At 43.6% G+C, this 141055-nt stretch overlaps 7 protein-coding genes, 1 long non-coding RNA gene and 1 pseudogene across 24 annotated transcripts in view; 5 read left to right on the top strand and 4 right to left on the bottom strand.

Annotated features, from left to right (window-relative positions):
• slmapa (sarcolemma associated protein a) overlaps window positions 1-21179 on the top strand; it is a 41933-nt gene extending 20754 nt beyond the window's left edge. For 2 of the 16 annotated variants that reach the window (XM_034584425.1, XM_034584435.1), the window contains 22 exons: window positions 1752-1788; window positions 3402-3464; window positions 4181-4276; window positions 4725-4796; window positions 4894-5034; window positions 5137-5274; window positions 5536-5704; window positions 5903-5953; window positions 7460-7606; window positions 9203-9268; window positions 11670-11729; window positions 11868-11942; window positions 12750-12830; window positions 13274-13333; window positions 13546-13671; window positions 13996-14070; window positions 14209-14309; window positions 14598-14802; window positions 14930-15047; window positions 16287-16458; window positions 16546-16712; window positions 16750-17411. In XM_034584425.1, the coding sequence (XP_034440316.1) occupies window positions 1752-1788; window positions 3402-3464; window positions 4181-4276; window positions 4725-4796; window positions 4894-5034; window positions 5137-5274; window positions 5536-5704; window positions 5903-5953; window positions 7460-7606; window positions 9203-9268; window positions 11670-11729; window positions 11868-11942; window positions 12750-12830; window positions 13274-13333; window positions 13546-13671; window positions 13996-14070; window positions 14209-14309; window positions 14598-14802; window positions 14930-15047; window positions 16287-16458; window positions 16546-16712; window positions 16750-16822 (2293 nt within the window). In that variant the 3' untranslated portion in view covers window positions 16823-17411. Of the gene's footprint in view, window positions 1-1751; window positions 1789-3401; window positions 3465-4180; window positions 4277-4724; window positions 4797-4893; window positions 5035-5136; window positions 5275-5535; window positions 5705-5902; window positions 5954-7459; window positions 7607-9202; window positions 9269-11669; window positions 11730-11867; window positions 11943-12749; window positions 12831-13273; window positions 13334-13545; window positions 13672-13995; window positions 14071-14208; window positions 14310-14597; window positions 14803-14929; window positions 15048-16286; window positions 16459-16545; window positions 16713-16749; window positions 17412-18496; window positions 18585-20947 lie in introns of those variants that run through there. The other 14 variants (XM_034584424.1, XM_034584428.1, XM_034584423.1 and 11 more) reach the window with 14 other exon arrangements.
• A 4027-nt stretch (window positions 21180-25206) lies between these two features.
• LOC117760958 (filamin-B) lies at window positions 25207-74069 on the top strand. Of its 2 annotated transcripts, XM_034584415.1 has the most exons (49): window positions 25384-25675; window positions 43163-43272; window positions 43440-43575; window positions 44522-44619; window positions 46717-46864; window positions 47780-47898; window positions 48015-48089; window positions 48411-48573; window positions 49178-49378; window positions 49479-49616; window positions 50337-50463; window positions 51743-51879; window positions 51967-52160; window positions 52275-52388; window positions 52688-52831; window positions 56599-56722; window positions 58052-58212; window positions 58323-58413; window positions 58524-58678; window positions 59109-59226; window positions 59519-59598; window positions 59685-59870; window positions 60055-60369; window positions 60735-60852; window positions 61333-61533; window positions 61921-62094; window positions 62206-62368; window positions 62509-62669; window positions 62759-63050; window positions 63274-63427; window positions 63509-63698; window positions 63801-64048; window positions 64718-64801; window positions 65635-65740; window positions 65962-66102; window positions 66707-66835; window positions 67289-67462; window positions 67664-67822; window positions 67914-68117; window positions 68195-68347; window positions 68497-68619; window positions 69563-69829; window positions 69968-70105; window positions 70228-70343; window positions 71844-71976; window positions 72065-72241; window positions 72395-72613; window positions 72844-73053; window positions 73588-73775. In XM_034584415.1, exons 1-49 carry the CDS (start codon window positions 25384-25386, stop codon window positions 73773-73775), a joined length of 7848 nt encoding a protein of 2615 aa, XP_034440306.1. The 2 variants fall into 2 exon arrangements, with proteins under 2 accessions (XP_034440307.1, XP_034440306.1); XM_034584416.1 differs by lacking the exon at window positions 64718-64801 and having other exon boundaries at window positions 25207-25675; window positions 73588-74069.
• A 130-nt stretch (window positions 74070-74199) lies between these two features.
• LOC117760969 lies at window positions 74200-75105 on the top strand. The gene is made up of 2 exons (XR_004613766.1): window positions 74200-74624; window positions 74855-75105. It is a non-coding gene; the product is annotated as an uncharacterized LOC117760969 (long non-coding RNA).
• A 484-nt stretch (window positions 75106-75589) lies between these two features.
• Window positions 75590-77329, top strand: LOC117761587. The gene is made up of 5 exons (XM_034585610.1): window positions 75590-75726; window positions 76098-76279; window positions 76354-76519; window positions 76806-76908; window positions 77101-77329. Exons 2-5 carry the CDS (start codon window positions 76101-76103, stop codon window positions 77217-77219), a joined length of 567 nt encoding a protein of 188 aa, XP_034441501.1. The 5' UTR covers window positions 75590-75726; window positions 76098-76100; the 3' UTR covers window positions 77220-77329.
• An 874-nt stretch (window positions 77330-78203) lies between these two features.
• c1qb (complement component 1, q subcomponent, B chain) lies at window positions 78204-82376 on the bottom strand. The gene is made up of 5 exons (XM_034586294.1): window positions 82218-82376; window positions 81435-81603; window positions 80629-80860; window positions 79967-80084; window positions 78204-79049 (listed from the first exon to the last, which is right to left on the bottom strand). The coding sequence occupies exons 1-5, from the start codon at window positions 82218-82220 to the stop codon at window positions 78840-78842; spliced, it is 732 nt and encodes a 243-aa protein (XP_034442185.1). The 5' UTR covers window positions 82221-82376; the 3' UTR covers window positions 78204-78839.
• Window positions 82377-83902: 1526 nt separating this feature from the next.
• LOC117761987 (complement C1q subcomponent subunit C-like) lies at window positions 83903-87462 on the bottom strand. The gene is made up of 7 exons (XM_034586394.1): window positions 87336-87462; window positions 86653-86768; window positions 86483-86545; window positions 85952-86105; window positions 85234-85374; window positions 84768-84894; window positions 83903-84425 (listed from the first exon to the last, which is right to left on the bottom strand). The coding sequence occupies exons 2-7, from the start codon at window positions 86756-86758 to the stop codon at window positions 84291-84293; spliced, it is 726 nt and encodes a 241-aa protein (XP_034442285.1). The 5' UTR covers window positions 86759-86768; window positions 87336-87462; the 3' UTR covers window positions 83903-84290.
• Window positions 87463-88340: 878 nt separating this feature from the next.
• On the bottom strand, window positions 88341-91591 carry LOC117762026 (complement C1q subcomponent subunit C-like). The gene is made up of 7 exons (XM_034586455.1): window positions 91431-91591; window positions 90559-90734; window positions 90238-90414; window positions 90051-90127; window positions 89388-89504; window positions 88775-88855; window positions 88341-88648 (listed from the first exon to the last, which is right to left on the bottom strand). The coding sequence occupies exons 2-7, from the start codon at window positions 90722-90724 to the stop codon at window positions 88505-88507; spliced, it is 762 nt and encodes a 253-aa protein (XP_034442346.1). The 5' UTR covers window positions 90725-90734; window positions 91431-91591; the 3' UTR covers window positions 88341-88504.
• A 230-nt stretch (window positions 91592-91821) lies between these two features.
• LOC117762048 lies at window positions 91822-93758 on the bottom strand (annotated as a pseudogene).
• Window positions 93759-96566: 2808 nt separating this feature from the next.
• Window positions 96567-104261, top strand: dnase1l4.1 (deoxyribonuclease 1 like 4, tandem duplicate 1). The gene is made up of 10 exons (XM_034586535.1): window positions 96567-96702; window positions 99429-99514; window positions 99997-100085; window positions 100395-100481; window positions 101148-101260; window positions 101444-101556; window positions 101837-101994; window positions 102239-102335; window positions 103245-103317; window positions 103690-104261. The coding sequence occupies exons 2-10, from the start codon at window positions 99434-99436 to the stop codon at window positions 103860-103862; spliced, it is 984 nt and encodes a 327-aa protein (XP_034442426.1). The 5' UTR covers window positions 96567-96702; window positions 99429-99433; the 3' UTR covers window positions 103863-104261.
• Window positions 104262-141055: the final 36794 nt, after the last annotated feature.

Here is a 141055-nt window from a genome sequence, read left to right as displayed (position 1 = left end):
AACAGGAGCAAATATCTGGAACACTCAGATGAGGGGTAGAACACGATGTATACATTTTGCTGCAGAAAGCAGTGTTTTTGTTTACAGCTCGTCGACAGCGTCTCCCAAGTGTCTGGCAGCTCTTTGTCATCCAGAGATATTTGTATTCTTCCAGTTTTTACATCTGTTGCATGTTAATTTTTCGAAACATTTTCAGCTCTCTCCTCACATGGACTCAAACATCAGGAACATTTCAGGAAAATGTCCGGACTTCAGTGCGTGACTGAAAAGCAGCGTGTGTTTTTAGGGTTTTAATAACTTCACAGTATTAATATTGCTTAAAGATTTTTATAATAAAAAAAAAAGACATTATCACTTTTAACAATATGAGACCTTCAAGTTAAACAGTAACATAGATTGTAGCTGCCTGTATGAGCTGCCGTGAATAATTAATCTGTGCAGACCTGCTGCAGTTCACAGGACTGTCATGACTGAGGGAGCTTCTCTGGCTCTGCTTATGTCTTAATGAGTCTCTGGATCATATTAACTGAAAAGAGACTGAGCTGATCTGAGCTCAGTTTGTGTCCGTTGAGACAATCTCTGGCTTTGAGATATAAAGCTGTGGCATTGGATCAGGTCTGTTGTTATTCTTGCTCAACGGTTCTACACATGAAGCCTAAGAATATAGCTGTATCGTGTTTGTTGTCAGTCTTGTTTTCATTTTGTGTTTGTCGAAGAGAAAGCATAGTTCCATGGTCGTTACTGGGAAATGTGTTGCCCTTGCACAATTCATATTAAAGGAAACGACAAACAATGACATTGAAATAAATATAAACTAGATTGCCATGATAACTTCTGAGAAGCACTTCACGTTAGTTTTCACCAGATGTTACAGAATCATCGTTTCCTCATAGTTGCTTTCAGAGCTGCTGCAGTTTCCACCTCCTCCTCCCGCTGCTTAGTAGTTATACATTAACAGTCAGGTTACACTTTGCCCTGAGTGGAGTTTACCTTCATTCCTGGACTCTCACTGTTTGCAGGTGAACCCTGGATTATCTCCCCCCCCCTCACTAAAGCAAACCTGTTTGACCTTGTGGTGCTCTGAGATACAGTACTTTGGATAAATACCTCAAATGGTAGACCTCATTTTACTGCTAACCATCCATGAAACTACTGTCACGGGCTACATTCATATGGTATTTTTGTTTTAAAACAGTGTTCTAAATGTCACAACATCACCTTCCACACAAATTCACATGAAAACGTAACCATTCACATTTGTGTACACTGGGCCTGTGCTTGTTGGTGTAAACAGGAAGCAGGTTGTCTACTCTGCAGTTGGTTGCTTAGTTAGAGAAACATATTTTGCACGAGAAACAACAAAAGTGAAACGTAAGAGCGGGGATTTCTTCTCTTAGACCAACGTCAAGGTGGAACTTGTTTGTATTCACCGCTGGTAGTCGAGTTGTGGCCGATAAAGAAGCGAATTCCGTTGACTGCATCATCATGTCTCTGCTTTAACTCATTCATTCTATAACACAGCCCTGTAGTTTTCAAAATAAAACGGGGCCAGTAGCTGTCCGACCTTTTCTGTTGTGTGGACAGCTCACCTCCATGTGCACAGTGAGGCTGTTACAGGTGCCTCTTGAACCTGATAATCACATTTGAGGCTGCATATTTTTTACCTCTTCTGTAACCGTGGTTACGCCAAGTGCCTCCCTCCCTGCTGTTTCCATGGTGACAAACTGTTTTCTCCTCTCTCTTCCTTCCAGTGTCATCCAGGCTCCGTTACCACTACCTGTAGACAAGGTAAGAACAGAAATGTGTGTGTGTGTGGTTTTTGGTGTCCTGTCCCATGTGCAAGTTGCTTGTCCGTGTCAGATTTCCATGTAAGCCTGCACCACAGTGATGGAGTTATGTGTGAGTGTGTGTCTGTGTGTTGGTTGTCACACACATAAATGGTCCTTGTGCACACACACACACAGTGGAGTAGTCAGCTGATAGAGGAATGCAGGGATTGCTGCCAGTTTGTGCTGCTGCACCACAGAAGTCTTTCATGTAGATCAGGGGCAAAGCTCTTTTCTCACTGTTCACTCCGAGTTCGTTAGATGTCTTCAAAACTATTGAGACATTTATTCACTAAAGGTAAAAACCAGTGGCCTGGATTCTAATACTGTTGGATCAGGAGAGGTGATGCTCTGTTATTTTATCCACAAACTTTCAAAAACAATGAATCAAATCAGTCTGTACTATACTGTATTGTGCTTTAGCATGTTAGCTTCCTCTGCTGCCTGCCCTGCCCTGTGTCTCCCTCAAACAGTGAGAACAACAGAGGCTCAGTGGAACCTGTCTGAGGAATGTAGGCAGGAGCTAACTGTCTGTGTGTGCGCGTGTGCGTGTGCGTTTGCGTTTGCGTGCGATGAGTGGCCGGGAGGAGCTGTGATTAGATTTGAACCACTTCTCCAACATAATAAATTACCCTAAAGCAGGATCCTTGCACCTCCCAGATCTTGAAAGACATTGAGTCACATGGTCACAAACACACCCACTCAGGCTGTCGCACTGAGTTAAGGTGGAAATGTACTGGATGCACAGGCAGAATGTCTGGGTTTAACTCGACTACATGCAGCCACAGCTTCAGTTTTGGTTTCACCACAGTTTGCTCAAAATCAGTGAGTAAAATAATCAATGAAACATCTTCCACCACCATCAGGCTTTTTTTTAAATGTGCAGCTGCAACACTGTCTGAGGGGGGGTCAACATTTCGGGATGAGAAGACTGTTGTTTAGAGCGAAATCGATCTCCGTTAAGAAGGCACCAGGAGTCAGGATGTCGATAGCATCGCTGAGCATGAAGACGGGAAGCTAGGTCGAACGGCTTGAGTCCGAAGTTCAGAAATACACAAACAAACACCGCTAAAGCTAACTTCTCTTTTTAGTTTGAAGTTTACACAAAGAGTAATGTAGAGAATGGGGTTTGCAGTTAATATGAATATGATAATCTGCCAATTATTTCCTTTTAATAATTGGTTTGTCTTCTGGTTTCTTAAAAAAAGAAATCCCCATCCTAGAACATAAGGTGACATATTTATATTCAAGTCCTGCACCAGGTCAGGGTAACCCCCCCAGAAATGGTTAGAAAAATATTATATGAGGTGCAGGATATGAAAGGCGGATCCGTGGTGTCTCTGGACTCGCTTATCGACTTTCTTAAACACTTATTGTATGATTTTAAATTAATGTGTGTATTTTTTCCCTTTGTGTGTTACGCTGTCCGCGATGCGTAAACCGTGTGTTCACCCATCATCTGTGGATATGGGTGTGTGTTTTTGTATGTTGTCATTGTGTATGTGTGTATCCATGTGTAAGTCTGAATGAACTCAAGACAACTGTCACTTTGCTTCCGTGCTGTGTGTTTTCTAGGTTGCAGCCAACACTCCCAGTATGTATTCTCAGGAACTGTTCCAGCTCTCCCAGTATCTGCAGGTAACACACTCACACCTACTGGCCATCCATTGTAACTACACTGAAAATAGTGCAGGGCAGGCTGGAAAGTTGGTTTATCATCCGGCTTCAGAAATGAAAACGCCTCAACTAATTTTGAATACAACAAATAAAGCAAAACAAACATTAACAAGTGTAAACTCATGATAAGAGCGCTGCACCGTGTCCCTCTGACATCTTGTTAATTAGAACAGACCTAAGATTTGTTTGAGCACAAATGTTGCCTGTTCCTAAAAACAAATCTCCAGATCTCTCCTCGCTATAAATGAATCTGTTGCTTTTCTTCCTTGTGATTTATTTTTATTGTTTGTTCATTTTGAGTCATTGATCACCCACCTCACGTGTGTCTCTCTCTCTCTCTCTCTCTCTCTCTCTCTCTCTCTCTCTCTCTCTCTCTCTCTCTCTCTCTCTCACCCTGTCTCTCTCTCTCTCTCTCTCACCCTGTCTCTCTCTCTCTCTCTCACCCTGTCTCTCTCTCTCTCTCTCTCTCTCTCTCTCTCTCTCTCTCTCTCTCTCTCTCTCTCTCTCTCACCCTGTCTCTCTCTCTCTCTCTCTCACCCTGTCTCTCTCTCTCACCCTGTCTCTCTCTCTCTCTCTCACCCTGTCTCTCTCTCTCTCTCTCACCCTGTCTCTCTCTCTCTCTCTCACCCTGTCTCTCTCTCTCTCACCCTGTCTCTCTCTCTCTCTCTCTCTGCCAGGAGGCCTTACACAGAGAGCAGATGTTGGAGCAGAAGCTCGCCACTTTGCAGCGTCTGTTATCCACAACTCAGGAGGCCTCAGAGAGCAGCTGGCAGGTAGGAAACACCTCAATCATACCTAAAGCCCAGCGCTGTACTACGAGGTGCTACTCCACTTGTGTCACTTTATCCTTTTGTCCATTCATCTGCACATGTCAATGTTGCTGTTTGTGCTTTTTAAAAAAAGGCTCAAACACTCTGCATCAAACAGTGTATGATGCAAATTCTTGCTCTCTGAATACTTGTTTTTCTACTTTAGTTACACAGATAACATGATGTATCTGAAGATAAGTCTTACATTATAATGCATATCACACAATTACCTGTATGAAAAATACTGCACCTTTAAATACCTGTTGCCTTTAAAGTACCACAATTGCAGTGGTTGATACAACTTTTTGTTTCGATGATAATAAGCAAACAGATTTACCCTCTGTCAGCCGGCTTCTATCTCAAGTAAGTTTGACAAGTCTACTATAATAAATTGAGTGTTTGTCTCCACCAGGCACTGATTGATGAGGACCGTCTGCTCTCCAGACTGGAAGTGATGGGCAGTCAGCTACAGGCTTACTCTAAGGTAATGCACACACACACATGCAGCTCTGACAGGATATATCATGATTGAAATGACAGATTCTTTTGCTGTAACAATATGAAATCCTCTGCTTGCACAGTCCCAGACGGAGGAGGGGATCCGTAAGGAGCTCTTGGCTCTTCAGGAAGACAAACACAACTACGAGACGACAGCGAAGGAGTCTCTGAGGAGAGTCCTGCAGGAGAAAATCGAAGTTGTCAGGAAGCTGTCAGAGGTTGAGGTAGGTGATATGAATACATACTTAACACATCCAGACAGTCTTTTCTGACAGTTTCGAGGCATATCTCTAAAAGTAAGAGCTTTTGTTTCTGTTGTCCTGCAGCGTTCACTCAGTAACACGGAGGATGAGTGCACCCACCTGAAGGAAATGTCTGAGAGGAGCCAGGAGGAGCTGAGGGAGCTCGCTAACAAGTACAACGCCGCCGTCAATGAGATGAAAGAGCTCACAGACAAAATCAAGGTACGTTCAGATTCTCCACATACAGAAAGGAAATTATTCAGATTAGATCAGGTTTAAATGACCTTACATTGCAAACACACACATAGCAAAACAGATTACATATAAACATTCAACCAATACTAAAAACATCAATTGAACATTACTTTAAAAGTAACTATGTAAAAAGGTCCTGGTGCCTTACATCAGAATTCTGCTGTGACGACTTTCTCCTACGCTGTCTTGCTATTATCTTTTTCATCTACTCCCTCCATCCTCCTCCAGGCGGCTGAGGGACGGCAGGAGGAGCTGACCCAGCGGGGAGCGACGGAGAAGAGGGAGTTGGAGCTGCGGATTGAGGAGATGGAGGAGAAGGAGCAGGTTCTCCAGGCTCGCATCGAGGCTCTGCAGGCCGATAACGACTTCAGCAACGAGAGGCTCGCTGCTCTGCAGGGTACACACATGCACACAGTCACACATACTTTTGTTCCTAACTTTTAACAAGCTAACATAACTGCACCCTGTAAGCCAATCATCTTAACTCCGTGGTCAACACAACCAATGGCTGGGTTAAAACTCATCTCTGACCAATCAGGCTCTGCTGGGACCTCATTTCAACGCTTCTCTCTGCTGTTGTTGTTGTTGTTTACAGTGCGGTTAGAACAGCTACAAGAGAAAAGCATAAAAGAGAACAACAGCCTGGGTGAGTCCTCACGTCTCTGGTCTGCTCCGGGACACTCGTCCTCTCCGTTGCTCTTTGTGTCTCTGTGGCCGCTAATGTCACATTCACACCCTGCACTAATGATGCATGACAACTTCCTGCATGATGTCCACAAAACTTTGTGTTGCTCGCTGCTCTCTCTTATCATCCGTCTCTTTGTCTGTCACAGTGGAAGTCCGGCTCTTCTTCTGTTTTGCTCTTGTTCATGGCAGCTTTATTGTCTCGGTCTCTGATGTAGCTTCAGCTGCAGTGAAGATAGTTTACTGATCCAGAAGATAAATGATTCAGAAACAATCAGCAGCTACTATTAGAAAGATAATTCACACGTTAGGAAAGAATAAACAGCTTCACTTAAGATAAATGATTTAAAATTTTATTCAAATGCATCCAACAAAAAGTGTAGGTACGATAAAACTAAAACTGTAGTAGGTAACAGGAAAATGAAAGAATACAAAGATGCCTATACATTATTATATTGTTATATATAAATACACATAAACAAATATATAATTATCTAGATAATGATAGAGCACAGGGTTTAATATGTATAAGTGAATTTACAGATAAGGATAGGAAGAGAAAATGCCAGAGCAGTGGATGATGTATTTAAACATATTGTGCAAAAGTACAGCACAGGGAACGTCACTGTTCAGTGATCACAAGCTGTGGTTAAAGAAAGGTCTTGTTCCTTCTGTGTAACCACATACAGGTGTCTTGTTCAGGGACATCTAGACACCTGGCTCAATCAAACATGCATTAAAAGGACTGGACTCCCCGTTACAACGTGGAATTCAATTCAGTGAAATATGTCCATTGGTCAAACACACTGAAGAAGTTCTTCAGGTTTGCACACCTTTGCACAATGTAGTCCGTAAAGATTCAAATCAGATAAAAGCTAAAAATATTGTAGTTGTTGATATTTTTTTCCCCAATGGATCACATTTTATTTACACACATTGAAATTGCTCAAAATTATTATTCATACATACTTTTAAACTGATTGTGGATCGTTTTTCTGAACCAAACTGTGTCAACCGACCTGCAGTTTACACCAAACTCACCAGTTCAGTCCCCTGGATCAGGACCCGGCTGTACACGCCGTGACCCCCTGACCTTTGATCGATACGATAGCTTGTAAGCACTGGGTGTCTGGTTCAGAGACGGGTTGTGTCGGGGACATGGTGGATCACTGTCAGGCCTGGACACGGCTTGTTGGATTCTCTGGTGGGGTTTTCTGTGGTTGCCAAACTGTCCACTGCTTGGTTTTTCTTTGTCTGGGGAGAAAGAGCTTCTGGTCACTGATTGACTTCTGGTGATTGAATGACAACACTGAACATAAATACTGGGGGTGACTGTCTCACTGTGCACCTTGTCACAGTAGCCACTTTGTGAAGGAACCATCATGTGGACTCCCACTCTGTTCTGAACATGTGTCTGGCTCGTAAAGTTTCGACAAACTCGTATAAATGTGATCTGGTCACATGACAGATGTCGACATTGACTCCCACGGACCCGTAGAGGAGCCTGTGGAGGACAAACAGAGCCAGCAGACACCTGAGAGCCACGAGGAAGACGAGGATGAGGACGATACAGACACTGATGATGGTGCTGTCGGTGAAGATGAAGATATTGATGGTAGTTAGTTTGATTATTATAATAATCATCAACAATTTGATTTTTATGAAGCATGTTGTTCTATAACGGTGCGGCGTATAGTGCGTTATAGATTAAAAGAAAACAGTCCTATATATCATAATATTTATAACAGTATAAATAATGAACTCAAAAACATTCAAGATTAAAAAGAATTTAAATTAAAAATAAGATTTTCTAAAAGACAGAAAATTGACTTTAACAATGAGTCGATTTCAAGATGTTCAAGTTCATCTAACTTGAGCTTTACTTCACTGAAAAGTTGTTGATATTTTTCTAGTTAAGTTTATGAGAAACTTTTAATCCAGAGAAATGTTTATTTTCATTTTTGAGCTTGAATATTCTGTTATTTAGTAGTAGTGTACATTAGGCAGCAAGTATTGAATGACAGTCCTGGATCCTGCTTTAGAAATAATATACAAAGTCATTTGACATTTTTTCCTTTTAAGTTTCTTTTAGCTGAAATGGAAACATGTAATGCCACCTATTAGAGGTGATTTTACTCCAGATGTATTTTTTATTTTTGGTGTGATGGGTCTGTAGGTTTTACAGTTTAGTCGTTGGGATGATCTGAAAAATCCTTCATGTCAGGTGAGAGTTGGAGCTCTGCTGAAACTAAGTTCTAGTCCAGTTCTAGTTCTTTAGCAGAGACTTTCCTTATTTGTTTGGATCATGTCCTGTGAGGAACAGATTTCTAGAGTTTCCACCATTTCTAGTCTGTGAAGGGCAGAAACTCTAAAAACGATGAGAAAGTCATGACGCTGCCGTGCGGTTCAGTTTTAACTGTTTCCATCCACATTTTGTCGATAATCTGTTGAGCTGAAAAAGCTCTGAAGAGATTTGAGTTCATGCCTCCGCTGTCTGTCTGCTGCCCACATCCTGTCTGCTGTTACAGCGCTGTGGTATCTGTTCAATCTTATTTATTTTTTTTTTTATACCTGCCATGTTTGGCTTTGACTTCTACCCTGTCTGCTTGTTTATCGAACATCTGTGTTCATGTAGTTTTCAGTCTCTTCAACTGGACAGTTCTGTTATGCTGGTTCTCTCTGTATGTCCTTTCTCTGTTGTCTTCACTGTCTACGTTTCGGCTCTTTCTCTATCTCGTCCTCACTAATACCGAGTTGGGTATTTAGAACAGATTTTGAATTTTAACCACATGCAAACAAAGTGCTGATTTAAAAAAAAAAAAAAAAAAAAGTGGTTTTTGGTTCAGCTTATCAAATCCAGAGAGTAAGAAGAATAAATACAGAAGAATAAAGTGAGTTTGTGACAAGTGAAATAATTCAACCCAATAATGTCATGTGGAAAACAAGTTATAATTAATTATACTAATGTTCAATGGTCACTTTGTATTTTCCATTGGTCCAATCATTGAACATTAGTATAATTAATTATAATTTACTATTATTCCAAAGAGATCACAAAGCTCCGATCTGCTGTAGATAATTGATGCGTTAGCCTCAGTGAAGATTCAGTCCGATCTGGTGTTGATGAGCAGAATCGATCAAATCTGAGGTAAATACCCAACTCGCCTCTGATAGTCGTCATAGTAACGTCAGTTCTCTGTGTTTCTATCAGACAACTGTCATGTTAACAACAGCGGAGGAGACTCGACTAGAATCCAACAGTTGATTGAGTGTCCGCGTGAGTACAAATATCCATCCCTGCTGAACGCCGCTACACACAAACGCACACATTGTCTACATTCCTTTTTTTTTTTTATACTTACTATGACTTTAGCAATCCACGGGAAAGAGTGCAAAAAGAAAAAGATATTGTGATAATGATCTGATAGGAAATCAAACTGTTTGTCTTCTCTCAGAATGCTGTGTTACTATCTAATATAACTTTGACTGATAATAACCTTATGTGATATGACCGTATCATATTTTATTCTTTATCTATTCATCACATTTCATCTGTGTTTGGCCAAACTTGCAGCATTGATCTAATGATATATTGGTCGTCGGCCATTCCACCACATATTTCTTACCCGAGCACCGCCATGAAGTATCCTATTGGTTAAAGAACATTGATTAATCGGCGCTCACCTGGTTGAGCGGGCGCTTGAGGCAGCGGCTGCAGGTTCGGCTTTGAGTAGTTTGCTGTGTGTCTTCACCGATCTCTGCCCCTTTCATATTTAAGTTTGCTCTATCAATACAGGCTAAACAATATATCCATTAATATATTATATCATTATTATAAATATGTACTTATGGGAAAACCGATATAACAATCTGACAGATAATGAGCCTCTTGATGGCCTGTCAAGTTTCTATAAACGTTTTTCACTGTGATCCCACCATGTTGACATTATGAACTAATTTCTTATCAGGCGGGAATACATATTTTAACTGGCCTGATGTTTTTCCAGTTGTTTTTCTCACTACATAATGTTAAGAAAGTCTGAAAGTGAGAAATAACTGATGTCTTTGATTATACCTCCAACAGTTTGCATTGGAAAGAGTAACCAGGACATTGTTGAAAAGATAAAACGGAGGCAAACTAATCTGTTTTTAATGTGTGCGTGAACTAACCCTTGAAACAAACAGACCTGACGTTGTGGAATGTGAACAGCAAGTACGTCCAGGTCAGATTTCTTTTCCCCGAGTATGTTTGTGTCTCATTGGCTAAACTGTCCAGCAATGTTTTCATCTGTGTTCTGTCGATTTATACAAACATTTACTGAACCGGTTTTCTTGAAACTTGGTGGAGGATTTGGTCAGAGGAAGAACTCGTTGACCTTTTGGAGCGGTTTCGGCATCAGGCATGTGTAGAGTTATCATATCTGTGAACATGCTGGATGACCTGGATGTATCTCAATACTTGAACTGTATGTGCAATATGGTGGTAAAGTGCATTTCTAGTTTTTAGTGTGTGGTTTGTACCTCTGGTTCTCAGCTTTTTGAAAATCACCCTCCTGTTTTCTTCTTCTTAAGCAAATCTCCACATCTTGTCTTTCTCTGCATGCTGCTCTTGTAGCTTTTTTACTGGGTTAGTTCACTAACCTTGTTTCTCTCTTCCTGTGTTTCTGTTGTCATCTTTCCTTCATCAGCTCCTCTAATAAATACTTTTAACTCAAATCACATTTTCATACCAGAAGCAGTTCAAGTATCTCATCCCTCTACTGCCCACATTTCTGACGCCAACCAATAATCAACTGTTAGTGCATCTTCTTCCTCTTTGTTGGCTGCGGTGACATTTTCCCATCAGCTGAAGCCTTGTTGTTAAATAATATTACTGGCAAACAGATCTGTGCATATTGGTTGATGGAAAATGTATCAGACATTTATTTGATATTTATCATAACAGTTTTTTAGATGTTTTATAGAGTAAATATACAATCGAGAAATGAAACTGCAGTTTACAATAATAATAACGATAATGAAGATAATCGTCGGTTGCAATTCCTACTGGCAGTCGTCGTCGTGGCTATTTGCTGCAGTCGATGTCGCTTATGTCCGTGTAACTTAGTTAGTGGTTTGGATTTGAAATATTTAGTTTGAGACCAATCAGATTTTCGTGTTGTGCCTGTGAGCAGATTGACTGACGGTGTAAACAGTGAAGATTACGTTGAAATCTTGTTCTTTGTTTCTAGAGGAAACGTCACTTACTTTCAGAAAGTTTATATCGGGGATTTAACATAGAAGAGTCATAATGAGTTGAAGCGTGTGGATGTCATCGTTTATTGTAGAGCAGAGGAAGATATTTAGGCATCTGATTTAACACGGCTTTATTTTGTTATGAGTTATTTCAATTAAAATGATGGCATCGTTTTAATGACTTTATTCTAAGATGTGATGGACTTTTCTGATTATCTAGGCAACGATGGCTTGTTTACATTGGTCTGTATCCTGGATTAGTCTTTTAGTTTGATTCTTTTTAGTTATTTATTTGATTCCCCTGCAGAGAAGAGCACCTTCACAACTTTAAGGTCCAAGATTAGAACATGGATGAATTTATTCAAGTTCAAAATCTGTATTTTCCAACAAGTCTAAACTGGTTTTATTCACTCCTCTGGATTACTCTTTTTTTCTCATTGCAGCGGTCAAACAGCTGAAGGAGACTGTTAGTTCTTCAATCCACAAACTGGCCAACTTTGATGGTAAGAGCTCAAGACGAGAGGAAAACATACTCGACAATAGATTTCTTCTGATGACATTTAATGAATTATGTTCCATCATCACTAACGGGAATGAACTGAAACTGTAACTCTTACTTTTTTATGTGTGTGTGTTTGTAGAAGTGTTGGACGCACACCTACAGAACAACCAGACAGGAGAGGACGACATCCTGGCCAGCCCCGATCGACTCAAAGGTAGAACACACACACACACACAAACACACACACACACACACACACACACACACAAGCAGAATTGTCTGATTATTTTCCATTGAGATCTTTGCCTTATATCAGTGACAAAACCCTGAATCTCCCCCCTTAATCCATCAACTCCCAAATGTAATGGGTGCTATCGTGGCCTACATTTAGTTTGACTTTCACAAAGGGCAGAACTGCTGACAAGGAGGAATCTGACCTCTGACCTTCGCCCCTTGTCTTTTCCATTGTGAGAGGTCTGACTGTTTTCCATCCTTTGGATTCTCTGTGGACGCACAATGCTCAGCCGCACCAGCAGCAGTCATGTGTGAGGCCGTCGGCACATTGAAATACATTTCCTCTGAACATGCAGACCAACAATGATCTTAAACTTCACGACCATATGTTTTATAACCCCAAGTCTAAACCTCTAAACAGTCTAATAAAGAAATGGGGACAAACTACACACACACACACACACACACACACACACACACACACACACACACACACACACACACACACACACACACACACACACACACACTGCTGCTGCTGTTTCTGCTTCACCACCTGAACCCTGCTGTGCCTCATTCACTACACATTTTTTTTTTGTGTACCTATTTTTTACAATCCTTCATTTTGTTTTCTGCAATGTTGTTTATTGGTTGTTACTACGAACGTGTAAATGGTTTGTCCCACTTATTCAACGCCCCTCCTCTCTCTTTCCGTGTGTGTGTGTGTGTGTGCGTGTGTGTGTGTGCGTGTGCGTGTGCGTGCGTGCGTGCGTGTGTGTCCCCACAGGGAATCAGATGGATGCCAAAGAGTCAGACATGTCAGACACTCTGAGTCCGAGCAAAGATCGCAGTAGTGACGACACGTCAGGTCAGTAAAACACGTATAAAGTGCAGTATATGTTGAGTACATCAGTCTCATTGGTATGTGGGTCAAGTTTTTATTTTGAAGTTTGAACTGTTGCCTTGTAGTAACTTTTGTACTTTAGCTTTTTTTGCTGGAGCTCATTATTCTGTGTCAGTTACATGTTGAACATCTACTCTGTAATAAATCCATTGTGGGATATGTTCTAAATGATGTGCAGAGAACCAAATCACACATTTAATCTTTATTTTATAGAAACATACTACTCCTGATGTTACACCAGACACTGTCGGATATTAAAATGCTTTTATTCATCCTTATATTTTTTCTTCTAGTTTTTTAAAAATAACTTTAATTATTGTCTTCAACTTTTCATCTGGCAATAATTGTATTGTATTTTTAAAGCTCTGTCTTTGTTCCCTTTATAAATTGTCTGTTGTTTTTTTCAGACGGCAACATGGACGACCAGGAACTGAACGAACCACAGAACAGAGTAGCTCTGCTCAAAGGTAACCATGGCAACTCCTCTCTGCTGTGCAGTTCTTCTCTGAGCTGCACTAACACACTAAGGATTTGAGCCATTAGGTGGAGCTGTTCTGTTACTTTGGTGCCTGCAGGTCTTTTAAAAATGCTTGAGTTTATTTTTCACTTGTTATTTACAGTGTTTTGTATGCTCATTACACGTGGTAACATTGTTATAAATTACTTTGTGTGTGTGTAGCTGAGTTGCATCGGGTTGGTCTAGAGCCTGGAGACACGGAGCAGGTCATCCACCACCTCCACAGAGAGCTTCTGGAGGCCCAGGAATTAGCCAACACCGGCAAGCAGAAATGTCAGGAGCTACAAGGTAACTGACTGTGTGAAAAGTAAACCCACTAGGAGCTAAGACGAAATCAAAGATCCAATTAGCTTCAGCAGATTCCTCAGTTTCCTCCTGTTTGACTTGATCAGAAAATAAAACTTGGACCTGAATTAGTTTCTAAACAAAGCAGATAGAATTCTTGGCTCCTAGAATTCCAGCTCTTGTTGATGGAGTTTCTCTCTAATATTTCATTTTTATAGTTTCTAACATTGTTGTGAGGAGATTTAATTCAGTTTCTCATTGTAAGTCACATGATGCAAGATTAGAGTGAGAGGAAGCTGGTGAATGTGTGACTGTGTCTGTCTGCAGCGCTGTTGGAGGAGGAGAGGAGGAGTAACTCTCAGATGACTGAAGAGTCGACCAAACAGATCCAGTACCTGCAGAGTTAGTACACACACACACACACACACACACACACACACACACACACACACACACACACACACACACACACTCTCTCTCTCTCTATTTGTATATATCGTCATTCATCATGTATCTGCTTTGCTCCCTGTGTGTGTTTAGCTCAGCTCGGGAAGCTGCAGGCCGACATGGAGGCTTTGAGGGAGCAGAGGGAGAGCACCATCTGCAGCACCAGAGACGAGCTCTACTCCGCCCAGGAGGAGGTACCATTACTCCACCTCACCTCCACACCCTCTGACTCCTCACAGCCTCCTCTTTCTTCTCACAACTTTGGCTTATTTCAAGAACTTACAAAACATTGTAAACCTCACTGTCAGTAACAGTTTGACAGAGATCGTTTTAGCTTTTAAACAAAGACGAAAAACATATTAGTGTGGATGATATCTCAAAACTCCAACTTCCTCCATCCGTCCCCTGACTCCCCTCTGTTCTTTAAATCCTGGTCCTATACGGAAATCTGACCTCCATTGGGTTTGTGTTTCTGCCGTCAGATCCTCGTTCTGCGGCACGCCATGGAGGCAGCCACGGCGGAGCGGGAGCGTGAAATCTCCGCCCTGCAGGCTGACCTGGGCGGTGTGCGCGTTGAGCTGGACCACTGGAGGAACACTGCCGCCAAGTACGAGGAGGAGATCAGGCGACTTCAGGAGGCCTTCACACAGCAGCAAAAACAGCAGAACACTGCCAACCAGCTGCAGGGTGAGCTGTGTGTGTGCGTGTGTGTGTGTGCCAAACACAAACGTATCTTTTTAATTTTGTAAGTTAATGAAATAGGTATTCATTATAACTTTATGCCCTCTCATTCCCCCCCATCTCCCTCTCTCAGTGGAGTGTGGTACGTTGCAGCAGCGCTGTGTGTGTTTGCAGCAGGACTGTGACGGCCTGAGAGATGAGAGGAAATCTCTCACAGACAAACTGCACCACCTGGAGGCTGAGCTGAGCAGGTACAGACACACACACAGACATAAACACACAAACACACACACATAAACACACAAACACACACACACACACACACACACACACACAATTGAATTAAAATACCTAAAAGTTACACTGAGTTATCAAAGTTTTTGTCGTGTCTTTAAAGAAAAACTCTTATCAACAAATGTACTTTTTTGTGTGATAATAACTGGGTAAGTACGACGCTTTAAACTAAAAGTAAACTATATTGAAAAGTCCCTAAACTCTGATCTGAATCTAAAGATGAGGGTCAGTGCAGAACGTATCGGGAATGTGTGTCAAATAAGCGTGGACATAAGAACTGGACCTAAAAGTCTTTGTGACAGCCGTGATCGAGCTGGTGAGTTCTGGCTCAGCAGAGCTAACAGAAGAGTTGGAAGTCAGCACCGACTGACGGGAGGAACCAGCTGATTCAGGCAGAGCAGGACAAGGGGACAGCAGAAGACTGACAGCTGACTGAAGAGGGCCGAGCAGTCAGCAGGTTAACCGACTGCAGCTCTGTGCTCCGTCTGTTCTCCATCACTACGTGTTCTCAGCAGGATTTTATCTGAGCCTCAGCTGAATTTTCACCAGTTTCCAATAAACTGTAGATGCCGTGCACAGCACCTGTCATGAATAGTTGTAATGCACAACCCCCAGAAAAAAACTGCAGATGCCAGAAGGCCTGTCCTCTCCAGCTCTCTGTCCCGTCCGGGAATTCATATTCATACTGTTGTAAAACACTCGTGTTGACGGGAGCAGTAATCGTATCTGGCAGCTGTAGCAAAAATAGTTTTCCTGAGAAGTCTGTCACTGAGGGAAGACTCCTTCTCGTCCCGAAAAATGTCCCATCACATCAAAAATATCTGTCAATAAATGAAATCCATTCATTAAACACATAATATTCCAGATCACAAAGGATGATGACCAACATTATGGGAGTTTTCAAGCTGAAATTCATTGAGAGTAGAAACTAGCTGCGGAAGGTTCCAGAAAATATGTTTACCTTCCAATGGGCCTGTTTTTAGTCTTTGCCCTGGGTCCAGTCTTAAAGGTCACCTCACTGTTTTCTGAAATGTAAATTACTGCTAATGAAACCACATATAAACAGGTTCCTTAAATAAAGAGAAGGTTTCATTTTTTTACATTGTTTTGAACACAAAGTTGTGCATTACTTGACTGAACATTAAAGTGACACGCTGACGTGTTGGTGGTGTGTGTGTGTGTATGTTTGTGTGCAGCACCAGGGAACAGAGTCTGGTCCTCAGCAGCAGTCTGGAGTCTCTGGAGAAGAGGGAGGAGGTTCTGCAGGACAAACTGGGTTCTCTGGAGAACCAACACCTGCAGGACGCAGGCAGGCTGAAGAGCCAGCTGGACCAGGCCCAGGCCCGCACACACACACTGCAGACAGAGGTACACAACCCCTGGAAGGTTTCCACTCACTTCTTTACAAATAATGATGACATGACTGTATAAAAATGATTGCGTGTGTGTGTGCAGTATGAAGACACACAGTCTCAGCTGTTGGACCTCCGTCAGCGCTATGAGCGAACAGAGCAGGAGAAGCTGAACATCCACCAGGAGCTGGAGCAGTGCAGGAGCAGCCTGAAGCTACTGCAGGACAAAACCAGCTCCGTGAGTACACACACACACACACACACACACACACACACACACACACTCACACTCACACTCACACACGCAATCACACACACAGTGCACACAGATTATCCTTTTTAATAAAACCAAAGACCGTAACGGACTATTTGTGTTGTAACCTTTTATTTTTGTATTTGTTCAGCTTTAGATGTAATTGTTTACTCTGTGGTTTTCCACAGTTTTGTTGATGTATTTATTAATGTTTCTTTGAGATGAATGCAGGAGAAGCACCAGATTTGCTCATGGACACTCTGGCAGTCTTGGACTTTAGTAGCCGATAACCCACCCAGATCCTCCACAGCCTCCCTCCTCACTGCTCACATTCTAACTCTAGACATTAAACACAAACCAGTCTTTAATCAGAGTTTAATCAAAGTCCTGCCAACTAACAAACATGACTGATAACAAACTATGTGATGGAGGTAAATGCAAATTAAGTAAATATACAAACAGAATCTATGATAAACGAGTCAAAAGAGTTTAATTTCGAAGTGTGATTCCAGCAGATTAATGCAAATAGACCTAGAATAGATCCTAAGCTGATGAGTAGCAGCTCGTCTGCCACTGTGAAAACTCCAGGAAACGTGAATCAGAAATTCAGACGAAAACAGCGAGACAGAGCAGCCTCCTCCTCCTCTGTTGTCCTTCTTCCCCCTTTTCTTCTCCTCCTCCTGTCTTCAGCTCCTCCTCAGGCTTCTGTTGCTTTGTCAGTAGATGTTTAGCTTGTTCCTCAGATGTTGTTTTTCAGAATAAGAGTCCTGATCTAGACACACAGGACTATACATTTGTTTTAACTGAACCTTTTAAAGGATAATTTCTGTTTTTTTTACAATTTAAATTGTTTTCATTGCTTTGTCCATCATTGCCGTCAGTAATCATCAGTACTTGCTGCCTCGAGTTGTCCCCGGTGAAATATAAATAAAGTATCCTGAATTAAAATATTATATCGACCTATATAATACACAGCTTTAAAGAACATTGTGACTTTGGTTCAAGAAACATTAGTTTTAGAAACAAACCTTTAAAACCTTTAGGTTCCAGACATGTATTTGAAAGAGAGATTGAAGGTAACAGTAAATCTACTGCACACACACTGATGCTTCAGGCCGAAGTGACGTCTTCATGTCCCCACATCTCAGCAGTAACTTTGGTACACTATGAAATATACTGATAGAAATGATGGACCACACTATGAAAATACGCCCACAGTTGTAATGACCCATAATTATCCTTTAAGTCCATTATTAATTTTCACCAGGCACAAAGATTTAGAAGAGAACAGATCTTCGGAGCCCATCCTCAGCTATGCTGCTGTTTCTCCTCCTCATTATTATTATTTTAGTTATTAAAGATCAGAACAGACTCCTGAAATTCCACTGTGACCTTTAAAAGCCAGTGGCCAATCGGCACCGTCAGGCAGCAGCTGAAGCAGATCAGTCTCTGAACAGGACGTCCTGGTGCAGAGAGTTAATGAGCTGAGATCCAGCAGGAACGTGTTGTGATGAACGGTCGCCGTGGTGACGTGGGGCCGCTCTTTTTGTGGTTGTCTGTATTTTTGTGAATGTGGCTGCTGAATGCGTAGACATGGCCGTGTTGCTTTATACAAACAGCCGACGAGATACACTCGTCTTTCTACAGATCTTCTCTCTCTCTGTCTCTCTCTCTCTCTCTCTCTGTCTCCCCCTCCCTCCCCCCTCGCTGTAGCTGCTCCATCCTCCATGTTGGTTTTGGTTGATTTTGCCGGCTGATTTCTTCTTGTCCCTCTCCTCTCCCCCTCCCTCCCTCCCTCTAGCCATCCATATTGCAGCCTGTCCAAGCCATATTCATGGGCCTTGTCCTGGCTCTGCTCTACTGGTGTTTCGGCCAGTTGTGGTAGAAAGGTATACACCGACATGACATCAGTCTGTCTCTCTCTCTCTCTCTCTCTCTCTCTCTCTGTCTGCCTCCATCTGTCCATCATGTGTGGAAGAGAAGCTGACTGAGGTGAAACCGTTGTCCTGCTCTGTGATGAATTCAGGGTCGTATGTGTTACTGGACAATGAGAAGTTTATGATGCGGTAGAGAGGAACCCAGACTCTAGTATCAGTTTTATTCACAACATTTTTGGCCAAAGCAGGTTTCTCTCCGGCTTTTTAGTTTGTTCCGCTAACACGGAGGAGGTGGCGTTTATGACCTGCACTGCGCTCTCAGGGCGCCGTCATGTCGTCCATCTTTAGAAACGGTCTGTAGTTGAGATGAGGAGCACCTGAAGGTGTAGACACGTTACATGGAGGTAACCAGACTGTTAGAGTTGAACCCTGAATTCTGATCGGCAGGACAAACTCTTCACCTCTTGCACTTCCCTTCAAGGCCGAGCTTCATCTTCATCATCGTGGTGGTCTGTCTTCATCTTCTGGTTTAAGCTGCTCAAACTAAAGCACGAGTGTCTGTCCATCTGTCAGTCAGTCATTCAGTCAGTCAGTCATTCAGTCCGCCTGCTTGTCAGTCCCACTTCCTCTGCTTCTGCTCCCCTGCAGCTAACACTGAAACGTGCTCTTTAAAGGGACGAGCTCCCACCAACCTCAACTTGAATGTATTTGTGTTCATAGTGGTGAAGGAATAAGCCCAACAAAACATAATGGGAGTAAACGCTCAGGCCAAGAAGTTACAATTCAAACAGTTGAAAGTAAAACAATTTTTTTTTGGTGTCGACTTCATAATAATCCTGTCTTTGATTATTTCATTTGTAAACGTCAGATGAGAGTAACTTCTTCCCTATTTGGAATAATTTCACAGTATTAGAGAAACTTATGGCGTCTTTTCATAAATGACGCAGAGTTAAAATCTAAATCCTGCAGCAGCTCAGCCGTCAAACACCAACAGGTCTGAATAAGGATTTTAACTTTGTTTTGGACTCAGATACATAGATTAAGGTATTTTATCCCTTTAAAGAGCCAGAATCTGACCCCCTCTTAATAAAGGTGGGTTACTAACACTCCGCCCTGCGTCATTCATTCACTCACAGCTCCCGCTCACTTTCATGGTGGTGGTGCTTTCATTTTATTTTCATTTTATGCATCATTTTTCTCATCTCTTGTAACAGGGTTTGTGGTTTCTTCCATGTTCTGCATGCGGTTTGCTGCCTAATCGGTGATTTTTCCATCCGGCTCTGTTTTTCTTTACCTGTTTGCAGGTTTGGTGTTTTGTTCACACTGACTCTCTTCAGTGTTTTTTTATTTTCTCATCCTCCAGCCATCGAAACATTCATCGTTCTGTCCATCGTGTTTGTTCTGTGTCGTTTGCTGCTCGTCTCTCTATTCTCTAATGTCTGACCAGTGTTTCCAGTTGTTTGCTGTGGATGAAAACTGGTCTGTAACTTTTGTTCTGGTCTGTTTTTCTACTCAGGTAACCTCTCCTGGCTTCTTTACTTTGCTGCTTCCACCCGTTGAAGTTCTTTTATTTACTCCTTTCCTCTTCATCCCCTGAAGTCCCAAAAGACAATATTATTTACTCATGCATCCTCTGTGTTTAAGTTATTCATTTTGTGCATGACTTTCTGGAATAAGACCATCAACGGCTTTTTTCGTTTGATGCAGCCGCCTCAAAATTGTGAGAACTTTGTTGAGTAGAAAGTTTTAAAAACATCCAGGGTCCGTACAGCAGCTGAAAAAACATCCTACCCCGCTATGAGCATTAAATCTTCTAGATCTGAATTTTTATTTGGATCTGCACAAAACATAGAAATCACCTTAATATATCAGATTACTTATTTCATCAAGATCCAATTATTTCCTGGGAAAATGAGGAGAATGTAAAAAAATACCATAAAAACTTGACCTATTTCACAATGTTAAAGAAAGTGGAAAAAAAATACCAGATCCGCCCCCGGATGTAGATCTGTGGTGTAATGTAATGAGCCCCATCCTTTGATGGCGGTTTCCTGTAGTTTTTGTGTAATCTTGCGTTCACACAAACAGACGGAAGCATCACCTCCTGATAGATTCAGCTATAGATTCTCTCAAATAGAACAAAAACCCTCTGTGGATAAAATAAGAAAAAGCTCCTCCTCAGGGACTTCAGCCGCTTTTCTCTTTCATCCTTTTCTCCTGCGTTCCTCTCTTCTCTCTCTCCTCCTTCTCTTCCGTCTCCTCCCTCTCTCCCTCCTGGTCTTAGTCCAGTTTGAATGAAAAGCTTTGGAAACAGAGATCAAACTAACTGGATCTTCTCTCTGTGTTCCGTGTGTGTGCTCGTCTCTCCCGGACAGAGCGGCTGGAGCCCCTGGATGCCGGTCATCGCAGTGATGGTCGCCGTGACGGCAGCCGTCCTCTACCCCAACCTCTCCAAGAGCAGCTCCACTTAGGACACATGAACACAGACACACACACACACACACACACACACACAGGGCGCTGTGAGGAGAGCATCACTGCTTTACTTGTATAAAGTTAAATTGTACATAATTGTAGAGGGAATATAAAGGTTGTGGTTTCTACAGAAGATTCAGAAGCTTCTCGGTTTGTTTTTTTGTTTGTTGGGGTTCTGTATTATTTTTTTTTGTTTGTTGTTTTTTCTGCAAGCGGGAGTTTCGTTGTCGTTTTTATTCTCGGCTCTCTCAGCTGTGGTGGGGGCTTTTATTTTTGGTTTTTCGTCTTTCTGCTGATTTCTACGTAACAAATCGTTCTCCAGCAGATCTGAGCTTCCACACGAACGGCCTGAGGTGACGTTCACACGCACGCTCACCCGCCCGTTGGTAAACGGAACAGGGTGGAGGAACCAAACACTTCCCAGCGGCCTCGGGGCAGTCGAGGGGAACAACATCCACATTTACCTCTGAAAACTGGTCTGCATGTGTTGAGGCGGTTCATTGGCTCTCAGCGAGTTTAGCTGCAGCTCTGCCTGTTTCGTCAACACTGACCTATTTTAATATTCAGTCGCTTCACACGTTTTTTTTAACAGACTTAAATGTTGACGTCCAAAAGTAGTTTTAATAACTTTAATAGTTCATATTGTCAAAACATGGTGTGTATTGATAAGAAAGTTGGTTTGTGACACCGGGGCTGCCACCTTTTTATTCACTATTAAAAAGTCAATCTGTAAATATCTGTAACTTCCCCATCACTGGCTTCAGATCAGTCTGGTGTTTTCAGACGTCTGGTTTCATCTGAACGTTCTCACAAAACACAGAGGTCAAACTTACTGTCGTACGTGATAATGAAAAGCAGCAAATTGTTTCAAACTGATTTAAAGCTTCCACTCACAGTCGTATACAAATTATATCGGAATTAAAATTCGTTTGAAAGAGACGAGTCAGGGTTGTAGACGAATCATTCACCCGAGTCTGCTGGAAAGTGTTCGTCACGTCGAGGCCGCGTCAGGAAGTCCAGCTCTGCTCTGGTTCCCGTCGGCCATGTTGGATGTTGAACGTGGCGTTTTCTGTTTTCTCTTTGTTTTGTTTGGGGAGTTTTTGGGGTCGGGGCTTAAACTTGAAGCCAAATTATTAAAAATGAAAGTCAGATTGATTTTCTTCATTTTTTATTTTTATTTTGGCGACACAGTAAAAGGGGTCAAAGTGCCTCTGATGTGATTTACTAACACCACAGTTTGTGTATGTGTGCGGACAAACACTACGACACACACACACACACACGCACTCGCGTAGCGTCTTCGACTGTCTGAGGTGTGTGTGTGTGTGTGTGTGTTTGTGTTGTTTGGAGAGAAGATGGACACTGACCTGCTTTTTCCTGGGCTCATGACCTTCACAGTGATAACTGTCTCTTTAGGACCATGTTGGTTCAACTCTGGTTCAGACTCAACAACTTCTGGATGGATTCAAATTTGCTTCCCTGAGGCTTAATCCCATTGACGTTTGTTGTAGCGCCACCATCTGGTCAAGATATCTTCGAGTCCCACAATTAAGTTCGTGACAGGAAAGCTGGTTACGATACCCAGTTATATTAATAACATACTGTCGCTCACCTTAATGCATCGTGTTTGTCAGTCATGATGCTGCCACCTTTTAATCCTACTGCCAATTCATCCTGGTGGTCAGTCACCATACTGCACCACAAAGGTTTTCTGCACTACAGTCTATTCCCCAAAAAACTAGACAAATCTTTGGTTAATGTGCATTGAAATCAATTTTCAGTCAAGTGAGAAGCAGCCTCCTTTGAGTTCAGAGTTCAGGTTTAACTATCGACCCACTCTGTTGGTCTTTATCCCCCTTAAAACATTTGCTTTTGAAAATCTAGTTTAAATCCTAAATTTTCCTGAACCAATGTTCGCTGCACATCCTGACACTTTACCAGTGTCAGCTGTCGATCAGCGGGGAAACTTCTCTGGCAGGAGATGTGCGTCATGTTTCCTCATGCACACGCAAACCTGCAAAACCTTTGTTCCACAGAGCAAATGGTGGCCAAAAAGTGCAGGGTCCCTGAACGCAGCACAGAGTCCTGCTGAGTCTGAAGTCCACCAGTGAAGAGACGTCTGCTGACACACGATTACACCTCGTTCCCGTCCAATCCCAGTTTTTCTATTTAACATTTGACCTTCAAAAGTTTTCACATCAATATCCAGGACATAAGTAATTGATAATAAATATGAAAATCTTCTTTTAATTTCCTGGTGCCAGCCTCATGACTTATTTTGCACGTTTTGCGATGATGAAGACAACATCCACGTCTCAAACTGGGAAAAACGTTCTTAAACTCTAAAACCAGACCAGACGTGCATCAGACCAGTTGAATGTTTTGATCCTCACGTCTCCATCTTCTCTTCAAGCACAGTCACACACTTCAGGCCTCTGCTGAGATCATGTGTGTGTCTGTGAGTGTGTGTGAGTGTGTGTCTGTGTGTCGGTTCACACTCTGGACTCTTGAGCAGTGTTTGTCATCATCTGTGTACTCTGTCTTGTCTCCGTGTTTTAAAAAAAGAGAAATAAATAAAGAGAGAAAAGACAACGAACAAATATTCCTGATGTTTAAAGAGAAGAACACTACAGAACAGTACAGAGAGAGAATTGTAAAATAAAAATGTTATTGAAATGACGTGCTACTAGACTTATTTTGTTAAAATTGTTTAGAGATATGAGAGGGAGCTGTGTAGAGGATATGATTCAGATGGTGTGTTTAATATGCAGAGCGACGTTTGGATTAAAGTTGTAGCAAGCTGACCCACCACCTGCTGCTTCCAGCGTCTTCTTTCACTGTCGCCTGCACAGAGACACGTTTACAGATCCAATCACTGGTTTAAACCAGAGACGCACATGTTCTACTTCTACAGCACTTATCTGTTACAAACATGGGAATAAACAACTGAACAAAACAAAAATATGAAAGATAATATAAAGGAAACTGAAAAACAATTCTGCAGGTCTCAACTTAATGTTCTGCAGATAATCTTCAATTAAATGGGGTGATATTGGTTTAATATTAATATATATAATATATAGTTATAAGATAATAGGAAGAACTGTTTTCAATGCAGGTAAACGGAACCTGTTCAGGAACAGTTTTTGCCCATAGACGATCTTTGACTGATGCTGCGTTCAGGGCGGCTCCTGGAAATATGGAAATCACAGATAAAAGTGCTGCGTTAATAGGATTTAGGTACATTATTGAAATGATTGAATAAAGTGAATAGAAACAGACACGGTGCGTTTCCTGTTAATTATTTCTTAAAGAAAATGAATCACTACGTGTTACGTAGAAACCTCAGAGAGAGTCACATGTTCCCTCTCCCAGGACGGAGAGAAGTGCAACAGATGCCACATGTAACTGAGCTCATCAAGAAAATAACAGTATTTACAACATTGATGAGAGGAAACAGTTTTTAATATAATGTAAAGTGTGTCAATGTTTAAAGTATTTGTACATAAGAAAATGTCTGATAGAGACGAAGGAGCAACGATGACACATGAACCAAAAATGTGATGGTCACAAAATGTCTGAGTTTTTTGTCTCGTTCCTGTCTTGTTATAGATTATACAACAAAATATAATGATCACATCAGGTTTCATTCTATTTTCCTCCAATAGAAAGCAGTAAAACACCATAAAGAAGAAGATGAACAGTCTCATTCCACTTTGTCGTAGAATCTATAACAAAAATGTTCATGTCAGTTTTCAGAGCATTGTATTTTGTTATAGAATCAATAGTGGGCAGTAAAACACCAGTGACCCCAGTTTAAATTTTTGAGGACTTTTCAGAGCATTGCATTTTTGTCGTAGAATCTATAACAAAAATGTGAGGGTCACAAAACGTTCCTGTTTTTTGGCTCGTTCCTGTTTTATTATAGATTCTATAACAAACATGTTTTATTCTATTATCCTCCTATAGAAAGCAGTAAAACACCATAAAGAAGAAGCTGAACAGTCTCAGAGCATTTCCCTTTGTTATAGAATCTATAGCAAAAAAAATTAATTGATCACAAAAAAGTTTCATTATATTTCCCTCCTGTGGGAGGCGCTAAAACCGCAAGTGACGCCTCCGCAGTTAAACCCCCCTCCCAAGGAAGAGGCTGAACATTCCCAGTTTGCGGAGCGGCGCCTGAAGGCAGCAGCAGCAGCCACCAGTGTCCGTGCGGTTCAGAAACTTCAAACTTCAGCGGCTCGGAGCAGAAACTCCGCGGGAACACGAAGCTCATATCCCCGCTGCACTCTCCCCCAAGAGACACAGCCGGCGCAGCCCGCAGAGCCCGAGGAAGATGCCGGCCACAGAGAAGGACCTGGCGGAGGACGCCCCGTGGAAGAAGATCCAGCAGAACACCTTCACCCGCTGGATCAACGAGCACCTCAAGTGCGTCAACAAGCGGATCGTGGACCTGCAGCTGGACCTGGGGGACGGACTGAGGCTCATCGCGGTGCTGGAGGTGCTGAGCCACAAGAAGATGTTCCGAAAGTACCACCCGAGGCCCAACTTCAGGCAGATGAAGCTGGAGAACGTGTCGGTGGCGCTGGAGTTCCTGGACAAGGAGAACATCAAGCTGGTCTCCATAGGTGAGTCCCCCACGGATCCGCTCCAGAAGAGCCAAGATGGCAGCTCCTGGAGTCACTGGTCCCGATTAACAGCCCCGAGCACCAGCGGGTTGATTGTGCTGTTAATGGGACCAGTTCGAGCCCCAGAACACAGGCTGCACACCGGACTCGCTTTAAAAACCCAGAGTTTTAATGTGTAACTCTGTTTTTCACGCTGATTTCTATAACCCACACTTTTATAAATGATTTATCCTGAATCAGCTGGAAACACTTTTCAATTCGGCTCACACGTGATTTCACATTTCCTCCAAAGTCTGAGTTTAGTGGACTCACCTGGCTGCGTGTGGGTTACAGAGGATCCACAGGAAATCACCTTTTTAACAGTGGATGTTTAATTGAATTTCAATCAATCAATCAAGTTTTAATTCTTCATTTGTCTCAGAGATCTTAACAAAAATGCAACATCCTCTGTTCTTCACCCTCAACAAGAGTAAAACTACCAAAAAAAACTTTTTAACAAGGGAAAATACATATAAACATCAGTGGGAGTCACATATTTACAACAGTTTTTAACATGATGGAAAAGTGAGTCAATGTTTGAACTGGTTTATACAGAAGAAAATGTCTGATAGGGATGAAGGGAGCAGCGATGACCAATGAATGGAGGAGTTATCGTCAGTAATGGTGGAATTTGTGAGGAGACATGTTGTAAATCATCGTCCTCGATCAGCCGCCAACACAACGTGTTTTTATTTTGCTTTTATAAAAAACTCCACTTGTGTTTTATAGTTTGAGACCAAAGTTCAGTTTGCACCTTTTTAGTCTTTTCATGTTTGTGTTTCACGACAGTGTGAAGGAGCCTGTTAGTGGAAGATCTTTGTGAGGCAGAAACAATAACTTCACTTTAATTCAACTTTCGTGAGATTTGCTTCTATTGTAGCTCGTTTTGTTTCGCGGTGACTCGCTTACACTCGGCACTGGGGTGTGACAGGAAGTCAACACCAGACTGAGCTCAAGAATTGCGCAATCTAAGTTCAATGTGCTCACCTGTGACATGAGTCATCATGAAGTATTGCTGTGGGAAGGTTCTAGACTTTGAACAAACCAATCTTCAAATCAGCATATGTACGGTAATAAATGAAGCTATTGTTATGTAGAAAAAGTGAATTTCAAATGCCCACACCTTGGTGAACTAAAATCAATTCATCCCTTAATCCTGTGCTAAAGTTTGGTTCACGTGGTGATGACTGATTTAAATACATCACGCTGGCACCAGCAGCATTAAAGGTTCAGTGTGTAGGATTCAGTGACATCTAGTGGTGAAGTTGCACGTTGCAGCTGAATCCCCCTCACCTTCCGAACATGGCCGAGAACCTGTGGTAGCTTCAGTTGTCATAAAAACTCAAAATGTGTTTAGTTTGTCCAGTCTGGGCTACTGTAAAAAACATGGCTGCCTCCGTAGAGAGGCCCCACTGCTGATGTGATTATAAAGTATTTAAATATAAAGTATTTAAATATAAACGGCCCATTCAAGGGTAAAGAAAACTACAATTCGTACAATTGGGATTAAACACAATCGTAGACGTAGGATTATTTTTATATTCAATTTCTGCCAATAGATAGAGTTCTAAGTAAGTTCTGTGTTGAAAGAATATTTTAGTACGTGGTTCTAAAACTTGCTCGTATCATCAAATCTCCGCCTTCACCTGACCAGAGCCAATCAGTGTCCAGAATGAAGCGACAGCGTTTCAGCCTAAAAACTCAGTTGAATTGTTATATACTGTTCTAGTAGAGACATGTACTGCTTCTTCATCAGCAGCTCCGTCGACAAGCTGACGGAGCAGTACACACACACACACACACACACACACACACACACACAGTTGTTTTTTGTAAGAAGCATCTCAGGCCAATATTAGTGACCTCATCTCATATCTGTGGTCAGACCTGCGGACAGGGACAGGCGTGTGTGTCTCTGTGTGTGTGTGTGTGTCTCTGTTTGTGTGTGTGTGTTGTTTCCTGGCTGACTGTGTTCTGCTGGGACGTCGACGCACTTTGACACATCCTCGTCTTCAGTCATTCGGCTCAAATTCAGAGTCAGACCAGAACGTAAACTGCATTAAGGCGCTGTCCCTCGCCGCCTTGAGTGCATCCATGTGCGTCCCACATCAGAAAAATGCCTGGGCGCACTCGATGCGCACTTCTCCAAACACCACTTCAAAGCTGCGTTCAGAGCCACGCGTATCCCACAATCCACCACGGCCTGCTGTGCCACAGATCGCTGCTCTCAGTTTGGTAAAAATACACCGATTCGTTGAGCTGTGTGGACAACGAGTCCCTCGTCGAATCTCTCATTCACTGTTTACTGTCTTCAGCCTCTAGAAAGTGAAACTGGGGACGTGCACAAATGTGTAAATTGTAATATTTGTGAATTTACTCGGTACAAAGAGGAGGAGCTACAACATGTTAAAGAGACGTACGATGTTTTCTCAGTGTCTCTGTCCTCTAGTGTGTAATTGGTGAATGTAAAAGTTCTGCACAGTTAAAAATCGGTGGTAAAAGGACGTCCTCTCCTCCACAGAAAACACAGACGCTCCTGAATCACCTCGTCAGTCGTCTGGCTCATATTTACACGACATCGTGATTCCCCCCCCACCTCATTCTGCGTAATCTACGTCTGACATGCCCCCTTATAAAACCAGGGCTGCGTTCAGCCCGGACGAATCCTAGAAAAACCTCTAATTAAATGTGAATGTTGGTGCGATCCACAGTCTAATTTATGCAAGCGTTGCAACTGAGTACGAATTAGCCTCTTCCAGTGTAGACGGTGGACAACCGGGGCCAAGACTTCGTAACCAAGGCGATGCTTTTTGTAGGTGTTTCAAGTCCAGACGAGATTTTGGCAAATCTCTAATAAGAGCGAGAAGGTCGTTGTTGTGGGAGGAGTCTTGGAGGTAGAGACACTCGATGTTACAGTTTTGCCGAAAAGCTGCTTCCAACATCTCTAACTGAACCGAATATGAGCAGAATGCGTTTCCTTTAGGTGTGACCCAGTGAACTCTGAATCACGTCCACGTGTTGCTGGTCTTAACGGGCACTCGGACATTGGCCGTCACCAGAAATACGTCACACGTGCACTTTATTACTTGCGAATTCCACAAGTGTGGTTATTGGGACAGACCCTGAATGTCCTCGGTGTGTTTCCACAGCTGAACTGAGCTCATGAGTGGAGCCGCTTGTTTTTGTCTGAGTCTGTCGGCACCAGAGGTCATTTGAAATTCAGACGTCTGTAATGAGAAAGTTCTTCTGGATTCAACGGGAGCTTTTCTACCTGATGTGAGATGTGCTGAGTTCTCTGTCTGAGGAAAGTGTGAGTGTGAAGCCGTCACTGAGGCTTGTCGGTGTTTGGTGATGTGAAGGTCGAAATGTGCTCGGTGATGTAAAACTGAGGAGGTTTGATTTTCCACAGAACAGAGGAAATGACTGGCTGGGTGGGACACACACACACACACACACACACACACACACACACACACACACACACACACACACACACAAAGAGGCAGAGCCGGTCACGTTTTAGTTTTCAGAGATGAACCAATGAGGTTGAGAGAAAAGTTTTTTTTTTATAGTAATAATTAGAGCTGAAATAAAACATTAGTCAGTCATCAGAAAGATCCAAAGTCCAGAGACTGATCGGCTGCTAATATCCTAATAACAACAGTAACTTTAAGTCGTGGTGTATACAGAACATGAGCGCCTCGTGTCTGTCAGTGGGCCTGTCAGTGGGCCTGTCAGTGGGCCTGTCAGTGGGTCTGCAGATTTGTCTGAAGGGCGTCTCTCTTTAATCCAGGTGATATGAACTTCTCTGATAAGAAACGTGTTGGGACTTTATCAGTGCACCAGTAAGGAAAACGGTGTTCGTAAGAAACCACAGTGAGTCAGCAGTGTGGACATGTTGGGTGGGATCCAGTGTAACGTCCGTTTGTCAGATGCCTCACCTGCATGACAGGAGGAGCGAGGGAGGGAGCGTGGGAAGGAGCTGTTTGCAGACAGAGCGGTGGAACCCAGCGCCTCCTTTTCAATTATCTGTGTGTGTTAATGGGTGGCTGTGGTGCGGGGCCCCTCATGTGAGGCCCCCTGGCTTTTGTCCACAGCACACAGGAATATTTTCAGCACGTCTCCAGTTTCGTGTTTAATGTTTTGATACTTATTCTGCAGTCTGTATATTTTCAGTCTCTTCTCTCCTGTTCCCGTTAATTTCCATCAGTTCCTCAACGCTCCGCCGCGTTCGCTGTCCGCTGGGAGATTTGAACGGGGAGGGGGGGGGGGGGGAGCAGCAGGTTGTCGTCCTCAACGTTTAACCCACGTGTTGTGTAAACACCGGATTTACTCGCTCGGTCTCACAGATCCCACAGAGTCATGTGTCAAAGTAATTAAAACAATTTTAAAATGTGTAGAAAAGTGTGTTCGCACAAACTCTACAAACACGTCAAAAGGAAAGATGAGAAGTAGAGAGAAATGTTATCCATTATTTATAATAAACTTTAATGTTAGTAGATTAATATAAGTATAATAACCGTTGTTAATAGTTCCACCTCTGCAGAACAGACTGCTGAATACAAATTCCATTATTTTACGAAAATATGGGTTTAATGGTTTGTTAAATGTTCTTAAAAACCACATTTGAATGATTTGACTTTAACTTAACTGAATCTTTTTTATAACGTGAGCTGATTTGATGGATCACAGAAGTTTGACTTTAAAGAGGTGTGTGTGTGTGTGTGTGTGTGTGTGTGTACATACTAGTGTTGCTTAAAGAGGGTGTTGGCTGTCCGCTTGTTCAGGCAGGTGTGTTGCATCATGGCTCCAGTGAGGTTTGATTGGCACAGAAATGATTTGTCGGTGAATCAATCAGAACACATTAAGACGAATTCCTGGCTGCTGTAAACTCAACAGTGATGTCACGTTTTTTTGTCTCTGTGGCTCTTCTGCTGCTAAATGCTTCACGCTCCTCATCCGGTTGATATTTAACTGTGTTTAACTGTTCGACGCTGGACTGATGAATCACTGTGGATTTATGAATGCTCATCTGCTGCAGACGAGGGACTGAACAACTCAGTGAATGTGCCATAGAGTTAAAGTTAAGAGCTGAAATGCGATAAAAGTCGGAGGTTGCATTGTATTTTTCGTATACTGGTGAAAATCTGTGGCAGCAAAGATGATAAAAACAAACTATCACATCAAGCTGTACATATAAATGAAGCTCTTATTCTATTCAACAAGTTCATACAATGTTGATTAAGCAGCAGCAGGTGATGTTTATCAGAGTTTTTAAGCTGGTGCTTCTCGTACGTTACCCGTACACACACACACACACACACACACACACACACACACACACACAGTCGGAGAGCAGCTGGTGAACATCGTGGAACATTTAGATGCTCGACAGAACAAAAACAGAACTAGAAGTGATTCACACAGACACGTTAAAAAAAGGATAATGCTACCCCGCATCTGCTGGATGTGTAAATAAGGACACCAGCAATTAGACTGATCCGGTGGAACAAGCTGTGAGGCTTTCAGAAAAACGAAGTGGTAAACAACTAGCCGTTCTTTTCAATCTTTAATTTGTGAGTGTAAAACAGTTTGAAATGAAGTGTTCTCGTGTGGCCGTCCCACATCTGTGTGTGTGTGTGTGTGGACTCAGGTGAAAACGTAATGAACAGGCCCGACGGGATCTGTAGCTTCCAGTGGTGACCTCAGTCAGGCAGTGTGACCTCATTCTCTCTCCTACCACACAGACACCACACAGACACACACAGACACACACAGTTAACCAGCGTAGTGCCTCCAGGCTGTGTTTTTGTGACATGACTCGTTTAGAAGAAAGAACTTCCAGATTTTCAGTGAAGTGACTGAAGTCTGTGTTCTATAAACGTATCTGTTTCAGTGCATCAGCCTACGTCCACTTCATTAGTCCTGGTGGCCATTCGGTGATCAAACATTCAGTTGGTCTCGAGGATGAACTGATTAGAATTTGGAGGTCAAAGGTCAATGTGACTGTGGACTTGTGAACACATTATCTCAAGAACACCTCGAGAGAATCCTTTCAAATTTGGCACAAATGTCCAAGTAGACCCGTTGGATTAATTGATTAGATTTGGGTGGTCAAAGGTCAAGGGCACATCTATGATATCTCAAGTCTGTCCTTAGGGAATTTCTTCTAAATTTCCGAGTTCAAAGGTCACAGGAAACTCGGAAACTGCAGGGAGGTATTTCTATTCTTTTTCAAATCTGACCTGATTAAATGGGGCAGGATTTGGTCCGACTCAGAAACAGATTTGAAACATTGTTTTTCACTTTCATCACAACAAAGAATGATTGGTATTGAGGAAGACACACACACACACACACAGGAACACACACACACACACACACACACACACACACACACACACACACACACACACTCGCACATAGAGGGAGAACTTAAACAAAACAATAACAGAGAGGCGAGCAAACCGCTGTGAAAATTCATGAATCATTGTCGTATCTTCTGGGAACTGGAGCCGTGACGACTGTAATGTGCAGTTACATGCAAAGGTCTCCCATGTCTATAAGTCATAGCTGGCAGCAGTGTTTGCATTGGCCCTGTTCTCTCACCAACACGCTGGAAGCTCTCAGCTCCTCTCACCCCTGCAGGAGCCCCTCTTCCTCTCAGGTGTTTGGGTCCATCCTTCTTTTTTTTTTTATTAGTTTCACTCCTCCAGAAGCTGCTTTAATATTTGTGGCCTTTGCCCTCGTAGTTCGTTTTTTACTGCACACGTTGTTGTGAAAGTGTCGACTGGTCGACGTCTAAAGATGAAGTGGTTTCAAAGTCCAGATTCTCTGATTTGGGTCCTTGTTTACTGCCTCTGGAGATTATCAGTGTTTACCAATCACAACCGGATCACCGATCACGTCACTTGCAGAAAGGTGAAGAATTTATAAAAGATAAGTCACTAACCCGTCCAGGGGAACTGTGGCTGTGATTCTCTCGTTTGAAGGATGGATTTCAGATTAAAGAATCGTGACTTGTTGGAACAAAAATCTAATTTTTGTTGGGGTAAGAAATCAGAGATGAGAAAACTGTTCTCAGGCTGTAGCTCAAACTTGAAGAAGCAGAACTCGTGCTTTAAATCCATCTGGGCAAAAAAAAAAACGTGTATTTGGCGGAGCTGCGGTAAAATCCGACATATTTGTTAAAACCAAACTATCAAAGTGATCCTGTAACTCAAGCTTATTGTGGAAATTAGGTTTGGAGCATGTGAATGCTCGTTGTGACATGACGCTAGAATTTATTTTCTATCTTCACCATTTTTCTATTATAAAAATAAACTCTGATCTTAGGTGACTAATCCCAACCTCCATCGAGCGTTAGCCTCAAATCAGATACTATCTCTGTTCATACTCACACACCTGAGAACTCGTATCACGGGACCATTCACGTGCACGGGGCATGTCAGTGTAAACAGGAAGCAGACAGTCGACTGCAGATCTTGCTCTTGCATTGTGTGAGCATGTTAAGAAGAAGGTGACACCTCTTGGATTCTACCTCCAGAAAACCACAACCTTCACTCAGGCCTAGTACTGACTAAGTGTCTGACTAAGTGATTCACCGCCGGTCATCGAGTTACGACTGATCAGAACCAATTAGGAAGTGAACGTCTGCGTCGTTGTTTCCAAATATCTTTTGTTTTTCCTCGTCCAGACTGAAAATCAGCCGCAGAGTTTGCGAACTCTGGAGCAGCGTGAACGTAGCCAAGGCGACGCATTTGAACTCGTAGCTTAACGTAACCTGAAAACAACCATATGAAGCTCGAGGGACTCTGCCCAAAGCCTCATTCAGGTGTGAGTGAACTGTAAAAGACTGTACACACACACACACACACACACACACACACACACACACACACACACACACACACACACACACACACACACACACACACACACACACACACTGAGCCTCTGTGTTGATGCAGAAAAGGTAACATGAGAGAGGCAAGGATATTGATTTACACACACACACATACATATGCACACACACACACAGAAAGCGCCATTGTTGCTATCAGGTCTAAATGCAGCAGCTTTGTGCAGGTTTTTTCCAACATGAAGTTAAAAGCAACAAGTGTCACAGTAAAATCCACTTTGACAAACGTTCATTACAGGAAGTCGTGTTTCACCATCTGTTTCATTCAGGGTCAAAACGATGAAAACACCAGTTAAGTGACATGTTTGTTTGTTTTAAATGATTTTCAGTGCGGGGTGAGAAAATAACCAACAACCATAATTGTTGGTTACAGCCCTGTTATCCAGTATGTAGCAAGAAAACTGAGCTCTTAAAGGGCCAGGGCACTCAAACTGGATTAATATTAGAACCGCGTGGTTCAGTGTCTGAATCCACTCAGATGCACTGGATGTTTGTTTTTCTGCTGCTGATCCCACAGGAAAAAACAAAATGTACAAAACACACACACACACACCCACACACACACCTGTCCTTTTGTCCTCATCTCTCCCTGTTGTCTCACAGCAGACGCTCAAGTCTTTATGAAGCTGGACTGTTGTCATCATGTCGCTGGTTTCATTGTTATCCTGCACAGAGACGCCTTTGTTGTGTGGGGATGTAACCACACACACACACACACACACACACACACACACACACACACACACACACACACACACACACACACACACACACACACACACACACACACGATGCAGAGTTCAGGACAGTCACTAAATATTTGTTTAATGATCAGTCTGATGGGGAGATGACAGAGAAAGAGACGGTTCCCTCTCTCTGTTCTTTCTCTTTTAAACACACACACACACACACAGGGTCAACACCACACATGTGTTAGGAAGTTAGAGTGCAGGGTTGAGGTTGGTTAAATGTAGAGGTGTTTGTGTGTGTGTGCATCTGTGTCTCTCTCTCTGTGTGTGTGTTTGTCTGTGTCTCTCTCTCTCTCTGTGTGTGTGTGTGTGTGTCTGTGTGTCTCTCTGTCTGTGTGTCTCTCTCTCTGTGTGCGTATTTGTGGTTCCAGTGGTTCACTGAGGATTGTGATAGTCACAGTGGTGGTGAACCTCCTGCAGTCTGGCTCAGCTACAAACATCTCAAACTCTGCTTCTATTTACTTCCTCTTTTCTTTTCATCTTCTTTTCCTTCTCTCTCTTCTTTTCTCTTTTCCGTCCTGTTCCATCTTCTCCTCACTGGCTGAAATGAGTCTGTATCACTGAGTATAAAAACTTTTTCCATTCTTATTAACTCTCGAGTTAAACTTGTAATCGCTGCCTTCGGGGCAGAGCAGTTTTAAATATAAGAATTTTATATTTCTGTTTGCAAACACTTTAATATTTACACATCCAGCAGGTACAGAGCAGCATTATGGCTCATTTGGAATCATGATGAATGTGAAGTCCAATATTTACTTGTTTTTATCTCTATGTTTGGTCTCCACCTCCTCCTGTGGCGTAGTATTTGATGCTTTTGCATAAAAAATGACTTGAATAAATTAATCAATTATTAAAAAAATTGAGGATTTTGGCATCTTTTGTTAAATAATAAAAATGTTTTGAAAAAGTACTGTTTTGGTATTAGTACAAAAACTCAGCCGTCAAGTATAAACATAAATAATTAGATAAATGTTTTTTCTTGAATTTTTTACTTGAATTTTCTTCCAGTTTCCTTCTCATCTTGTTTCTTTACTTTCATTTAATGAAGTCAAATGGCTGCAGGATTATTAGAATGTTTTTCCAGTTAAAACTGTTTTTTATCTTCATTCAACTATCTCACCCCAGGCTCCATGTAGAAAAGGGTTTGAACTTTTCATTGACTTTCAGACTCGTGGCCTCTGAACTGTTCTTCACAATCTGCTTCAACACTTCTGCTCTTTAATTGTTTTTTCTCTCTTTAGCTAATTGCATATTTTTCGTTTTTTTTTGACACGTCTATAAATTCTCCTTTCTTTTGTCTTGTGTTCTCTCATAACTTTCTTTCTTTTCCCTCCATCATTTCCTCTCTCCATCCTCCTCTTCATCCTCCTCTTCCTCACCACATGGCTGGTCTGGGTTCGGATGACATCATAGCCTGGGAACCGGCAGGGTGAGGTCATACAAGGCCAAACGCTGCGGTGTGTTTGTCAGTGTGTGTCCTGTTTATGCTGATGCAGATGTAATGCCAGATGTGTGTGTGTGTGTGTGTGTGTGTGTTAATGACAGGGCACCACTGTGCTGGCGACTCAGCTCTTGTGGTTCGCAAGTCGTCTTGTTTCTTCTGTTGTGTGATCGTATCTATTTATTGTGAACTGTGCGATGCTGTATTCTAACACAAAGATATTGATTTTGTAAATATGGACGAAGAACAAACTGTTGATGTGTTTATAAGTCACATCCTGTCGCTGCCTGCTGCCCCCCCCCCCCCCCCCCCACCTGAACACTGAGACTCTCCTGTGTACAGTGTAACCTCCAGAGAAAGTCTGGATCCAATTTGCAGACATCCTCTGGAGTTAATGTCTGAAAACACCTTTCACACTTGTTATTTTGGTGTTGACTGAATCGATAGTGGGCGTTTAAGTGCCCTTCAATTCAGGATCAAAAAATTCTAAAACTACGGTAGCACTGGATCTGTACACCCCCTCTAATGAGTGGAGTCCCGGCCTGACGTCCTCCCGGTTGTTCCTGAAGAGTCTCTCCAGATTCACCTCGTAAACCAACACTGGACGTCTTCCAGCCCCATTCTTTGAAAAGTGTTTTGCTCTGGGTTCATTCACTTCTTTGATTCCTCATGAATGACTCTGAAAGACATGAGAGCGAGTTTCTCAGTCCTTTGATCTCTCTCTCTCTCTCTCTTCATCTCTGCAGCTGTTTGAGTGCAGCCAGTGACCAGATTAAAGAGAGAGAGACAGAATGACACAGCCTCTGCATCTCGCTCGCCCTCATGAACCAAACTGAGGACATTAAAAGCCTCCTTCTCTTTGTCTGTAATCTGGATCTCTCAGCGGCGTCGCCTCCTCTGAGCCGCTGCATGACTCATGTGACTCTTATTAAGCGGCAGAGTTATTACAGCACTGCATCATGCGGTGATGTCATGGGTGTCACGGTTTATGAGTTCAACGCGATGCTTTGGGGGGGGGGGGACTCCTGGCTTCTCTGGAGAAGGTTCCAATCGTAGACCTCGGAAGTTTGTGGATCGGTCGTTTGAAAACATCTTACTCATCATCGGGTTATCAGCAAGATCCACAGTGTCTAGATTTATTTGAGCTTTTAACTTAAGTACATTTCTTTATAATAACTTGAGGTCCTGTGACTAGAAACGATGAATTGAGCCTCTTTAAACTGAGAAAATGTGAAAGGAAAGGAAATCTGTCCGTAATGACTGTGACAGAACTTTTGAATCAACTTAACATTAAAACCAAACTCCACATTTAAATGTTTTTAAGCTGTAAACTAGATTATATGACGACTCTCTGACGAAATATCTTAATGCTGGTTTTAAAATCACATTTATTGACATGGCTCCTAACGCCGCCTGGTGTCTCAAACATAGTCAACAGATCGGGAGTTTTTTTACATCATCACATTCACGTGTACATCCATGAGAAGTTTGAACTCCCTCTAATCAAAGGTGGCTTCTCGTTTCCCAATCTATGCTGAAGCTAAACCACCAAAACCACCACATCGTCTCCCATTCAGAGACGATCCCCGTCCTCCCCATGTCACACGCACTGTTTGAACCCCAGTTAACTCGTATAAGGCTGCAGGGGAACTTGTGTCAGAGAGATTTACAGACAAAACTTTATGTCCTTAAAATGATTGTGGGGCTGATTTAACAACACACCTGTTCTGGTTTATGGCTGAAAAAGACTCTGGTTTGTGATGACGACGGTCTTCTCTCTAAACGTGGTTGTTTTTGAGTTCAATAAATATTATTGAACGTGCAGGGACACAAACTGACGACTGTGTTTGTGTGTGTTTGGCTTTTGTGGCTTTCCTTTGCCACCATCCATCAGTCCTCAGATGGGAGGGGGTGTTGAAGTGTGTTTGTGATGAATCGGGGGGGTTGAGGGGGTGGGGTTATGATCTCACTGTTGTGGAATTTGAGTGTGTACCATACTGTGGGTCAAACCTACACACACACACACACACAGTAGCCCCCACATCCTGTTGTTCACCACTGCAGGTACCGCCTGTGCTGAGTTTTCACAGTTAACACAACTTTGGATCCTGGGTTCAAGTATTTCAAAATCAGAGGTTGTCATCATCGTGGTTATTAAAAACCAAATAATAGCTGTGATGGATTTATGGCGTCCTCGCTCTCCTGTCTGATACTGAAGGCTTTCCGGGGGGGCGTGGCCCGCGGCGCTCTCGCTGACATCACTGCGACGAGCGGCCTCAGGCGTCAACTGTTCTGTTCAGCACTAAATTGTTGGGTTGGGAGCTGAACGTGTGTTTGTGAGACAGATCCAGTCGTCATGAGAAGTAACAGCTGTTTCAAGTGAGACAGCTGTGGGCGAGAGACGGAGAAAGAGCGAGACGGAGAGAGAGAGAGTGAGAGTGAACTACAGTGACCTCACACAGAAGTGATCTCACCTGTAGACAGGGTGTTTGAGCAAAAGGCTTCGAAATGTCTGAATGAACTCAACGTGTGTGTATTTTATTTATTTACTTTGTGTGTGTGTGTGTGTGTGTGTGTGTGTGTGTGTGTGTGTGTGTGTGTGTGTGTGTGTGTGTGTGTGTGTGTGTGTGTGTGTGTGTGTGTGTGTGTGTGTGTGTGTGTGTGTGTGTGTGTGTGTGTGTGTGTGTGTGTGTGTGGTGAGAATGTTCCTTGATTAACTTTTGGAGCTGTTCAGTTAAATATTAAGGTCAAGGTTCGACAGAAACATGTTGCATAAAACATTTTCCCAAATATCTCCACAGATGACGTCATGAAGAAGTCAGAGAACGATGTCATGCATTGGCCTTCGTGGGCTGTGTCGACCACAGAGGCCAAACCTTAATGAGTCGATGTTGTCTACGGCGATTTTCCAGGATTTGCATCACCAGCCTGCCCCACCCTTATCGCTGTCGCCTAGCAACAGATCTGCAGTTGGACACGAGGAGAAAGTTTTCCTCTTGGATTTTATAAGGTGTTTGGTTGAGATGAAGCCTGATGTTTAAATCTTAAAGTATAAGCATCGGACGTGTTTGTCCTCGCAGCTTGCCGTCACCATCATGTTATGAGCCTTCATTCATTTGTTGGCGTTGGAGGGATCCTGAGAAATGAGAGTTCACGCTGCTGTGACGCAGCCGTCTGCAAACGCGGCGCCTGAAGCGAGACAGCTTTTCTGTGGTGACCAATAGAATTAGATACACGTTCTACAGCTTGCATCATTCGTCACCATGTGGTACATATTTGGTATTTTTACAGGATAATGATCAAAATAGTTTTATCACACAGTCACACAGTGACGCTGCTTTAACTAGTTGTGTGACTGGTCGGTTAGTTGTGCTGTACTGACCCACTGGACTGGGCTTTTATCAGTTGGTTATTATCTTGGCTGCTGGAGACCACGCTGCAGGTCACTGGTGGCGGCTCATTCTCTAACTTCCTGTACCGGGGAAGGTGTGGCCCCGCTGATAAGAACGGCATTTTGTTCCCTCCCTCATTCACCTTTACACACACTCCCACACACTTTGTACACACACTTTATCTCACCCCCCCTCACTTTCTGTTTCTGCTCCGTTCTTTGTTTCCCTCCACACACACTCAAACCCTCCCTGCCCCCACGTCTCCATTTCGCGTCCTTGTTGTCTGGATGTTGTTGCATCGCCATAGCGACGGGTCAACAAATCCACAGGTATCGGCAGAGACGGTGGCTGCCGGAGCCCGAGAAGCTCAAACACAGCTTGTCTGACGCAGATGCAGCTGAATTACAACGGTGGGGGAACCACTTGTGAATGGGTTTGTTGACGGATAAATCTCTGAATGAAAGAGCTGAGAGGGCGCGGGGGGGGGGGGGTGGAGGCCATGCTCTCATGCATGCTTTCATGAAATCAGAGTTCAATAAAGAAAGTCTCCACCTAAAGGCTTCAGGATTCTTTGAGTACACGAACTCGTGTTTGCTTAAGGACCTCAGTCGTAGTTGTAGCTGTTATTTTCCAGTTACAATTATTTCTATGTATTTTATAAATTCTATTATTGACACTCAACATAAAGCCTGATACACACTTATTTTTTTTTACACCATCTACTTTAATGCACGATACATGACCATCCTCATCTCGGTACTCACCTGCTCATGCACTCATTGCATACGAGTCTTCTGCAGTTCGACAGCCTCGGTCAGGAAGTGTGCGATGTTTGTTCACGTCTAATAATCACGTTTCTCGAGGATGGTTAATGTCTTTGAAAGTCGTTCTTATCACACTGATTGTTTGTTCCACTGTTCATTTCTCCAGTGAGTTTGGTTTTGATTAGTTAATGAAATGTCGTGATTGACAGCTGAGACTGACTTGTGATTCGTCGAGTTTCAGTGTGGGTGGATACCGCGGCTCCATCGGTGCAAGAGGGCGGCGTTCGTCTGTGAGACACGTCGTCCATCTTTATTAACAGTCTTTTGTTCCATCTACATTTTAGATAAAAACATTAGAATATTCCTGGAGAAGCTCTGATGTACTCGAGTAAATATTTTTATGTTGCCATTATCATCATCATCATCATCAGTCGTCCTCCCGTCTCTGAAAACCCCAGCTCCAAAGACCAGTTTCACAAGTGAGCGTGTTTGTTTGTTCTTGGTGGGATCAGGTAACGTCAGGACCCTCCCACTGGCACCACTGGGTTGAACAAGACCAGTCAGCTCCTTGAAGCCGTGAAGGATGTGGTTGAATAGCGTTGGCCACTACCTTCCCAGGTGTGTGTGTGTGTGTGTGTGTGTGTTGGCGTGCGTCCAACCGGCAGTATTTGTGTTTCTTTAGAGAACGAACCCAGAACGTGACATCAGCTTCCTCACATAGATCCGTGTGTAAAACGTGAGCTGAAGGTTTGATGAACTCTGTGTTTCAGGTCTCAGGGCCGAGAGTCACATGAGGAGGACGGAGCGACTCCCAGTTCAGACGCTTAGTCTCAGGAAACAATGCAGCAGATTATCAGAGCTCTTTAAACCTCTCGCACACACATTCACACACACACACATTTATATGCAATACACTTTGTTGTGTTCTTGTTTTCTGTCTCTATCAGTGTTTTTGATTCGCTGGATTTATTTATTTCTCCCTCCCCATCGCCCTCTCTGTCCCTCTTCTTTTGTTAAACAACAGGCTACCATGGCGATAGCCTCGATACTCACAAAACTGTGTCGGCGAGGGCACACACACACACACACACACACACAGACACACAGTCAGTTTGATGGTGTTGAACTGTTTGAATGAAATCAAGTTCAAAGGCTAAAGTTATTACTTTAAGTTTAAAGGTTCGATTTAAGGTTAAAACATTTCAAGTGTTTCATATCAAGCAGTTAATACAAATAGTTCAGCACAGTGTAAACATTTTAGGAACTAAAAGTGAAGTGGGGATGTTTTCAAATATAATGTATTGAATATTTTTATAATAATGAAAATAAAATATTTTATTGGCTCGGTTAAAAACTCCTGTACAACACACATATTGTGTTTCATATTATTCGACCTTTTTAAAAACATGTGCTTGTTGCCTGTCGTCAGCAGCACAAAAGAAAACGGTTGGGAAACAGCACCAGAGGTAACAGATGAGGGAACAGATGAGGGAACAGATGCTTTAAGTCACAAAAGGACCAATTTAGAAGAAAGTACAACTTTAATTCTTCTCTCAGACACTAACTAAACAACGATGTCATGACTTTAAGGGTTTCTTAGTTCTTCACCTGGTCTCAGTAAAGAAAGTGTCTCATTCAGAGTGATCAGTGAGTGCTCAGCGGAATGAGGGAGTGTGCTCAGGCGTGTGTGTGTGCGCGTGCGTGTGTGTGCGCGTGCGTGTGTGTGCGCGTGTGTGTGTGTGTGTGCACAGGGTAAAGGGCATTGTTGAGTGCAGCTCGCTGACAGGATGTTTGCTGGTGGTGACACACACACACACACACACACACACACACACACACACACAGGTGGGGCAGAAAAACAGCAAAATGGAAAGGAGGGAAGAAATATGGCTGTGTGGAAAAAAGAGGGAAAGAGAGAGAGAGAGAGGGGAAGCACGAGAGGAGAAAAGCTGCAATGGATTGAGAGAGAAAAGAGATAAATGAGTGTTTTGAGTCTGGCAGAGAGAGAAAGATTAGGAAAGTTTGATGTCGCAACCGCCCCTCTACTATACAACCTTAACTCCCACTCACACACACACACACACACACACTCACACACACTCACACACAGTCACTACAGGGTTGTGTCACCTATGGGTGAGGCAGCAGCCTCCCAACGCTCCACCTCACCCTGAGCTGCTGGAACATGTCGGGCCTGCTGACGGTGCAGCAGAGCTGAGGCTTCCTCAGGTGCGCTGCAGGATTTCTCATGGATGACGAAGTGTGGGGACACGGTTCATTTCTGCTGAACACAGATAAATTCACTGTGTCGCAAGTCCGCTCGCAGCAAAACAGTTGCATAAGAAAGTAGAGACAAACACAGGTGGTAACATTTATAACCTCTAACCGACTTAATCTTGCTCAAGTCGTTAATTCGGTTAATACTTTCCCCACGAACTGTCGAGTTTCTGCCACGTTCATTTTGCAGCGACGGCCCGGATACCTTGTACTGAGCGGTGTTACCCAGCTGCTTCCTCCCCCCCGCTGACGTGTGTGTGTGTGTGTGTGTGTGTGTGTGTGTGTGTGTGTGTGTGTGTGTGTGTGTGTGTGTGTGTGTGTGTGTGTGTGTGTGTGTGTGTGTGTGTGTGTGTGTGTGTGTGTGTGTGTGTGTGTGTGTGTGTGTGTGTGTGTGTGTGTGTGAGAGATGAGGTACCAGCTGGTACAGTGTGGTCTGATGAATGAGAGGAAGCGTTACCCAGCAGCCGCTCTCTCTCAGTTCTGCTCTGTTTAAATGGGTTTGGCTCTGGCTTGTGTTCAGGTAATGTGTTTCACAGGTCGGGCTCTGTCAGCGTTACACAACTTCTCATCCCCGTCTGAAATGAGGTGTAATTGTGCCGAGCGTCGGGGGGAAAGACATGTTGGTCAGGAAAAGATTAAAGCTGCTTGTGGTGTAAACATGGACGTCAGCAGTTAAATCAGAAAACATGAATAACCCAATTCCTTTTTTATCTCTTCTACTTATAAGTGTCTATAATTTAGAACATTCTATGTTTAAAATATGTTTCTATTTCTTTTAATTCCATGTTGGATGAAATTCAGCTGTGACCATGAGCACCAAACACCAAAGTGTCATTTTTACATTAAAGTATTCAGTTAAGAGTTTTAGCGGCTGATCTGACGTCTCTGCATGTCTCCCCTCCAGACTCTAAAGCCATCGTGGATGGGAATCTGAAGCTGATCCTGGGTCTGATCTGGACTCTGATCCTGCACTACTCCATCTCCATGCCAATGTGGGAGGGTGAGGATGAAGAGGTAATAGCCGACTTCCCCCCCCGTCTGTTGATCACATGACGTCCGTATACATGTGTCGTCGAAAGTTTTGGTTGCTTTGCAGAAAGACAAACGTTTGAATCAACTGGAAATGTATAATTGGAACACTTGGAACTGTTGCTGACTACACTGGTCCTGCTGTTTTTCAGGCAGAATCAAAGACACCCAAACAGCGTCTGCTCGGCTGGATCCAAAACAAAGTCCCAGATCTGCCCATCAGCAACTTCAGCAGGGACTGGAGAGACGGCAAGGCACTGGGAGCACTGGTGGACAGCTGTGCACCAGGTACACTGTGTGTGTGTGTGTGTGTGTGTGTGTGTGTGTGTGTGTGTGTGTGTGTGTGTGTGTGTGTGTGTGTGTGTGTGTGTGTGTGTGTGTGTGTGTGTGTGTGTGTGTGTGTGTGTGTGTGTGTGTGTGTTTTCTGTATTGTATTGCCGTTGAGCTCTGGGAAAGCAGCAGTGTGTCGTTGAACCACTGAAGACTCGTTGCAGATGATCGATGTGACGAAAGTAACATGAATTATTATCAAAAGTAGATGTTGTCGGTCTGAAATGACGCACGAATCCGCAGCTGTACGGCCTCCGTCTTTACTCACTCACGATAAATCCTTTCTTTTGAAGTTTCGAACGCTCAGTTTTTGTAGAGAGTCGATCTGATGAGACTCATCTCACAGTGTGACACGTTAGATCTGATATTTTACAGTGTATATGGGTCTAGACTGCATTAGTTGTATTAAACTTTTAACTGTGTGTACTTATTGTAACTTTATTTTCATAAAGTGTAAAGTATCAAGTGGGTCTAGACCTGTTCTATAAAGTGCCTTCTATTATGATTTGGTGCTATAGTTAAAAAGTTGACTTGAACAACTGCCGTCATGTATTTTCCAGTTTGAAAACTAGTCACCAGAAAAGAAAATCCCAGACTCGCCCCCTGATCTGCACAAAAATGAAATGGGCTCTTCCCTGACCCGTACCGCATCCTTTCACCAAGTATCGTGGTAACCCGTCCAGTAGTTTTTGTGTAGTCTTGTTCACAATCCAATGAACCAACAAACACAAGGACAGGGGTTGAAAACATGACTTTCATAGAAGCAGATTTCAGTGTTAGAAATATGAAAAGTGTTTTCCCAGAAGGCCTCTCTCTCTCTCTCTCTCTCTCTCTCTCTCTCTCTGTTGTGTGTCTGTGTGTAGCTGTTTCTCACATTGTTGTGTTTTGCTGTGATCTGTTGCAGGTCTGTGTCCAGACTGGGAAACCTGGGATTCAGTCAAACCAGTGAATAATGCCACTGAAGCCATGCAGCTGGCTGACGAGTGGCTGGGCATCCCGCAGGTTCGATTCCCTCTGACTCTAGTGACCTTTTGATCATTGTGTAACACTCAAGTGAGATCAGTAATCCCAGTGTAGTTTTCTTTTCGAGGTTAGAGGTTAAAGTTTGTTTCTTCTCAGGATCTTGTTGTTGCAATAATAGTTTTTCACAATAAGATCTTATCAAAGCACTTTTAACTCTATGAAGACAGAACTCGCCACGTCCTGTGTTTGTCTCTGTAACGCGCAGAGACAGATAAAGGGACACAGGCACCGTTTGGTTTCCTGACTCTTCACGACAAAGGAAACACTCTGATCCTGAATTTGTTTTTACTTGTTTGAGTCCAAGAGAATGAAAAACTGAAATGTTTTATACTGAGTTATGCAACAAATGGTTTTCCCCAGGTAGTAATGAGAAAAACAGAATGTCAGAGGATTGTCATAACAAAATGATGATTCCCGTTTCTTTTTATTGACGTTATTTTAGAGCATATCTGAGAAATGCAGTCACTGTAATTCATCGATATTAGACTCGTTAAAAATCCTGATCCAGTGACGCAGAATACAACGTGACAACATGAGCAGAAAGACGAGAGCGGTGCGAGTTCCCGGACGGAACCGAGTGTTGGTCAGATTTGATTCAAAGCCACGTTTCCTCCCTAACTCATCGACCTCCGTGCCACACCTCCGCTGTCCGGCCGGGTCACTTCAGCCTGTAGAGTCACTGAGGCTGATCCACTTTTATTTAACTATATGAAAGTATGTGGACACCCGACTCCCAATACTACTACTTGTTATTTTATTTATTTTGGCTGTGGTCTGAGCTGCTTAGTTCCACTGACAGTAAATCTTTATGCTGCAGAATAAAGTGATATTTAAAAAGAAAAAACAGCGTTCCTGCCAACTTTGTGTCGACAGTTTGTTAATAGGCATTTCCTGTTTCAACATCACAATGCCCCTGTACGCAAAGCCACATCCACAGGGAACAGTTTTCCCAGTCTGGTGTGAAGCAACGCGATTGGCTTCACGAAAAACTCTGACCTCAAGCGTCGACTTTGAGCCAGAAATGATCAGCGAGCGTCGGCGTCCGACCCGACAGGTGCTCCCGAGGTGGAGAAATTCAGCCTCGTTTCAAAATCTGCTGGAAAGTCTGAAACTATAGATGAGGCTGACGCTCAACTTTCACACACGGGTGAATTGTTCAGCCGTCCACGATGTAATGCACTTCAACTGTGCGTCTACTTTCTAAAGGCGCTTATTTAACACATGAGTAAGCAGCGTTAGTGCACATGTGAAACTAGAATGAACCAACAGTCCCCTTATGAAACCACATTTAAATCCACTAGACACAGATTCCACACTCGTAGATATCAGTCAGCTGCTCCATATCTGTCCCCTGCTCCATCTTGCAATGTTAAAGAAAGTGGAACAAAGAAATTCCGACATCCGCCCCCTGATCCGGAGCCGTGCAAACATGTCATGGGTTCTTCCTTTGGCCGTGCCCCATCCCTCCACGGGAATATGGTTGAGCAGTTTTTGCGTAGTCCTGGTGACGGTCGAACAAACAAACACAGATGAAAACATAACCTCTCTTTTGTGGCTCCAGAGAGAGCATTGTAAAAATTATTTTAAGTTTTAGAATCTGGAGTTAAAGACAAACGGCAGCTCGCTATCTCTGTTCGCCCCTCATTTATGCTTTAGGCTGCTACTAGCACCACTCACCTGAATCTCCAACCAAACTATCAGCAGACAAGTTGTATTGTGGGTGATGTAGGCGCCAGGTTTTAAAAAGGAAGACGCATGCAAAGAAAAAAATAAGTTATTTATCCAGTTCTGCTGCATCGAGTTAGTTTTTTTTAAAACTATCCTTGTGTTGTGAGTCTCACCGTGTTGTTGAAGTGTTCAGACAAATCTCTTTTAAAGAAGTTTGGGGCCAAAGGCAGATTTGTTTGTTTTCTTATTTGTCTGTGATTCATTATAAATGCTTCATCTCACTGTAACGATCCTTTCACATCATAACACAGATTACATGAGCTTGATGTCTGTCTTGTGTGTGTGTGTGTGTGTGTGTGTGTGTGTCTGTGTGTCTGTGTGTGTCTGTGTTTGTCTGTGTCTGTGTAGGTGATCACCCCAGAGGAGATCATTGACCCCGGTGCAGACGAGCAGTCGGTGATGACCTACCTGTCTCAGTTCCCCAAAGCCAAACTGAAGACAGGAGCTCCACTCAAACCCAAACTCAACCCCAAGAAGGCCAGAGCCTACGGACCAGGTACACACACACACACACTCGCACACACACACACACTCACACACACACGAAGAACAAAATCTCTCTATCAGATGAGATGAAATCCAATTGTCTAAATCCAAACATTTCTTTGCTGCAAAAGCAAACGAAAGATACGATCAACCATTCTAGCGTTGTGTGGTTTTTATGCATCATTAAAGTTTCACACATGTTTATTTACGTAGATTTAAATGTTCTGGTTTTAAAGGTTATCTGTCTGTTCTGAATAACAGCAGCTTCTGTGTTTGTGACCTGTTGTTCTCACTGTGCGTTCACTGGAAACACTGGTGTGTCTGACAATGAGAGGAAGTGAGCGGCTGGTCGGCTGAACAATGGCTCGCACTCCGATCTCTCACACACACACACACACACACACACACACACACACACACACACACACACACAGACAAAGATTGGTGAGGTCGTCCTCCAACTTGAACTGTTACCATGAGGAGGAAATACCTGGAAATGACTCCATATATAGTCAACAGGACACCACACACACACACACACACACACACACACACACACACACACACACACACACACACACACACACACACACACACACACACACACAAAGATGAAGGTTAATGTCACTGTTAATGACATTTGCAAAGTTTGAAAATCCTGTCGTTATAATAATAGAAACTGTTCAGTGTTTTTACGTCTGATGAACTCGCAGGTTAATAACTCAAACTGCTTGTTTCTGTTTGAATATCAGTTCAGAACGATTCAGTCGACAGTCGTCTAGACAAAGTAAAGTAAATTTGTTTCTGTCAGTTTGAACTGTGTTTTCTTCTTCATCAGTTTCAGTCGACAGTCAGGGATAATGTTTCTGAAACTGTCTTTGACATTATTGATAGTAATGTGTCTGAGTATTTTCTTGCTGTGCAGGTATCGAGCCGACGGGGAACCGGGTGAGGCGTCCCGCTGTGTTCACCGTGGACACGTTCAGTGCAGGTCAGGGTCAGGTCACCGTCTACCTGGATCATCCAGACGGCACCAGAGAGGAGGTACACACCACATCCTGCTCTTCGTCTTCCTCCTCTTCAACATGTCTGACTTCTGTAGAGATAACGAAGTCGTACCATCGCGTGGATCTAAAATATGCATCTGTGTTGTTCATCAGCTGAAGGCGGAGCCTAACGAGGGCAAGAAGACGTTCAGCGTCACCTACATTCCTGAAGTCGTGGGAGCTCACAAGGTAAACTCCTGTTTCTTTAAACATGTAACAAAACATGAATCGGTTGTTTCTGAGAATGTTAATTCCACTGAGAGTAAGTCCATGAAAATTTCAAAAATATCAAAAACCGTAGCAAGCGAAAGTTCACAATGTATTTTTTCCTTATTACTTTAGGACCTAAACTTTAAATTTTACACAATCTTATTCTTAACAATTCACGGAGGTTGGTATGAAAAGTAAAAAATGATGAAGTACAGATTTAAAAGGTCATTGAAAGGCTTCACTTCCCGTCATATTTCGCTCTGTGTCACACTCCCTGTAACTGTTGTTTTCATTTCCTAGGTGACGGTGATGTTTGCAGGTCAGCAGATTCCCAAGAGTCCGTTCGAGGTGAGCGTGGACAAAGCGCTCGGCGACGCCTCCAAGGTCACGGCCAAAGGGCCGGGAATTGAACCTGTGGGCAGCATCGCGAACAAACCCACCTACTTTGACATCTACACTGCAGGTCAGACACCAACCAGACACATCACTCCAGACTGTAAACTATTCTTTAATTATCAGAATTATAAAGAACCTGTAAACTGTACATAAACATAAATTATAGTTGAGTTTAATAACAAACTTCTATCTCCATCTCACACATTTACACGTTGTTACACATTCTATTTTATATATTTTATTTTATATTTTTTGCTGTAATATTCTGAGCATTGCGATAACAGAGCCTGTGACCCAAGCGTTTCATTGCCAGCGATTGCTTAATGTAATTGTTGTGCATTTGACAATAAACTCTTGAATCTTGAATCTTGTAGTCATCAACTAAACCTCGAGCATTACGAAGCTTTTGGCAGGAATTCCGTGGCACAGGCCTCGTTTCAGGCCACGCAACCGTCTCCTGTGCTTTGCTGATCACAGAACAGAAGGGGTTTCTCACAGAGTTGTTGTGGACTCACGTAATCGTCCGTCCTCCAGGGGCCACCTCTCAGCTGTAATTGCCTGCTTTGCCTCCCCTGTTGCGATGCCCCTGCTTGTTCCCCATAAAGTTGAAATTCCTTCGTTAAAGCCGAGTCGTTGAATGGAGTTTCCTTTTCTTTACGTCTCCTCTGCAGGAGCCGGTACAGGAGACGTCACGGCCATGATCAGAGACCCTCAGGGCCGCCAGAACAGTGTGGAGGTGATGATGGAGGATAAGGGCGACAGTGTGTACCGCTGCACCTACAAACCCAACCAGGCCGGACCACACACTGTTACTGTGACCTTTGGAGGGGTGGGGGTCCCCAAGAGCCCCTTCAGCGTGGACGTGGGGCCCGGTGAGTCCTTTCAGCTCTGCCACATTACTTCTAGTTATATATAGATCATCAGGAAAACATCTAACCACTCCTCCATGTGTTTCCTCTCCGGTTTGTCCAGCCTGCTTGCCGGGGTCGTGCAGGGCGACGGGCCGCGGTCTCCAGCCGACCGGCTTGAGGGTGAAACAGGTCGGTGACTTCAAGGTTGACACGAGGACGGCCGGCAGCGGAGACCTGAAGGCTGTCGTCAAAGGACCCAGTGAGTTCAGTCTGTTTCTGTAGAGACACAAAACATCACCATCACCTCACTCCTTCTTTAAGCCCAGAAGGCTCTTCATGGTCGTCCTCACAGTTCCATGTATTTATCTTTAGTGCCATATGAGCCGGTGTTTGGTTTGAGCTTCTCGGGGCCGAGGTCTTTTATCTGTTGCTGGGTGAAAACTGAAGAGGACAGGGTGTTTACAGTCTGAGCCCCTGAGCTCTGTCTGAGGAAGTCTGTGACTTCTTTCACTTCCTGTCTCACACTTTTAGTGGAGAACCTTTCCTGGTTTTATTTGACTTCCTTTTTGTAGTTTTATTCAGTTTTAATCTTTCTTTGTGGCCCTGTGTGACTAGTTTAAAAAAAGTAAATAATGAAGATGATGGTTCTTATTGTTCTTCATCATTATTTTAACCTATTTTCACCTGGTATTGGTAAACAGCAGCAGGCAGGCGTCTCCTTGAGGGGGCTGCGGCCACTAAGACTGACAATCAAACAATATTAAACAATTCACAACATTACTGTTCAATCATGTTTTATTTTCTGATGCTTTTTTAAAAAATCTTAAACCTAAGTTGAACCTTGTTGGTTCTCGTTAGCTCGGCTCTCCCGTCTGTCCCATGAGCTCCGTCCTGTGGATTTGTGTTTAATGTCAGAACGCTCTTTTTAAATTGGATTTAATTGTGATTACGCTGTTTGTGACGTGTGTGTGTTTTTCAGAAGGCACGGAGGAGCCGGTGAAGCAGCTCTCCGGGCAGGACGGTGTGTTCTCCTACGAGTATTATCCCAACAGTCCTGGCAAACACAGCGTCTCCATCACCTGGGGGGGTCAGCACATCCCGAAGAGGTGAGCTGTAAACTGTGCGCGTGTGTGTTTGTGGTTTAAGGCATTACCTCAGCACATTACCTCATCTGATGTGAATGGGTGGATCCTCAGGGGAAGGAGGAGATGTAGTCTGGGCCTCGTGTTTTCTTTGTCACTTGTCTGAAGAGGAGATTGTGTGTTTTGTTGTGCAGACGTTAACGACAGTGTTCCTCACATGTCGGAGCAGAAAGCGTTCATCTTGTGAGGCATTTTAAAAAACATTTAAAGAGTAGCGCTGCTCGTGGAAACAAAGCACTGATTCAAAGTCATTCGCGTCAAGGAAATATCTGCAGAGAGCAAGTACCTGACTCACAAAGTCAGTCGTGCTTGTTTGTGGTTCGGCCATAATCCAGACCAGAATCATGTGCAGGCACCAACACGTCCTCCTGTGTCGACTGTTCTCTCACCAGATGAAGGGAACTCTCTCAAAGCCTGAGAAGTTCCTTCATGTCAAACTCGAAAATACCTTTTTATGAGGAAATGAAAATTCTAACGATGCTGCGTCTTTTGTGCACATTTTTCAAAACACAGTAAATCTGTTTTAGGACATGAGACAGAAAATGTGACCAGAAGCTGATTCAGATACAGCTTCTCCTCAATAACTAAACATAACACATCCAGAGTCCTTTAAATAATAATGACCATTGTATAATAACAATAATTTATACCACACCTTTCAGGCTTGCGTTCAAAGTGCTTTTCAAAATAAAAGAGTAGCACATACACATTTTGGAGCACACTCTGCATCGAGCTGTTTTGAGTTTTAGGGATCAGGTTAAAGTTAGATTTAAGTCGGGGGTTCGGTCTGTGGAGGCCGGAGGTTTGTAAAGAGGCTGGGGAATTCTCCATGACACAAAGATAGACACTGAAACATGTGCCATATCGAAAACAATATATCACAGCAGACAGTTTCATTCGGACAGTGAAGCTTGTTTCAATCTGAGCAGAGTCGCACACTGTTTATACACACACACACAATCACACACATCCTGCTCACACACACACACACACACGCATACATTTAACAGCCAGTAACTGCTGAATATTGAGTTACAGTTGTGTGTGTGTGTGTGTGTCGGTCGACAGCCTTGAGGATGAGCTCATGCTGTGTGGCGTCACACACACACACACACACACACACACACACACACACACACACACACACACACACACACACACACAGTTACATACTGAATGACCACATAGGGTTGTGTGATTTGACTCACTCTGACAGTTCCTCTCTCTCTTTCTTTCTTTTCAGTCCGTTCGACGTGACGGTGGGTAAGGAGGCGGGGCCTCAGCAGATCAGGGCCTGGGGTCCCGGCCTGGAGGGAGGCATTGTGGGTAAAACTGCTGCCTTTGTAGTGGAGTCCATCGGCACTGACGTGGGAGTGCTGGGTGAGAACAATGCTTTTCTTCTGCTGGTAACCCCCCCCCCCCCCCCCCGCTCCACATCCCTTCTAATCCAACCTGCTGTTTGTTCAGGTTTTGCCATCGAGGGACCTTCACAGGCTAAAATTGAGTGTGAGGACCAGAACGATGGGTCATGTGATGTGAGTTACTGGCCGACAGAACCCGGCGAATACGCCGTCCACGTGACCTGTGACGAGGAAGACATCGAGCACAGCCCCTTCATGGCCTTCATCGTCCCTGACGACAACGCCAGTGACCCAGACAAGGTCAGAGACTCCCCCCTCCAAACTGAGCAACTCTCTGTTTAAACGTAAAGCTCAAGATGGCTGCGTTTTATGTGTAAAGTTGAAAAATTATTATTTCTTGCTTCATCATTGTAGGTCCAGGCTTTTGGGCCGGGGCTTGAGAAGAGCGGCAGCCTGGTCAACCAGCCGGCCGAGTTCACTGTCAACGCCAAGGAGGCCGGGAAAGGTCCGCTGAAGATCTCGGCTCAGGTAAGACACGTCCACACATCCACACTCAATCAATGAGGACACACAAGAGCGTTTGTCACGTCCTCCGAATGCAGGGGGCACTTCCTGGTTCCCCGAAATTAAGAAAACTTCAAAAACATTTTATCCATGTTTCTGCAAAATGTACGAGTCTGTTTTTCAGACACCTGTTGCATATTTTCAGCAGCAAATCCTTGCACCTGAGATCAGTGAATCTTGATAAAGGATGAATCAAATGAGATAATAATTTTAAATGTTTTTGATTAAAATTCAATTGATCGCCTCCTCTGCCCGTCTGTCAGGATGCAGAGGGACTTCCTGTGGAGGTGAAGGTGAGGAGTAAAGGCGACGGGCTGTACTCCTGCTCCTACACGCCCAACTCGCATCTCAAACACACCGTGGCCGTCGCCTGGGGAGGAGTCGGCGTCCCCAACAGCCCCTTCAGGGTAAGCCGCCAATCACAGCATCCCGTCACAACAGGAAGTGTTATCCTGCCCAAATCTGGGGATCTGGTTGAGGCACAAAGGGTCAAAATTGTCAAATCGGAACCTTTGGTTAAAACCGAAAGCACCAGAGTCGTTGTTCAATCCGAGCCAACTGTTTTAAATCAAAGTGTGAAGAAGGTGAAGTCAGAATCTCCTGATGTGAGCAGCAAAGCTAAGAAGCCTCTGATTATCATCACTACTTACACTGAGGCGAGGTACAGCTCCTAAATCTGGAACGTCATGCAGTCATGAAAAAATCAACAAAACGATACGTGAAATCTGTGCTGGTGAAAAAACCACCATAAAATGATAAATAATGAAGAAATGTGATTCTTTTTTTTTTAATAAGGATTTAATCAAAACTGATGAATAATGGCGGTTTAAATAACACTGACATTTAATCAAAGTGCCTGAAGTGAGTGGACTGAAAACACACGACTGCCAGAATATGATCAAAAAAAGATTTCTCGTATTTTTCTTCATTTTAACTTTTCATCTTGTAATAGTTTACACGTCACATATTAACACTCTCCTGTGTCTGCGCTGTAACAATCTATAGTTTGTCTTTTGCACTTAGACCCTCACTAATCCCAACAGCTTTTATTAGAAGTAAATCTGTTCGTTGACTTCAATGATATATTATGACTATAACATAAGGATTGAATCACCATATTCACTAACCTGTCTTTTCTGTTCTGTAACCACTGACCCTGCACTGTTACTCCCTCTGCTTTGTGTATTTTATATCACTTTGTTTCTTTTTTTAAATGTTGAGCTACAATAGAGCTTCACTAAACTGAACCTTTTGGGATTCAAACTACAAACCAGTGAGAAAACTGAATCATGTCAACAATTGATATCAAAAACCTTCTGAGTGACACTAATAATTTAGATTATCGGCGAAACCTGGAGTCTGATCCGACTCGTGTGTTTACTTAAATATTGATTTATTATAATAATATAATAATTTGACTCTCTTGTGTTATATTTTTGTAGTTTTTTTTTGTATTTGAAATATTGCAAGTGCAGAAGTCTCCACACTGTCTAGTTGTGATTTACAAGATATAATTGAAGTGAAATTGAAGCCAGATGTTGTGTTAATCTGTCATGTGGGGGAATGTGAGCGGTTCAGATGAGTGAAGCTCTGCTGTCGCCCCAACGGCTCGTGATTTCTTTTGTGTCGAGTAATTTTCCGTCCTGTTAAATGAAAACCTTTTCAGTTCATGAATTAAGAACATCCACCTTTATTCTGGAGAAACCTTCTGTTATCCAGCTCGTCTTACAATAGTTGAGGACACTCTCTCTCTTTGGTGGTTGAGCCCTGAGCTGCTGCTCTGTCCTCATCTACAATCGTCTGATTCATCATGTTAGTCACTGTGAGTCTACTCGGGACCAAATTGCCCCAAAAAATGATATTCATAAAAACAATGGGAGTGAAAATGTTTTCATTTTTCAGTTGAGATTTACACTAATCATTCTTCGGTCACCACCTTTCATTTAGTGTTTTCATCACAGTTTGAGGTGTTTATTTGCTTTGTTGTAACTGTGATGTTACCGACTTTATCAGCTGTCTTTACGTGGTTGTTGTTGTTTTTAGGCGTTTATAGTTTCACCCACTGGGTAAATGAGTCTGGTGAGAAACTGCCAGTGGGCCTCGGATCTGTTTAGTCCGTGAGCCGTTCAGGAATTTTCCCCCGATGCCAACAACAAAGCAGCAGGAGTTGACAAAGTCTTTGTGTTATAAGACGACAGACGCACAAAGTCCAAAAGCTGCTCAATAAACCTGAACTCTTTTATTTAGATGCTTCACAACATACATTATCTCAAAGGGCTTCACTTAGTAAGACGTTACAAAATTATAGAGTAAACCCAACAGTTCCCACAACGAGCAATTACTTGGAGACAGTGGAGACAAAAAAAAAACATTTAAAACCTTGATGTTTAGATCTGGAAACTGCTTCATACTTCTTGTGCTTATATTTGTTTTCATTAATCATAAATAAGAACATCCTGCGGCATATGAAAAATGTGTGTGTGCTGAAGACGAGATTTGCACTGGTCCACCAATCGGTGCAGCGATGTTTGTACTTGTCTGAAAAGTTTGATTTCAGAGTTAGAGCTGATGTCACTGCGATGACTCAGCAGACTTGTTGTGAGCTGCAGCAGCCTGAAGGCTCCATGTTGCTATAGTGGAGGATGGAAGGTAAACAGCCACACCCAGATACCTGCTACCAGCACTGGGAACATAAATCTGCTGCAGCGACACCTTTCATTTAAAAAAAACGTGGAAAGTAAAGAAGCCCGAGTTTAACTGAGGTTGATGGAGGAAAACGGATCGAGTTACTATTCAATTGTATTTAGAAAAATAATAATAGTTATTGTTGCCCCACATTAAGGACTAGTATGTTTTAGTTTTTCGTCTTTTTTAATTTTAAGACAGCTGATAAAGAAACTGAGAAGAAAACTTCCAAACTTCTAAACCTCACATTGTTTAAAACTCTCTCCACCCTCCAGACTTTCCTCTCGTTTTCATGTAGCATGACGTTGGATGTGTGTAATCTGTTAAAACCACAACATTAAACTAATTTTCATTCCTAGCTCTGTTTTCCAAGACTAATTTAGTTAATGATACTTAATTGCTGCATATTTCTGTCTTAACGGTCGTGAATCTGTTTGTTACCAACATGTTGAAACTCACCTTCATCATCAGCATTTATAATCACTTCAGTTACACTATAAATGGAAGTTAGATTGGTTTCAAAATAAATTCTCACATTTCATTTAAATGTTTTACTGTGTTGTTTGGTTCATTTTCACTCATTTCTCACTTGCGTAACCTTATTGTCATTTTAGTTGGTTTTCAAAGTGATTAGTTCTTTTTCTATAGAATTTAATAATGTATTTCACTCATTTAAATTTAGATTTTCCCTCGTAAGACCAACTGGAAATAAGGATTTTATTTTTATTATTGACATATTTTTTTATCAATTTGTGAAATGTGAAATAAAAATGCGCAAATAGACTCAATTAAACTTCTTTTGCATTCGGTGTGTTTAGAGTGATTATATTATACAAGAGTCGTTTGACTTTCACTTAACACGTTGACCATTAATATCACTACAGCATCTGTACATGTTCTAATTAGGCCTATTTGTTTTTGTTCTATTTGCAATCTATTTTTTTTAACACTAAATCTATTTTAACACGTGTCTCTTATAAGTTTTCAACATGCAAAAAATACATTTAGCAGCTAAAAAAAATAACCTTTCAAAATCAATTTGTGGTTGATTGTTTTGGTTTATTTTGAATACTTTTCTAAACCTATATAAGATGTACGCTTGCCATATATTAGTGGTCTTTTCACTTTTATTAATTTATTATTTATTGTAGCATGTGAAGCTGTAGCTGGAAAGTTAGCGAAAATACCATTATCTTATTCTCTTGATGTACTCTACATTTGAATTTAACATTTTAACAGATGTTCTGTTTAGTTCAATTTAGCCATATGAGATACAACGTAACACATTTAAAGATGTATAATAATGTACATAATGTATAAAGACAAAAAAACGAGTGGATCCAGGACGGAGCCTTGTGGGACTCCAGATTCTGTGTTCATTCTCTGTAATGATAAAAACTGCCAAAAACCAAGCTGTTTATAGTATGTGTATGAAGAAGCATTAAATAACCTTAAATTGTAAAATGAAAATGTTGTTTCCTGTTTGTAGGTGAATGTGGGTAAAGGAAGTCACCCCGACCTGGTGAAGGTGTTTGGTCCTGGAGTGGAGAGAACTGGACTGAAGGCCAACGAGCCCACACACTTTACTGTCGACTGTTCAGGAGCCGGAGATGGTAACGCACGCACGCACGCACACACACACACACACACACACACACACACACACACACAACCCCCCCACACACGCACACACAGGGTAATAATTAAGACAGGAAATCCTCCCTGACTGTTTTATTTGGTGCGACAGCAATTTCCATCTGTTTCAGAACAACACACAAAGAGTTTCACACACCACAAGAAGTTTACACACTCTACACACTGCTTATAAATACACATACATGTACACTCACCTTTATATTGTCTGGAAATGATTACAACACACACACACACGCACACCTTTTCCTGGTATGTTCTGCCGATGATCTCAAGGCAGAAACATCCTGACAGGAAATTCATCATTCTGACTCTACTGAGCAGAGGAACTCACACACTCACACATTTCATCATTTACCTGCCGTGCAAAAAAACCCCCACTGAGCACTTTATTAGGAACACCACTCTAACACTGGGCAGTTCTTCCCTTCGCTCCAGCCTCAGTTCTTTGTGGCATTGATTCCATAAAATTATGGAAACCTTCCTTTTGAGATTCTGCCTCATTTCCGCAGATTTACAGTATTAGTGCCACTCCACCTCTGATCCGACATGTTTGTCGACATGGTACAACACAATGGGCCTTCCCTTTTTTGGACATTTCCCAAAAATTTAAGGCAAAGGTATCAACTTTTTCATTATATCACTCATAACTTGCTCATATTATTTTTAATAATCCTTGAGAGGTGAGTTTATTGCCAGATATTTCTAGTTTTTACTTCAACAACAAGGACCAGAAAAAGGCCTCAGTACCTCTTTCTATTGTTGTGCACAACGGGCCATTGTGTATTATGTATGAACACACTTGTCAAACAACATTGCGTTGATTGCTCCTCCCGGGGCGAGCGAGCTATGTGGGGGGGGGGGCAGGCGAAGTCTAAAGAGAGAGAGACATGAGTGGCTGTCAGTAGTTTCTCCTGCTGCTCAGAATCTGACCTGGTTCTGTTGTCTGTTGGTTTCCTGTGTCATTCCTCTCATACTCTGAATTCCTGTGCTGTGATTGATGGCTGCGCTCTGCTGCAGGGAACGCAGATTGTGCTGAATGGTTGGTTTGTTGTTTACATTAGAGCTCATGTCTTTGTAGCATCCCGGCGGCAAAGTGCTGCTGACGTGAATAAATTATCTAGATGGGTGGGCAGACGGAAAACACAACTTCCAGCACCCTCTTGTGTTTCTCTGAAAGTTTGCTGTCACACTGGGAAGTAAAAAAAAAAAAATCAAAATAACTGTAATAACATGTGGTTTCACATCTGATTATCCAACGCTCAAATATTGTGTTCATATCGTTTCAGGTGACGTCAGCGTGGGCATTAAATGTGACGCCAACATGGTCGGTGAAAAGGAGGCTGACGTGGATTTTGACATCATCCCCAACGCCAACGACACGTTCACCGTCAAATACATCCCTCCTGCTGCGGGAAGACTCACCGTCAAAGTCCTGTTCACAGACAAAGTATAAACACACACACACACACACACACACAGACACACACACACACACACAGCTTTTAGGTTTGGAGGTTTAGTTTCAGATGTTGACTGGATATGAATGTTTTCCCACAGGAAGTACCACAGAGCCCCTTCCAAGTCAAAGTTGCTCCTTCACACGATGCATCAAAGGTTAAAGCAGAGGGTCCCGGACTGGCTCGCACTGGTGAGAGACACACACACACAGACACACACAGACACACACACACACACAGCTCTTGGTCTAATCGGACTGTCGCACTTTAAATCTCTCTCTCTCCTCCTCTACCTGTGCAGGTGTGGAGAGCGGAAAGCCGACTCATTTCACCGTGTTGACTAAAGGAGCCGGTAAAGCACCGCTGGACGTCTCCTTCTCCTCGCCCGTCAAAGACTTTGACGTCATCGACAACTACGACTACTCTCAGACGGTCAAATACACACCTGTCGCACAGGTACTGCCAACATGCACCAGCTCAGTGGCTCAGACAGATACACACCTGTTCAACGGGGACATAACATAAGCTCCTGCACAACCGCTAATCACATACTGTGTTCCACTGTGCGTCACATAAATAGCCGTGCGTGAGGCCGAACAGCAAATTGCACGCTTCTGTTGAATATATTTTCACTGAGAAATCCCTGTATTGTCTCTGCTCTTTATCGAACCAAGATGATAGGAACATAAGAGTTGTGAGAGTTTGATCAAATCCTCCTCAGCCGCGATGACACAAGCGAACAAAAAACTACCTGAATCTTTTTCTCGAAGTTGTATTCACCAGTTGTGTTCGCACAAAAACAACAAACCTAGTAGACGCATATCTCGACCTGTCTTCAGTCACTCAGCCTAACATCTCAGACAGTAATTGTTGAATCCGTCTGCAGGGGGATACAGCAATCTCTGTGAAGTTTGGAGGAGACCCCATCGCCAAGAGCCCGTTCACGGTCGGGGTGGCCGCCCCGCTGGACCTCGACAAGGTCACAGTGGACAACCTGGATGGAAGTAAGAACTCTTCAGCCTTTGTCTGGTTTGAAACTGTAGAATCTCTGCAAACATGTAAAAGGCCATTGAAATTTCTATCAGCAAATACATGAAGAGATGGTAGATAGTAAATATGGTAAGATGGTAAATATCCCTTGTACGTCTGAAGGTCTTCTGCACAATTTAAGTTATCATTAGATGTTAGCAGGTGTTAGTTGGTATTTAGTATTAATGGAGGTCTGCACTTTAACATTATCCGTTAGTCATATATTGTGAATTTCACTTGTACATTATTGTAAAACTCTGATTTAAGGAGTGGAGGTCGATCAGCAGCAGCAGTTTATGGTTGACACCAAGGGGGCAGGGGGTCAAGGTCACCTGGAGGTGGCAGTGGTGAGTGCCAGACTCAGTTTATTGTTGATTTAATATTAAAAATAAATAAATTCACCAGAATTCACCAGTTCCTGTGTGTTTTACAGCTGAGTCCCAGTCAGTGTGCTGTACCGTGTAAAGTGGAGCCTCAGCCCAAGTCGGCCGATGTCAGTTTGGTCCGTTACACCCCCACGGAGGAGGGCCTATACGCTGTCAACGTGTCCTACGACGGACACCCCATCCCTGGGAGCCCCTTCCCTGTAGAGGCCCAGCTGCCTCCAGATCCAAGCAAGGTAACATCAGCATCTGATGCAACTGTAAGCATCAATCACTTTCCATGACAGTCCCTCCATAACACACGCAAATGTGTGGAATCATTGAATAACAACAATAAAATGTCAACAAAAAAGGTGAAATCCACAAATTAAAGTGTAATAGAAGTGGCTGCATGACCTCACTGGTGTCCCCTCCCTCTAGGTGAAGGCCTTTGGTCCGGGCCTGAAAGGGGGTTTGGTGGGGAACCCTGCAGAGTTCACCATCGACACCAAGGGTGCAGGCACCGGAGGACTGGGGCTGACGGTGGAGGGGCCGACCGAAGCCAAGATCGAGTGTTCGGACAACGGAGACGGGACCTGCTCTGTCTCATACTTGCCCACCGAGCCTGGAGACTATCTGGTCAACATCCTGTTTGAGGAGGTCCACATCCCCGGCTCGCCGTTCAGAGCGGACATCCAGATGCCCTTTGACCCCTCCAAGGTGGTGGCGTCAGGGTCGGGCTTGAAGAGAGCCAAGGTGAGGGTCGAGAGGGGAAATGAGCAGGAGCGCTGAAGATTTAAACTTTTTAGATAAGTGATGATGAGAAATTGATTCAACAGAACAACCATCAGTTAATTTTTAGCAGTTTCAGAATCTTTTGCAGCTTAGATTTGATCGTCTGACTCTTGGGGGGGGCTCTTGGTTGCCATGGTTGCTAGAACCACTTATTAATCTCGACCAACCAACCCCTAATATTCACATAACAGAAATGGAAAAACATTAAGCTACATGTGGTTGGAAACTCTCCGCGGGGGAATATAACTTTTCCAGGTTCAGTGAGAAAATGTCTGTTTAATAGTTTAAAGAGAATGAAGTGGTGACCCAGACTGTTGTCTGTGCAGGTTGGTGAGACCAGTGTGGTGAACGTGGACTGTTCTCTGGCTGGACCGGGTCAGCTCAGCCTGGAGGCGCTGCCAGACTCCTCCCCTTCCAGCCCCACCGGCTCTGCACCGGGCTCCGGTAACTTTAAATCACACAGCCTGTGTTTTAGTTTCCAAGTTACGTTCAACATTTGTAAAATCAGCTCATTCTCTGGGGACAACTTAGATGAGAGGTTTTATTTTAGCAGAAGCTATGTGCCGCCCATGATGATTAATAAATAATAATGGAAAAAGTAGAAAACAATACCATGTGTTAATAGTGAAAATGTGATTATTCGACTGTCTCATTTTTTGCATCTTTGGGAATTTTGCACTTGTTTGATTGTCCTTGAAAGTCAGAGTTCTGAAGTTCAAGTCCACATGATTATTGATTATTGTGCAGGTCTGGTCACTGTGAAGGCCTCAGGTCCAGTATGATGGAGAGTCAGAGACTTTACTCAAATGAAGTGAAAGGAAATGAGCCCTGAAGCCAGAAACCACCGGCATTGTCTCTTCACTGTTCTGAAATTCCGTCCTTAGTTCTGCGAAGAGAATGTGAAAGTGAGACCTGTTGTTCCAGGTGTGAAAGCTAAGACGGAGGTGGTGGACAACAAAGACGGAACCTACACGGTCACCTACGTCCCTCTGACCTCCGGAATGTACACGCTCCTGCTGAAGTACGGAGGAAAGGCCGTGCCCGGTTTCCCCGCTAAGGTGATGGTGGATCCTGCTGTCGACACCTCGAAGGTCAAAGTGTTTGGACCTGGAGTGGAGGGACAAGGTGCAGTATGGTCCATATGTGTAGCTGTGCTAACTGACTGATAACTATAACTTAAATTCCTACTTTAACCATAAACTTTGTCAAATTCGGGAATTTGAGAGCACAAATGACTAAATTATGCATATTCAGCTAAAAGAAAGATAAATCACAATTTCCTTACATGATGTGCACAGAAGTTTAAATATATAATCCTCAACATCTTTGCCACAGGTATTGTAATCTTAAATCCCCGGTGTGAGTCAATCTCCAAAAATAATGTTCTGTATATGCCCACAAGTTTTCTGTCTCTCTGTTGAATCACATCTACATCATTTTCTCAGGCTCATTACATTCATACTAACCACGACTGGTAAATTCATCTTTAAACCCCCCTCTGCTCTCCTGCAGCTATTTTCAGAGAAGCCACCACCGATTTCACGGTGGACGCTCGTCCCCTGAGCCGGCGAGGAGGTGACCACGTGAAGGCCGAGGTCAGGAACCCGTCCGGAGCGCTGACGGACTGTCAGGTCACCGACGAGGCCGACGGGACTTACAGCATCGAGTACACTCCCTTTGAGAACGGTAACACCCCTGAACCTGTGTGTTCAGACTTCAGTATCAAAATAAAACACTGAACCGTGTTGTGGTGTCAGGTTCCTCAGCTGCTGTACGTCCTGGTGCGTTTTGTTTCAGGCGTCCACAGCGTCCAGGTTCTGTACGACGACACGCCGGTTCCCAAGAGCCCGTTCAGGGTCACTGTGTCAGAGGGATGTGATCCCAGCAAGGTGGTGGCTTCTGGCCCCGGGCTCCAACAAGCGCTGACCGACAAAACCAACAAGTTCAACATCGTCACCAGGTGCTGCCGGAGGAGCGAACCCACTTTTCAAATCTTTTTATGTCGTGTTTCTGAGTATTAAGACTTCTGAGCTAAAAAATTATAATTGCTTTTACAGTACAATGTGTCTATTGTCTGATTTTGCATTCATCCGTGAACAGAGGGGCGGGTATCGGCGGCCTCGGCATCACTGTGGAGGGTCCGTCAGAGTCCAAGATGTCTTGTAAGGACAACAAAGACGGCAGCTGCAGCGTGGAGTACGTTCCTTACACCCCCGGACTCTACGACGTCAACATCACCTACGGAGGAGAGCACATCCCCGGTGAGATTAGATTCCTTTTTTAAACCCTTAAAACACGTTATTGTTTTTCCTGTTGTTTTTGTGACATCTCCTTTTCCTGCTCTCTCCAGGAAGTCCATTCAAAGTCCCGGTGAAGGACGTGGTGGACTCCAGTAAGGTCAAAGTGACCGGTCCCGGCGTGGGGTCAGGGGTCCGAAGCAATATCCCCCAATCCTTCACGGTTGACTGCAGGAAGGCGGGCGTGGCCCCCCTGGCCGTGGCTGTCACGGCTCCTAAAGGCGTCGCTGAGCCCGTTGAGGTGAAAGACAACGGGGACGGGACTCACTCCGTGTCCTACACCCCGTCGGTGGAGGGGCCGTACTCTGTGGCCGTCAAGTACGCAGAGGAGGATGTCCCACGCAGGTACTCATCAGTACTGCACTACAGAAGTACTAATGTAACAGGAGCTGAACATTTCCTCCCATTTTACTGTGTCTTTTTGTATTTTGGAAAAAAACTATTTCTGTTTTTTGACTAATATGATAAAACTAACACAGAAATCCCCCCCTGGTGGCTGCAGTGGGAATTTGGTGCCTTGCTCAGGGGCTCTGACATCAGTCTCTTAGTAACTTGTGTCCTCTTTCAGTCCCTTCAAGTTTCGGGCTCTGCCCACTCATGATGCCAGTAAAGTGCGAGCCAGCGGCCCCGGGCTGACCAGCGGCGTCCCGGCCAGCTTCCCCGTCGAGTTCAACATCGACGCCAAGGACGCCGGCCAGGGCCAACTGAGCGTCGTCATCACCGTGAGAAACACGCACAACCACACAAATAATGATTCAAACCATCTTGAGTTTTATTAATGCAGCCCCCTCCTTTCATTTCAGGACCAGGATGGTAAAACTAAGCAGCCCAGTATCCATGACAACGGTGACGGTACATACGGGGTGTCTTACATCCCGGACCGCGCCGGCCGCTACACCATTGTGATTAAGTACGGTGGCGACGACATCCCTGCCTCGCCCTACAGAGTCCGTGCCACGGCAACCGGAGACGCCAGCAAGTGCATCGTCACAGGTACGTGACCGCCGATGATGAAATGTCTCACAGAAACCACATGTACATGATAATTTAAAAATGATGGCGCGCACAAACCCTAATAAAATGTCCTCCCCTCAGGTCCCGGCGTGGGCCCCACGGTGGCCATAGGCGAGGAGCTGGGCCTGGTGGTGAACGCCACGGGTGCTGGGAAGGGGAAGGTGAGCTGTGTGGTGGTTCAGCCCGACGGCAGCGAGGTGGAGGCCGAGGTGCTGGAGAACGAGGACGGAACCTTCGACATCTTCTACACGGCTCCCGCTCCTGGGAACTACGTCATCTACGTGCGCTTTGGAGGAGAGAACGTCCCACGCAGTCCCTTCAAAGTCATGGTGAGGGACACTACCGTGAATTCTGGGATTGGAGACTGGTTTATACAGGAGGAGTTGGTTTCGTGAGGTTTCTCTCTGCAGCTGTTTCACTGCAGCACTGAGGGAGATCGTCGGTAGACTGATTAAGTTGGTTCCAGATTAACCTTCGTCTTGTGCCTTTAGGTCGCACACCAGGATTTACCCATGAGGCCTCAGCATATGTCAACTTCCTATCTGTCTGTGTCGCAAACATGTGCTACAGATTTAACATTAAGATCAGAGGAGTCTTTGAAGGGACCAAATTCAATTTGAGTTTTCTTTGATTTTAAACCTGAACTAAATGGCAGTGTAACGTATGAGCGTGACCGAAGTTTGTTCACAGAACATTCAGGACTGAGCAAAAGTTGGAAGCACTAGAACTCAAGTGAGGCTTTCAAAAATTATGCTGTGAATAGATTTCACTTAACAATTAAACCTTGGATCAAACTAATATTTGCTGTTTTAAAATAGAACCTGTGTTATCTGACAAGAATCTCAACATCTGACCAGAGCAGCAAATAAGTGGAACTCTCACTTGAGATTGTACACACATGTACAAAGGGTGTGTGTGTGTGTGTGTGTGTGTTGCGCGCGTGTGCGTGTGTGTGTGTGTACCAGGTCACATGTTAACCCTTAATATTGTGTCTTCAGGCTACTGATGAGGTACCAATGATGCAAGAGCAGATGTCTCAACAGCAAAAGGCCGCTCCCCCTGGAGCTGGGTTTCAGCCCTGGGTACCAAAACACACACCTGCATCAACACAACACAAACACACACACACACACACACACGTCACGTAAGCATGCAACCAACTAGCTGTAATACACACAATGTTTTTTATGATTAGGGTAAAATGACCTTTTAATGGTCAGTCGGATTCACACAAACATTCAAAACACACACACGAATACACACTGCAGACTCACAATACACTCTATGTTCCTTATAAACACAATATTACAGGTACACCCACACACGCACGCACACACACACACTCTGCTCCTCTCTGTTGCAGGTTACTGGCTGCTGGTTCAAACCTGACCTCGCTCTCTCTCTCCATTCTAACGTGTACTCGCTCGACTGCTTTGCTTCCTCTGCCATCACTTCACCTTTTTGTCTCAGCCAATGGGATCGCAGCAAACTTCCCACATCATCACATAAATGGATGCAGAAGCCGTTGCTATGGTTACGGGTTTTTCTTTTTCTCTTCTCCAGGAGATTTGTTGTGGTGGTCTCCCCTCGCTCTCTCTCTCTCTCTCTCTCTCTCTCTCTCTCCCTCTCTCTCTCTCTCTCCCTCTCTCTCTCCCTCTCCCTCTCCCTCAGTGCACTCCTCATCGCTGTGGCTGCATCACAGAATCACCTCATCATCATCATCATCAACATCATCAACCTCCTCTTCCTCTCTCTTCCTGCTCCATCGCTACACTTCCCAGGATGCCCCTGTGTGGGCGGGGCTTGGATGCGGCAGCAGCAGCATGTTTCTAACGCAGGTCGCCGAGGCGGACAGGAAGCGTTTCAGTGTTGAACGACACGTTGAAGTCTGTGTGTGTGTGTCTGTCTCCTCCAGGTGACGTCAGAGAACTTCGAGCCAATCAGCAGCAGCGTGAATGGAAGCGGCTTCCGATCGTTCGACATGGTGATACCGTTCTCGTTCAGGAAGGGCGAGATCACTGGTGAGAGACGGGCCGATGATGAGAGGACGTTTTATCTGCTGAATCAGAGATGTTAAAATAGAAAGGCTTTATCCACATTAAATGCAAAAATCAAGTGTTTGCTGGCTGATTTTTAACTCAAGTCCTTTGGCAAAAAGTTCTGATAACCAGTAATTTTTGAAACAACTAAAATCTCGAACAGAAATTAGCTGTGAACGTGTTTATTTCTCTGTGTGTCTCAGGTGAGGTGCTGATGCCTTCAGGTAAATCTGCTCAGCCACTGATCACAGACAACCTGGACGGGACGGTCACTGTTCAGTACTCGCCCACTGAGGCCGGCCTGCACGAGATGCACATCAAGTACAACGGCACGCACATCCCAGGTTTGCACTAAACACACACACACACACACACACACACACACACACACACACACACACACACACACACACACACTTAGAGGTGCAGAGGTGAGCTGTAGACACATGGTGAGCAGGACAGAACCTGCAGCCTTTTCCTCTGACGACAGTCTGCTGCCGGGCTGTTTGGACGTTGACGTCATTGACAGGAAGGAACACGGAGCGAGTCGGTGATTAGGGTTCTGTCTCGGCGGTAAACAGAAGGTGTGCACGGCGCATGTTTGTGATTAAGAAGAGTGTGTGTGTGTGTGTGTTTATTGCTTATTTTCAACCAGCAGGAGAAAACAATTAACAATCAGCCTGTAATGACGTTAGACCCTGAGAATCTGTGTGTGTGTGTGTGTGTGTGTGTGTGTGTGTGTGTGTGTGTGTGTGTGTTTGTGGTCCCTTTGGTACCTTTCTCACACATACCTTGACCAGAAGTCCTCATGGGAAGCACATGTGAAAACGTCATTTCTGAGGCTGTGGTCAGCGACTCCCAACATGAGACACTGATTCAGATTTTATCTACCTGTAGATTTTACCCCTTGTTGTTGTATTGTTGAATTTGTGTGTGTGTGTGTTTCAGAGTCTCCCCTCCAGTTCTATGTGAACCATGCCAGCAGTCCCAACGTCACCGCCTACGGTCCAGGTCTGAGCTACGGCGTTGCCCAGAAGATGGCCACGTTCACAGTGTTTACAGAGGACGCCTCCGAAGGTACGAGAGGAAGGAGCAGATTATCGTTTTTAAATCCAAAGTCAAGTTTCAATCCATCTTGCTGCGTCTGACCAACAGTAAACCTGTTTGGGTATTTAATGCCCCTGTGCCCGTGACATGTTTTGGAGTTTTCCGTTGGTTCTGTCCCGTTCTTTTAAACACGACATCTCGGGAACACTTTGAGGGAATTTCTTCAAGTTAGGTACAAATGTTCAGTTGGACCCAAATGTCCTGATTAGGTTTTGGTGGACAAACGTCACCGGGACCACACAAAATGTCATATTAAGGGAATTTCTTCAAATGGACTCAAAGAATGGCTGATTAGTTTTCAGTGGTCAAAGGTTCACAGTGACATGTCTGTAATTTCTTCTTAAATGTATCATTAGCCTAATAAAAGATTGTTTTAAGATCCTGTTTTAAATATTGAGTCTGTCTGTCTGTGTGTCTGTCCAGGCGGTCTGGACTTGGCCATCGAGGGTCCGTCCAAAGCGGACATCAGCTGCGTGGACAACAAGGACGGGACGTGCAGCGTCAGCTACATGCCCACTCTGCCCGGAGACTACAACATCCTGGTGAAATACAACAACGACCACATCGCCGGCAGCCCGTTCACGGCCAGGATCACCGGTCAGTCTGCACACAGACACACAAAAACACAGATCCAATGAAAAATAACCCGAATCCTCTACATATGCTCAGGATAACAAACTGAATATACCTCGTCTTTTATTCTGCATTCAAAACGCATTTTGTTTAAGCAACAATCCGACTTCCCAGAGCCTCCACAGCAGCGTGTCACCTCTGTGATTGTGTGTTTGTGTGTTTCAGAGGACAACCAGCGGCGTTCTCATGTCAAACTGGGCTCAGCGGCAGATTTCTCTCTGGATATAAACGAGACGGACCTCAGCCTGCTGACCGCCAGCATCCGGTCGCCATCCGGCCGTGACGAGCCCTGCCTGCTGAAGAGGATGGCAAACAACCATATTGGTATGACACATTCAAAAATACACATTTGAAAGTGATTCAAATCTGAATTTATTAAAAATATCCTTCCTCCTCCTCCTCTTCCTCCTCTCAGGGATCTCCTTCATCCCCCGGGAGGTGGGTGAACACCGCGTCAGCATCCTGAAGAACGGTCGGCACGTCGCCAACAGTCCCATCACCATCATGGTCGTCCAGTCTGAAATCGGCGACGCCAGCCGAGTCAAAGCTCACGGCGACGGCCTCGTCCAGGGAACCACGTTCAACAACGCCAGCTTCGTGGTGGACACACGAGAGGCCGGTCAGTGCAGCGAGCCACTAAAAACTGTCATATGTCTTTAACCAGACAGTGTTAACCTCATTTATCTGCATGTCCAGGTTATGGAGGCCTGGCTCTGTCCATCGAAGGTCCCAGTAAGGTGGACATCCAGACGGAGGACATAGAGGACGGGACGTGTGGAGTCACTTACTGTCCGACTGAGCCTGGGAACTATATCGTCTCGATCCGCTTCGCTGAGGAACACGTCCCAGGTTAAATGAAAAACACTATTACTACTGAAAACTACTCTCTTGAGGTTGTAAATAAATGTGTGTATCAAGAGATGTAATGCAGCATAGTGGTAAATATCCTCTCTGACAAATGTGTGTGTGTGCGTGTGTGTGTCCGTGTGTGTCAACAGGAAGTCCGTTCACAGTGCGGGTGACGGGCGAGGGTCGTATCCGGGAGAGCATCACTCGACGACAGAAGGCAGCATCTGTCTCCAGCGTGGGGAGTGTGTGTGACCTCAGTCTGAAGATACCAGGTACACACACACACACACACACACACACACACACACACACACACACACACACACACTAACTGTAAAAGTGTGGAACAGAGTTTGCTTGTTTCGATGAAGAAAACGTCCTGCGTCTTCAGAGCTGCTGCGTCTTTTCTAAAACTGTTTCCTGTCTGTTCTTTTTCTCAGTGCTGTTGTCTGTGTCCTGTCTCATCTTTCTTTTATGATCTTTCCTTCCCTTTCCTTCCATTCTTCCCTTTATCTCAACCATCCTCTTCCTCCCACTTTCCTTTCTCTTCCTCCCTTCTCTCCCTCAGTTTATCTTAACTTTCTCCTCCTCTGCCTTCTGTCCCCTTCACTCATCCCTCCTCTTCCTCTTCCTCCTCCTGTGTTTTCCTTCCTTCACCTCCTCCTGGTCATCCTCCTCTTCCTCCAGTGAGCTGGTTCCTCCTGGTCTTGTCTCGGCAGCTCCTCTCTCACTCCTGCTCCCGCTCCTACTGCTCCCTCTGGTGGTCTGGCAGCTCCAGCGGCCGCGGGGCTTGTGCCTCTGCTGTTGTCTCGGGTCGGAGCCTCTCTCCTGGGCGCGTCCGCCTCATCTCCGGCCTCTCTGGTCTGGTGCTCACGGGCAGAGAGAAGGAAGTGAAGGGTGTTTGTGTTGTTGATGCCCGCTGCTCGGGGGGCGGTGCAGGGCTGCAGGGTGCGTTATAGAGCCTTAGGAAAAAATAAACGTTGCAACATAACATAAGCTTTATTATGTTGCAGCTGTGTGTGTGTGTGTGTGTGTGTGTGTGTGTGTGTGTGTGTGAGATTCCTTCTCATCTGTTTCAGCTTTGTTTTGTTTTGGTTTGTGGTTTGAGTGACACATTCAATAAATCACGGAAGAAGTCAGATATCAGAACAGAATGCATCATGGTAGTTTCTCTGCCCGTTGGGTCGACGTCACATCTTCCGTCTGTGTTCACAGCGATCGACATGAAGGACGTCACCGCGGAGGTCACGTCCCCCTCGGGAGCCAGTCAGCCCGCCGAGCTGGTCGCGGTCGGAAACGACACCTACTGTGTGCGGTTCGTGCCCACAGAGATGGGCGTGCACAGTGTGAGCGTGAGGTACAGGGGCGTGCACGTGCCAGGCAGCCCCTTCCAGTTCACCGTGGGGCCGCTGGGAGAGGGCGGGGCCACCAAGGTGAGAGCAGGAGGTCCGGGACTGGAAGGAGCACAGGCAGGAGAGCCGGGTAAATATATACCCACCCAAACACACTGTACACTTACAGGGAGTTCAGTAGCTGCAGAGAAATCCCGGACTGATGTATGACTGTGTTGTGGATTTGTAGTTTTAAAAGTCTTTTAAATGTTTCTCTCCTGCTCAACAGCTGAGTTCAGCATCTGGACGAGGGAGGCGGGGGCCGGCGGCCTGTCCATCGCCATGGAGGGGCCGAGCAGGGCGGAGATCTCATTTGACGACCGCAAGGACGGATCCTGTGGCGTCTCGTACATCGCTCAGGAGCCCGGTAGAGAGAACACGCTGTTTTTCAAAATCTGAGTTACAAGAAGACTGAATTTCCTGATACCAGAAGTGCGTTGCGATCGTCAGCCGCTGGAAACAGTTTCTCTCTTTCCTCCTCGTCTCCAGGTGATTATGAGATTTCGGTGAAGTTCAACGAGCAGCACATACCCGACAGCCCCTTCCTGGTCCCGGTCGTGGCTCCGGTGAACGACGCCCGCCGCCTCACTGTTACCGGCCTTCAGGTGAGGCATGAGGAGACACCTCCACACCCAGCCTGCCCTGCCTTGCTAAAGGGCTCTGAGGCACAGTTGCATAAGAACTCTCTCATAACTGCGTCTGACTGGTCTGGGTTTTAATTCACATTTTGTTTTTATTGATCATTTTAACTATCGCACCAACAACATCCTACCTATGATGAATTGACTCACTTATTTCAGGCAGATTAAAGTATTAAGAGTTTTCTTTATGCAACTGGTCTCATGGACGTGACCCCGGCCAGGCAAACTGTTTCTGTGTTGAAGTGGACACAAACAACGTGGAGTTTAAAAATGGAAATATTAACCCTCCGTTCTTTTTTTATTTTTAGATAAAACACCTTTTTATTAATTTGGTCAAATTAGTTTGGATTAAATTCAGTGACGTCATCTCAAAAACCACCTTTGCCTGGCTCGGGTCGTCCCTCTCCCCGTCTGGTGTGGAACTGCTGGTGTTTCTCTTGTGTTTCATTTAAAGGCTCCTAACAGCAACATCATCTTCATCATCTTCATCAGCAGCAGCAGCATCTTCAGCTCGCTGGTTGCCTGGTTACAGCAGACAGAGGCGTCCTGCTCTCCTCTTTAGAGTCTGTAGTTTGTCTGTAGCTGTAGATGAAGCTCCGCTCTTCTGCTTGTTAAATCTGGCTCTTTATAGCACCGTCAACAGGAAGCACTGGTGTCCTTCTACTGAATGAGAATAATGCTGCAGACTTGATAAATCTGTGACTTCACGGAAGATTTTCTGTTTAAAGTCAATATTTGAAAGTTATTTAGCAGATCTGATTCATGGCAAAATCTCATTTCTAGCATTTAAATTATCGTTTGAATTTCTTACGTTCTAATCAAAAATACACCCTGGTTATATCATCAATGTTATATTGTTAAATATAATATCATCATTGGGGTAATGAGCTTACATCACAACTTTAGACCATTGTACTTCGTTCTGTTTTAGTTTTGTTAACCTGTACAACTTCACCATTTAAAAATAATATATTAATACATTGTTACTACTATTTACAACTTTATTTTTAATTTACAAGAACTTTCTTCTCTTCCTCTTTTGTGTGAGGTCGTTAAGAAATAGTTTGTCCATCAAAGAGCAGTAAATAACTGACACTGTGTCCCTCTCTGCAGTTTTTATCTCGGTCACAATTCTTTTAAAACCTAATATAAAAGGCCCGAATAAAGAATATATGTATCCCTTTTTTTTTCTTATTCCCTGATTACTTCCTTTAAGACTGTACTGTGTCGTACACTCAGTGTGTCTAACTGCTTCTTAACATTGTGGGTCTGCCTCTGTCTGCTGGAGCTGCACCAACAGGAGCTCAGGTAAGAGTAGGAGCAGAAGAGAGACGTAGTAGAAACCACAAACTATTACACACAAAGTACTTGTATACGAGTGTGTGTGTCTGTGCTTTGAGTTGTTACTTTACTTTCTTCTGTTCAAACGTCTGTCCACTGACTGTGTGCGTCCGACCTCTGCAGGAGTCTGGCCTGAAGGCGAATCACCCAGCATCCTTTGCGGTGCGTCTGAATGGAGCGCAGGGGAAGATGGAGGCCAAGGTCCACAGCCCCTCTGGTGCTCTGGAGGAGTGTGCCGTCACCGAGCTGGAGAAAGGTTTGTGTTTACCACTGGGTTTTTGTTAAAGTGAGAACTCCTGGATGTTGGGCCCGTTGGTAACGAATCCCTCCGTCCCCTCCTCCAGACAAGTATGCGATCCGGTTCATCCCCAGGGAGAACGGCGTCCACTCCATCGACGTCAAGTTTAACGGCTCTCACATCCCGGGAAGTCCTTTCCAGGTCCGAGTCGGGGAACCGGGACAAACCGGAGAGCCGAGTCTGGTCACAGCGTATGGAGCTGGACTGGAGAGAGGCACCACAGGTGGGTTACCCGTCTGTCCACCTGTGTGACCCCTGACCTCTTCACTTGTAGCTGGGTGACATGTCAGGTTCTCAAAAATACAAAGCCCAACACTTCCCTTAGCTTTGAATCAATTTGCACCAAACCTCACACAGAGTGTCTGTAATCTTGCAGGTTCCCAGTCAGAGTTCATCATCAACAACACTAAGGCGGGCCCCGGGGCCTTGGCCGTGACCATCGAGGGCCCCTCCAAAGTGAAGATGGACTGTCAGGAGGTTCCAGAGGGCTACAAGGTGCAGTACACCCCCATGGCTCCTGGGAACTACCTGATCAGCATCAAATATGGAGGACCCAACCACATCACTGGAAGTCCCTTCAAGGCTAAAGTCACAGGTAACGTGGTGAACATCACTGCTCAGAACCTGCCGCCGTAAAAAACACCTCCTTGTGTCTGTGGGTCACTAATCAATCATTGGGGAACCATTGATTTCTATTAAATCCATCTGAAAACAACAGAAATGCAGAAAATGTGTTTATGGTAACTGGAAAATCTTCTTTTACAAAAGAAAAATAGAAACAAACTTGGTCGTTTTCATCAAACCTTTCTCCCTCCGCTCTCTCAGGTCAACGGTTGGTGACTGTGACCAACGCCAGTGAGACGTCCACCCTGACGGTGGATCCGGCCGTACGGGCGTCCAGCGGCAGCCTCACTCAGAGCATCATGCCCAGGCCCAGCGACTCGGACGCCAGCAAGGTGCTGAGCCGAGGCTCCGGCCTCAGCAAGGCCTTCGTGGGCCAGAGGAGCAGCTTCTCTGTGGACTGCAGCAAGGCCGGTAAGGACGTCTGCAACGAGACCTCCCTGTGGACCTGTGGGCATCAGACACAAACAACTCATTACATGTTCACTGTAACTGTCCCATAAGTACTGGAATCTCTGGGTGTGGTTGAGGAAACCAAAACAATCACAAATCAGTTTGAGTCGGTGGTATTACTCTTTAGATTCACGGTGTGGTTTGAATGACGAGAATATTCAGGTTCACTAGATCCAGATTTTTATTTAGATCTGCACCAAATTGCACAAACTCATAAATATCAGTCACCTTCACTGGAGAAATCAATGAAATGCTGATAAAAGATCTGACAATGTTAAAGGAAGTGGGGGGAAAAAACAACCATGACCTGCCCCCTGATCTGAATCCACAGCTAAACGTTTACTCTGGGTCGTGCTCCACAAAACTTAATGGAAATCGGTTCAGTAGTTTTTGCGTAAACCTGCTGACTAACAAACTTAGACGAAAACGTATAACTTCCCTGTTGGATTCGATAAGAAAGGACTCGTCTGACTTCTCTCTTCCTCCCGTCCTCAGGGAAGAACATGCTGCTGGTGGGTGTGCACGGTCCTCAGGTTCCCTGTGAGGAGGTGCTGGTCAAACACTTGGGCAACCTGCAGTACAACGTCGGCTACCTGCTGAGGGAGCGGGGCAATTACGTCCTGGTGGTCAAGTGGGGCGACGACCACATCCCGGGCTCCCCCTTCCACGTCGTCGTCCCATGATGCGCCGAGAAAACCCGCTTTGCATCCCTGTTCGAGTTGGAGTGGACACACGAGCTGCAATGCAAATGACAACAATGAGCAAGTGGCTTAACAAAGCTTTGTGCGCAAACCTTTTCAGTTCGAATCAGATGTTTTCAGGAGGTTCTGACCCGACATGATTACTTTATATGTTGAGAAACGCCTCAACCTGCCCTTCAAAGAGGAAAAACATGTTTTTAAAAACCCTTAAAGAGTTGAAGGGGATAGAAAACGACCACGTCAGTGAATTGAGACGTTATGAGGGTGAAACCTCGGCAGCGTCGCGGAGGCAAAACGGTCGACACAGTAATCTGGCCTGAAGGAAACTGAGGGATGAAATCACCTGATTGGAGGAGGAGATATCATCACAGTTTTGCTGCCCTGAAATTATGAATTGACAAATGTTTTCCAAAACTGTTAAACTGGATGTTGGGGATTTGGAAAAGTGGAGCCAAACCTTTTTAAAATGTTTATGATTAGAAATAAAAGTGGAAAAAGGAGGCAGCACTTTCCCCCGTGTGGATGAAAACCCCAGAGTTCTGTGAGATTCCTCTGCGGTTAGTTTCTGCACCGAGGAGCCAAATGAAGTTTCTCTGATTTAACCTGGTGCCACGAGGAGAAGCCAAAAATAACCAAAACAAAAGTGCTGAGAATGAAACAAAAAAACATCTCAACTAAAAGACCTGGACTTCTCTGTGTTTGCTTTATCGTCATGTTAGTTTAAAGAATATCGATGAACCTGATTCTCTCTGACACGAAAAACGCCAAACTGCACTCGACTACTGACGTCTGCTGATTTCTTTCTCTTGAGCCTCTTTAAAAATCCCACGAGTTCACAATGTCGCCGTAACAAATCAGCGACGCTGCTGTTTCCTGCACTGACCGACACGCGAGGGGTCATCGCTTTTCTCTGTTGTTCCTTCAGCTGCATTTATTTGTCACGTGAACGGATCTGACGTTTAACCGCGCGGCTCAATTTCAAACTCGGGCAGGAAACAGGAAACAAACTGAAACGCTGTGTGTCGCTCGTTAAAATGTTGAACTTCCGATCTGAGCTGCAGAGTTAAAGGTCAGATCTGTGTCTGTGTGGGAAATCCTGTGTAAACGGGGATGAATCTGTCCTCGTGTCTGACCCGGCTGTCGTCGCCTTATCACTGCTACTTTTCGTACTTTAGGGTTGTTGTTTTGTTTTTTTGTATGTGGGGAAAGAAAAATTCATTTTGTATTTTGGGGGAAAAGGTGTTTTAACGTGAAACTAAACTCTAGAGATGATGTACATTTGATAATTAAAATAAACTGGAATTAAGATGATTGACTTCAGTCTCTCCTTTCCTGGATCTCAGTTCAGTTACTGCAGTGAAACCTGTTCCCTCTCTTCACTTCACCTGTGGATTTATTTTTTATGTGTTTTAGAAAAATAATCGTGAGCAGATCTTCATCGATCGCTATAAACAATGAGGGTTAACTCGCGCTAGCACCGTCAAGTAGCTGTGGGTTTGACGGCGCAGTCGACCGAGGGTTTGACGAAATGTTATATTTAAAACTTTTAAAATAAACTTAATTAGTTATGTTTAAATGTTTTTTGTTAGAAGACTATCTTTATCATTAATATAGAAAGTAAAATATTAAAACAAGTGTAGTAACCTAATAGAAGTCTAGCCTCAGTCTAAATCAGTTAAATGTTAAAAGTACTGAAAAGGTGTGTGTGTGTGTGTGTGTGTGTGTGTGTGTGTGTGTGTGTGTGTGTGTGTGTGTGTGTGTGTGTGTGTGTGTGTGTGTGTGTGTGTGTGTGTGTGTGTGTGTGTGTGTGTGTGTGTGTGTGTGTGTGTGTGTGTGTGTGTGTGTGTGTGTGTGTGTGTGTTGTTTCCCTGTGTGTTATCTGATCCACAGTGCGAAGCTGAACCTGCTCCGCTCCTCTTCAGGCACAACAGAGGTAAAATAAGATTATATTGAAATGATCTATTATCAGCTTGTGTGTGTAGCTTCATTTTTAAAACAAATTAAGAAAAGTTTTTTTCATGATTAGTTTGTATTTTCTTTCTTTGGTGCGGGGATCTTGAGACGAAAAACGATCCGATGTGTTTAAAGATGTAAATGACTAACTACATGTTGTATAACTGTCATATATAAACATTCAGAAATAAATAAATGTTGGGTCGGATGAAGTTGTCAAACTGTGGTCGCAGGAGAAGTTTTCTAACATCAGCTGATGATTGGATTGGTCAGGACAGATGTTAACAGCAGGTCTGAACATGGTGTTGATCGGTGTGTCGGACTGAGATGCTAAATGAAAGTCTCTGGCAGCAGATGCGTGGCTTGTTCACGACTCAGAGTCAGAACTGCTACCGGGAGCAGATTCAGAAGGAGATGTTGACTCGTTTGTCCTGGACGAGCCGCTACGCCACCAACTACCCGACCTGCTGCAAACTCGACACCAAGCCCAGCATGGAGGCCCCACAGCTGCCTGCAGCGTCTGCCCGGCCCCGGTGAGCTGTGGAGTCTAAATCTGAGCTTCTAATCATAGAAAAACTTGATCTCACGTTTATGCTCCACCCAGCAGGGCTGCCCTGCCTCCTGTTCCCAGCGCACCCAAGAAGAGGCAGAGCGACCTTCGTCCTCATCCTCCTCCTCCTCCTCCTGTGGACGGTCGGCTCAGTGTGGCTCCCACCATGAAGCCGGTTTCTCCACGGACCTCAAAGGCTCTTTATCAGGACTCCTCTCATAACGTATGAAACACATCTGCTTCAAAATGTCTCCTCCGCTGTTGCTCTTCATGAGAATAAAGTCAATATTTATATGTTCTGTAGTTTAGTTGATTTATTAACATGCAGCTTCAAATCGAAACGTTCCAGTAACAACAGGCTTTTAATCATTTCTTTTCATTTTAATTGTTTCCAAAACTTGAAACGTTCTTGAACTAACATGAAAGAGTCATTCTATAACTTGGCTGCTCAGTATTCCTAAACCTTCTGCCACTTCCAAGGTGATTTCCAGTGACTTGTGTGTGTGCAGGGGAAAGGTCGGCGCCTGTACCTGCAGAGACGAGGCCTGATCCGACCTGAGGAGAAGTTTGAGTTTCCTCTGCTCTCGTCCTGGGAGTACGGATGGAGGCTGGGTAAGATGACGGAGCTTTGGGAAGAATAACAACCTGAAGTCACAGTAGAGCTCCAAACTCCACCGAGAGCCAACAGTTCCCATTGAAAGTCCCATCAAACGTTCATTTCTCTCATGAAAACCTCATCTAAATCCACCAGATCCAGGTTTTTATCTGTTCTGCACCTGATCAACGGCGTCTTCTCGTCTCCAGGTGACTACACGCTGGATTACAGGACTCCCTGCAGAGCCAGGTCGTCGGTGGTGAGGAACACCTTCTTCACCAGGAACGGTGTGTTCAGCAGCCCGTCAGCCACCGACACGCTGGGCTGAGCCTCCACCACTAGAGGTCGCTGCTCAGTCCCAGTTCACAGCAGCTAACGGGATTTGTTTGAATCACTGAAGTTCATTTTACGATCAATGATAGAAAATAAAGTCTTGTCTTTTCGGATTGTTACAACAAAGTCAGGTGTATCTCTCAGTGATTTGTGTGTGTGTGTGTGTGTGTGTGTGTGTGTGTGTGTGTGTGTGTGTGTGTGTGTGTGTGTGTGTGTGTGTGTGTGTGTGTGTGTGTGTGTGTGTGTGTGTGTGTGTGTGTGTGTGTGTGTGTGTGAGAGAGAGAGAGAGAGAGAGTGTGAGAAATAAATCTACAATGCATAGACGGATTTACACCAAACTTGGTGAAAATATTACTCGAGACTTTATCTCCAGATGATTCACTTTTAAACCTGATGCATCAAAGTCGAGGTTGACAAAACTTTCCTCATTACCTTTCATCTTTCTTACGACAACATATTTTTCCACAAATAAAAGGGCAACAATCTGAAGCTGGTGTCGATCGGGAAATTATTCAAAAATAATCACATGATGTCATACGATAAGTGATGTCGTAAATCCAAATAAAGTCCGAAAATTGCATCATGGAAAGCTTGTTTTTAAAGAATTTTTTTTTTTTTTTTTTTTCTAGAAATATAGAAATGACGTAAAGCTTATATATCGAAAAATAATATAGTAAGAATGACGTCATCCTGATGTCACGATGTCATCATTGCAATAGAATTTCGATGATTTTCATTTTGTGTTTGACTGATGGGATCCTGACTTCGTCCTCCACTTCCTGTGTCCGGTTGAACGTAACCGGATTCTGTGTGATGGTTAATTCATGAGAGATTGTGTTCACCTCCTCTCACCTGACACCTCGGTGCTTCTACACAGAGGAAATGTTACACACCACAACCATCAATGATTCATTTCTAATCATCATAACTTCTCCATGTTGTTACGTCAGTGTAACATTATTACTGCTGTACAGACGCGTTGATGTTTTCAGTTTATAAAAGTTTATTTGATGTGAAAATATTCTCACATCTTGTTTTTATACCCTACAAATGATAAGACAGTGGTTTGTAGTCGAGGCAAATGAAAACAGGAAAACAATGAAGAATATGTAAGTTCATCTTTAAGACTTATTTCATGTTTGAGTTTGAACAGATACTAAGATTAAAGAGAAGTGTTTTATTTTAGCTGTGATTGAAAATCTATATTTTGATCTAAAAACCTCTTAATGTAATAAATGGAAATGTTTGTAATTTAAAATATGCATCAAGCTCAAATAGAACAAAGAGAAAAAATCGAATGAAGAAAGGATCTTTATCGGTTTAACAAAACATAAAAAATATAAAAGCACATTGTTCCTAATTGTTCTTAATTTGCTATTTATGTGTTTTTCTCAGAGTGGTGGATTATATATGAGCCATATTTCTAAATTATTGGAAATTGTAAGAAAATACCATCAGTCATCGGTTGTCTAATCCTTCCACCAAAACCTAAATCAGTCATTTAAATGATTCTACCTAATAATGAGTGAAACTAGTTAAAACACAACACACAGTTGATTTCTCTGCTGCACACGTCACTGAAAGTCTTTAGTTCCCTGTGACTGTGGAGCAGACTTCAGGCCGTGGGGAAGACGAGGAAGCCGGTGAAGGTGTGACTGGTGCTGCTCTGGCTCGTCAGCATGCTGTTGAACTTGGTTGTGTGGACCGAGACCGTGTCTCCGGCGTTCAGCTGCAGGACCGCAGAGCCGGAGGTGACCAGGAAACCATCAGCCGTGTCGCACAGCGTCGTCTGAACACTGGAGTCCTTCATCAGGTTCAGACAAACCTGGAGCATCAACACAAATAACGTGAGGAGCAGCAGAAACCTCAGTGACGCTCAGATCACAGCCTGAATCAGGTTCCTCTCATCTGTGCTTTTACTTCAGTCGCCTGTCATGATGTATTGAGGTGTTTCTCAATACTGGTTTCTGGTTTTACTTTAATTAATCATCTGTTTATTTATGATACAGTATATTGTCAAGTGTCCTTGGGCGTTTAGAAAAGGAGCTGTGGTAGAAGAGGTACAGAAAATAAGTAGATATCACAATTATGTACTTTTTATTAGTACTTCTTATAGTTTTGCTGCTGCAGGAGCTAGTGAATGTTACTTTAATTAATTAATTTATGGTTTATTTGTAAAATATCAGGTCATTGTGGAGAAGAATGTGATTCCTGGAGGTAACAGGATCAAATATCAATGTATCTTACTTCAAAAATGACTCGAATATGCATCATTAAACTTTATCTGGCCTCAGTCGATATGTTTTCATATGAACTAAAGTGAACGTGTTCCTATATAAAATGTATAGAAATGTTATTTATCCAAAGCAGAAGTTCTCATTATATATAATGGTTCTTTGGGTTGTGCCGTTATTATATTTTTAGATTATTAGTATTATTAAATATTGTAGCTGTTTCACCTAGAAAACTGTATTTTCATCTGATGCATCATATTTTACATGAGATAAAAATAAAGCTCATTCATCCTGTGCAGGGAAATTAAAGATTCAGTAAAACTAGTCATTATAGATTATCTCAAGAAATATAACTGTCACAGTAGAAATGTAGTGATGCGTCTAAACGATACCCGAGTGCAGCACTGCAGTAAATCAGTTAGATCCAGCTCTGGAAGGCAAAGTGAAGGAGAAGAAGGGAGCGAGGAGGAGAAGAGACAAATGGAGGAGAAGAAAGTGATGGACTCACTCGGCTCCTTGCTGAAATGTGGTAACTGAAGAAGTAGATGCCTCTGATGACACATGTGAAACTCCCGTTTGTCAGAGAACCTCCCTGAAGCTGTTCATCCACGTCCGACAAAATCTCTCTGTGGGAAGTTCACGCAGATATTTTAGTTTTTATTTACCGACAGCGGCAGGTCTTCAGGTTCAGGAAGCAGGGCATCATGGGTAATATCCAGAACTAGAAAACAAGATTTCCTGCCAATAAATGAGGAGATTTCTGTATTTGTGTCTTTCTCATTTGGAGAAAAGTGAAACTGTGCTTCATGATATAAAGAAAATGTACAGAAAATTGGGTCCGGACATTTTCTAATATTACACCAACGTGAGGTTTTCTTTTTTACGGCACATCAACAAAAAAATATCTGTCTTTCAATAAGGTCCTGATGAAGCAGGGGAACCTTTTAAAAAGTTATTGACTTTGAATGTTTCTTATTTTATTATGAATACATCAAATTGTAGAGAAATACCTCAGATTTTTCTTGACGTTTTCAGGGAGACTCCCTGTGACCTCAGTCTGACAATAAACACTTTAAACTCCATCAAAGGTCTTTAACCTTTAACCACTTCTGAAGCATTTGTCACATTAAACATCAGCCTGTTGTCTTGTGACTTCAAACCTCCTCTGACCTGTTGAAGATGATGGCCGTGTCCATCTCCGGGGATTCTGACACCACACGTTTTCTGGAGAACAAAGGTTTCTCTTGGTCGGAGCTGCTGAAGGGTTTCCCTCTCTTTCCTATCACCCCTGGAAACCCGGGGGGCCCCGGCATACCCAGATCCCCCTTCATCCCAGGCCGGCCCGGGGGGCCCGGAAGACCCGGTGTCCCCTTCCGACCCCTGAGAGTCTTTCCGGACTCACCTGCTCATACGAAAACAAGTATGTTTGAGCGTGAACTGACATTGAGATTAAAGATAAGTGTTTTATTTGAGCTGTAAATTGAAAGTCTATATTGTGATCTACTCAAAAGAACTATAATAAAACTATTGCAACTAAACACAACAGAAAAATACAATCAAATCTTTATCAGTTTGACAAAATAACCAGCAACAAAATATGCTGCAAAATCTGTTTAATAATAACTGTATAAAATCCCAGATATATAAAACACATTGTTTTGAATTTGTTATTTGCATCTGTTTTTTAATATTAAATATTGTCAAGAAAGAAAAAACGTATTAGTTGTTATTAGTTCATCACAGATAAGTTGGTGCATGTGATCAATCCTTCTTTACTTTGACATAAAAACATAAATTCACTGCTGCTTAAAATTTGAGTTAAATGAACAAATGTTGAGAGATTTGTTCAAAGTCGGTTCATGAGTTTCGTCACATTGAATCTGAGTTTACTTTGTTTTCTGAAATGTGAAATGTCGCCAACTTGAAAAACAAAACGTGTCAAATGCATTTGATGTTTTCATGTTTGAACTGTGAACCTGGATCTCCCCTCGCTCCCTTGGGACCATCGGTGCCGTAGGGCCCGTGAGTTCCCGGGATCCCAGGAATCCCCGGGGCTCCTCCGCTGCACGACGTCTGCGTGAAGGACGGGGCCACGTGAACCAGGAGCAGCATCCCTGCAGTACTGAAGCTCAGCCACTGGGGGGCCTGAACACACAGGTTCCCATGCAAATGTTTTCAAAATCAAAGAAACAATTGTTGCAGATAAAAAATGTAACGTGATGTAAGTGTGTGTAATGTAATTTAAATGTGTGTAGTGTTATGTTTAAATATAATGTAATGCTCACAATTATTAGGTGATATTAAGTTTAGATAAGTGCTATACTAATAAAAGTTATTATTATTATGATTATTAGATGATGGATAAAACCTTCATCTCTTCAGTGGACGTTTAACTCTTCATCTTCATCACTGTTTATTGACTGAGTCTGATTGCACATAAACAAATACACAGTCGACTCAGCTCGCATCAACAGTAACGACATTAACATCACTACATGTTTTGCATTGTGACTGTGAATCCCAGCAACTCACACACACACACACACACACACACACACACACACACACACACACACACACACACACACACACACACACAAGAGAACAAATGATAGTTCACTGTGTTTGAAGTTTACAACAACAAACACTGAGTAAAAATTCAAATTTGAAATCCACTTCTCTATCATCGATCTGAATAAGGGATTCTCTCTCTCTCTCTTGACATGTTCTTTGGATTTCTGAGGTCAGAAAGGTCTCACCATTTTCAGGCAGATCACTGGTCCTGTGGTGAAGATGATGAGGAGGTGAGGAGATGAAGGGCGGAGGTGAAGAGCGGAGGTGAAGAGCGGAGGTGAAGATCCGTCCTTCTTCACAGCGACAGCAGCGACTCAGAATAAAAAAAGGGAAGTGAAACGGTTGAAGTGGGGAAAGTTCGCCGCTCTGCTGGTGCTCAGAGGTGGAATATAACAAAGTACTTTACATTTACTCCTGTGGTGTCAGTGAGTACACATTTGAAGTACCTGTACTTCAGTGACTTCACATACAGTCATTCCACAGCTTCAGGTCATTTCACACACTAAACATTTACATTTATTCAGAAATTCAGACATTTTTATAGTTTATCGTCTAAAATAAATTAAATGTTCACATGAACCAACTACAACAGTAAAACCCAGGTTAAACATTGATCCATCAAATAGTCAACAAGTTATATAATAAACAGAAGAATAGTAAAATACTTACATGATCGTTTTTAATACTTAACTTTTACTTTAAGAACTAAAGTTAAGTATTAAGATGCATTTAGAAACAGGACGTGTGAGTATTTCTATAATGCAGAATTAAAATCAGTAGGTTGAAATGATTTTCTCTAACAAATATTTGTGTTTATCTTTAACAAAGATCTGTTAAGTAAGTAACTAAGTACTTTTGCTCAACAACAGTACTTGTACATTTTTAAGGTACTAAATTCCATGTAATGCTACTTTATACTTCTACTCCACTACTAGTACTAGTAAAGAATATGGTACTTTTATCTCAGGTTTAGTTTCTGTGAGAGTCTGATGACTTGACTCTAACAGAGAATCAAGCTTCAGAGGAAGTGAAACAGTTGAAGAAGAAGAAAAACTTCACCTGATGAAGAGTCATTGAATAAATCTAATAAAAAACTGTTCTCCGAATTAACATTTTGTTCTGTTTTCCTCTGAACTTCCGTTAATTTCTTGCTGTCAGTGTGTTCGTGAAGCTCCTGACCTCAGTCCGAAGGTTAGTATCTGTTCCACAAAACTTTTTATTTCCTATCATCTGAGAGCTGATGCAGATTTTTATGATTCCATCCTGTGAAAAATGCCACCTTGTCATTTTCTGATCCTCTTTTCATTTTTCATTCTGTCCCTGTTTTTGTTCCCTCTCTCAAAGTTCAGACTCAGTGACACGAAGAAATCAAACCTTCTTTTTCCGTGTATTTATTTACGGCCTGTGTGTCTTTTCTGAGTTAACCATTAAAATATTTTCACATTCAGTAACTTTACACACTGTAAACGTGTCTGTGTTTCACTGCTGCTGCAGTGTTTAAAACACACTCACATAAACCAGAGCTGACATCTTGAATATGAACTTTCAATTCAATTTGTGCAAAAGTTGCAGATTACAACTTTAACTTGATATATACTTGGTTTTATTTCACACTCTTGAAATAAGCACCAAAATCAAATTTGGAGTCAGAAAGGCATACATCAGCATTTTTAATTTTTAGATTTGACTAAGACTCTCAAGCATCTGAGCAGCAACAAGGACTCTGTCTGTGTTTGTATACGTTGTAATTTTAATTGTAGACTTATCATGAATTATAACCTGTAAGAAATAAAGCTGCATGTATGAAATAGATTTAAGAAAAGACCAACGGTACAGCCTGAGAAGAAATTAAACAATCTTAGCACAAAGCTTTGAGGTTGTTTTCAGATCTTTATTTGTAGTTTTCCAGTTCAACTTGTGACAGAGAAAATAAATTCAACACAGTGAATTGGACCTGGTAACTTTTAAAAGTGAAGAAAAAAAAAAGAGAAAGCTGAAGAAAAAAAAACTGTGATAAACATGTTTTAAGGCTGATGAAAAAAAACATTAAACCCAATTACTAATGGAAAACAAATCCCTTCTTCCTCAAAAGTGACTAAATCAAACTATAATATAAATTAAAGTCTTCTCTGCGTCTGCACAATGTTTTTCACGCAGTAGATAAATGCAGATACCAGTCAGAATATATTGTAGCCGATGAAGTGACCCAGTTTGCTGTCGAGAGGTTTGAGGACGGAGGTTGTTTTGTGTTTCCCGGGTCAGTGCGGGCGCAGCAGGAAGCCGGAGAAGATGCTGTAACCGCTGGGCTTTCCTCTCATCCCTCTGTAGTCTTTAGTCTCCAGCCAAACCTCCTGATCCCTGGACAAGTAGACGGTCAGGCCGCCCGACGTCACCTGGAATCACACATTTCATCTTGGAGCAATTCTTAAATGATGGCAGAATATTGAAATAAAAGGAAAAGCATTGTTGAGGTGATGCGTTTGCTGTATAAACATTAATCAGGCTTTAAAATGTTTCTATATAAAAATACTGACATCATTCATTCCATATGATATCAGATGATTAGTCTGAGTAAGGTTTACAAGTAAAACGTTACAAGTTTACATGACCTAATTTTCTTCTGACCATATTCGTTTGTTGACCTTGACCTTTGACCTTTGTCCAATGAGTTTGGTGAAAATCTGTCATTGGTTTGTCGAGTTATTTTTGTTCTCTGAACTCTTTCATGTTCGTACCTGTCTTCTCCCTCGGCGGAGATCACAGAAGGGCAATAGCAGCTTTCCGTCCAGCTTCATCAGGACACAGAGACGATCCTCTAAAGAGGCGTGGAACACAAAGTAGTACGTCCCTGGGACGCGACACCTGAAACACACAAACTTACTTAATTCACTAAACGTGGATTTGTTTTACTCCCGTCCTGCTGCAGCATGATGACTGTCAGTCACACCGGAATGTCTCAGAAATGATGGAATTGATTCGGATTAAATTTCATCCAGACATTCTAATGACTTTGATGATCCTTTGATTTTTTTTTTCCTCCAGCACCACCAGAGTAACATTTTAGATTTTGAGTGAAACGTCTAAACAGCAATCGGATAAACAAGTGTCCCAGACCTGTTGTCGGAAACACATGATTTAAATATGATGCTACGAACCTGAGATAAAAACCACATTACAATGGATGACAGCTGTGAATCTCACCTGAAGTGTCCTGTGCCTGTGTCGTAGTCATTGTTGATGTTGGTGATGACTGTAGTGAAACGAATGACGCTATTTCTCTCCGGGAAATCATTGGTGCCTCTGGCCACGCTGAAGGCCGCCCTCTGCTGGACTCCAACCGTCCTGCAGCCACGGAAGCAACACAAAGTGAGGGCCAGAGCGGGATGAACCCGCTACTGGGCCCCGGGGCAAAAAGTAATCTGTGACCCCGGTTTTATTCAAACTAGACCATATACTGGATATAAAGATAGATGATGGCTCCCTGTAAGTGTAGCTAAAATGTCTCAATCACCGCCTGGTGGCTGGCTGCAGTATAGGTCATAAACCCCACCTCCTCTATGTTAGTGGATGGTACTTGGACCAAAGTAAAAAGTCAATTCTTTCCTCATAGATCTGTCGTTTGGGGAAGTTTTTGTTTCTTATCAGTTGGATTTGAATTAGTTATTTGAAGTAGTAATTTGAACTACTACGACTCTGGCTCCAAATGCCGTCTTCGGTGCAAGATGGCCATAGACGCAAAATTTAGCTTAATTTCTGGATTGAGGGAGGACGTGAAGATGTTCAACTTTATTTACAATAGATTCCAACATTTTCAATGTTTCAAAGAGTTGACAAAAACTCCCTCTGCAGAGCAACACACTTCTCTTCTGTCCTCACCAGGCCTCCTGTGACTTGCTCAGTGATTTGTTCGAATACATACCCGTGTTCTCCTGGTTCTCCAGGAGGTCCTTCAAACCCTGGGGCCCCGGGTTTCCCTGACTCCCCACTCTGACCTCGTTTACCAGGGAATCCCATCGTCCCCGGTTCGCCCTTCTCTCCGTTCTGTTGGCCGCCACCGCCGCGCCGCTGTGCTCCTGCAGACAACAACCGGCTGGTCATTGTACATGAAAACAAGCTGCACCCACCTGCTGTGTCTCTGTTGAATAGAATAACTCAACTCTTCCTGAGAGTTAGACGAGAAGATGAATATTCTGTGTGTGTTGAAGATGGAGCTGGAGTCAGGACATGGTAAGTCAAGCTCAGCATAAAGACAAGAAGCCTGGCTAAAGAATTACTTTAGCTACTTTAAATATTCGGAAAATGTCCGAGTGAGCCCATGTGAGACTACAGCAGGAATATTTCATAGATGTAGATGTTCTGGGCATCAATGTTTTTTATTTATCAGCTGACCTGTGAACTGTGTTTGGAAAAATGCTTTATAAATAAAGTTTGGTTATCATTATTATTGTACCTGTTTCTCCTTTCACTCCTTTCTCTCCATCACGACCGTCTTTGCCGGGCAGCCCAGGCATACCTGAGGATGGAAGTAAAGATAAAACAAATATATATACACACACACACACACACACACACACACACACACACACACACACACACACACACACACACGACTGGACATACCTGGTATCCCGGGCATCCCTGTTGCTTGGCAGGTCTCCAAAGCAACCAGCTGGGATACGGCCAATGAGAGCAGGGCTCCCATCACAAGAGAGAAGTGAGGGAGCATGATGGAGAACCTGACATGGAGGAGACGAGACAAGGTGATGAGACGAGAGAAGAGTGGGGAGGAGAAGAGGGAAGGATGGAAGGAAAGGTGAGGAGGAAAAGATTAAAGGAGACAAGTGGAAGAGAACAGAAGAGAGGGATGATGAGGTTAGCAAAGAGAAAGGGAAGATGGGAAGATGAAATATTTGGATGGGAGATAAGAGAAGAGCAGAGGAGACTAGGAAAGGAAAGATAAGTGGAAAGGGTGATAAGAGAGAGGGGAAGAAGATGGTGGAGGGATGGGACATGATGAGGAAGAAATAAAGAAGGAGGGATGACGAAGACAGGAAAAAGAGAAGAGGAGGAGAGAAGGAAAGAAGAGACAGGGTATGTGGGACAAGAGGAAAGAGGAGACGCGACTAGGAAAGGAAAAGATGGTGAGAGAGAAATGTGAGTGGATCATACAGCTCAAATATCCAAATGCATTTTTGATATATAAAATACACAATGTTAATAATAAAGGAGAAACAAGCAGATTATTTCACTATTGCTGAACTGGAATCAACTCGCAGATGAAATAAATACGTGTATAAACTCACCTGATGGAAGAGACAGAAGAATAAAAACCACTGTGACGAGTTGAAAACAAAGTGAAGTGAAGCTGATGTGAAGCAGCCGGAGGAGGAACAGGGAAAAAAAACAGCACATTCAGCAGTTTTTGCTTGGGAAATGTTTTTTCTGAGACGACTGGATGTAGTTCTGTAAATTTCTGAGGTTACAGAGAAGTGGAAGGAGAACGAACTCCGTCAAAATACTGTCCGTCGCTATGTGTCATTGTGGGGAAACTTCTCTATAATTCTTAAGGTCTTCATCTTATTGTGTAAAGTACTTTGAGATAATACACAATGTGATTTGGTGCCATACAAATAAAATGTAATGTAATTGAACTGATCCACACAACGTTGGTGTCTAATAATGAAATGAAATGAAATTCTGCTCTGGATCATTTTTCTTGTCTCACTTATGCAGTGGAGAAGGAAGTACTCAAACATGTTACTCAAGTAAAAGTACAACATTAACTCTGTCTACCTGAGTAAAATGTAGTACTTGCTTTTTAAATGTACTCATGTATTAAAGGTAAAAGTATTTGTCCCATGATGTAACTTCCTCATTATGACTGAGTCTCTTTCATTTCAGGTGTTTCTGCAGCTGTGCTTTGTTCTCGTTGAAGGAGGCGGGGTCTAATGTTAAGTGGCCGCTCTGATTGGATCAATGGACCAATTCACATCTCGTTGATTACTTTTATAAACATTTTTTTTTTTAAACAACGTAAAGCAATGCATTATAATAAATGTAGTGGAGTAGAAAGTACAGATATTTGCTGATATGTGCAGTGGAGTAAAAGTAGGTAAATCTAAAGTAGAAATAAGTAAAGTAGAAATACTTTAAAAGTATAGGCTGCGTAAGTAAAGCAACAAAGTAACACAGTTTTTGGTCTAAACACTATATGTTGACTTAAACAACCAAATGAGTGATTGTCCGAAAATCTCTGTGTAATGAAATTGTGTAATGAATTTCTTTAATCTTATAAAACACACCCAGAATCGACAATAAACTTTTATTTATTTTTTGTTGCATTCACAGAAACAGTCAGACCTTCAAACAGGATTTACAGCATCAATGACAAGGAGACAAAACAACGTTCTGGCTAAATTCAGTCCCAGGTTTTCTCCGCTGACTCCGGCGGTGGTGAGTTCACAGCTGAACGTTAGGAGAACAGCAGGAAGCCGCTGAAGATGATCTTCTTTTCTTGCGTGTCTCTGAATTCAGAATCCGTCTGCTGGTCCTTGAAGGACTCGAGCCAAACCCTCTGTCCGACCGCCAGCTGTATCACCGCGCCGCCTGACAGCACCTGAAACACAACACACACAGTAGCTACACAGGGAGAACAGCTCTACACACAAAGACTCTGGGATTTGAACCGGGGACCTTTTCCCTGTGAGACGGCTCTCCAGCTCCCTGACGCAGTGAAACTCACCTGATCGCTGTTCCTGTTGTAATCACAGAATCCCAGCTTGTTGGGCAGAGCCTCGCTGGCGAGACGCAGACACATGCTGACCTAAAAAACAGGTTCATAACCATCACGTGAGTCAGATTTAAAACAGGTTTATGGGTGTTTTCCTTTTCTTTATTCTTTCAGTTTGAAAGCAGGACGTTCAGATTTTGCGATGCTTTCACTCTAAACCCTGCACTTGCACTCAAATTGCCCTGATTGTGCTTGGATTTGCTCTGTTTGTGCTCAAACTTCTGCACATATCACACATTTCGCACATTTCTTGCGCTCCAGCTTCAGCTCGAAATCTCACATTGCGTCTGGGCTTGGATTATTTTTGGTCTGTCAAAATTCCCCCAGTAAAAAATGAAATTGTCCCGCCCTCATTGTGGGCATGTTAATTGTATTTCTTTGTGACAAAACAAGGATTTAAATTAAGTTTTTGATGTTATGGGAACACTGTCGCTGGCGGCTACCAAGCTCTTGAATAAAGAAGTGGGAAAAAGACATCAATACTAGAAGGTAGTCAAACACATATACATGTGTTACACTCAGCATTTATCCTCATGCAGCTGTAGAACAGACACTGGTGTGTTACCTTGGCCCCAGAGTGAAAGGTGAAGTAATAAACGCCAGCTACTCTGCAGGTGAAGTAACCTGTGGCTGCAGCGAAGTCTCTTGGTGTGTTGACCACAGTCATCTGGAAGGTCACAGGCTGAGAGACGCAAAGAAAAACCCAAGATCAGGAAAAAAAGGCAAAAGAGTCTTGATATATATTTGTTTCATTTTCCAGTTACATTTACACGATGGACATAAACATCCGTACGACTGGTTTCCTGTTAATCACGTTCTAATCTTGACAGAAAGACATTATTATTAGAAATACTGCAGATTTGAAAAATTCGTATCTGTGTTTCAGACACGCATTGAAAATGGAAAATGTCCAGAAAACATCACAGCGAGCGAGTGGTCGTGTTGATGACGTTTCTAACACGCGACACCAACCTATGACAACCTCTCAGGGTGAGAAAGAGGAGTCACACACACACAGAAGACGCAGATGAAGACGTCAACTTGTAAAGACGACGAGTTTCGAGAGCTTTTGGTGATGAGACCCAATAAACAAGCCGTGTGTGCCTGAATGTTTTTTGATTGTGTCGGACTCTGACAAGGAAAACTTTGCAAATATCCGGAGACAATTTTCCAGAGTTCATGTCTGGAAACAGCTTGAAATGTGATGGATGGTGGTAACAGAACGAACCTGGTTGTATCGAGGGTAACTGCTGTCCGTCCTGATCACTGAGAAAGCTGAACGGGCCTGTTGAGAGGGGTGTTGACCTATAAACAGAGCAACACACACACACACACACACACACACACACATGTTATTACACACACACACTATATGTGAGCGCGATACACTGACTACCTGAGGGTCTGGTCATTACCAAGGCCGATGCTTCTCCCCTCAGGGCCGGGGGGACCAGGTAGTCCCGGGTGACCTGATGTTCCCAGATCTCCTCGGAAACCTTTCAGACCCATGACTCCTTGCAAACCTCGACTTCCCAACTCCCCCTTCATCATCTGTAGGACGCCTTCATCAACCGAACTGTCAGCCATCGCAGCTGGAGACAAACGGGACAAATAATCTGTGAGTTTTTAGGTGAAAAATGTATCCAGTGGTCATAAAGGCAATGGGGTGCTGAGACAAAGACACCAGACATTAGCAAAGTAAAAGTACTGTGTTTAAATTCAGAAGTCTTTTTTACAATCTGGCTCTCCTTTCTCTCCCTTCACTCCGGCCCACCCGTCCCTGCCGGGGGATCCTGCCACTCCTGGACGTCCGTCTGTTCCTTTGCAGCTCACGTCGCATTGGGCGGCCTTCAGAAGCAAAGCCACACCCACCAGAACAGCCATCCCATAATAACCTCCCATGGTCCAGTAACTGTTAACGGTAAGAAGAAGAAGAAAGAAAGAAAGTAGAATATGTGTGTCTGTAGCAGTATTTGTAGACCTCGTGTTTTCAATTTGACTTTTATGATTATGACTAATATTGATTTGATCTAATTTATTTATTTAATTTCTGACAGTGGGGGAGAAGTTTTTAAAACAGCGTTTAAATCTTTAACAGTTAAATGTGTCAAAACAAATATGTAATTACAATTTTCCCAAACAAAAAAAAATACTCAAAGGACACATGACACGTTATAAAAAGACAGAAAATGATGAAAGTTACTTTGGTAGAAGTTTAGCGTCATTACTTTCTGATTTCACTTTTCCTGTCGTAGTTTGGTTAAGTTAAGATAAGTTAAGTTAAGAGGTGAAATAGTCCCTTTCTGGTAGAAAAACTTCTCTTATGTGCATGAAACTACAGTTTTGTTGGATCGTGTAACAGTAAATTACATTAATATTAATAATTTAATGATAAATGCAACTAAATGTTATTTTTCATAGAAATGTACTGAAACTAATGAATGTCTGGACGTCAGTGTAAAGACTTAATAATGAATTATTAACTATTAAGAGGAAGAGTCACCATCAGAGCTAAACTTCCAATTAACTGACAAACTGATTTAACAAATACTGAACAGAAACATTGTCCTTTTTATATCGACATTTGAATGTTGGAGATTTTACTCACCAGCCGAAGTTTCTGTCTCACCAGCAGAGTTTAGGAGCTGCAATGAAAGACTCACTGACACACACACACAGACACACACAGACACACACACACACACACACACACACACTCAAACACGCACATACGCTGGTGAGGAAGTGAAACTTGTGATCTGACAGAATCACTGATCTGTTGAGTTTCTAGTTTAAAAATATTAAACTAAGTGAAACTTAAAAATATTGACCAACCTAACAATGAAGTTACGTTTCCTTGGCGACACCTGCTGACCAGTGATACCAAATGACAAAAAATCTCTCTCGCTCTCTCTCTCTCTCTCTCTCACTCTCTCTCTCTCTCTCTCTCTCACTCTCTCTCTCTCTCTCTTTCTCTCTCTCTCTCTCTCTCTCTCTCTCTCTCTCTCTCTCTCTCCATCCATTCATCTGTCCGTCCATCAACAGTATTTGAAAGAAAAAAAACATTTTAGATATTTTTATTGAGATTGCAAATATAAAGTTAAAATACAAATTAATGGAGATCAAAGTGCAATTTACTCTTTTCAGAAATGTGGTGTTTATTCAAGATGCTGTTGTGTTTCACCAAATGAGTGTGGTTTTCTAAATGTGGCTTCAGTTCTTTTAAATCTGAGACGACAGCTCAGCACATTATCCTCGCGCTCGTCTCTAACTGAGGGTTTCTCTGGTCACGCAGACTTTTCCTTGTGAAATCCTCAGTGGGAGTTGGTCCAAAGTGCCCATGCATGGAAACAGCCTGGCGGTGAAGGTGTGTGTGAAGGTGTGTATGTGAGCGTTGGTGTCGGGATCGAAGAAGCACAGTTTTCCTCTGCTCCAGTCCAGATGAACGCTGATCCTCTGGAGCTTCTTCTTCACTCGGAGGACAGCCGGTGGATCTCCTAACATGCGTGCGCTGTATTTACCATTGTAAAACTCAATTTGCCAGAACCAGGATTTTATTCGTCCCTTCTTGTGGATGAGCTCTGCGGCAACGCCAACGAACCAGGCGGCGTTGTCTCGAACGTCCACCTCCCAGGTGTGGGCCCCTGAGTTGAGGCCCTCCTAGCCCCGGACAGAGCGGTGATAGTCGATCCTCTCTGGGTTTTCTGGGAGCGTCCGTCTCTCTCCGTGTCTCACACTGGTCAGGTCCTCAGACAGGATGAATTCTGGGTTGGCTGTGTTTGGATCCAGAATCACAGAAGTGTAGGAGACCATCTCCTTCATCTTGTTCCAGATGTTGAAGGTCAGGTTGCCCAGGTGTTTGGCCTCGTCTATCAGAGCTCCATAGAGCAGCTGTGGATCATCCTGCAGGGGGCGCTGCTGGACTCTTTCCACTGCAGCCTTGTACTTGAGCAGGAATGAGGAGTCCTCAGCTTTCAGGTCCTCCTCTGTGACTCTGACTGTGTGAGAAAGAGCTGCTATGTCTCTGCTCAGAGCCTCAGTCTGCTCCTTCATCATCCGACTCTTCTGCTCCTCTTCCTCCCTCAGAGCAGTGATCCTGGCCTCCTCTTCCTCCTTTAGAAACTGGCGAAGCTTCTCAAACTGCTCCTGTATCTGCTTCTCTGTGTGTCGGGCCTGGACCTGGATGTGCTGTGCTGTTTGGTCCCAGTTTCCTTTAACTTGTTCAAGCTGCTTCAGTTTCTCCTGCAGAGGCCTGAGAGAGTTCCACAGCTCCTTTTTGAATTCCTGTGCAAATTCGTGGATGGGTCTGAATCTGTGGTTGTTGTGTGTTTTTGAATCCCTGCAGATGAGACACACCGGCTGCTGGTGGTCCAGACAGAAGAGTTTGAGCTTCTCGGCGTGCAGACTGCAGAGGGACTCGGATCCTGCTGACGCTCTCTGCTCTCGCTCCAGTAAGAAGCTCTCGCACAGGTTCATCAGAGCCAGGTTACGAGGCGGATCGCTCCTCGATGATCTCCTCTTACAAACGGGACACTCCTGTGTGGGCGTCCTTCTCCACCATCTCAGCAGACAGGCTTTGCAGAAGCTGTGGCTGCACGTCAGGACAACGGGGTCTTTAAAGAAGTCCTGGCACACCGGACAGGAGAGATCCTCGTCAGGTTGGAAAGACATTTAAAGGCTGAAAGCACAAACACAGCAGCATGAAACAGAAATTTGTGACTCCTCTCTGTCGCTCCACAAACTTCCCTGAGGGTTGCATACACACTGACACTCTCTACGTACACATGCGAGCAGCCAGCAGCAGGTTAAACTTGTTAGTAGGTTGCAGAGCTCCCTGTAGTTCCTGCTGTGTTTTCCTCTCTCAGGGACATTATGAATCTGGTCTAAAAGAGATTGTTATTGTCTCTGTGTGTGTGTGTCACTTCCTGGTGGAGGAACGGCAGTCTGTTTCCTGGTTTGCCTCAGGTGACTGGAGGTGGAGCTTTGTCTCGTGATCTGGGAACTGAACCGCTGTGGAACAAACCATAGCTTTGGTTTTGTCAATAGAGGTTTTGTCTTAAAAAATAACAGCAAAACACGAGTTACACATTCTGTTCTGGACTCAGTCATCCACCAGATAAACCTGTTAAAAGGGATTCTTTACTGTGTACTATGTGTACTATGCCTTATATATCATATATATAGTCATGTATAAATATAAGGGGTTCATTCTCTTTTTAAAAATAATAATCTATTTCATAACTGTTGAGGAATTTTTCACCATCCTCACACATTACTGTATATGCCACTCTATATTATGTATAGTGTATATTACACATTATATCTGTACAGGAGAGTAGTGCCTGTCTAGTTCCACAGATACTCCCTTCTCTCTCTGAGAAGAACCAAGGTCAGGTTATAGATAAAGCACCAACCAACAGTACATTGTAGTGTCTACACTCAGGGACTTTCATATCTAACCCAGATGCTCCAGACAGACTCCAACTCTTTTGCATTTCACCAGTGACCAGACGTGAGGACACAATGTGATTTATAAACACATAAGTATCAATCAATTATTAAAACTTTATTTATGACTTAACTTTCGAACGAGTCAATTGCTTTTCAAAGGGAGACTAATGCACCAAAGCAATCAGGACATCAAAAACTCACATGTGATGTGAAAGTATTCAGTATTGTGAAAAGTTATTTATTTTATGATCGTTCTCTCTGCGTCTCGTCCATCGAGCAGTTGAGAAGACAAACTCCATCTTTGTTTGAGGAGCAAATAATAAATGAGTTGAAAACAACCCGACAACCTTCTTTCAGATCTCATTCTGTCAACACGCCTTCAGGAGACGAGCGAAAAGAAAACATGACGCGTTCTGTCTTGTCTGCCTGTGGCTCTGTGTACGTGGAAAAATACAGATTTACACCATCTGTATTCCGAAAGCGGGATTTGTGGTTATCACGGTGACTCCCGGTTTGTTTTCATTGTTATGAAAGAGGTTCACTGGTTTTCGGGATTAAATCTGTCATGACTCTGGACTCTAGACGTTAACTTGGACATGATTATAAAATGAACATTTCAGGCTGATCAGACTCTTTCTCTCCTCTTTGCTTCAGCAGCAGAAACAGTCTGACACTAATTCAGCCTCCGTTCACAACAATTTCCTCAGCATTAGACAAATGTCTTATTAAATTCCTCTTTACAGTTCATCATTCGCCTGACTAAGAATATAAAAACTTATTTTGAGTGGTTCTCCTCTATTCTAGGGACATTTGATTATATAATTTACATTTTTCTTTGTCACATAAACTGACTCTACCAGCAGGCGTCAGCGTTTCTTCTCACATCATTAAAATCACTGTATTCATGGTTGTTTGTAATTAATGACTCTTTTAACTGAGACAGTTGATAGCCAGCTTCGTAGTGTATTTCATCCAGGACGCCCGATGTTAATGAAATTATATCCTGGATATGTGGAACTTGCTTCATTGTACAGGCCCCAGAAGTGACACCTACATGAGTGATGGTCTGGATTTGCATGTACTGCAGAAAAATACCTGTGCCTGCAGACCCGTCTATTAGTCGCTCTGCTCCAGTGTCCTGAGGAGCCTGGAGACAAACCCAGCTGGAACTATTTAAATGAAAGACCGAGGAGATGTCTCGGGACATTTTCCACCGAACGCAGATGCCTTTAGGCTGCAGGTGCATGAAGCAATCGGATAAGGTGAATGACTCGTTTATTTATTCGGAAAAAGAGTTAAAGTAGAAGCAAGAGATGGAGCAAGAGGAGCATCTCTGAGGAGAGAAGACAGAGAGAGATTCTGCAAATTAAATCAAGTTAGATCGGCTTTGTCCTTTAAATGCAAAGTGCCGGAGATCTGGTGATTGGATCGTCTGCTCACAGCTCAGACTGTGTCAGCAACACAATGCAAGAGGGCGTGAAGGAAAGAAACTCCCATTATCAAACAATCACAGCAAACAGCAGAGTAGGACGAATAATGACATCTCATGTTATTGATCTTAATGTAGGGCTGCTCTCAGGAGACATTTTACACATATATTCAGTTGGAATATTGTTAAACTCTCAACTTTTAGCCTGTGAAAAGTCTTGAGGAGAAGTATGTTCCACTTATTGCACTTTTCCTTTGTGGAAAACATGGGATTGACACAAACTGTCAAACCAACCGAGAGCTTCTGAAAAAGCCTGAATCTACAGTTATGATATAAAAGTGTAATAAAACAAATTCCCATTTCAATCTCCGATCACAGAGCTGGAAACGTGACACTTAACTAAACCTAATGCTGCCTATTACAACCATCATGTCATAAATTATCCTGCATGATGAGTATAATTTGCAGATTGTAATTTATAAGGTGTGGATTCAGGAGGGTGTGGGCTGAGGTGTTAGTGTTATTTGACTCACACAATTTGAATCTGAAACAGGCCTCATGTGTTTCTATTGTTTTTGAGGGGGGGGGGGGGAGGATTTCCTGTGGGCTTGTCATGTCACTGTGTTGTGGCCTCATCATATCGTCTGATCTCTGCTGCTAGGCGAGCAAGATTAGAAAAACATCTCTCTCTCTCACAGACACACACACACGCACACACACGCGCACACACACACACACACACACACACACACACACACACACACACACATGCACACACACACACACACACAGCAGGAAAACAGTATGGAGGGCGGGTTATATTTCTTTTCTCTCTCTCTCTGTCAAGCCCCTGCTATTTGTTGGCTGTCGACCAATCACGTTGCCCTCGGTCACCCACTACAGACAACAAGGTTTCCTTCTCATTCTTCGTAGCATTTAATCCTCTGACCTACAGGAAGTTCCTGACAGAAGCAGCCACAGGTTTCTCCTTCTCCTGCAGGTGAGAAAATGTTTCCTGACGCTGAGCTGAATATACCTGAGAGCTTTAACGTCTGTAGACCGTGAACCCGCCTGCCTCCGTTTGTACGCTTCAATCAGCAGGAGAAATATGAGAGGAGAGTCATTCTGGTACAGATCAGAGGTTTTACTGAGAGTTACAGGTATTTTGTTGTTGTGATTTTAGCAGGAGATGCTCAGAACGTAAATTTAAGGCATTAAAACAGTGGGGGAAAGCAGCTGGATGTTTGTAGTGTGGATGTATGCAGACTGTAAATATTTGTTCTTTCAGTGTGTGAGCACAGGATCAAATTTACTGTTCATAACACTGGATATGAAAAGACGGAAAAGGTTTCTGCTGAGAAAGGTGTCAGAAAAAAAGGCCTTTTCATGTTGTCACTTAAATCTAAAGTTGATCCTGTTTCAGTCTCAGCTCTTAATCTGCAATAACTGATGTTTTTGTGTTTCCTTCTAACTCCTGAGGGAAATGTCTCTGTTGCTGCCTAATGTCCCAGTGTGTTCACCTGCCTGTTCCTCATGTGTCTGTTTGAGTGTAGATCAAATTTTCAAATAACAGCGGAAAGCTTTAATCCTGTTATTGTGAACTAACTATCACCCTTTTTAATAAGTTATAAATCTTGTGATTTAGTTGAGTCGAATCCTGCACAAATAATAAAGCAAATCCTCAGTTCGTCCTACGCAGTATTCTGAATTAGTTTGAATCGACAGGGAGCTGATGTGACCTCCGGGGAACAGGTAAGTTTAAGAAAACAAGGGTGATGATGTGGAGATAAATATAATGAAGAACTAAAAACATGTCGCGCACTTTGCAAATTCAAAAATAAGGCGATAAACAAATATAAAACTAAGGTGTAATGAACAAAACATGTTTATGGCTTCGTCTTAGTTTGTTTACTGACTAACCTGAGACCTTATAGCCAAGTACATTCATTCTGAGTATGAAGGTGTAATAAGATATCGCTGGTCTCCATATAAACTGTGTATATTTGATAAGCTCTATTTAATTTTTAATTGTTAACTACTGCTTCATTGTTTTGTGTAAATTGAATATTTGGACCAAAGTAAACAGGATTTAATGAATGAATGAGTGGGTTTTGCTGCTGTGGTTTAAAGTTGAAGAAAAACTGTCAAACAGAACTGTTGGATTTACTGGATAATATATAATTAATATGTTGAATAAAGAAAAGGAAACATATGTGAGTGATGAAAAACAACTTCTGCACTTTTAGCCGCGATTCAAATTCTGTTTAAAGTTTCTATTTCAATCCCAAACTGTGATCTACCTAGCAACCGTTTTCTAGGCCTAAACCAAATCGTAACTTGATTAAAATGGTCAATTATGTTCTTATAATTAACGGTGGTCTGGCAAATAAACATTATCCTGTGTGTGTTAACTTGTGTGAAGTTTTGGGATCGAGGAGAAGTCCGGAGATCTCCAAGCTAGTGTTCAGCCACAGGCTCTTTAGGGAGCATGAATGTCTGCACTACACAGAAATCAATTCAACTGTTAACTGCTAATTCAATTCTTAACCTACGATTTCTGATTCTGCAAAGTTACTAATATCTAATAAATGTTGTGGAGTAATAATATTTCCCTATCGACAAGAACAGTGTACAAATCTAATCAGCTGATCAGTAAAGGATCATCTCTCAACAACAACACAAATTCAAACGAGTTAGACAACTTCCACCAGACACACACAAACACCCCCACACTGAATCTGATGAAATTCACAATGTGTGAGCCGCGTTTTCTTTTCCTTCCAGCCCCTGAAACACAGACATGTTGTTAATTTGATCTGTTTCCCGCAGCGAAGACGTGTCATTGAGAAATGAAATATAAATGATACAGTAATCTACTGGGTGGACAGGAGGGATTTACAGTAGAGCTGCCTGCAGCCTTACAGCAGTGGTGTGTACTGTGTGGATGTAAAACTCGGGGGAGACGGGCTAATGGGGGGTTTGGGAGTGGTCGTCGTGCTGAACCTGTAAGAACAAGTCATGCATGTTTCCCTCGGCTGAAGAACGGAGCTCAACAAGATTTAATTTGGGAAGAAAGAAAGAAAACAGCTCCATCATTTCATAAAGGGGAAGTCGTCACACACAAATTAAATCCTGTTAACATCTAAAACAAAGTGTCAAAGTGAACTCGTGGGCTTTCTATTTAATAAATTGAAGTTTAATTAAAAACATCTTCTGTCAAAACAAAACAAAACGACATGACATGACTCTTACTCAATGTCAGCTGGGATTGACTCCAGGGAAATCAATTCATCTTTAGATGAAGAAAGTTCTCATTACAAACAATAACAAACTATTATTGATCCAATCACCTTTAATAAGTTCTTTTGAGATTCTTCACCTTTCGTCACCTTTGCTCTGACACTCACATCATGAGACACACCCACCTGCTGAATAAGACCAGCCTCGATGAGACATGGTGCCAACACTGGTTTATCTTTACCGTGTGGTTTTTATATACAGTCTGAGGGTTTAACCACAACAAGCGGTTTTACATCACAGTTTGTATTTTGTCGTCTCTGACCAGGCCTCAGGCGAACGGAGGTAAAATACTGGTCAGGTTTTATGAGGAGCAGCTGCTCATAAAACACACACGCACACACTCACCAACGCACACTTTAAATGTTTATTTAGATACCGACAGTGTTTCCACTGAATTCCTGACATGTCTTTTCTTTCTCTCCACAGCCACCATGAAAGTGGCATCTTTTAACATTCAGAAGTTTGGAAAAAACAAAGTGTCCGATCCAGATGTTCTCAAAATCCTAACTAAGGTAACAACAACACACACCTACACACACACACACACACACACACACACACACACACACACACACACACACACACACACACACACACACACACACACACACACACGTGGAGAAAACTACGAATTGAAAAGAAATCGGACAAATTCCAGCGAAACATTAAGAATATTTAAGAACTACATCAATAAAACAATGAATATATAATATATATAATAATAAATATACATATCAGTTAAATTAAAAACTGAGTGTTTGCATTACTTCTTAACCTGATGATTATTATCTGGATTCATCAATTGGTATACTTCCAAGAATGTTTTTTTCCAATCACTGTTTCAAAACTAATTAGTTCAACTGTAAAAAACTGAATAATGAATCTTACATTACTGATGTTATAAGATTTGATGTCACACTGAGTCAGTCTCTCTCTCTCTCTCTCTCTCTCTCTCTCTCTCTCTCTCTCTCTCTCTCTCTCTCTCTCCCCTCAGATCGTGTCTCGATATGACATCATTGTGATTCTGGAAGTGGTGGACATCAGCGGAGAGTCTGTCAAAACCTTCCTGGATGCACTCAACAAGTCAGTGCAGCATTATCATCACTATTACTATTATTGTTATTATTATTATCATCATTATCATCATTATTATGCTCAGGCTACTCGACAATGCAGGACTTACAAATACAAACATGTTGAAGTTAAGCAGGTGTGATGCTGCTCCACGACATTTAGTCTGATCCAACTCTCTTTAATTAAAGTGATTTAGGAGTAAATGAAATTAACACATCAACACATGTCCCTTTTCTGTCTGTCCGTCTGTCTGTCTGTCTGTCTGTCCGTCTGTCCGTCTGTCCGTCTGTCCTTCCGTCCGTCTGTCCGTCTGTGCAGACACAACAGGAAGCATCACTACACTCTGAAGATCAGCAGTCGTCTGGGTCGAACACGCTACAAGGAGCAGTTCATGTTCCTGTACAGGTGAGAGTTCAGCTGCAGCCGACACAGCTCAGACTGAAATGATGTACGAGCCTGTAGAACTAACAGCGTCTGAAGAGATGCTGCTCTTTGTACATGGAAACACACACGATACAGAAGCATGAGACTTTCTGTTGGTCTTAGGTTTACTGAAACTGATGATAGAGCAGAGCGTGTTCGTGGCGGTCCAACACCTGAAGCCTTTTCAGCGTCAAACACTCAACATTTGTGCCTCCGTGTTTCAGTCGGAATCATAAGAAAACAATGTTTGTGAGTTATTGCTGCAGGAAAGTGATCAACTGTCGTATATTCTGAGTATGATGCTAAAACATAAACACAACACTGAGTGAGTGGATTTATCATTTAGACATTCAAACTCATGGTTTAATTGCATCGGCTTCATTTTTCCTGTAATTGTATTAAACTTGGGTCTGTTTATTAAAATGAACAAGACGCATATTTCAAGCTCACACTTCACTGTTGTTGGCTTTGATTCAAGGTCTTGTTAATCTGTTATTAGAACCAGTTCCATTTTACACTCAGTAAGTTAAATGTTCAAAATACAACCATAAACTTTAAATTAACTTTGGTTTGTGTGTGTGTGTGTGTGTGTGTGTGTGTGTGTGTGTGCATGTGTGTGCGTGTGTGTGCGTGTGTGTGTGTGTGTAGGGATGACTTGGTCGACTTGGTGGGCACCCATCAGTTTGACGACCAGCTGAATGAGGGAGAAGACGTTTTCGCCAGAGATCCATACATCCTGCGATTCAGATGCCTCAGTACAGGTAGAAGACGAGTGTCATGCAACTTTTAGAATTAGTGTTAAATCTGGGTGTAGTGAACAGCAGCTACGTTAACAGGAGGTAATAACTGTGTGTGTGTGTGTGTGTGTGTGTGTGTGTGTGTGTGTGTGTGTGTGTGTGTGTGTGTGTGTGTGTGTGTGTGTGTGTGTGTGTGTGTGTGTGTAGTGCTGAAGGACCTGGTGATGATCCCAGTTCACACCAAACCACAGGACTCAGAGACGGAGCTGGACGAGCTCTACGACGTCTTCCTGCACGTCAAGAAGGAGTGGAGCACTGATGTAAGGATCATCTGTGTGACGTGTTGACCAGGGACAAATCCCCCTAAATGAAACCAAAACATCTGGGTTGCCCCCTGGTGGCTGGCTGCAGTATCGACCATAAACCATGTTCGAGGATGGGACATAAAATAAAATAAAATTGTAACTTCTCTTCAGATCTTCAGGCAGTAGAGAAAAACCTTTTCAGCTGTTTCAGGGAGAATTCAATAAGCAGACGAGGGCAGACTTCACCTCATAGGGACTCAGATTCATTCAGCTCTCCGTCTCCTCTGTGCTCCAGAACGTGATGATCCTGGGCGACTTCAATGCCGATGGCTCCTACGTCTCCAAGAGAGCGATGAAGGGCATCCGTATCCGTAACGACAAGAACTTCCACTGGCTGATTGGAGACGATGTCGACACCACGGCCAGCACCGGGAACGACCACTCATATGACAGGTAACAGAAAAACACTAGTGGTGGAAACTAGAGGAAAACGAATCTCATGTTATTATAAGTCAATCTTTACAAAGGCCTCAAACAACTTATCACAATAATTGCTTTAACTCGTCATCATTATTTCTTAATATATTTTTGACAGATTATATAAATTCCATGTACATAGGACTCCATCAATACATAATAATGCATGTGTGTATTCATTGAACGACTGACGCTGGAACCCTGTGTCGTCGGTGTTCAGGATCGTGGTCTACGGAGACGACATGCTCCAGGCCATCGTACCAAACTCTGCCAAACCCTTCAACTTCCAGAAGGCTTATGGACTCAGTGACGAGCAGGTCAGACGTTTGATATTTATATCATCGTTAAAAGATATCCTGTGTAGTTAGATATCAAATAGGCTCATTAACTCTCTGAGCATTGAGCGGAGCACTGGAGCTTTTTGCAAAAACTTTACTTAAACGGGAGGAAATAGTTCATTTGTTGGGTACTGTTTTATTTTCATCTTGTTACAAGACGTTTTTTGGACAAAAATGAAGCACTGTGACTCATATGCGTTAAAACATAAGATCAGTGTAATTCAGGGTTTGAGTTTGTTGCTAAGTAGAGAAAGCTAGAACCTACAAAGTGACTTGCACGCTGCAGGGCTGTGATTCCTGGGTTCACCCTTGAGACTAACGCTGCCTTCAAACGGGAACATGCTGTGCTTGGCATTCAAATGGTAAAGCCATGAGAACGTTGCAGCAACATGCTACTGAGGTTAAGACTTTAGTAAGATAGCAAACACGTGATGTATTGTAGGACATACAAAGGCACAAAGATGGAGAGAGGAGATGAGGCTGTCGGGAACATCAACTTTTTCTCTGACGTAATATAAAATCACAAAGACTTGACTAAAATAGCAATATACCAGCTTAATATCCAAAGAAAAATCAACTTCTGTGGCCGCCACATTTTCTGAATATGTCAGCAAACATGTCACAGCTCGTGGACATTTTCAAGGAACTCCATAAGTGTTCAAATGGAGTCTGAACACTGTAAAAAAAAAGATTTTTTATTTGAAGGCAGCATCTGTCCATTGAAAATCAAAGCCTTGCAGCGTGCGAGCAATTTGTCTGTTCGTTTTTTCAGCCCAGCATCTAACAATGTTTGTTTTAGATTTGCATGTACATTTCTAGTTTGTACTTACTTAGTAAAGGCCAACGTTACCAAGTTCACACTCAATACATTAACTGTTTATTTTCCAGGCTCTGAAAGTCAGCGACCATTACCCAGTGGAGGTGGAGCTGAAGTCCGTAAACAAGATAGATGACAAGGATGGTAATTATATAAAATATGATTATAGAAATAACTGTGAATGTTAAATAGAAGTTGTTTTTCTATCAATCAATCACATTTTATTTGTAAAACCCATATTCACTAATCCCAGTTAGTCTCACAGGGGACTACATGTTCTTAACCCAGGGGGAAAAACAACGTAGAAACCTGTGAGGGATCCCAACTAGTGGGAGCAACTGCATTTACCAACTGTATCCATGGTCACAATGCAAAGAGGAACTTTTGAGGGATACCGCTGCTTGCTTACTTAATTAAATTAAATTACTGAATTACTGTATTGTTTAAAACTCAGCCATGGTAACATGTGCAGATGAAGCTGCAGGATCCAGTGAATTGTGTGTGTTTCCTCTGCAGGTGTGAAACCGCAGTGGCCGGTTGAGTCGGTACCTGTGGGCCTCGTGCCCCTGGACGAGGATCTGCTGGAGCTGAAGAGAGGAAACCTGCTGCTGGAGAGGGAGAAGCTCCAGCTGGAGATCCAGATCCTCCGACAGAAGATGGCCCAGATGAACAGTGGAGATTATGTTTGAACTCAGGAAGGCAGATCCGTTGAGAACAACCAACACAACAATAAGCTCTCACTCACTTTACCACACAACCTACAGAACCACTCAGCGTTTCACTTTGAACAGACACAAACTAATCACTGCATCTGATCTGGGTTCATCTGACTGAGCCGGGGTCTTCCTCCTGAATTCACAGCACATATCCTAATTTCTGGATGACTGCACATATCCCCAAACAATATGAACTGTGACAAACACTTTCCAGTTGTTATTTTTTTTTACTTTTGACTGAATCGAGATATCAAGTTTTCTGGAAAATAAATTATGATTTGTTCCAGAAATTTGGTGAAATTCTTCATTCTCAGCCTGAACTTTGTTGGGGTTCGTTTAATTCATCAATACTCACATCTATAACTGTGACATGTTTTGTTTTTACTCTTCTGCCCAGACTGTGTGTGTAGATACACAAATATACAGCAAGCAAAACACAATTTAAACAAGAAAAGGTCAGAAACTAGTTTATGAACAATCTATGATCAAAGTGTAAAGATTGACAGTTTGAAACTTGTGGTTATAAGACTTTACAGACTCGGGAGGTGGGACAGTAAACTCTGTGTAATGTCCACTTAAACTAAGTTCCACGTGTTCACACACATCACTGGGACATGCCTCAGGGCAGAACTAGTGTCAGTCTTCCACAGACAGTAGAAGGGGTCCCATAATAGAAAATGTGCAAAATCATTTTGAGCAACAAGGAACACTGTAAATGAAATGTACTGTGTCAAGTTAATGTAACAGACAATAGGTAGAAGTGGATGGACAAGTATGATAGTTAGTTAGTTTCCCTACTCACAGTACTTTTCAATCAAATCAATCAATAAAATTGTATTTGTATAGCCCGTATTCACAAATCACAATTTGTCTCATAGAGTTTAACAAGGTGTGACATCCTCTGTTCTTAACCCTCAACAAGAGTCAGGAAAAACTACTAAAGAAACCTTTTAACAGGGTAAAAAGAAGGTAGAAACCTCAGAGACACGTGAGGATCCCTCTCCCAGGACGGACAGACGTGCAATAGATGTCACGTGTAACAGAGAACATCAGAAAGATACGAGTATTTACAGCATTGGTTAGAATAAACAGTTTGTAGCATAATGGACGGTCAATGAATTGATGGATTATTGTCAGTAAAGGTCGAGTATCTGAGGAGACATATTGTACATCAAGCAGTCTTGTTGTAATCGTAGTCCACGGTCAGCAGCCACCACGATCACATGCCACCATATTCCACAATCCATCGTCATGATCCTCTGCCGCCATTAGGATCCACTTCAGCTGCCACCTCAATCGTGGTCGACCACCATTATCAGATGCCAGCACGATACAGGATCCGCCATTATTATCACGATCTCTGATACACGATCCACCATCATAATCCACGATGTGGCCGCAGCCTCAGTCCCTAAGGCAACGGGACTCTGGGGAAGAAGTCAATGTATTGCATCAAAATGTATTGATGAGACTTAAATTTCTTTGATGTGATGAGGAGGGAGAAGAGGAAGGAAAAGAGGAAGAGAAGCTCCGTGTGTCATGTGTCCCCCGACATTCTGGACCTATAGCAGCAGAACTAAGAGCAGGTCCAAGACGAGCCTGGACCGACTCTAACTGTAAGCTTTATGGTAAAGGAAGGTTTTAAGCCTACTCTTAAACGTACAGATGTTGTCTGCCTCCCGAACTGAATGTGGGAGATGATTCCACAGGAGAGGAGCTTGATAGCTGAAAGCTCTGGCTCCTACTCTACGTTTAGAGACTTTAGGGACGACAAGTAAGCCTGAATTCTGGGAGCGCAGTGCTCCAGTGGGTTGATAATGTACTATCAGCTCTTTGAGGTATAATGGTGCCATATTATTAAGGGCCTTGAAGGTGAGGAGGAGAATTTTAAATTCTTTTCTAGATTTAACCGGAAGCCAGTGTAGCGAAGCTAATACTAGATAAATGTGGTCTCTCTTCTTGGTTCTTGTCAGGACACCTGCTGCAGCATTTAGGACAAGCTGCAGAGTCTTTAAGGACTTACTGCTGGAGCCTGATAATAAGGAATTATAATAATCTAGTCTGGATGTAACAAAGGCGTGGCCTAGTTTTCTGCATCTTTTTGAGAAAGGACATGTCTGATTTTTGAGATATTACGCAAGTGGAAGAAGGCGGTCCTAGAAATGAGTTTTAAGTGAGAATTAAAGGACAAATCAGGATCGAAGATCACTCCCAAGTTCCTGACTGTTTCATTGGAAGCAAGGGCGATGTCGTCTAGCGCAGCTATATCAGTAGATAATGTATCTCTAAGGTGTTTAGGGCCAAGTATTAGAACCTCAGTCACATGATGAGTTTTCGGCTGAGCTCTTCCTGTAGTTCCCTCTTCCCTCTTCCTGTAGTTCCCTCTTCCCTCTTCCTGTAGTTCCCTCTTCCCTCTTCCGCAACCGCCACCACGCGCTGACACCGCGGACGCGCAGCGCCGTGAGACAGCGGGACGAAGAACTGCAACGCCGGTAAACGGGGTTTGTAGCAGAGTTCATTGTTTGGTGTATTTCTACATGAACGCAGTGAACATTGAACATGCATGGTTGTGGTTTATATCGTAACGTTAGAAGACATCTGCCAACCGCTGCTGCTGCTGCCTGAGGAAAACACGTCTGATGGGCGTTTTGTTTCTGTGTGTGTGTGTGTGATAAAAAAATCTAAGTCTTATATTGAATGTATTTGAATTGTGATTTTCTCATCCTCCCATTTATCAAAACGTTTATTTATTTATTTAATTACCATCAAAAATAGAATAAATTATGAATTCAGGATTACATTTGTAATATGACAAAATATTATTTTAACAGCAGCAACAGTAATATTTACAACAGCACAATCACAATAAACACAATATCACTGTGTGTGTGTGTGTGTGTGTGTGTGTGTGTGGTGTGTGTCTTGTGTGTGTTTTCAGTGTATCATATTTTCTCATGATATTTCATTCTGCAGTGCAAACATGCCTCGTAAAGAGAGGAAGTCCCCCTCAACAGCAAATTCTAGCTTTATGTTATATCGGCATATGAGCCTTTTTCCATGTGCCCCTTTTGAAATTTTAGCACCTGCCCCTCTAAAGGTCTCTGCACGGCCCTGATCAACAATTTGACTCAACGCTGTGATCGGCAGAGTCCAACACATTTAACCTACAACTGTCTCAGGTTACCGTGACAACAGGGAAACAGTGTAGGAGCGTTGACTCTGCTATATTTGAAGAAACACTGAATTTACGTACCTGGCTTCATTGTGTGTGTTGGAGCTCAAAGTCAGTGTCAGTGTTTTTCCTCTCAGACTGAAGATGAGTGGTTATGAGGAGGAAGAGGAGGACAGAGCAGAGTCTCCAGGGTTCAGCTGTGTGTCTCTGAAGAGTGACCAGTCCATGGAACTTCCTCTAACCTTCAGTCCTGAACCTGGACCCTATCACACAAAGTAAGAGACCTGCTACAAACACGTGAACCTCCAAACTGAATCCTCAGAGAATGAATGCGTGAATGATGTGTTCTGAATAAAAACATGTTTGTGTTTGCAGAGGTCAGGACCACAGACTGAGAGCAGAGTCTCCAGGGTCCAGCTGTGTGTCTCTGAAGAGTGACCAGTCCAAAGGAGAGCCTCTAAACTTCAGTAATGAACCTGGACCCTCACACACAAAGTAAGAGTCTGTTTCTACTGTGACCTGCTCTGAAGAGGATTTAGTTTCCTCTAGTGTGGCCCCTGCATTAGGACACAGCTTCATTGAAGTTGGTGACTGATCTCTCAGAATCACTCAAAGAGCTCAGACCTCCACCAAGAACCAACACGCTCCTTATGAAACCACTTTGGAATTCACTAGAGACTCATTTTTATTTGGATCTGCACCAAATTCCACACACTGGTAAACATCAGTCCTCTGAACATGTCTGTGAAAGAGGACCCCCCCCCCCTCCCGATCTGGTTCACAGACCACAACTTTCCACCAAGTTTACTGGTAATATGTCGTTTTTTATAATCCCACTAACGAACCAACCAACACACAAACATACTGGGTGAAAACAAAACCTCCTTGACAGAAGTAATGACAACCTGTGACTGTGACATGTGAGTTACCAGGAAATGTCTTCACAGAGAGAGGAAGAGGAGGCATGTTTCTGAGGAGGAGCAGTCGTCCTGCTGTGCTTCGTGTCAGGACATCCTGAAGGATCCAGTCTCCACCAGCTGTGGACACTGGTTCTGCAGACAGTGCATCACCTCATACTGGGACCAGTCTGGTTCTTCAGGAGACTCCTCCTGTCCCCAGTGTGGACAAAGAGCCAGAACAGGAGCTGGAGCTCAGACAGCCGGTCAGAGCAGCACTGTACATGTGTCTGCTGATGTCTTCACTTCTGACATCAGCACATGTTGTTTTATTTTGTTCCTTCATACAGCATCAACATTTAACATCGTTATAAAACCACAAAGTTTAAAAGATTTTATTTTCTGTAGTTTTTCTATATCTGATGAAAACAATCAGCAGATTCTCAGATTCTCTGTCTCTGACATTGTTTCTTGTCTTTCAGCAGATCGTGGTCTGCAGGAGGTTTTAGATGAACATAAGCTCAGTCTGTGGAGGAGATGTGAACATGTGACTGAAGGAACTGATAAAACAGGAAGTAGAACCCTCCTCAACAGGATCTACACTGAGCTCTACATCACAGAGGGACAGAGTGAAGAGGTTAATACTCAACATGAGGTGAGGCAGCTTGAGACGGCTTCCAAGAGGAAGAGCCTCCACGACACTCCCATCAAGTGCCACGACATATTTAAAGTCTCAACTGACCAGCAGAGCAGCATCAGAGTCGTCCTGACAAACGGCGTCGCTGGCGTTGGAAAAACCTTCTTGGTGCAGAAGTTCACTCTGGACTGGGCAGAGGGTTTAGAAAACCAAGATGTGGGTCTGCTGACTGTGCTTTCATTCAGGGAGCTGAACCTGGTGAAAGACCAGCAGCACAGTCTTCTCACGCTGCTCCATGTTTTCCATCCAGCGTTACAGAAGCTCACGGCAGAGACGCTCGCTGTCTGTAAACCTTTGTTCATCTTTGACGGCCTGGATGAAAGCAGACTTTCTCTGGACTTCAACCACAGGAAGGTTGTGTCAGTCACACAGAGGTCATCAGTCAACGTGCTGCTGACAAACCTCATCCAGGGGAATCTGCTTCCCTCGGCTCTCGTCTGGATAACCTCCAGACCTGCGGCGGCCAATCAGATCCCTCCTGCATGTGTTGACAGGGTCACAGAAGTACGAGGCTTCACTGACGCCCAGAAGGAGGAGTACTTCAGGAGGAGATTCAGTGATGAAGAGCTGTGCAGCAGAATCATCTCACACATCAAGACGTCCAGGAGCCTCCACATCATGTGTCAAATCCCAGTCTTCTGCTGGATCAGTGCTACAGTTCTGGAGCACATGTTGACCACAGACCAGAGAGGAGAGCTGCCCAAGACCCTGACTGACCTGTACTCACACTTCCTGCTGGTTCAGACAAAGAGGAAGAACAACAAGTACGGTGAGGGACATGAGACGACTCCACAGCAGCTGACGGAGGCTGACAGGGACGTTCTCCTGAAGCTGGGGAGGCTGGCGTTTGAACATCTGGAGGAAGGAAACATCATGTTCTACCAAGAAGACCTGGAGCGGTGTGGTCTTAATGTCCCAGAGGCCTCGGTGTACTCAGGAGTTTGTACTGAGATCTTCAGAAGAGAGTGTGTGATCTTCCAGAAATCAGTCTACTGCTTTGTTCATCTGAGCGTTCAGGAGTTTCTGGCTGCAGTCTACATATTCCACTGTTACACCAAGAGGAACACAAAAGAACTCAACAACTTCTTGGGAACATATAGGAACACACACGGTAACTTCCCCCTGGATGACCTCCTGAAGAGAACCATGGAGAAATCCCTCACCAGTACAAATGGTCATCTGGACCTTTTTATTCGCTTCCTTCACGGCCTCAGTCTGGAGTCCAACCAGAGAGTCTTAGGAGGCCTACTGGGTCGGACAAGGAACAATCCAGAGATCATCCAGAGAGTCATCAACAACCTGAAGAAGATGAAGAGTGATGACATTTCTCCTGACAGAAGCATCAACATCTTCCACTGTCTGACTGAGATGAACGACCACTCAGTTCATCAGCAGATGCAACAGTTCCTGACGTCAGAGAACAAATCAAAGGAGAAACTCTCTGAGATCCACTGCTCAGCTCTGGCCTACATGCTGCAGATGTCAGAGGAGGTTCTGGATGAGTTGGACCTGGGGAAGTTCAACACATCAGAACAGGGTCGACGGAGACTGATCCCAGCTGTGAGGAACTGCAGGAAGGCTCTGTGAGTCCAGACATGATCAATAACATGTTCAATCAGTGTAGATGAGTCGTTCTTCAAATACACACAGTGTTAAATGATTCTCATTGTTTTGGGCAGCATGGTGTTGCAGTGGTCAACACTGTTAGTGGTGTGTGTGTGTGTGTGTGTGTGTGTGTGTGTGTGTGTGTGTGTGTGTGTGTGTGTGTGTCCAATGTGATCACTGCTGGAGTTTGAGGGTTCAGACATACGACCATGTGGGGTGCAAGGGAGATTATTGTATATTCTGTACATATATATATATATATATATATGAGCAAACAGCTAGCACAGTGTGAGGAGACAATCACTGAATACGTGTTTTGGATGAGAATCAATGACTGTTCCTTTAAACTGAAGAAGCAGGAAATGTTGTTTATTCTTCTTTCTTGTCAAACTAGAATTACCACCCTGTGTTTGTACACCAACCAGTGCAGTGTGAGTCCCCCTAATTCTAACAGATTTAATATTTTCTTTAATTACAGACTCGGTGGTTATCGACTCTCAGAGACTCTCTGTGAAGTCGTGGCCTCAGCTCTGAAGTCAGACCCCTCACATCTGAGAGAACTGGATCTAAGTGTAAACGAGCTGAAGGATTCAGGAGTCAAGCTGCTGTGTTCTGGACTGGAAAGTCTAAACTGTCGACTGGAGACTCTGAGGTCCTTAAATCTTTGTTCACTTTTCCAACTTTCTTTCTTATTCGGTCATTATTTATTTGAATTGTCTCAGTTCTGCTCTGCTCACTGTCCCTCAGTCATCTGTCACTCACCCAGCCTGTCAGTCACGTCCACCTCATCAACTCCATTCACCTGCACTCACCTGCTCCTGATCACTAAGAAAGTGTCAGTAAATAACATGTGGACTGAGGCCGAGCACCCGTTCTCCTCAGGTTTTCAAAATAAGACACATTCTTATTGAAACACTTTGGACAGTTGATACGTATAGAAACAAACAGGAAGTGACTGTCAGGAGCCATCCCTACTTTAAACAGTGTTTAATTACACAAACCTGCTCAGTGACCAAACACACAGAGAAGAAGGTGATGAATGAAACAATGGTCCAACATGTCTGATCTGATATTTATCTTCAGGTCACAGACTGGACTGAGGTCAGCAGCATGTTGAGAGTCTGTGTTGACATGATGACGATCCACAACAACAGGAGGACACATTCTAATATTCATGTTTCTTTATTCAGGTTGAAGAGCTGCAGTCTGTCAGAGATCAGCTGTTCTTCTCTGGCTTCAGCTCTGAGGTCAAACCCCTCTCATCTGAGAGAACTGGATCTGAGTGACAACGAGCTGCAGGACTCAGGAGTGAAGGAGCTGTGTGGTTTTCTACAGAGTCCAACCTGTCTACTGGAGACTCTGAAGTCAGTTCACTGACTGACTTTTGTAGATCTCATATCTATAATACAGCATTTATACACAATTTATCTCATTTAATTCTAATTTTACATAAGTCTTCTTCATACATAACATGAATCTATTAATTAATTTGTGACATTTTAAATATTCAGCTGTTGAAACACATCTGAGTTTAGTTCTGGATTTCCTAAACTGATCTGCAGGACAGAGACCGGGTCCAAATAATATATTTTTACTGAATCAGGACTCGTTTTTAGTCCAACATGTCTGATTTCATATTTATCTTCCATGTTATGAGTCTGAGTGACATGAATATAAGTTTGTTATTTTCACACATGAACTCAGTTTAATTTACAGTTAAGTTTTATTCTTTCTTCAGGTTCGAGGACTGCAGTCTGTCAGAGATCAGCTGTTCTTATCTGGCTTCAGCTCTGAGGTCAAACCCTTCTCATCTGAGAGAACTGGATCTGAGATACAACGACCTGCAGGACTCAGCAGTGAAGGAGCTGTGTTGTTTTCTACAGTGTCCAACCTGTCGACTGGAGACTCTGAGGTCAGTTCACTGACTGACTTTTGTCGATCTCATATCTATAATACATCATTTATACACAATTTCATCTCCTTTAATTCTAATTTAACATAATTCCTCTTCATACATAACATTAATTCATTCATTCATTAATTTGCAACATTTTAAATATTCAGCTGTTGAAACACATCTGAGTTTAGTTCTGGATTTCCTAAACTGATCTGCAGGAGAGAGACCGGGTCCAAATAATCTATTTTTACTGAATCAAGACTCGATTTTAGTCCAACATGTCTGATTTCATATTTATCTTCCATGTTATGAGTCTGTGTGACATGAATATTAGTTTGTTATTTTCACACATGAACCCAGTTTAATTTACAGTTAAGTTGTATTCTTTATTCAGGTTGATTGGCTGCAGACTGTCAGAGATCAGCTGTTCTTCTCTGGCTTCAGCTCTGAGGTCAAACCCCTCTCATCTGAGAGAACTGGATCTGAGTAACAACGACCTGCAGGACTCAGGAGTGAAGGAGCTGTGTGGTTTTCTACAGAGTCCAACCTGTCGACTGGAGACTCTGTGGTCAGTTCACTGACTGACTTTTGTAGATCTCATATCTATAATACAGCATTTATACACAATTTATCTAATTTAATTCTAATTTAACATATTTCCTGTTCATACATAACTTGAATCCATTCATTAATGAATTTGTGACATTTTAAATATTCAGCTACTTGTTAAAACACATCTGAGTTTAGTTCTGGATTTCCTAAACTGATCTGCAGGACAGAGACCGGGTCCAAATAATCTATTTCTACTGAATCAGGACTCGTTTTTAGTCCAACATGTCTGATTTCATATTTATCTTCCATGTTATTTGTCTGTGTGACATGAATGTTTGTTTGTTATTTTCACACATGAACTCAGTTTAATTTACAGTTAAGTTTTATTCTTTATCCAGGTTGTGGGGCTGCAGACTGTCAGAGATCAGCTGTTCTTCTCTGGCTTCAGCTCTGAGGTCAAACCCCTCTCATCTGAGAGAACTGGATCTGAATAACAACAACCTGCAGGACTCAGGAGTGAAGGAGCTGCTTGATCTACAGCAGAGTCCAACCTGTCGACTGGAGACTGTGAGGTCAGTAGATGGTTGGAGTCAGTCCACGCAGCTTTCATCAGTATTTTACTAAACACAGTCAGTATCACAGATCCAGGGTCTGTGCTACCAAACAGGATTTGTGGTTATCAGGTTAACTTCAGGATTAGTTTTTTCAGTCCTACGAAGCTCGTCCACTTCCTAACGGGGTAAATCACCACGGTAACTTATGATGAACGGCTAACCTGCTCCAGGTAAAGTTGGAGATCAACCCGTATAAAAGCTCCGCCCACTGACCACAGTGACTCTACACTGTTGTGTGGTGCACACTCTCCTTAAAGGGACGGATAAGGGAAGTTTAAATCAACGTCTGGTTGGTTCAGTTGATCTCTAACTCACCCAGTACATCTCAATCTCTCCAGACTCATCCTGTCACCAAAACACCAGATGCACTCAGTCAGCTTCCTGAAAATAGGTCCATGTGTTTTTATTGAGTAGTGATGTCAGAGGTTTCCAAGACAGTGTGTGTCCTCAGAGACAGTGTGTGCCCTCAGAGTCAGTGTGTGTCTTCATCATCAGTGAGACAGTGTGTGTCCTCAGTCAGTGAGAGAGTTGTGTCCTCAGGGTCAGTGAGACAGTGTGTGTCCTCAGAGTCAGTGTGTGTCCTCAGAGTCTGTGTGTCCTCAGAGTCAGTGAGACAGTGTGTCCTCAGAGTCAGTGTGTCCTCAGAGTCAGTGAGACAGTGTGTGTCCTCAGAGTCAGTGTCTCTTCATCATCAGTCAGACAGTGTGTGTCCTCAGAGTCAGTGAGACAGTGTGTCCTCAGAGTCAGTGTGTGCCCCTAGAGTCAGTGAGACAGTGTGTGTCCTCAGAGTCAGTGTGTGTCCTCAGAGTCAGTGAGACAGTGTGTGTCCTCAGAGTCAGTGTGTGTCCTCAGTCAGTGTCAGTGTGTGTCCTCTGAGTCAGTGAATCAGTGTGTGTCCTCAGAGTCAATGTGTGTGAACAGTTTGATCCTGGTTGTGAAATATGAGGCTCTGCTGTCAGTCAAACTGTCCATGTCTGTGATTGGTCATACACAGTAAACCCCGCCCCTTTCATGTGCACGCCCAGATCTTGTTGAGGAAAACCTGAGTTAACTTAACGAGTTGATAACCAGCGTCATGTGACCACTTAGCCTGACTGTGTTTGTCAGGTTAAGTTGAGCTGGATCTCAGAAAGATCTCCTGGACATGTTGAAGTGGCTTTGTAGTTCAGGCCTCAGTGTTTCCTCAGTGAAGCTGTGAGAGGAGAATGAGGACAGACGTCAGGATTGGACAGAGACACAGAGAGAGAACAGTCGGCCAATCAGACGAGCTGGAAGCTGCTTGTGATCAATTGATTGTTGTTTTCATGTGAACAGGAAATGAAGCTGGACCACAGCTGACAGCCTCACACGATGAACAGAGACGGTGTCGTCTTCATCTGATCTGAGACAGTTTGTTCTCTCACTTCATCAGTGAAGAACTGATTGTTGAGGAATTGTTGACCATCCTCACACAGTAAATCTGTTCAGCATGAAGAGAACAGCCCGACTCATTCCACAGATACTCCCTTCTCTCTACATTACATCAAATTTCATTTAGCTGACGCTTTTATCCAAAGCGACTTACAATAAGAGCCATGAGGGTACAAACCCAGAACAAGAATCAAGAAAGTACATTTTCTTCAAGAAAGCCAAACTACAAAGTGCTATAAGTAAGTGCCATTTAAGTCCTGCTAAATTGTTAGTTTAAACTTTTATTCATGGTGTAGTCAGAAGAGGTGTGTTTTTAGTTTGCTGCGGATGATGTATAGACTTTCTGCTGTCCTGAAACAGTCGTGATTTTGATGAGTGTTTAGCTCGCAGTGAGGGAGCAACAAGCCGATTGGCAGATGCAGAGCGGAGTGAACAGGCTGGGGTGTAAGGTTTGACCATGTCCTGGATGTAGACTGGACCCGATCCGAGCACGGTACGAAGGTGGTCAGCCACTGGTAACCAGTGAAGGGAGCGGAGGAGCGGAGTAGTGTGAGTGAATTTAGGTTAAAGACCAGTGGAGCTGCTGCATTCTGGATGAGCTGCAGAGGTCGGATGGCACTAGCAGGTAGACCTGCCAGGAGGGAGTTACAATAGTCTAGGCGTGAGATGACCAGAACCTGGACCAGAACCTGCACCAGAACCTGCGCCGCCTTCTGAGTGAGAAGGGGATGTATTCTCCTGATGTTGTGCAGCATGAATCTACAGGAACGTGTTGTTGCAGTAATGTTGGCTGTAAGGGAGAGTTTACTGTCGAGTGTACCACCCAGGTTCCTAGCAGTCTGGGGGGGGGGCTACCACGGAGTTGTCAAAGGTAATAGTCAGGTGATGGGTGGGAGGAGCCTTTCCCTGGAAGGAAAAGTAGTTCAGTATTGTCAAGGTTAATTTTCAGGTGGTGTGCGGACATCCACTGAGAGATGTCAGTCAGACAGGCAGAGATTCGTGCTGCTACCTGTGTTTCAGATTGGGGAAAAGAGAGGATTAGTTGGGTGTCATCAGCATGGCTATGGTAGGAAAAGCCATGTGAGTGAATGACAGAGCAGAGAGAGTTGGTGTAAAGAGAGAAAAGGAGGGGACCCAGGACGGAACCTTGAGGGACCCCAGTAGTGAAAGGACAAGGTTCGGACACAGGAGGCTTGATTAAAGATAGCTCGCTCGAGGGTTTTGGAAAGAAAGGGAAGAAGAGAGACAGGTCTGTAGTTGTTTACTTCAGACAGGTTGAGGGTGGGTTTCTTCAGGAGAGGGTTTTCTCTTGCCTCCTTCAGAGAGTTAGGGAAACCGCCAATTGACAGGGAAGTGTTGATAAGATGGGTGAGAAAAGGAAGAAGGTCAGGAGCAATAGACTGGAGAATGTGAGATGGGGTCAAGGGGGCAGGTGGTTGGGTGGGCGGAGGTTACCAAGGTAAGAACTAGATTGGGAGATGGGGGTGAAAGAGGAAAGCGAAGGGGATGAAGATGAAGTTGATGGAAATGCAATTATAGAAGGAGGATTAGAAAAAGAGGAGCGTATGTCATCTATCTTTTTCGCCATTTCCTTTCTGATGCGCCCATAGTGGCTCTGTCGGCACGCACCGAGTCAGACAACCACGGAGGTGGGGAGGACTTGCGGACCTGTCGTGACGTAAGAGGACAGAGAGAGTCAAGAGTGGAGGACAGAGTAGAAAGGAGAATGTCTGTGGCAGAGTTAGGATGCATGAGTGAGAAAGAGTCAGTTGAAGGGAGGGCTGATAAAACAGAGGAGGCCAGAGAGGAGGGAGAGAGGGAGCGAATGTTGCGACGGACAGGTCCAGAGTCTGTTGATGTGGTAGGGTTGTCAGTTTGAGAGAGTGGGGGAGAGTAAGAGATAAGGAAGTGGTCAGAGACATGAAGTGGGGTTACAGTGAGGTTAGATGTTGAACAGTTTCTGGTGAAAATATAGTCAAGGTGGTTACCAGCTTTGTGAGTAGGAGGGGAAGGACTGAGTGAGAGAGCAAAGGAAGACAGTAAAAGTAATAGGTTTGATAACTTCTCTGTCTGGATGTTAAAGTCACCCAGAAGGATAAGTGGAGGGCCATTTTCTGGGAAGTTTGATAGGAGAACGTCTAATTCCTCTAAGAAATCTCCCAAAGAACCTGATGGACGGTAGAGAACAACAATGGTTAATTGTACCGGATGAGTAACTGTCACAGCATGGAATTCAAAAGACAGCGGGGTAAAAAGAGGAAGCAGGTAGAGAGAAAAACTCCATTTGGGGGAGATGAGTAAACCTGTACCACCACCCCTACCAGTGGGTCTGGGTGTGTGGGTGAAAGAGAAGGCAGAGGAGAGAGCAGCTGGGGTGGCTGTGTTGTCCGGTGTGATCCAAGTCTCAGTGAGAGCAAGGAAGTCAAGTGATTGCTGGGTAGCAAAGCCAGAGATGAAGTCTGCCTTGCAGGTAGCTGATGGGAAGTTCCATAGGCCCCCTGTGACAAGGTGTTGGGTATGTGTGGAACGGGTGGGATAGATAAGAGAGGAAAGGTTACGTAATGGTGTGAACGAGTGCTAGGCCTATAGTATCTACGAGTAGATATGCACACAGGCACGGAAAGTAAACACATATTCAAATGACAGGAAACAGAGCAGCGTTATACTCAGCCTCGGGGGTCAGGTTAGAGATAAAGGGCGAACTAGCAGTACATTGTAGGATCTACGCTCATGGACTTTCATATCTAATTCAGACACCCAGACAGAGAAGCACCAACTCCAATTCTTAAGCGTATGACATCAGTGGCTAGCCGTAAAGGTTAGGTATGCATGCTTTAGTGGATGTGCTGTTGGGATGGGTGACGCAAGGTGAGGGAGATATACTGGGATGCTGTGGGAGACATCTTCAGACTTATGGGTGACAATTGATCATGATACTCTGTTAGCGTTGGTATATTGTTTCACCTTCTGGTCTCCTTGATGCATCAAGTCTACATTAAATTCTCCTGCATGAGACATCAGCTGCTGCCTGAGTTCTCCTTTCACCAGCTTCCAGAAAACTTCCATCCCACTGATCAGTTGGATCTTTGTCACAGCTCTGAGATCAGTGTGACTGAAGCCTGCACATCAGTGGCTCTCATCATCACCATGGTAACCAGGAGCTCTTTATACAGACCAGAACCTCTGGTGAGGTCCATCTGTCTCATCTGTTCACAGTTTGTCAGAAGCAGATGTTCATCAACACACAGTGAAACATGGCTTCACCTGTAACGGCAGTAAATCCACCTCTCAGGTGTCCACTCTGCACTGAATGCAATACGCTTCCGTATAATAGCTTAAAAAGAGTAAACATAAAAAAAAGGCCAGTTTGTATTCAATAATGACTAAAGTCCGTTTCAGTGCTGTCATCTCTTCTGTTTTTTCCCTCAGCCACGTACAGCGATCAACCGTCGGGTGAAAGGATGTGACGCATATTTTAGTTGACGAAATATTAAAACAAAAAGTGAGAGCAGGTCAGACTGGAGGCAAACACAGAAACTGAAGCTCAGTACAAACCAACTGCAGCTTCTGCTCTGATCAAGAAGCTGCAGCGCTGATCTCTGAGCAGCTGTGACCAGAGAAACTGGGTGTTTTCACTGTTTCCACTGTTAAGAAGCAGCTTCACGTGAACGAGCTCTAATCTCACTGGGTGTGTCTCTGAGTGAGCGAGAGGGGGCGGGGCCCCGGGGCCTGTGTGTCTGCTATCTGAGAGCACACACGCACACACGCACACACACACACACACACATTCGCCCGCTCCTGGTATTTCATGATGGCCTGATACGATGATTTAAAAAAATTACGTGAACGTGACGTTCACTCACGTTCACGTTCATCATATGAAAACTGATTCGTTAAGTTCACCGTTCGTGAAAAATATGTGCGACACTGTACTGGGAGCCACTGCAGAGGGGCTGAAGAGCCGCATGCGGCTCCAGAGCTGCGGGTTGCGACCCTTGCTCTAAGCAGTACCCAAGGTCAGGTTAGAGATAAAGGGCCAACTCGCAGTACATTGTAGGATCTACGCTCATGGACTTTCATATCTAATTCAGACGCCCAGACAGAGAAGCACCAACTCCAATTCTTTTGCGTATGACATCAGTGGCTAGCCGTAAAGGTTAGGTATGCATGCTTTAGTGGATTCGCTGTTGGGATGGGTGACGCAAGGTGAGGGAGATATACTGGGATGCTGTGGGAGACATCTTCAGACTTATGGGTGACAATTGATCATGATACTCTGTTAGCGTTGGTATATTGTTTCACCTTCTGGTCTCCTTGATGCATCAAGTCTACATTAAATTCTCCTGCATGAGACATCAGCTGCTGCCTGAGTTCTCCTTTCACCAGCTTCCAGAAAACTTCCATCCCACTGATCAGTTGGATCTTTGTCACAGCTCTGAGATCAGTGTGACTGAAGCCTCTCATCATCACCATGGTAACCATGAGCTCTTTATACAGACCAGAACCTCTGCTGAAGTCCATCTGTCTCATCTGGTCCCAGTTTGTCAGAAGTAGATGTTCATCAACACACAGTGAAACATGGCTTCACCTGTAACAGCAGTAAATCCACCTCTCAGGTGTCCACTCTGCACTTTGACATGCAGAGGAAACACACTTAGCTCTTAGCGTGTTCATTCCAACACGTGAACATGAAGCAGAGAGGAAGCTGCTCCACCTCTGAACAGGACTGAAGTCCCTGCTGCTCTTTCTACTGGATGTGCTGCATCACTGACTCTCAGCTGATGAAGTGAGTCTCTGTAAACACTAATGTCTTCTTCTCTCAACAGTTGGTGATCTTTGTGAAGGAGAGTGTGAAGAGGACAGTGTGTGTGGACGGAGGCTGAGCTGTGTCCTGAGGATCCAGAGGCTGAAGCAGCAGCAGCTTGTGTGTAGTCTCCAATCTACACAACCCCTAATCTGCATGTGTTTGTGAGATGAAGCCGGAGCACCTGGAGAAAACACGGGGAGAACGTGCAGCCTCCACACAGGAAGACCCCATCTGAACCGGATTCAAACCAGCAACCTTCTTGCCCCGATTGTGTTTATTCACATGAAGAATATGTTTATTGAAATGACACAACACAAGCAGAATATATAAACCCTCTCTAAAGAGTCACATATAGTGTATTTTAGTTTGCCTTTATTATTTTCCACCTTTGTCCCTCAGTATGTCTCCATGTGTGTAGAACCACATTCTGTGTATATGTTTGTTTGTTTATGAACTTAAAGTTCCTGGATTCACGTCACAAATTGATTTAGTTCGACACAAAGTTCAACACATTTAAATCACTTTGATTTAAAATCAGAGTTTTGTCTTTGACCCAAAAGACCAGGTTTAGTTCAGGCCAGGTTTAAGTTTAGGTTAGTTTAACCATTACATCAAACATTTCATCAGCCTGAATCAACACTGATTCATTAAAAACATTAAAATAATTATCGACCAGAATCCACAACTTCAAATGTACGTCTTTACACATTTCATATTCTCAAGATGGACATTGTTTTTAAAGTGTTTGTGAAATCCAAAACATTGCCACCGAGAGTAACACACAACATAATTAAATGTGCCGTAGAAAATTAAATATATGAACAGATGAAATATTGCAAATCAAACAGTGAGTTCAGTAAAATCTCAACAACACTTTGTTTGTGGAACAATAATTACTCATGATTTCATTGAAATTTGATTCACCTTTAATTAGCATCTGTCCTGCATATAATACAATTAAAGTGGTTGTACTGAACTTCATTTTATGTGTTTGTAAACAAAACAACTGAAATGAATCCCATTCCAAGATTACATTTAAAAAAAGGATTTCAAACTCACCTTAAAGTTGAACATCGGAGTGAAGTCAGTGAAAGAAGTTGGAAATTCTGATCTGCCAGTTTGTGCTTCCTCAGTCGAAAGAGTCAAAGTTAGCTCCTTTTCCCAAAGGCTGCTGAGAGCTAATTAATCGTGTTGGCATGTGATCGTGGACAGAGGTAGTGGACCATGGTCCTGTTGGCAGCTGAAGTGGATCCTGATGGCGGCAGAGGATCATGACGATGGATTGTGGAATATGGTGGCATGTGATCGTGGTGGCTGCTGACCGTGGACTACGATTACAACAAGACTGCTTGATGTACAATATGTCTCCTCAGATACTCGACCTTTACTGACAATAATCCATCAATTCATTGACCTTCCATTATGCTACAAACTGTTTATTCTAATCAATGCTGTAAATAATCTGATCTTTCTGATGTTCTCTGTTACACGTGACATCTATTGCACGTCTGTCCGTCCTGGGAGAGGGATCCTCACGTGTCTCTGAGGTTTCTACCTTCTTTTTACCCTGTTAAAAGGTTTTTTTAGTAGTTTTTCCTGACTCTTGTTGAGGGTTAAGAACAGAGGATGTCACACCTTGTTAAACTCTGAGACAAATTGTGATTGTGAATATGTGCTATACAAATAAAGTTTGATTGATTGATCCCTCTCACACGATGTCTGATTCATGGTCGACCATCACAATCCACGATGTGGCCGCAGCCTCGGCTCTGGATCTGTGGACGATAAGGCAAAGGGACTCTGGGGAAGAAGTCAAGTCAGTAACATGTATTGATGAGATATTCATTTCTTTGATGTGATGAGGAGGGAGAAGAGGAAGAGAAGCTCCGTGTGTCATGTGTCCCCCGACATTCTAAACCTATAGCAGCAGAACTAAGAGCAGGTCCAAGACGAGCCTGGACCGACTCAGAGTTTACTAAAACCTCCGTGTCCAGGGTAGATTTTTTGAGAAGCGGTTTGATTACAGCTAGTTTAAAGGACTGTGGTACAGATCCTGATGATAATGACAGATTGATTGTGTTCAGTAACGTACTATCAATTAGAGGCAGAAATAATTTAAGTACTTTTGTAGGACTGGGATCTAAGATACAAGTTGTTGGTTTCGAAGATGAGATTATTTTGATCAGCTGATCAAGGCTGATCAGAGAGAAGCTGTCTAAATAATTGGTAAGATTCTCAGCTGTTTCTGAGATTTCTATTCTTGATGGTGTATTAGTGCCGACTGGGGGCAGATGGTGGTTGATATTATTTCTTAGAATTTTATCATTAAAGGTCATAAAGATATTGTTATTCAGGGATGGAGGGATACTGGGTTGGGTGGAGGTGTGACTCTGTCAGCTACAGAGCTGAAGACAAACCTGGGGTTGTTTTTATTTTCTTCTATTAATGTGGATTAGTAGGCAGCTCTTGCTTTGTGGAGCCATCTTATTAACTTTAACACTATTTTTCCAGGCTAGGTGATTTTCAGCACAGTTGATGGAGCGCCACTTCCTTTCTAGTTTTCTTGACGCTTGTTTTAATTCATGTGTGTTGGAATTATACCAGGGAGCTAATTTACTATGTTCTACACGCTTCTTCTTTAGAGGCGCTGTGGAGTCTAATGTAAATCGTAATGACTTTACTGAGCTATCGACAAGATGGTCAATCTCAGTGGAATTTGGGTTTTTAAAGAATTCGTTGGTTAAATCGAAGGATAATACGGGATAATGAGAAATTGAAGGTTATTAAATTATGGTCTGATAGGATTATGTGGAAGTACTATAGGTCAAGTGTGTGGTTACAGCAATGAGTAGGTAGGTGTACACACTGACTGAAACCAATTGAGTCTAGTACTGAAATAAATGCTACGCTAAGGCATCATTATTATGTCAACATGAATATTAAAGTCACCGATAATAATAATTTTATTTGTTTTAAAGTTTGATAAAAACTGGAATTCCGTTAAAAATTCAGAATAAGCCCCCGGAGCTCGTTAAACTACAGCAAATATGATTGGCTGTTGGTATTTCTTGGATTGGTGTGGAAGACTAAGAACAAGACTTTCAAATGAGTTGTAGCTTAGTTCAGGTTTAGGATTAATTGATAGACTGGAGTTAAAAACAGCAGCAACTCCACCTCCTCGGCCAAAGTGTCAGGGAACGTGTGTATTTACATGACTTGGGGGGGGGAGTAGATTAATTTAGGCTGACATATTCATCAGGATGGAGCCAGGTCTCAGTGAGGGACAATAAATCAATGTTGTGATCTTTTTTACTAAAATAGCCTTCGATGACAGTGATCTTATGTTTAAAAGTCCACATTTAAGTTTGTTGTGTTGTTGCAGAGGTTGTGTTAATTTGTATTAGTTTTTTTTGTGTGGAATTCTCCCTCTGTTATTGTTGATTTAAATAATGTAATGGGACGGGGGACAGACACAGTCTCTATGGGTTGTGGTTGTGTGACTGGTCCAGAGGGAGCGCAGAGAAGTGTGTAGCACTGCAGCTCTGCGTCCTGGTCCCACCTCTGGGTCGTCATTTTATACACGGAGTAATATTCCTAGATAAGAGAGCTGCTCCATCCCAAGTGGGAGGAACGCGTCTCTCCCAACAAGACCAGGTTTCCTCCAAAGAGTTTGCCAGTTGTCTACAAAGCCCGGAACCGTTCACAGGACAGCACCTGGACAGACAGCGGGTAAAAGACAACATGCGGCTAAACATCACCGGTCGTGTTCGGAAGAGGTCCAGAGGAAACTACAGAGTCCGACATCGTTTTTGCAAAAGCACACACGGACTCCACATTAACTTCAGTGAGCTCCGACATACGAAGCCGGAAGTCGTTGCTGCCGACGTGAATTACGACCTGACTGTATTTAACCAGCGGAATAACCAGAGTTTGCTTCTCAATGACGCAGCCGTTGAGCAGAGATAATCTGTTTGAACCGTGAGCTGGTGGCTCTTTAATCGTGGGCTTTTTAAAGATAGCACGATGCCCCCTCCGGACAGTCACCCAGCCGCCCCGGGCTCCCGAGGGACAAGTCGGGGGACAAGTCGAGGGACTGCGAGCGGAGGCTCAGCTACTTGTCCTGTTTGTCAAAGACAGATTGTCCACGTTCCCTCCTACACGACACTGCTACGGCAACCATACCTGAACACATCAACATGGTGATGGGTTTATCTTCATATTGGATGTAAATATATGACTTTAATGTTAAAACACACACACGCACGCACGCACACACACACACACACACACACACACACACACAGATGTTATTTCCAGTAACTGCATAGGGGAGGAGCAGCCAGTGAAAGTGAAAGTGTTCGAACTACAAGGAGCAGACGGAGGAGACGTGAAGTCTGAGGCTGGTGAGTGTTCAGCAACATTTATATTATTTATTCATATTATTTTACTGTCACAGACTCTGAGTCAGTTTTCTACTCGTGGACTTTAGAGAGAAGACGAGTCAGGATGAACTTCTGTCAATCAATCAACAGTTTGACTCAACGCTGTGATTGGCAGAGTCCAACACATTAAACCTACAACTGTCTCAGGTTACCGTGACAACAGGGAAACAGTGTAGGAGCGTTGACTCTGTTATATTTGAAGAAACACTGAATTTACGTACCTGGCTTCATTGTGTGTGTTTCAGCTCACAGTCAGTGTCAGTGTTTTTCCTCTCAGACTGAAGATGAGTGGTTATGAGGAGGAAGAGGAGGACAGAGCAGAGTCTCCAGTGTTCAGCTGTGTGTCTCTGAAGAGTGACCAGTCCAAAGGAGAGCCTCCAAACTTCAGTACTGAACCTGGACCCTCACACACAGAGTAAGAGACCTGCTACAAACATGTGAACCTCCAAACTGAATCCTCAGAGAATGAACCAGTGAATGATGTGTTCTGAATAACAACATGTTTGTGTTTGCAGAGGTCAGGACCACAGACTGAGAGCAGAGTCTCCAGGGTCCAGCTGTGTGTCTCTGAAGAGTGACCAGTCCAAAGGAGAGCCTCCAAACTTCAGTACTGAACCTGGACCCTCACAAACAGAGTAAGAGACTATTTCTACTGTGAACTGCTCTGAAGAGGATTTAGTTTCCTCTAGTGTGGCCCCTGCATTAGGACACAGCCTCATTGAAGTTGGTGACTGATCTCTCAGAATCACTCAAAGAGCTCAGACCTCCACCAAGAACCAACACGCTCCTTATGAAACCACTTTGGAATTCACTAGAGACTCATTTTTATTTGGATCTGCACCAAATTCCACACACTGGTAAACATCAGTCCTCTGAACATGTCTGTGAAAGAGGACCCCCCCCCTCCCGATCTGGTTCACAGACCACAACCTTCCACCAAGTTTACTGGTAATATGTCGTTTTTTTATAATCCCACTAACCAACCAACCAACACACAAACATACTGGGTGAAAACAAAACCTCCTTGACAGAAGTAATGACAACCTGTGGCTGTGACATGTGAGTTACCAGGAAATGTCTTCACAGAGAGAGGAAGAGGAGTCATGTTTCTGAGGAGGAGCAGTCGTCCTGCTGTGCTTCGTGTCAGGACGTCCTGAAGGATCCAGTCTCCACCAGCTGTGGACACTGGTTCTGCAGACAGTGCATCACCTCATACTGGGACCAGTCTGGTTCTTCAGGAGACTCCTCCTGTCCCCAGTGTGGACAAAGATCCCGAACAGGAGCTGGAGCTCAGACAGCCGGTCAGAGCAGCACTGTACATGTGTCTGCTGATGTCTTCACTTCTGACATCAGCACATGTTGTTTTATTTTGTTCCTTCATACAGCATCAACATTTAACATCGTTATAAAACCACAGAGTTAAAAAGCTTTTATTTTCTGTAGTTTTTCTGTATCTGATGAAAACAATCAGCAGATTCTCAGATTCTCTGTCTCTGACATTGTTTCTTGTCTTTCAGCAGATCGTGGTCTGCAGGAGGTTTTAGATGAACATAAGCTCAGTCTGAGGAGGAGATGTGAACATGTGACTGAAGAAACTGATGAAACAGGAAGTAGAACCCTCCTCAACAGGATCTACAATGAGCTCTACATCACAGAGGGACAGAGTGAAGAGGTTAATACTCAACATGAGGTGAGGCAGCTTGAGACGGCTTCCAAGAGGAAGAGCCTCCACGACACTCCCATCAAGTGCCACGACATCTTTAAAGTCTCAACTGACCAGCAGAGCAGCATCAGAGTCGTCCTGACCAACGGCGTCGCTGGCGTTGGAAAAACCTTCTCGGTGCAGAAGTTCACTCTGGACTGGGCAGAGGGTTTAGAAAACCAAGATGTGGGTCTGCTGACTGTGCTTTCGTTCAGGGAGCTGAACCTGGTGAAAGACCAGCAGCACAGTCTTCTCACGCTGCTCCGTGTTTTCCATCCAACGTTACAGAAGCTCACGGCAGAGACGCTCGCTGTCTGTAAACCTTTGTTCATCTTGGACGGCCTGGATGAAAGCAGACTTTCTCTGGACTTCAACGACAAGAAGCTTGTGTCTGATGTCACACAGAGGTCATCAGTCAACGTGCTGCTGACAAACCTCATCCAGGGGAATCTGCTTCCCTCGGCTCTCGTCTGGATAACCTCCAGACCTGCGGCGGCCAATCAGATCCCTCCTGCATGTGTTGACAGGGTCACAGAAGTACGAGGCTTCACTGACACCCAGAAGGAGGAGTACTTCAGGAGGAGATTCAGTGATGAAGAGCTGTGCAGCAGAATCATCTCACACATCAAGACTTCCAGGAGCCTCCACATCATGTGTCAAATCCCAGTCTTCTGCTGGATCAGTGCTACAGTTCTGGAGCACATGTTGACCACAGACCAGAGAGGAGAGCTGCCCAAGACCCTGACTGACCTGTACTCATACTTCCTGCTGGTTCAGACAAAGAGGAAGAACAACAAGTACGGTGAGGGACATGAGACGACTCCCCAGCAGCTGACGGAGGCTGACAGGGACGTTCTACTGAAGCTGGGGAGGCTGGCGCTTAAATATCTGGATGAAGGAAACATCATGTTCTACCAAGAAGACCTGGAGCGGTGTGGTCTTAATGTCACAGAGGCCTCGGTGTACTCAGGAGTTTGTACTGAGATCTTCAGAAGAGAGTGTGTGATGTTCCAGAAATCAGTCTACTGCTTTGTTCATCTGAGCGTTCAGGAGTTTCTGGCTGCAGTCTACATGTTCCACTGTTACACCAAGAGGAACACAGAAGAACTCAACTACTTCTTGGGAACATATAAGAACACAGACAATACCTTCTCCCTGGATGACCTCCTGAAGAGAACAATGGAGAAATCCCTCACCAGTACAAATGGTCATCTGGACCTGTTTGTTCGCTTCCTTCACGGCCTCAGTCTGGAGTCCAACCAGAGAGTCTTAGGAAGCCGGCTGGGTTGGACAGAGAACAATCCAGAGATCATCCAGAGTCATCAAAAACCTGAAGGAGATGGAGAGTGATGACATTTCTCCTGACAGAAGTATCAACATCTTCCACTGTCTGACTGAGATGAACGACCACTCAGTTCATCAGCAGATGCAACAGTTCCTGACGTCAGACAACAAATCAAAGGAGAAACTCTCTGAGATCCACTGCTCAGCTCTGGCCTACATGCTGCAGATGTCAGAGGAGGTTCTGGATGAGTTGGACCTGGAGAAGTTCAACACATCAGACCAGGGTCGACGGAGACTGATCCCAGCTGTGAGGAACTGCAGGAAGGCTCTGTGAGTACAGACATGATCAATAACATGTTCAATCAGTGTAGATGAGTCGTTCTTCAAATACACTCAGTGTTAAATGATTCTCATTGTTTTGGGCAGCATGGTGTTGCAGTGGTCAACACTGTTAGTGCAGCCTTTCTGTGAGGAGGATGTTCTCCTTGTGTCTGCAGGGTTTTTTCTGGGTTCTCCAGCTTCCTCCACAAACCCAAAGACATGTAGATCGGAGTTAGGTTGATTGGAGACTGAAATTCAGTGTCAGCTGAATTGGCTCAAGGATAAGTGTGTGTGTGTGTGTGTGTGTGTGTGTGTGTGTGTGTGTGTGTGTGTGTGTGTGTGTGTGTGTGTGTGTGTGTGTGTGTGTGTGTGTGTGTGTGTGTGTGTGTGTGTGTGTGTTATTGTTATTATTTATACATATACATTCTCATTGTTCTCATGTACATACAGAACAACTAGATCAGATGTGGAGAGTGAAATCCAATGTGATCACTGTGCTGGAGTTTGAGGGTTCAGACATACGACCATGTGGGGTGCAAGGGAGATTATTGTATGTACTGTATATGTATACATATTCTTTAATTACAGACTCGGTGATTGTGGACTCTCAGAGACTCACTGTGAAGTCGTGGCCTCAGCTCTGAAGTCAGACCCCTCACATCTGAGAGAACTGGATCTGAGTGACAACGAGCTGCAGGATTCAGGAGTGAAGCTGCTGTGTTCTGGACTGGAGAGTCCAAACTGTCGACTGGAGACTCTGAGGTCCTTAAATCCTTCTTCACTTTTCAGACTTTCTTTCTTAATCGGTCATTATTTATTTGAATTGTCTCAGTTCTGCTCTGCTCACTGTCCCTCAGTCATCTGTCACTCACCCAGCCTGTCAGTCACGTCCACCTCATCAACTCCATTCACCTGCACTCACCTGCTCCTGATCACTAAGAAAGTGTCAGTAAATAACATGTGGACTGAGGCCGAGCACTCGTCCTCCTCAGGTTTTCAGAATAAGACACATTCTTATTGAAACACTTTGGACAGTTGATAAGTATAGAAACAAACAGGAAGTGACTGTCAGGAGCCATCTCTACTTTAAACAGCGTTTAATTACACAAACCTGCTCAGTGACCAAACACACAGAGAAGAAGGTGATGAATGAAACAATGGTCCAACATGTCTGATCTGATATTTATCTTCAGGTCACAGACTGGACTGAGGTCAGCAGCATGTTGAGAGTCTGTGTTGACATGATGACGATCCACAACAACAGGAGGACACATTCAAATATTCATATTTCTTTATTCAGGTTGAGTCTCTGCAGTCTGTCAGAGATCAGCTGTTCTTCTCTGGCTTCAGCTCTGAGGTCAAACCCCTCTCATCTGAGAGAACTGGATCTGAGTGACAACGAACTACTGGACTCAGGAATGAAGGAGTTGTGTGGTTTTCTACAGTGTCCAACCTGTCGACTGGAGACTCTGAGGTCAGTTCACTGACTGACTTTTGTAGATCTCATATCTATAATACAGCATTTATACAAAATGTATCTCCTTTAATTCTAATTTAACATAATTCCTCTTCATACATAACTTGAATCCATTCCTTAATTAATTTCTGACATTTTAAATATTCAGCTACTTGTTAAAACACAGAGTTTAGTTCTGGATTTCCTAAACTGATCTGCAGGACAGAGACCGGGTCCAAATAATCTATTTGTACTGAATCAGGACTCGTTTTTAGTCCAACATGTCTGATTTCATATTTATCTTCCATGTTATGAGTCTGTGTGACATGAATGTTTGTTTTTTTATTTTCACACATGAACTCAGTTTAATTTACAGTTAAGTTTTATTCTTTATTCAGGTTGTGGGACTGCAGACTGTCAGAGATCAGCTGTTCTTCTCTGGCTTCAGCTCTGAGGTCAAACCCCTCTCATCTGAGAGAACTGGATCTGAGTAACAACAACCTGCAGGACTCAGGAGTGAAGGAGCTGTGTGGTTTTCTACAGAGTCCAACCTGTCGACTGGAGACTCTGGGGTCAGTTCACTGACTGACTTTTGTAGATCTCATATCTATAATACAGCATTTATACACAATTTCATCTCCTTTAATTCTAATTTAACATAATTCCTCTTCATACATAACATTAATTCATTCATTCATTAATTTGCAACATTTTAAATATTCAGCTGTTGAAACACATCTGAGTTTAGTTCTGGATTTCCTAAACTGATCTGCAGGACAGAGACCTGGTCCAAATAATATATTTTTACTGAATCAGGACTCGTTTTTAGTCCAACATGTCTGATTTCATATTTATCTTCCATATTATGAGTCTGTGTGACATGAATGTTTGTTTGTTATTTTCACACATGAACTCAGTTTAATTTACAGTTAAGTTTTATTCTTTATCCAGGTTGAGTCTCTGCGTTCTGTCAGAGATCAGCTGTTCTTCTCTGGCTTCAGCTCTGAGGTCAAACCCCTCTCATCTGAGAGAACTGGATCTGAGGTACAACGACCTGCAGGACTCAGGAGTGAAGGAGCTGCTTGATCTAAAGCAGAGTCCAACCTGTCGACTGGAGACTGTGAGGTCAGTAGATGGTTGGAGTCAGAGTCAGTGAGACAGTGTGTGTCCTCAGAGTCGGTGAGTCAGTGTGTGTCCTCAGAGTCAGTGAGTGTCCTCAGAGTCAGTGTGTCAGTGTGTGTCCTCAGAGACAGTGAGACAGTGTGTGTCCTCAGAGACAGTGTGTGTCCTCAGAGTTTGTGAGACAGTGTGTGTCCTCAGAGTCAGTGAGTCAGTGTGTGTCCTCAGAGACAGTGTGTGTCCTCGGATACAGTGAGACAATGTGTGTCCTCAGAGTCAGTGTGTGTCCTCAGAGTCAGTGAGACAGTGTGGGCCTCAGAGTCAGTGTGTGTCCTCAGAGTTACTGTGTGTCCTCAGAGTCAGTGTGTGTCCTCAGAGTCAGTGTGTGTCCTCAGAGTCAGTGTGTGTCCTCAGAGACAGTGTGTGTCTTCAGAGTCAGGGTGTGTCCTCAGAGTCATTGTGTGTCCTCAGAGTCAGTGTGTGTCCTCAGAGCCGGTGAGACAGTGTGTGTCCTCAGAGTCAGTGTGTGTCCTCAGAGTCAGTGAGACTGTGTGTCCTTAGAGTCAGTGTGTGTCGTCAGACTCAGTGTGTGTCCTCAGAGTCAGTGTGTCCTCAGCGTCAGTGTGTATCCTCAGAGTCAGTGAGACAGTGTGTGTCCTCAGAGACAGTGTGTGTCCTCAGAGTCAGTTTGTGTCCTCAGAGTCAGTGTGTCCTCAGCGTCAGTGTGTATCCTCAGAGTCAGTGAGTCAATGTGTGTCCTCAGAGTCAGTGAGACAGTGTGTGTCCTCAGAATCAGTGTGTGTCCTCAGAGTCAGTGAGTCAGTGTGTGTACTCAGAGACAGTGTGTGTCCTCAGAGTCAGTGTGTGTCCTCAGAGTCAGTGAGACAGTGTGTGTCCTCAGAGTCAGTGTGTGTCCTCAGAGTCAGTGAGTCAGTGTGTGTCCTCAGAGTTAGTGAGACAGTGTGTGTCCTCAGAGTCAGTGAGACAGTGTGTGTCTTCAGAGTCAGTGTCTGTCTTCAGAGTCAGTGAGAGAACTGGATCTGAGGTACAACGACCTGCAGGACTCAGGAGTGAAGGAGCTGCTTGATCTAAAGCAGAGTCCAACCTGTCGACTGGAGACTGTGAGGTCAGTAGATGGTTGGAGTCAGAGTCAGTGAGACAGTGTGTGTCCTCAGAGTCGGTGAGTCAGTGTGTGTCCTCAGAGTCAGTGAGTGTCCTCAGAGTCAGTGTGTCAGTGTGTGTCCTCAGAGACAGTGAGACATTGTGTGTCCTCAGAGACAGTGTGTGTCCTCAGAGTTTGTGAGACAGTGTGTGTCCTCAGAGTCAGTGAGTCAGTGTGTGTCCTCAGAGACAGTGTGTGTCCTCGGATACAGTGAGACAATGTGTGTCCTCAGAGTCAGTGTGTGTCCTCAGAGTCAGTGAGACAGTGTGGGCCTCAGAGTCAGTGTGTGTCCTCAGAGTTACTGTGTGTCCTCAGAGACAGTGTGTGTCTTCAGAGTCAGGGTGTGTCCTCAGAGTCATTGTGTGTCCTCAGAGTCAGTGTGTGTCCTCAGAGCCGGTGAGACAGTGTGTGTCCTCAGAGTCAGTGTGTGTCCTCAGAGTCAGTGAGACTGTGTGTCCTTAGAGTCAGTGTGTGTCGTCAGACTCAGTGTGTGTCCTCAGAGTCAGTGTGTCCTCAGCGTCAGTGTGTATCCTCAGAGTCAGTGAGACAGTGTGTGTCCTCAGAGACAGTGTGTGTCCTCAGAGTCAGTTTGTGTCCTCAGAGTCAGTGTGTCCTCAGCGTCAGTGTGTATCCTCAGAGTCAGTGAGTCAATGTGTGTCCTCAGAGTCAGTGAGACAGTGTGTGTCCTCAGAATCAGTGTGTGTCCTCAGAGTCAGTGAGTCAGTGTGTGTACTCAGAGACAGTGTGTGTCCTCAGAGTCAGTGTGTGTCCTCAGAGTCAGTGAGACAGTGTGTGTCCTCAGAGTCAGTGTGTGTCCTCAGAGTCAGTGAGTCAGTGTGTGTCCTCAGAGTTAGTGAGACAGTGTGTGTCCTCAGAGTCAGTGAGACAGTGTGTGTCTTCAGAGTCAGTGTCTGTCTTCAGAGTCAGTGTGTCAGTGTGTGTCCTCAGAGTCAGTGTGTGTCCTCAGAGTCAGTGAGACAGTGTGTGTCCTCAGAGTCAGTGTGTGTCCTCTGAGTCAGTGTGTGTCCTCAGAGTTAGTGAGACAGTGTGTGTCCTCAGAGTCAGTGAGACAGTGTGTGTCTTCAGAGTCAGTGTCTGTCTTCAGAGTCAGTGTGTCATTGTGTGTTCTCAGAGTCAGTATTTGTCCTCAGTCAGTGTGTGTCTTCAGAGTCAGTGTGTGTCCTCAGAGTCAGTGAGACAGTGTGTGTCCTCAGAGTTAGTGAGACAGTGTGTGTCCTCAGAGACAGTGAGACAGTGTGTGTCCTCAGAGTCAGTGTGTGTCCTCAAAGTCTGTGAGACAGTGTGTGTCCTCAGAGTCAGTGTGTGTTCTCAGAGTCAGTGAGTCAGTGTGTGTCCTCAAAGTCTGTGAGACAGTGTGTGTCCTCAGAGTCAGTGTGTGTCCTCAGAGTCAGTGAGTCAGTGTGTGTCCTCAGAGTCAGTGAGACAGTGTGTGTCTTCAGAGTCAGTGTCTGTCCTCAGAGTCAGTGAGTCAGTGTGTGTCCTCAGAGTCAGTGTGGGTCCTCAGACAGTGTGTGTCCTCAGAGACAGTGAGACAGTGAGTGTCCTCAGAGACAGTGAGACAGTGTGTCAAACTAAAGCTCATTATCGAGGCCACATCCTGGGATTCAAACGTTTCTCATCAAGAATCTTCTTCTCTTCCACTCGTCTTGTTAGTAAACAACAGATTCAGATCTCGTGGCCTCGAGTTATTTATCTCGTTCACTCACGTTATTATATCGTGAACACGGAAAATATTTTCTACCAAATGCCACCAGGGGGCGCTGTAACTTACACATTGACACAATCCCAGATGTTTTACCAGCTGTTCTTCCTGCATTTAGCAGCTGTGACTGAGTTTATTTTATTCTGGATCATGTGTTTGTTCTCCTCTGATTTTTATTGTAGAACAGTTTGATCCTTGTTATGAAATATGAGGCTCTGCTGTCAGTCAAACTGTCCATGTCTGTGATTGGTCATACACAGTAAACCCCGCCCCTTTCATATGCACGCTCAGATCTTGTTGAGGAAAACCTGAGTTAACTTAACGAGTTGATAACCAGCGTCATGTGACCACTTAGCCTGACTGTGTTTGTCAGGTTAAGTTGAGCTGGATCTCAGAAAGATCTCCTGGACATGTTGAAGTGTCTTCGTAGTTCAGGCCTCAGTGTTTCCTCAGTGAAGCTGTGAGAGGAGAATGAGGACAGACGTCAGGATTGGACAGAAACACAGAGAGACAACAGTCGGCCAATCAGACGAGCCAGAAGCTGCTTGTGATCATTTGATTGAGTTGATGTGAAGACGACAGTCGTTGTTGTTTTCATGTGAACAGGAAATGAAGCTGGACCACAGCTGACAGCCTCACACGATGAACAGAGACGGTGTCGTCTTCATCTGATCTGAGACAGTTTGTTCTCTCACTTCATCAGTGAAGAACTGATTGTTGAGGAATTGTTGACCATCCTCACACAGTAAATCTGTTCACCATGAAGAGAACAGCCCGACTCATTCCACAGATACTCCCTTCTCTCTAAGCAGGACCCAAGGTCAGGTTAGAGATAAAGGGCCAACTCGCAGTACATTGTAGGATCTACGCTCATGGACTTTCATATCTAATTCAGACGCCCAGACAGAGAAGCACCAACTCCAATTCTTTTGCGTATGACATCAGTGGCTAGCCGTAAAGGTTAGGTTTGCATGCTTTAGTGGATTCGCTGTTGGGATGGGTGACGCAAGGTGAGGGAGATATACTGGGATGCTGTGGGAGACATCTTCAGACTTATGGGTGACCATTGATCATGATACTCTGTTAGCGTTGGTATATTGTTTCACCTTCTGGTCTCCTTGATGCATCAAGTCTACATTAAATTCTCCTGCATGAGACATCAGCTGCTGCCTGAGTTCTCCTTTCACCAGCTTCCAGAAAACTTCCATCCCACTGATCAGTTGGATCTTTGTCATAGCTCTGAGATCAGTGTGACTGAAGCCTCTCATCATCACCATGGTAACCATGAGCTCTTTATACAGGCCAGAACCTCTGCTGAGGTCCATCTGTCTCATCTGGTCCCAGTTTGTCAGAAGCAGATGTTCATCAACACACAGTGAAACATGTCTTCACCTGTAACAGCAGTAAATCCACCTCTCAGGTGTCCACTCTGCACTTTGACATGCAGAGGAAACACACTTAGCTCTTAGCGTGTTCATTCCAACACGTGAACATGAAGCAGAGAGGAAGCTGCTCCACCTCTGAACAGGACTGAAGTCCCTGCTGCTCTTTCTACTGGATGTGCTGCATCACTGACTCACAGCTGATGAAGTGAGTCTCTGGAAACACTGATGTCTTCTTCTCTCAACAGGTGGTGGTCTTTGCGAAGGTGAGTGTGAAGAGGACAGTGTGTGTGGACGGAGGCTGAGCTGTGTCCTGAGGATCCAGAGGCTGAAGCAGCAGCAGCTTGTGTGTAGTCTCCAATCTACACAACCCCTAATCTGCATGTGTTTGTGAGATGAAGCCGGAGCACCTGTTTAAAACACGGGGAGAACATGCAGACTCCACACAGGAAGACCCCATCTGAACCAGATTCAAACCAGCAACCTTCTTGCCCCGATTGTGTTTATTCACATGAAAAATATGTTTATTGAAATGACACAACACAAGCAGAATATATAAACATCTTTCTGATGTTCTCTGTTACACGTGACATCTATTGCACGTCTGTCCGTCCTGGGAGAGGGATCCTCACGTGTCTCTGAGGTTTCTACCTTCTTTTTATCGTTAAAAGGTTTTTTTAGTAGTTTTTCCTGACTCTTGTTGAGGGTTAAGAACAGAGGATGTCACACCTTGTTAAACTCTAAGAGACAAATTGTGATTTGTGAATATGGGCTATACAAATAAAGTTTGATTGATTGATCCCTCTCACACGATGTCTGATTCATGGTCGACCATCATAATCCACGATGTGGCCGCAGCCTCGGCTCTGGATCTGTGGACGATAAGGCAAAGGGACTCTGGGGAAGAAGTCAAGTCAGTAACATGTATTGATGAGACTTTAATTTCTTTGATGTGATGAGGAGTGAGAAGAGGAAGGAGAAAAGGAAGAGAAGCTCCGTGTGTCATGTGTCCCCCGACATTCTAGATCTATAGCAGCAGAACTAAGAGCAGGTCCAAGACGAGCCTGGACCGACTCAGAGTTTGCTAAAACCTCCGGGACCAGGGTGGATTTTTTGAGAAGCGGTTTGATTACAGCTAGTTTAAAGGACTGTGGTACAGATCCTGATGATAATGACAGATTGATTGTTTTCAGTAACATACTATCAATTAGGGGCACAATTAATTTAAGTACTTTTGAAGGACTGGGATCTAAGATACAAGTTGTTGGTTTAGATTCTAAACTAAACTATAGGTCAAGTGTGCACTGTAACGAATTGCTGTAAGAAAACGGCCAAATTCTGACAGTAACATTCTGTTTTCCATTAAAACGGCACTGTGCTGTAGAAAACAATGCATTCTGGGAAATATTTATGAGCAGCTTGCTGTTTTCCTTAAAACATTGTAATATACTGTAAACAGCATTGCATTCTGGGTGTGATGTCAGAATCAACGGCAGAGAGGTCCTGCAAAAAACGGAATGCTACTATATTTGTAGAAGACGCATGTTCAACACAAAGTCGTGAAGCCAACTCGGGACCTTTTTTCGAGGATTATCCATCTGAATCCTGCATTTTATCAGCAAGTCTTCGGTAAATTGAAATAAACTTTACCTGCCTTGCATTTTTTGCTTACTTTTGCTGTCTTTTAAACAAGCTCAGACTGATTTAGAACTGTAACTTAGCTAGCTTGTATGTGGTCCTCTGAATTAGCTATGCAGTGACATGCGAGTACAGCAGTAAAACTACCTTTTAAATTATTATTTTGTAGGTTCGGCCAATACTAAATAGTATTTAAAAGTTAATCTTAATGGGTTTTTGTATGGTCAGTTGGTTTGCAGCTAGGAGCATTATTGTGAGTTTGTCTTCTTCTGTACATTTTCAACTCCACTACAGCTTTGATAATGCTACATCTTATTAGGTATTAAACTTGAACTAATAGTTATTACAAAGAATTCAGATGGACTCATTCATCTAGTTTGTTTCTCTTCTCGTTTCATTTATACTGCAATGAATTGTTGCCATCTTAATCCTCATCTAAAGCTAATATTCTCACCACAGAGAATGTCTGTGCTTTACAGCAATCTTCCACAGTGGTGGTGAAAGGACACTCAACCTACTTCTGACTCCTCCTCTAGTGTTGCTCGGTATGTATTCAGAACATATCTTATATTGCATATCAGATTGGTTTTTTTCAAGTTATGTCTATTAATATTAAATAAAGCATGCATTTTCTTCCCATTAGAGATGTTTGCAAAAGTCAAGATGCTTTTTGAGATGACTCTTGATTCATGTTTCAGGTGGAAAGGTGCCTGTGACAGCTGGATACTGGATGATCAACCTTGAGGATCACATGTGGGGGCATCCACCCAACCTTTGGGACAGGGCTTTCTGTTGTTCACATCTTTAACTGGGAAGCTGCCTGTACAAGGTAAGACTTGTGCTGCCTATCTGACATTTTCTCTTTTATTTCACATTTTTCACATTTATTTTCAACCCTAACTTCATAAACACTTGTATAGACATCATATATCATAGGCTTTATTTCTATCCAACCTCTAATCTCAGATTCCTGTGTTTGTAGATGCTTCTTTTGAATCAACCCAGAAAGAGGAACAAGAGCTGTTTGGGGGACTCGTCTCCAAGAGGACAGGGAGAGTCATTCAGAAGAAATCTGTCACAATCAACCTTGTAGACTTTGAGTGGAGTTTCATAGTTCAGTGAGAGCTCTCTCCCCAGGTCATTTGTCAATTTGTCTCTTTAATGTTGTACATGTAATCATATTCTTGTTCTCCTGTCCACTAAATATGAATTATTTCACTTCAAACATGTGGGTATGCTTCCTTTTCATGTACACAAAAGGGAACATACTCACTTGTCCAAGGGCTTTGATCTCTTAAGCCTTTTAAGGTGACTGTGTATAAAACAGTAACTGAGCAGACCCTATATCCTCTGCTTTATTTCTCTCCGTTAGAAATTCGGGATCAGGTATTGGATGTATTTACTTCATGAATGTCACTTGTTGATCTTCCATGCAATCAAGTTGCAGAGCTCCCATTTAAAATTTAAAAAAATTAATCTTTCATATAGTATTTCATTATCACTTGTTATAGATTATGTTTGTGGGATTAATGTTTTTGTCCTAATACTTGCAGTGTGAGGATGCATCATTTCTCCAAGTGTTTTACAAGGATTATTGGTTTTATCACATTTAATGAACATACTGATAACTGTCATGTTCTGTTGTGCATAGCTGAAATCTTCAACTGTAATGGACAACTTTGTTTCTATCAACAAAAAACAGCAAAGTATTTCAGTTGGTGTCGCCTTTTATAAATAAATGTTGGGTTAATCAATTGATCTTGTTTTTTCTAGGTCTCCTCTTTTCTATAGAATGTTTTTGTTGCATTTTATTTGCCTTAATCATTCACTGTCATCCATGCTGCTATTACATTAAATTACATTGTACTGTATTTGAGATTATGTTAAATTTCATTTAAAACAATAATGTACAGACTGATGCTAATCGTATACTGTAAATTAAGGTTACAGTAAGAAAACGGTAAATCCCTGGCAACCCTGCTGCCAGCAGTTTACTGTGAGAATAAGAAAATACAGCAATGCACTGTAATTCAGTTGGTTTTGTTTTTACGGTAACACACTGTATAGTTGATTACAGTATGAGTACTGTAAAATAACAGTAAACTGCAGGCAACCCAGTTGCAAGACCAGGTTTCCTCCAAAGAGTTTGCCAGTTGTCTACAAAGCCCGGAACCGTTCACAGGACAGCACCTGGACAGATAGCGGGTAAAAGACAACATGCGGCTAAACATCACCGGTCGTGTTCGGAAGAGGTCCAGAGGAAACTAGAGTCCGACATCGTTTTTGCAAAAGCACACACGGACTCCACATTAACTTCAGTGAGCTCCGACATACGAAGCCGGAAGTCGTTGCTGCCGACGTGAATTACGACCTGACTGTATTTAACCAGCGGAATAACCAGAGTTTGCTTCTCAATGACGCAGCCGTTGAGCAGAGAGAATCTGTTTGAACCGTGAGCTGGTGGCTCTTTAATCGTGGGCTTTTAAAGATAGCACGATGCCCCCTCCGGGCAGTCACCCAGCCGCCCCGGGCTCCCGAGGGACAAGTCGGGGGACAAGTCGAGGGACTGCGAGCGGAGGCTCAGCTACTTGTCCTGTTTGTCAAAGACAGATTGTCCACGTTCCCTCCTACACGACACTGCTACGGCAACCATACCTGAACACATCAACATGGTGATGGGTTTATCTTCATATTGGATGTAAATATATGACTTTAATGTTAAAACACACACACACACGCACGTACAGGCACACGCACACGCACACACACACACACACACACACACACACACACACACACACACACACACAGAGTCATGTGATTTCCAGTAACTGCAGAGCGGAGGAGCAGCCAGTGAAAGTGAAAGTGTTCAGACTTAGTTCGAACTACAAGGAGCAGACGGAGGAGACGTGAAGTCTGAGGCTGGTGAGTGTTCAGCAACATTTATATTATTCATTCATATTATTTTACTGTACTATATTTGAAGAAACACTGAATTTACGTACCTGGCTTCATTGTGTGTGTTTCAGCTCACAGTCAGTGTCAGTGTTTTTCCTCTCAGACTGAAGATGAGTGGTTATGAGGAGGAAGAGGAGGACAGAGCAGAGTCTCCAGTGATCAGCTGTGTGTCTCTGAAGAGTGACCGGTCCATGGGACTTCATCCAAACTTCAGTCCTGAACCTGGACCCTCACACACAAAGTAAGAGACTGTTTCTACTGTGAACTGCTCTGAAGAGGATTTAGTTTCCTCTAGTGTGGCCCCTGCATTAGGACACAGCTTCATTGAAGTTGGTGACTGATCTCTCAGAATCACTCAAAGAGCTCAGACCTCCACCAAGAACCAACACGCTCCTTATGAAACCACTTTGGAATTCACTACATACTCATTTTTATTTGGATCTGCACCAAATTCCAAGTTTACTGGTAATCTGTAGTTTTTCATAATCCCACTAACGAACCAACCAACACAGAAACATACTGGGTGAAAACAAAACCTCCTTGACAGAAGTAATGACAACCTGTGACTGTGACATGTGAGTTACCAGGAAATGTCTTCACAGAGAGAGGAAGAGGAGGCATGTTTCTGAGGAGGAGCAGTCGTCCTGCTGTGCTTCGTGTCAGGACGTCCTGAAGGATCCAGTCTCCACCAGCTGTGGACACTGGTTCTGCAGACAGTGCATCACCTCATACTGGGACCAGTCTGGTTCTTCAGGAGACTCCTCCTGTCCCCAGTGTGGAAAAAGATCCCGAACAGGAGCTGGAGCTCAGACAGCCGGTCAGAGCAGCACTGTACATGTGTCTGCTGATGTCTTCACTTCTGACATCAGCACATGTTGTTTTATTTTGTTCCTTCATACAGCATCAACATTTAACATCGTTATAAAACCACAGAGTTAAAAAGCTTTTATTTTCTGTAGTTTTTCTGTATCTGATGAAAACAATCAGCAGATTCTCAGATTCTCTGTCTCTGACATTGTTTCTTGTCTTTCAGCAGATCGTGGTCTGCAGGAGGTTTTAGATGAACATAAGGTCAGTCTGAGGAGGAGATGTGAACATGTGACTGAAGGAACTGATGAAACAGGAAGTAGAACCCTCCTCAACAGGATCTACAATGAGCTCTACATCACAGAGGGACAGAGTGAAGAGGTTAATACTCAACATGAGGTGAGGCAGCTTGAGACGGCTTCCAAGAGGAAGAGCCTCCACGACACTCCCATCAAGTGCCACGACATCTTTAAAGCCTCAACTGACCAGCAGAGCAGCATCAGAGTCGTCCTGACAAACGGCGTCGCTGGCGTTGGAAAAACCTTCTCGGTGCAGAAGTTCACTCTGGACTGGGCAGAGGGTTTAGAAAACCAAGATGTGCGTCTGCTGACTGTGCTTTCATTCAGGGAGCTGAACCTGGTGAAAGACCAGCAGCACAGTCTTCTCACGCTGCTCCGTGTTTTCCATCCAACGTTAGAGAAGCTCACGGCAGAGACGCTCGCTGTCTGTAAACCTTTGTTCATCTTTGACGGCCTGGATGAAAGCAGACTTTCTCTGGACTTCAACGACAGGAAGGTTGTGTCAGTCACACAGAGGTCATCAGTCAACGTGCTGCTGACAAACCTCATCCAGGGGAATCTGCTTCCCTCGGCTCTCGTCTGGATAACCTCCAGACCTGCGGCGGCCAATCAGATCCCTCCTACATGTGTTGACAGGGTCACAGACGTACGAGGCTTCACTGACGCCCAGAAGGAGGAGTACTTCAGGAGGAGATTCAGTGATGAAGAGCTGTGCAGCAGAATCATCTCACACATCAAGACGTCCAGGAGCCTCCACATCATGTGTCAAATCCCAGTCTTCTGCTGGATCAGTGCTACAGTTCTGGAGCACATGTTGACCACAGACCAGAGAGGAGAGCTGCCCAAGACCCTGACTGACCTGTACTCATACTTCCTGCTGGTTCAGACAAAGAGGAAGAACAACAAGTACGGTGAGGGACATGAGACGACTCCACAGCAGCTGACGGAGGCTGACAGGGACGTTCTCCTGAAGCTGGGGAGGCTGGCGTTTAAACATCTGGAGGAAGGAAACATCATGTTCTACCAAGAAGACCTGGAGTGGTGTGGTCTTAATGTCCCAGAGGCCTCGGTGTACTCAGGAGTTTGTGCTGAGATCTTCAGAAGAGAGTGTGTGATCTTCCAGAAATCAGTCTACTGCTTTGTTCATCTGAGCGTTCAGGAGTTTCTGGCTGCAGTCTACATGTTCCACTGTTACACCAAGAGGAACAGAAAAGAACTCAACA

The sequence above is a fragment of the Hippoglossus hippoglossus genome, chromosome 5 (genome assembly GCF_009819705.1).
Source record: "Hippoglossus hippoglossus isolate fHipHip1 chromosome 5, fHipHip1.pri, whole genome shotgun sequence".
In the NCBI taxonomy this organism is placed as follows: Eukaryota; Metazoa; Chordata; class Actinopteri; order Pleuronectiformes; family Pleuronectidae; genus Hippoglossus; species Hippoglossus hippoglossus.
The sequence above is the reverse complement of the archived record's forward strand: the minus strand, read 5'-3'. Positions and strand labels throughout refer to the sequence as shown.

Excerpts from the sequence above, each read along its gene's own strand:
- LOC117760958 (XM_034584415.1), top strand. The coding sequence starts at position 25,384 with ATGCCGGCCACAGAGAAGGACCTGGCGGAGGACGCCCCGTGGAAGAAG. Across the intron at positions 51,880-51,966 it reads CACTGACGTGGGAGTGCTGG|GTTTTGCCATCGAGGGACCT; the intron begins GTGAGAACAATG and ends CTGTTTGTTCAG. Across the intron at positions 58,679-59,108 it reads AATACACACCTGTCGCACAG|GGGGATACAGCAATCTCTGT; the intron begins GTACTGCCAACA and ends ATCCGTCTGCAG.
- LOC117761587 (XM_034585610.1), top strand. The coding sequence starts at position 76,101 with ATGCGTGGCTTGTTCACGACTCAGAGTCAGAACTGCTACCGGGAGCAG. Across the intron at positions 76,280-76,353 it reads GCAGCGTCTGCCCGGCCCCG|GGCTGCCCTGCCTCCTGTTC; the intron begins GTGAGCTGTGGA and ends TCCACCCAGCAG. Across the intron at positions 76,520-76,805 it reads ATCAGGACTCCTCTCATAAC|GGGAAAGGTCGGCGCCTGTA; the intron begins GTATGAAACACA and ends GTGTGTGTGCAG.
- c1qb (XM_034586294.1), bottom strand. Across the intron at positions 80,861-81,434 it reads GGGAGCGAGGGGAGATCCAG|GTGAGTCCGGAAAGACTCTC; the intron begins GTTCACAGTTCA and ends TCGTATGAGCAG. Across the intron at positions 79,050-79,966 it reads ACATTTCAGCAAGGAGCCGA|GTTTGTCTGAACCTGATGAA; the intron begins GTGAGTCCATCA and ends TTGATGCTCCAG.
- LOC117761987 (XM_034586394.1), bottom strand. The coding sequence starts at position 86,758 with ATGCTCCCTCACTTCTCTCTTGTGATGGGAGCCCTGCTCTCATTGGCC. Across the intron at positions 86,546-86,652 it reads AGGGATGCCCGGGATACCAG|GTATGCCTGGGCTGCCCGGC; the intron begins GTATGTCCAGTC and ends TTCCATCCTCAG. Across the intron at positions 84,895-85,233 it reads ACAGGCACAGGACACTTCAG|GTGTCGCGTCCCAGGGACGT; the intron begins GTGAGATTCACA and ends TGTGTGTTTCAG.
- LOC117762026 (XM_034586455.1), bottom strand. The coding sequence starts at position 90,724 with ATGGGAGGTTATTATGGGATGGCTGTTCTGGTGGGTGTGGCTTTGCTT. Across the intron at positions 90,415-90,558 it reads AGAGAAAGGAGAGCCAGATT|CTGCGATGGCTGACAGTTCG; the intron begins GTAAAAAAGACT and ends GTTTGTCTCCAG. Across the intron at positions 88,856-89,387 it reads CCTTTCACTCTGGGGCCAAG|GTCAGCATGTGTCTGCGTCT; the intron begins GTAACACACCAG and ends CCTGTTTTTTAG.
- dnase1l4.1 (XM_034586535.1), top strand. The coding sequence starts at position 99,434 with ATGAAAGTGGCATCTTTTAACATTCAGAAGTTTGGAAAAAACAAAGTG. Across the intron at positions 101,261-101,443 it reads ATTCAGATGCCTCAGTACAG|TGCTGAAGGACCTGGTGATG; the intron begins GTAGAAGACGAG and ends GTGTGTGTGTAG. Across the intron at positions 101,995-102,238 it reads AACGACCACTCATATGACAG|GATCGTGGTCTACGGAGACG; the intron begins GTAACAGAAAAA and ends GTCGGTGTTCAG.